This window comes from Diadema antillarum, unplaced genomic scaffold (genome assembly GCF_040938485.1).
Source record: "Diadema antillarum isolate AM-2024a unplaced genomic scaffold, OU_Dant_1.0 scf00000103, whole genome shotgun sequence".
In the NCBI taxonomy this organism is placed as follows: Eukaryota; Metazoa; Echinodermata; class Echinoidea; order Diadematoida; family Diadematidae; genus Diadema; species Diadema antillarum.
Window position 1 is genome coordinate 6,288,632 of NW_027270992.1, and position 144,179 is coordinate 6,432,810.

The 144,179-nt window shown below is 37.2% G+C and overlaps 2 protein-coding genes across 2 annotated transcripts; both read left to right on the top strand.

The window, feature by feature from the left end:
• Positions 1-9,979: 9,979 nt before the first annotated feature.
• Positions 9,980-28,450, top strand: LOC139718966 (zinc finger C4H2 domain-containing protein-like). Its single transcript, XM_071630411.1, has 5 exons — positions 9,980-10,096; positions 18,153-18,324; positions 21,190-21,362; positions 27,425-27,608; positions 28,337-28,450. The coding sequence occupies exons 1-5, from the start codon at positions 10,065-10,067 to the stop codon at positions 28,448-28,450; spliced, it is 675 nt and encodes a 224-aa protein (XP_071486512.1). The 5' UTR covers positions 9,980-10,064.
• An 18,013-nt stretch (positions 28,451-46,463) lies between these two features.
• On the top strand, positions 46,464-82,869 carry LOC139719075 (3-oxoacyl-[acyl-carrier-protein] reductase FabG-like). Its single transcript, XM_071630516.1, has 9 exons — positions 46,464-46,529; positions 47,518-47,651; positions 73,828-73,920; positions 74,622-74,707; positions 76,147-76,240; positions 77,622-77,691; positions 78,691-78,727; positions 80,705-80,768; positions 81,257-82,869. Exons 1-9 carry the CDS (start codon positions 46,484-46,486, stop codon positions 81,413-81,415), a joined length of 783 nt encoding a protein of 260 aa, XP_071486617.1. The 5' UTR covers positions 46,464-46,483; the 3' UTR covers positions 81,416-82,869.
• Positions 82,870-144,179: the final 61,310 nt, after the last annotated feature.

Consider the following 144,179-nt stretch of genomic DNA (forward strand, 5'->3'; position numbering starts at 1 on the left):
TCCCCACAGAGTCTCTAAGATGTATACTTGATATTTTTCATTTTTACTAGCAAATGAGGACCATCCATCATTGCCTCTCCCTTCTCCCTTCTTCTTCTTCTTCTTCTCCCTACTTCTTTTTTTCTTCCCAAACTTTGTATTTAAGCGTTCCTCGACGTTTCTTTATGTCCTCGTTTTTTTTTTCTTCTTTGCATACGATTGTTCCCTCGAGATGTTTTTTCCGCACAGTTTTGGACAAACACGGGCCATTTGATGGAACAGTTCACTTGCTCCTCCTTTGTATTCTGGCCCGAGGCATCAGGATCTAATGGCCTGCCAAAACCACGCTCGCCGACAAGGAACAACACAGTGCTAACGAAATCGTTCCGCCATCGACAAGATAACATCTCGCCTTCCCCAGATACACATTTTCAATCAAGATGTTAATTATCTGGCATTTCTGTGCAAATTTCTTAAATTACTTCCTTGTAGAGCCGTTGTGCCTGGATACAAGGAGGATAAAAAAGTATAGGAAAGAGAGAAAGAGGAGAGAGAGAGAGATGAAAGAGAGAGAGGGAGAGTAGATGACACACGCTACAGAAGAATCAACACCACGGAATGTCTTTTGAATAACCAAAACGCGTTGAGTCGTGGAAGTTTAACGCGATCTGTTAAGGGATGGTTTAGTGTTACCGTCCCGCAGAACGTGAAATCGTCGGAGGGTGTAATAGGAGTGGTGAGGCAATTATATGTTACCGATTACCTCGCATCTACTCCTCTCCATTTAACATCATCTCCGCTGTCATGAGTACACCCGTGGACGGAGGGAAAAGATGGAGATGCGGGACGCGAGCAGTTGCTGAGCTGCACTTTTCGCCACCGGCGCAGAGTTTGCCATTTTTTCTTCTTCGCGGGTCTCCTCGGGGAGGGCCGTGGCAGATGAAGGAATAAAGCTGAAGATGCACCGAAATGAGACTCGCGCCAACGACACTCTCGGGGCTTCCACGCCAGCCACCGACGGACGGTTATGACACAATTTTTCGGGCTGTCCAATTCCCACCGTCGGGAGAGGAGGAGGGAGTGAAATTCATGAAATGCATCTGACAAGTTGGGCAGGTTTTGATCAAGTCGGTAGTTGACCTGATGCATGCAATCATATGGATGCACGTAGGTACAGTCATGGATGACAAAGGAAAGAGAGGTCCTAGTAACAGTTATTCATGGACAGACTGAAAAATCATGACAGTCAGTGAGAGTAAACGTCACAGTGTCTTTCATATAATTTGCTAAAATAGAAATGAATCCACTTGATAGAAGACAAAAGTGTTGATTTACATGAAAGGGATAGATCAAGTCACCAATTGTTATGTAGAATAAAGCGTACATTTGCATTAGAAAATTCCTGCGAGTAGAGATATGCTAATGTGATGACCTGAAGAAATCAAACACTTTGCAAACGGTGTAATGGAGTTATTGGTTCTTTGGAAATGTTCCCACTTTCTTCCTTTTCTTTTCACAGTAGCTTGCTGGCTTCCTTTCTCTCTTTATAGTCTCTCTTTCCATTTTCTTATCTCTTTTTTAAACCTCTCTTTTAGTCTGCATCGATTGGAAGGTCTATAACCACCATTATAAACACAGCATGGTGATACATCATGCACAAAATCGTCTGAACCTGTTAAACACTTGTGCATTTCCCACAGCTCTGGTTGTGGAAGTGGACTGTTTCAATTACAGGCGGGGGCAAAAAAAAGTGAAGAAAAATCACGCACACATGTACACACAAATTAGGAGAGAACTAGGTGTTTTAAATCACTGTTCCTCCCCAATATAACTGGAGCATGGTCAGAATGCAACAAGAAGAGTAGATCATGTGAAAGGGATAAAGTAAGAGAGAGAGAGAGAAATAGAAGGAACGGGTTAAAAAAAAAAAAGGAGAAAAATCAATCACGAGGGGAGCTCTGCAGGGAGCCGGAAACCAAATCATTCTCATTTTCAAGAAGCTTTGTACAAACCAAGCCAGCCAAATTCACGTTTTTAATCTACTCTCTCTCCCTCTCTCTCGCTCTCACTCTCGCTGTTCTCTCCCTTCTGGTAATTTTTGTGTTTTTCATGAAATTAGGGGATTATTTTCTCAAAAGATGGATAGGCCGGGGTGGAACTCTTGGGTTGATATGCCATGTTCAATACAGTATCAACCGAGTCAATCTCTGCTGCCCGAGTGAACAGAACACATGTCTCGGTTTCTGCACTGCCCAGATGATTAGGGAGAGAAGGTGCTTTGTAGCCATATTTTCTTGCGCTTGCTTATTTCCACAGCAGCTATGCAGACATCAATTCATATAATATGATGGGCAGTATTTTGTGTAAATATGACTGAACCCATTAGAATAACATATCTGTGAGATTTGCGCATAGTGAAAAAAGAGAACAATTAGTTTTTATCGGGTCTACATGGAGATGTTTATGAGGTAAAATTTCTGCTCGTTATCGGAAACGATGAGCAGAACGAGCCTCTTCAAAGTGATATTCAACGGCAAGCTCAAGTTGGTTGTAATAGATATAATAAAAAAGTTGTAGACAAAAATATTCTTTTGTCCGCAGAATTTTAAGTGTCCGATATTTTCAGGAAATAGCGGTAAAGTTATAGCAGTCATGCATGCACATTAGATTAACTGAATGATGATGTCATAGGCCCACAAGTGTCTTACTGATATGTTGTACATAATATGAATTTAGTTGATTCCACTTTGTTTAGATATAAAGTTCAAGGGGAAAAAAAAAGATTTGTCATTTGCATTCAGTGATTGTCGTGTGTCAATAAGTATCCATACCCTGTAAATGATTGCTATTAGGGTAATTCAAATACTCGGCAAATTATCAACCTAAAATCTGATTTTATGTACAGATTTTTGACTGGATAATAAATGGGAGTGTTGTGAGTTGATTTCCAGATATTATCAGGAAATAGTGGTACAGCTGTATTGATACATCATCCATGCAAATTTTGTGAGCTGAAAATGTCATAGGGCTGCAAGTGTCTCCCTGACATGTGCATTTGAATGTTTTAGTTGAATTTGCTTTGTTTTGAAAAGTCTTGAGGAGAAAAAAAAAGGTGTGTCCTTCGCAGTAAATGTCTGCTGTGTGGGAATATCAAGGTACCCTAGAAATTTTGACTTTTGGGGAATTCTAATACTTTTTAAAATCATCAACGTACACTGTAAAACCTGATTTTCTTATTTTAGAATTTGAATAAAAACGGGAGTTTTGTTAGGACGTTTGTTGACATCATGACCTCTGCTACCTTGCATACTATTGGTTACATCCAGTATCACTCTTTCATTAAAACACATTAAAACACATGCTGCCAACTACTATTAAAATTGGGTAATTATTATCAATTTTGAACATACACTGATTATTCTGTAAATATATTAAGTGAAGATTCAATAGTGATGACTTTAAAGGACAAGTTCACCTTCATAGACATAAGGATTGAGAGAATGTAGCAATATTAGTAGAACACATCAGTGAAAGTTTGAGGAAAATCGGACAATCCGTTCAAAAGTTATGAATTTTTGAAGTTTTTGTGCAGTAACCGCTGGATGAGAAGACTACTGCAGTGTACGAATAACTTAGATGTCACATGCGTACAACAATATAAGGAAAATATAAAGAGAATTTAACAAAATTTCATCTTTTGAAAAAAGTACACATTCCCTTGACTCGTTACCGACATATGTTATGGGTAATATTATTCCCCCTGCCTTTAGAAAGAGGCAAGTCAAGTGCTCTTTTATTATGCGAAAAAAGTGAAAATATGTTGAATTTTCTTTACATTTTCTTTATACTGTTGTACGCATAATTACTCACAAGCTGTAGTAGTCTCCTCATCCAACGATTCCAACACAAAAATTTTAAAAATTCATAACTTTTGCATTGATTGTCCAATTTTCCTCAAACTTTCACTGATGCGTTCTACTAATAACTGCATTCTCTCAATCCTTATGTTTATGAAGGTGAACTTGTCCTTTAAGGGCGTACATTTATTTGCTTTTATGCACAGTAATTAGAAGTGTTTCAGGATTTGCTGTGAAATCATCTCCACACTTTCCAATAAAATACTTAAGCGTTATTCATCAAAATGCTTTCAGGATTTCTGATTAATTATCTGAGAAATTTTAATGAAATTATTGGAGCATTTTCAAACAAAATATTTGACCTTTGCATTCGAAATGTTCGTGGATGTTTTGTTACTACAAGTATATGATGTACAAATTTTACATCGAGTAATGACACCATTTTTCAGCAAACATCTTGGCATATTTCCATTGATTTTGTTTTGTTTTTTTTGATTCACAGAACACTGGAGTATTAAATGCATTGCTCGAACCATTTCCATGAAAAATATTTGAGTATTCTCCATTAAAATATGTCATTTTATTTCCATCAAAGTAGATGAGGATTTTTAAAATCAAATCATGTGATAGTTTTACATGAGGTTTATTAGGGAACTTTCCATCAAAGTAATTGATCATGATTTCCCAATATAAGATAACCTTGCATGATGTCTAGTTCTTAACCCCTGTCTCGCTATCCCATGGATAAGGTGAATTACATCCTACTTCACCGTGATTTTGAAATTTTTCCTCCAGAGTAGAGGCCAAGTTTCCCAGATTTATCCTAGGGATTATCACACCTAAGGTGTACCAGGTATCTAATCCTTAATCCTTGGTATGCTATTGATGTGGTCATCCCTAGCTGTGTAAGTTAGCAGTTATTTATTGTTCTCTCAGCTTTTAAAATCCAGTTACTGTACTCTGAAAGCCTTTTGTTTTGCATTGTGTGTCTCTTTGGTAGTCTGGCTTGCTTTTGGGGTCAGACAAGATAATTGGTGGTTTCATTCCGCTGTCTAGATTTTCCTCATAGGTGTTTCATTGAGTGTAATGAAGGTACATATTATGTACCATCTTGTCACCTATGTTTCAGTGATGCCTGAAGGGGATATAATAGCATTGCACAAGTGATGGAGAGAAGGCCCAACTAGATGATATCACTCAGTTGTATTGTACAGGAGAAGAAATAGTTAGTCATTTTTAAGCAGTTCTCAGAATGTATGGCAAGGGCCCTGAAGCTCACTTTATGTACAAAAATGCTGCACCATTCTGTGCCAGAGAGAGAGGGAGAGAGAAGACATTTGTAAGTCTGCCATTTTTAACCTGTTGAGGACGAGTCTCAAGAATACTGAAGGCAAGTGTCTGTGAAAAATGTGTGTTGTAGCAAAATCAGCCCGTCCTCAACGGGTTTATAATTATGTGCAAAACTAGGATGGACATCTAATTCTTCCGTTTTAGGTATTGGCATGCATGTACAGTATGTCTCTCGCAAAGTATTTGAAGATGGACAATGCAGCACTCATAGAAATGAATGATAACAATAACTGTATCGTCTTCTCAAGTTTGATATTCTTGAAGAGAATGAGGAGGAATTGCAAAGGCACATTATGATCAAAGCCTTATTAGCCTATGCTGCTAGCTGATTCTTATGGTTTTGAAAGGGGAAAAGTAAAAGTTAGGAAATTTACAATAAACATATTCCATGCAAGAAAGTATAAATGTGATATCAGTGTTTTTTAGTATTAACATTAACAAGTTTGTATTTGTACATAGATTCCAGGTATAATGCATTCAAATACTTCAAAAGAAATTGTTGTAACTTATTTCTGAACATTTTTTTTTCTTTCTTTTTTTAGTAAGGGAAACATTGGTCATCAAGGAGCAGTGTAGAGCAGTCTATGACATATGATACATGTGATATATCTTTCATATGATTAGGGTTTGTCTGTGTCTGTGAAATGGAAAGAAAGGTGTCTATGCATACATGTATACAGAGATAAAAATATAGATAAAGAGATAAAGAGACAGAGATGAAAAGATAGAAATAAAGAGACAGAAAGAGAGAAGAATAGACCTAATGAAGAGATGGAGATAAATAGAGAGATAAAGATATAGAGATGAAAATATAGAGATAAAGAGACAGAAAGATATAAAGAGACATAGATGAAGAGATGAAGATAAATAGAGAGAGATAAAGATACAGAGATGAAAATATAGAGATGAAGAGACAGAAAGATATAAAGAGACAAAGATGGAGATATAGAGATAAAGAGACAGAAAGAGAGAAGAATAGACCTAAATGAAGAGATGGAGATAAATAGAGAGAGATAAAGATACAGAGATGAAAATATAGAGATAAAGAGACAGAAAGAGAGAAAAAGAGACATAGATGAAGAGATGGAGATAAATAGAGAGAGATAAAGATACAGAGATGAAAACATAGAGATAAAGAGACAGAAAGATATAAAGAGACAAAGATGGAGATATAGAGATAAAGAGACAGGAAGAGAGAAAAAGAGACCTAGATGAAGAGATGGAGAGAGATAGATAGATAGAGAGATAAACATACAGAGCTGAAAAGATATAGATAAGGAGACATAGCTGGAGAGAGAGAGACAGAGACAGAAAGAGATACGGTGAGAGGGAGAGAGGGATAAATAGACAAAGATGAAGAGATAGAGATAAAGAGATACAAAGATAGAGAGATGGAGGGAGGGGGAGAATTCACTGGATACAATTTGCGAGGGCTGTGGGGGTTAAGCCAGTGGGCCAGGAGGCTAGGTTCTCAGCCCAGCCAACTACGCAGAACTAAATGCCCCCCAATCAGGCGGATAACACCTCCATCAATTATTCCGGCCTCCGGGCAAATTTGAATCCACTGTTCCTTCTCCCTGTGCCCTCTGACAATTTCGTTTGCCACGCGCCTGCGTGTTCCTCTTGTGTGTACACACGGAGCAGCCTGTAAAGCGCAGTTCTACTTACGTACGTCCTGTATTCACTCCTTCAGTACCCCACTTTACCCACTGTTGCGCTTGAGCTCTAGTCTGACAATACAAGACTCGAAATGACTGGATGCCCATGACAATGATGATATTGCGTGTCTGCAACTAAACGTGTTGGCAACAGGGTAACTGTGGACTGCTGTCCCCGTGCCATAAAGTTCAACCTATATTCAGAAATGTTAAATTCCTTCTTCTTTATTTTATTTTTTTTTTTGGGTTGAAAATCATTTTATGCTTTTAGATGTACTGGAAGTCTGTATACTGTACAAATGGAATAGATATCATGTAAATTTTGCCATATTAAAGGGCTTGTACAGTACTGGTTGAGGTAAGGATTCAGCTTGTAACATTTTGTGAGATATTTAGAAACTACTCTGTGAAATGTTAAAGAGCATACAATTCTAAGGGGAATCAAGTTTATTTGATGAAAATTGGTTTTGAAATGACTGAGATATCTAAAAACAAGGAAAAACAAAGAGATCCTAATAACAGTCGTGGCCTATCAATTTCATTAGGATTGCTTTTTAGCTCACCTGAGCCAAAGGCTCAAGTGAGCTATTGCGATCGCCCTTCGTCCGGCGTCCGTCGTGCGTCGTGCGTCGTCCGTCGTCCGTCGTCCGTCGTCCGTCGTGCGTCGTGCGTAAACTTTTTACATTTTCATCTTCTTCTTGAAAACCCCATGACCGATTTTCATCAAACTTGGCAGGTAGCATCCCTAGGGGGTTAGGAACTCAATTTGTTAAAATGGTCACCATGCACCACCCAGGGGGCCCCCAGGGGGGCCCAAACCCCCCAAAATTAAGGAATCTGTAAAAATCTTCTTCTCTAGAACCAGAAGTGATAGAGCGAAGTTAATACTATGAGTTAGTACATTGATGACTGTAGTTTCAAGTTTGTTCATGGCAGAATCAGGGGTGCCCCCCTTGGGACCCAGGGGAGGGGGGTGGGGAAGGGTTCTAATGGGGCCTAAATTGTACATTTTCATCTTCTTCTTGAGAACTCCATGACCCATTTTCACCAAACTTGGCAGGTAGCATCCCTAGGGGGTTAGGAACTCCATTTGTTAAAATGGGCACCATGACCCACCCAGGGGGCCCCCAGGGGGCCCAAACCCCCCAAAATTAAGGAATCCGCAAAAACCTTCTTCTCTAGAACCAGAAGTGATAGAGCTAGGTTAATACTATGAGTTAGCACATTGATGACTGTAGTTTCAAGTTTGTTCATGGCAGAATCAGGGGTGCCCCCCTTGGGACCCAGGGGGGGGGGGGGGGTGAGGAGGGGTCCTAATGGGGCCTAAATTGTACATTTTTATCTTCTTCTTGAGAACCCCATGACCCATTTTCACCAAACTTGGCAGGTAGCATTCCTAGGGGGTTAGGATCTCAATTTGTTAAAATGGGCACCATGCCCCGCCCAGGGGGCCCCCAGGGGGCCCAAACCCCCCAAATGAAGGAATCTTTAAAAATCTTCTCTAGAATCAGAAGTTATAGAGCTGAGATAATACTATGAGTGAGTACATTAATGACTGTAGTTTCAAGTTTGTTCATAGGAGATCCAGGGGTGCCCCTCTTGGGGGTAGGGGGGAGGGGGTGGTTGGAAGGGTCCAAATGGGGGCCTGAATTGTACATTTTCATCTTCTTCCTGAAAACCTCATGATGGATTTTTGTCAAACTTGGCAGGTAGCATCCCTAGGTGGTCAGGATCTCAATTTATCAAACTGGGCACCATGCCCCACCCAGAGGGCTCCAGGGGGCCCCAATTCCCCCAAATTAAGGAATCTTGAAAAAATTGGGCCCTTATTGTACATTTTCATCTTCCACTTGAGAATGCCTCGTCAAATTTTGGTAGAGCTGTGAATAATTTAGATTAGTGACTGCGTGAAAGGTGAACTTGCGATACTCAGGTGAGCGCTAGACCCGTGGGTCTCTTGTTTGGATATCTCAGCCATTTCAAGGCAAATTTTCATCAAATAAACATTAAATCCTTCTTGAAATTACATGCTCTTTCATATTTCATAAGAGGTTTCTCATTATCTCATCAACTTAAACCTGAATCCTCACCTCAACCAGTATTGTACAGTCCCTTTAAAAGAACGCATCTTCCATTTTTGTGTTTCTTCTTTTCTTTTTTTTTCTTTTTTTTGGGGGGGGGGGCTGGGAATAATTTGGATTTGTTGTTTTTTAATGATAAGTCAAGAATAGTTATATCAATAATGCTAGTGATAGTGCTGATGAAGAAAGAAAGGTAACGATGTTGAAAGTTTAGTAATGTCAACATTCAGAAAGTCATTACTTTTCATGTAAAATATTTATTGCTGATCAGTTACAACCAGTCCTCTACTTTCTTCAAAGTCACTTCAGTCTTACTTCTCATTTGCTCTCTCCTTCCCTCTCTCTACTATCAGATGAGAGTCTTCAATAGCACAGTTATTCAGGGCCAATCTAGGCTAGCCGCCTGCCTTTAATTGACCCAATTGAGCAGCCATTGTCTGGGGGTATCCACCTCTAATACAAACTTAATCCCTTTCTTGTCTGAATCTGTATAGGGTCTGATGGACGCAGACTATCAAAGTCAATGCAGCCAGCCAGCCAGATTTCTTTCTAGTCAGTAGCTCCTCCCACTTCGTGTGCCTCCTGTCTATAAGGGTTGTATGTACAGAAAGGAATTATCAGCATACTGGAGAAAAAAAAAGGGGGGGGGGGGAGTAATACTTTAGAGCAACTACTTGAGTGGGTAAGAGGGGGTCTAAGTGGCTTGTCGGCCTAAAGTGATTTTTGAAGAGCGCAAAAGCGGGAGGGAATAGAGAGAGAGGGAGAGAAGGAACGTGGCGTGCTCAGTTCGGCTGAAAGTGTAGCGAGGAACACGATGAACATGAAGTCGCTGGAAAATATTCTAAGGTAAGGGGGAAAAGCAGTGCAGTGTAGATTTTCGTTTCCACTCCCTCATACCACATGCACAGCACCTTCTCTCTCCACTGGACGAACATCCGCTCTTCGGATGTGGAGTGCGGTCTCGTGATATCTCTTCTTGTGACGCCGATCCTACGTCGTGTCCTGTCGCGGGAGTGTTTCCCCTCTGAAGGAGCAATGATTATTGGATGTCCCACTCGCTGCTTGCATTGCTCGTGTGATTTCCTGCCAACCATTTTCCAATCGTTCTCTTTCGGCGCTGGCGACGTCTTAGTAGCAAGATGAGCTTTCACTTACTTGACAATGTTTTGAGGTAAGGGTGGCAGAATGGATACGGCTGGTAGGACAATATCTTCTTAATATTCCTGACTTTCTGTTTCTGATTTATCTACTTGTTTGATTGTCCAAAACATCTCTTGTTTGGATTTTATTGTGTGCTTTTTTTCTTAATGAGGAGAGGATATGACAGTATGTAACATCTGTTGTTTTTCCATGAACCTTTTCCCCCTTTTTAAATTTAATTATGATTACAGCCAATACACCTGCTGTACAGAACAATAAAGTAAAGCGTGTGCCTTTAGTGCTGCCTCTGATATGAATTCAATTTTAAAAAGGTTTGTCTGTGGACTTTAGAGTAGGCCTCAGTTTGGAGATAAATGGCTTTGAAGCAGGCTAATACTGAAAATACAATGTGTGCTCATATGTACATGTAGTGTGACTACAAGCTGTAGTTGTCGGATATTTTGCAGTGACTATATTTTCACTTTTCAAGAGGAGATGTGACCTTATTGTCACTAATTTGATAGTCTACGGATATTTGCGAGATGAATTTCTGAAGATTTTGCCTCCCATAACTCAAATCCTAGGTGGTAAGTTGCATTTAAACTCTTCAACTCTTCTCTAAAAAATGGATAATACTTCTTCCTTGTTCTGTCAATGGGTGGTTATCAATCAAGAATTCAACCACTTGCAAAATTGTCTTTTATGTCCCAGTTCACAAAATATAAAGATGTACTCACAAAGCATATATGGCATATGTTTAGATAAATGCAGTAGATAATGTAGGCCTCCTGACATTTAGACTGCCATATCATGCTAGAGTCATCTCATTATTAAACCTGTTGAGGACGAGTCCCAAGTATACTCGGGCAAGTGTTTATGGGAAATGCATGTTGTAGCAAAATCAGCCCGTCCTCAACGGGTTAAGCTCAAAAACTCATTTGTCTGTCTCATTACATCTCTTCTCTCATCACAGTAAACACTTCTCTCCTTCCCCCCCCCCCCCCAAAAAAAAAAAATAAATAAACACACAAACTAACAACAACAACAACAACAACAACAAAGTGATCATGCAAATACAAACTGACTTCTTCTCTCATAGAAATCAGGAATCTGTATCTTCCAGAACACTATCTGTCTGCTGAAAGTGGTCAGAGACAGTTGAATTAGCATGAGGCACCTATCCAGTATACGTGAGTTGTCGGTCATTGTATAGCATCCAGATTCAAAGATCTGTTATTTATCACACATTCAGTCTCTACTTTGTAGTGCACTGTCAAGCTATTCACAATTTATTTTTTTCTTTTTCTTCTTGTGTTGACTTTTTTTTTTCTTGGTGTCTTGTTACCATGGTAACAATCCTGCACAAAATGTCAGTAATACTTTAAGCTTGGACAAACAGCCATATTGCACATCCTTCTGAAGTTCACTTGGTTGCATTGGAAAATAGGATATTGAAGATGTAGCATTTGATTTCAACTCTTAATGGTTTTGCCTACATGTAGCAACAAGTAATGTATGGATTCCGCTCAAGAAGAGTAAGTTACTTCTCAGCTAAGAGTGAATTCCAAAGGAAAGCATCGTTGAAAAAAAAAATAGATGTCTTCCAGATTTGCAACATTTGATAGATAGAATCTTTATGTTGTGGCTATGATGTTATGAGCTTGAAGGGAGTGTTGCCAAATGCTGTAAGGGTATAATAATATCATAACGTCCCTGATTTGCCTTTCTTCACCCTGTTCGCCAATCAGCTGTTCCCCTGAATTGCTTTGTTCTGCAATCTGCCAGGATGTCATTCTAGGTACTGTATACGCCGAATATTTCGTGAGGTTTTTATTTTCGCGAATTTCATGAGTTAGGTGCTATTCGCGAAAATAAAGACACACGAAAATATTGACTCTGATCCTGATGTGGATGTGACATAGGCATGTACATTTCCACGTTCAGTAGAGGACTCCACGAACGCGAATTTAACCACTCGTGAAATCATTGGGAATTCCCGATTCGCGAAAAGTTAGACTCGTGAAATATATGGCGTATACAGTATTGTCCAAGAATAGGGATTACGAGATCCTTAGTGAAAAGCCCTTTTGATCCCACACATTTTTTAATGGGGGATAATTAACTTGGTGCCTACATCAACCTGGTAAGTCCACTAAAAGATATGGTCTTTAGGAATTATTTTAAAAAGTAGAGAAATCTGGTAAAATACAGTGTAAATACCAAGAATAAATCAAGGCAACATTTATGCTAGGGCCAATTTCATGGGTTTATCTTATAGGAAGTTTCCATTCCATGTTAAAGTTGGCTATAATGAGTAGAGAAAACTTGAATGAGCAGAATTCATCACAAAATTATACCAAAAAAAGAAAGTTTTTAAATTCTAGAGTTTTTCACCATTCAGTGAAATTAGTTACAAATACATACTTCAGCTGGCAGTTTTAATCATTGATCATTTACAGAGAGCTGTAAAAATATGATTCTGGTAATTAATGTTTGTGTACAGACCAAAGGAGGATTGTGAGATGCATGATTAGATTTTTGCCTCTTCCAGTTTGCATTTATTTGAAGAAAAAATGACAGTTTCCACCACTCTTTTACTTTGTGTCCAATTTTGTTGAAACCTCTGTGATTTTGCTTATCCAATTTTACTCTTAAAAGTCATTATACACATGATGAAGAATTGCACTTTGAAATGTTCTACAAATGAGGGCTACTACAATAATTGTAACTTTAAAACACACTGGAAGTGTCTATCTTTCTCTTTCATTTTTGTGGGCAGGTTTTCTTGTTGTTCCTCTTTCATGTGCAGTGCCATTGCAGACTTGAGGAAGTTTTGTTGTAAGGATATGCATGTGAAAGATGCCTGGATATTATTAAATTTATCTACCAGTGATGCTAGTATTGTAGGGATTTGTTATAAACATTTGTGCCATGGCCTAACATTTGTAAGATCAAGACATCCAGAGCCATTTGAGTTCCAAATGGATAGAATGTATGATTATCTGCAAGTGTTCATACCTGTCTATTATTCATCTTTCTGTTAAAGTCTAGAAAATGTTTTTTTTTTTTTTTTGCTGAGTTGAATGAGGTTTTGCACAAAAAAAAAAATTAATTGAAACTCATAAAAATGTTTAAATGTCCTGTTTTGTGTGTACATGGATTCTTTCACCATGATTGCTGAAAAGACAACTTACTTCGAATCTGCATTAAATTTCCATGTACAGACTGTATTTTGTTTGATATGTGTATCTTAACTTACATGCTATTCGAACTGCGCTTTCAGAGGACACTGCAAAAAACAGTATGAATTTCCTTCTTTGCATTTAAAGCCATGTTATAAAATGATTACTTTGCCATTTTTATTCAAGTAAAATATCAACATGAGGTAATTATGAGGCCAAGGAGCAATTTTATCAAAAGCAGCTTGGCACACAAATCTCCAAGAGAATGGTGTAAAAAAAAGTCACTATCATCAAAAGTTTAATAGAGAGATTGTTAGTCAAGTCTTGTCAGTTATCTGATGCAGTTAAAAAAAAAGAAATAATAATCAAGTTAGAAGAGCTGCATTGATCGTTCAGTTGTTCCTAATAAAAAGTAAATTTAAATCCTTCACATTATTGTGCTAAAAATTTAAATTTTACTTATTTGCAAGTTTTTTAAACCGTTTAGGACGAGTCCCGAGTATACTCATGCAGGTGTCTATGGGAAATGTATGTTGTAGCAGAATCAGTCTGTCCTCAATGGGTTAAGGAATAAATTTTGCCTACCTTAGAAAATTTGCTTTGATGTACTGTACAATGTATCCTCGATACATCCCAAGTAAACTCATGGAGAAAATGTCTTATGAAGGGACTGAACTGAGTTTTTTTTTTTTTTTTTAGAGTAAAGCAAACAAGAAAATCGGGGTGTTACAATAGTTTGGGGCAATTTTGCACAGAGATATACATTGTGTGCTTATGCACAAGGTAGTTTTGGAAACCAGAAGTCGACATCATATAACCTGAAGGTGTTGTTTACATATATACACCAGGATTTATAGGAGGGAAGGGTTATGCTTTTTTTTTCTGTCTGCAAGAATGCCTAGCTGTAACCAGTGGCAAAAGTCTAGGATTTTTGTGTGTGTGTGTGTGTGTGTGTGTGCAATTAATTGAATTACAGATTAAATGTTCACACATTGCATTTGGCTGTAGCTGTCTTAACCCATAATAGGATGGGCTGATTTTGCTATAACAGCACGCATTTCCCATAGACCCCTGCCCGAGTAAACTGGGGACTCATCCTCAACAGGTTAACCAGAGTCAGGATTGCTTAGATAGCTTTCTTTTTATCAAGAATGTTTAGTAACTGATTAAGTTTTATCCTGATGCACTTTTTACTTTAATTTTTTCCCCCTCAGAGGGTAGTGATCCACTTTGATCATGTATTCAAATTATCTCTTCCTTAACACCAAAATATTTGTTGTTCAATATAACCCAATTGATGAATTTTCGATTTTGATCTTGGTCAAAGGGGTAGTCGCTAGTTTTTGCTATGGGTCAATTCCAGCGTAACGGACATGACATTCAGACCACTTTTTTGTGATTCAAACCATCACACAATGAAATTGGGAGTCTCCAAAAGATTCTAATTGAGTTTATCAGACACATTTAAGTATATGTAAGGTACACAGAAAATTTCATGGAAATTTATCAAGTGGTTGTTGAGAAATTGCATTTTTTAGCGAGCGTAACGGACATGACACTAAATGGACAAGGCATTTTGATCTACTTACCATTATGAAAATTCCTGTGAATTTTTGGATAAGATGCAGCTGGTTTTGGTCTTGATTAAACCTTTAGATCATGCTTTACTCATAAAGTCCTAATTTAGAGTAGTTTTACTGTTCATTCTTTTTTAATAGTTTAAAATATTGCGTAACGGACGTGACACTTCGAGTGTAACGGACATGACAGTTTTGTCCACTTTTTGTAAGCTAAGAGAATTTTTTTATTACAAGGTATAGCAGATATTCAATTGTTTGCATAGTAAGGTTAGAACATAGGGACACACATCATAACTGCAATCATGTAATATTTCTTATATTTATATCATTTTAGGGGGGTTTGTCTTTGTATATATTTACAAAACAAAGAAATATAAAAGAAATTCGCTCCTGCACCAGCTAGCTACAATTAGTGACAAATTTCCAGTTACTACCACCCACCATAGCAAAACAGGACATATTACTATCTTATACTATGGTTATTTTTCTCTTAGTGGCCTACTATTTGATACTTAGTATTATACACTAGGGTAACGGACATGACACCCTTGTAAGGTGAACCATATTTTCACTTCTTTGTTTTAAAATAAAAAGATTAAAATAACTGCACATTGCTAACTACATTATGTTCTTGAACAAAACATCAAAAAGTCCTTTTATTGCAGGTTTCAGTGATCTAACAGCTACTCTAAAGCACATGGAGTACAATGCCCAGAGTACCACAATGGCATACATGTTCAACACAAAAGACCATGTCTCCATATCTGCGGATAGGCAAAGAAAACAGAACGAACCAGATCTGTATGAAATAAAAAGTTTGAATACAACATCATTAAAATGCACTCAGGATTGCATCAACTTTTATGCAATGAAACAGGACCACAAAATTGTTTGGTACCATTATCAAATTAGTGTTATCATCTGAAAGAAATAAGGTATGAAAATTTCATTTCTGCAAAGTTCTTTCATTTGGCATTAATGTCATCCTTGGAGTAGAATCATCCTCTGTTATCCAATCTTGGATAGACTGTTGTAAAAATTCCACTGCTAGTACCAGTACTTTATCGTTGTCAACAAATGCTTTCTTTTCTTGGCTAGAAGTGAATGATCAAGCCCCTTTTTTTTCTGAGAATTTTCACAACATATATTAATCCATTTCCATGTAGAGTGGTCACCTGGGCAACGAAGTATTTCTTGTTTTCTTCTCGGCAAATTCAACTCGTTCAAATTGTATAATCAACTTATTGCTTGCTTAGGCACTTCTTAAGGCTTGCCAGAGTGGTGTACTGGTTACATTATTCTCACCAGCTTGTGAGGTTAGGACTTTTTGAAATACTGGATGCTTTCCGTACCAACTAAATGATTATACAGTGTACCTTTCAGTGGATAAACATCTTCTCATAGCATCTCAAAATTGTGCTTGTTGTATGATGCTGTGCGCTGTCATATATACCAGTATATCCCTTGGCATAGAGGTACATCTAGTTGAGTTGTATTGATGAAATGGATAGCCAGCATTCAGACCGACTTTCTCTGACGATAGAGCTACATGTACTGTCAACACGCTTAATAAAGCAAACAATTCCATTCTCAGCCCTCTTGGCAAGTGATATCTCATTAACGTGCCACTGAAGGTGTGGATTTATAGTCATAGAGATGAGAGAGGTATGTATGGATGCAGCACAAACTTTTTTTTTAAATTATGAGGCAACACCGTCATTGAAGACATTGATGCTGGTGACATTTGGATTCTTTGTTGTTGTATCATCAGTGATCATGTTCATTGGATGCACGAGGATCCATTTGTGCAGGAGTTCCTGGCTGTTGTGTTGACTCCATGGTGGATATGTGTTAAATGTGGTCTACAATGTACTTATATGTAGAAAGTGCTCACTTTAAGTATTGAAGGGAAGGCCAACAATGAAAACTCCATTGTCTAAATACTCCTTGGAATGACAGCTGCTGTTTATCAGTCAGGATTACAAGAGGTGGGGATGGATCAAACCGGTGTAACAGGGTAGCAAGATCATCTAAAATCAACAGTCTTCCAGTGGCAGAAAGCAAAGTCTGCTTGTTTTTGTTTTATTGAGTGATGTGCAGACTTAATTATTTACTGAAGTATAGAAATGTCCTACTATCCTCAAGCAATTAAAACTAATCACCACCCTGTTTCACTGGGCCACAGTGTTATTTTTGCCACTTGTCTAATATGAGGTGTCATGTCCGTTACGCAAAGTGTCATGTCCGTTACGCCATTTACAGGAAAACTAGAAGTGGTATAGAAAAGTGGTTTTCACACATGCAAGGGGATTCAATTCTAACATAGAAAATGAATTTACAGCAACTTTACACTAATTTCCTCTTGGCTATGAAAACTTATAGTGAAAAACGTAACGGACATGACGCTTCAAATGTTATAGAAATCACACAACTTTGAGGATCAATGGGTCAAAAACTGATGAATGCTAAGGAAGTTGGTTGTGATTTTCTGTTGATATATACACTGGACTATAATTTAAAAGCTGAGCAAGGCCTCTAGGACATATCTGGCCTTCTTTAGAGACAAGAACACTAAACTCTTTAAAAAAAGCCAAATTTTTGCGTCATTGCAACACATCATACAGTATTTTCATTGACTGAGAAAAATACAAAATTTTGTAATGACAAAGATGCGACTAGTGAAAAATGAAAATATATATGTTACTTTCTTAGAATATTTGAGAACTTAAGTGAAACTCAAAACTTCATTTTTTCACCAAAGTGAACATTTCTCATGGAATTGCCCTATGCTGCCTGGCAGTCAGCTAACATAATATTGTGAAATTATATTGTGCATTTTGTTTCACTAACCAATAGCATGACAGCTTCATTTCGGTACCTTAATTTAGCATGAATATCTTGAATTAGGTGGGATGCGATTTATAAAACCAATATCAACTGTTTCTTTTTAGGTCACGGTTAAAACTATGTGCCCTCTGTGATGTCTTAACAGTGCTCCATATGTTTGCCCTGAGAAATCATATATGGGCAAATTGTTTAACTATGACCCTCAAAGCAATCAATATTATTTTGTACTCAGTATGATATTCTTTGGCGTGCAGACCTCTGGCAAACTTTCTTGATATCAGGAATAGAGTTCTTCTCCTTCTAGGAAGAGTGAGAAGATTTTCAATTCAGTATGTCAACACAATTTAATCCCCCTAAAAAAAAGGAGAGAAAAAAAAGGACTAAGTATAGTGTGTAATTGTACATGGGAGACAGGTGCTGGATATGCATTAGATATGAATCTGATTTCAGTTTATTGATCAATTTTCCGTCCAATCAGGTCACAGACAGTCCACCTGGAGAAGATGAAAGGTCGGCTTCTGGTGGACATGCAGGAGGCGGAGAAAGAGGAGGAGCGGCTGAAGGAGTACCGCAACGAGCTGGAGCTGCTGAACCAGGAGCGGCTGGCCCATGTCGAAGAACTCCGCCAAATCCACTCGGATATCAACACGGTAATGATCGCCCCCCCCCCCCTCCCCCTTCCCCCATAGCCCGCAGTCACGCTGGCAAAACATTGCACAGTTTGCTCATTCATCCACACTGGTGGCCAAACTTCTTGAAGTTTCAGTTCTTCATGTTTGGGCCACTGGTGTACATGTGAAAAGAAGATTGTGATTGTGATGTAACATTGCATACGTATATCCCCTTCAGAGGCACTGCCTGTAAACAGGTTTTGGTCTCGTTCCAAGACAAACTTCACAAAGTTTCAGTTGTGAGCATTCACTATTCAGACTGCAGAAACTTCAAGAAGATTGGTGGGGGTTCAAATGGGAAATTAATTTCCATAGTTTGAATGGGAAGTTTTGCAAGAAGTTTTTGGGAAATTTGCAGTCACACTCTTGCAAAACTATGAGCACTTTAAACTCTCGATGTTTTGCCAGAGTTATCATGGCTAATGTGACTTCCTTGCAGAGCCCTTGTTTTTAGGGGAAGAGAGGTTTGCAGTATCACCATGTATATGTATTTAGACCATGCAGAGACCATTGCTTGCCGAAAGAAGAGCCTTTTAAAGGGATCGTACAGTTTTGGTTGAGACCTAATTTCAGGTTTCTAGCATTTTTGGTGAGATAATGAGAAACCTCTTATGAAATATGAAAGAGTATGTAATTCTATGAGGAATTCAACGTTTATTTGATGAAAATTGGTTTTGAAATGGCTGAGATATCCAAAAAAGAGCTATTCTAATAAAGTCTGGGACCCACACTTTATTACGATCGCTTTGTTTTACTTTGTTTTTGGATGTTTCAGTCATTCCAAACCCGATTTTCATCAAATAAACTTTGAATTCCTCTTAAAATGGTATGCTCTGTACTATATCATAAGTGTTTTCTTGGTATCTCGCAAAAAGTTAAAAGCCCAATTCTCATCTCCACCAATACTGTACTATCCCTTTAAGAAGAGAGTTGAGGAGGGAAGCAACATATGGAGAGTGTAAGGGAGCTAGAAGCCAAATACTAACTATCGAGGGACAGCAGTGAGCTGGAAGTTGAAGTTGCACCAGCGGAGTTTTGAGAATAAGAGACAGGGAGAGTTGAGTAAGGAAGAATAGGATGAAAATCAGGCAGGGGGTTCGGAAATCATCGGGAGGAGAAGGATGCAGCATAGAGGAGAGAGGAGAGGAAGAAGTTGAAGATGGGAAAATCACGGCTATAAGAAGTGAAGAAGATGTGATAGTCAGCTGATTGACTCTTGCTTTTTTTTGGGGGGGGGGGGGTTGGGGAGGAGGCGATGTTCCTTTGAAACATGGATGTGCTATAGTTGTTTTTATGCTTTTGATACTTTGCCTTTGCAGCGTGGCTTTGTACCTGCCTGGTTAGATTTTCACAGACACATTGCCGAGAAGCTTGAATTATTTTGACTTCACGCTCACTTTTTACCAGAAGTTGTTAAGTGGTAAGGAATCATGAGGATTCATTTTGGATTTAGGGCAATCCTAAGCAATAGCAGGAAAAGAGGGGATTAATACTACCAAGAAATTAAAGTTTGTTTGTTTCTTCGTTTTTGAGGACACCGTCCATCTATGGAGTATTCTCTTACATGTATGTTAATAATGATAACAACCACACTTCTAAATGCACACCAACAGAGCACAGACATTTTCTTTTCCTACCTTTAGTTACATATTAGTACTAGTACATTAGATTAGTGAAGCTCCGTGAAACTGGGGAAAATCAGGCAATCTGTTTAAAGGTTATGGATACCATTTTGAAGTTCACCCTACCTAGATGAGGACCTGACAACAATTGGTCATGTCTCAGTGGTGAGATGAAAGAGACACACAGGGGGTTATACGTATGAAAGGAATTTTATGAAACTTCATTTTGTATGACATCAAAAAAGAGTTACCCATTTTCCTCAGAAAGCATAGAGAAAAGCATTTATGTTTGCATACATGTTGTAATACTATTTCCAAAAAATGTATACTCTTAATGTAGAATAAAAAATAATGAAGTTTCTTTTATATTTTGTCTTTGTTATTGTTCTACTTTTGTAGCATCACTATGAATTGTTAAAGAAGTCCAATGTAGAGAGGGCAGCACACAAATTGTCCAATATTTTCCGAACAGTTTCTGAGTGTTGCAATAATACTTTTCTCTAAGCTGAAGCTACATGTTTTTGCAAATTCCCCCTTTAGAAGGATGTATGTTCATGTAGTTAAATCATGATTACCTGAAGTAGTTCATGTATATTCTGATTATTCTGCTCCAAGTTGTGTTCCAACATATCATCCACATTTAGGTACTGTACAGTGTACAATTTCAATACTGTCATTGGATTTTGTTTGACATTTCATATTTTCAGTTTTTGGCTTAATGAAAGAGCACTTGACTTACCTCTTGCAAAAAAAAAGACGGGATTGCTATCACCCTTGGCATACATGTTAAATGTGTGTCAGTAGCAAGTCAAGGGAATGTGTACTTTTCTTCCTCCCACAAAAAAAAAAAAAAAAAAGATTTAAAAAAATGAAAAAAAAGGTGAAATTCTCTTTATACATGTATTTTGTTATTATTGTAACTGTCATTTTTCATACTGTGTACATTGTATGTGTTGTCATGAACTGAAGTAATCTTCTCATCAAATGATGGTGTCACCTAAAACTTTAAAAACGACTAACCTTTCAACCTTTGTCACAAAGGTAGAATGATAATTAAGACAAAATATAGAAGAAATTTCATTAATCTTTAATCTACATTAAAATTACCGGTATTAGATACATTTTTTGAAAGTGATTTTTTTTAACTGATTGTCTGATTTTGCTCAACTTTCAATGCGTTGTAGTTGAATGAGTATGTCACCAAATCTTGTTATTTGAACAGATTGAGAGCGTCATCAAAAATACGGAGGGCGATCGCAACAAATCCTTTGAGGCAGCGTGGAAGATGTACCAGGAGTACGTCTGCCTCAAGGAGCAGATCAATGCACAGAGAATGTCCATCGGCCTTGACCGCGTACCAGAACTGACCGAGGATGACCAAAGGCTGGACCCAGAGTAAGTCTGTGTGTGGTGTTGATCTTGAATGTAAGGCTTGTTTTCTTCTTTAATCCCCTTTTTTATCACAGAATTGATGTGTTCTATCATTTTGAAACTGTTTTGCATGTTTATTAAAGCATTCCTGTCTCTTTCAGGTTGGCCTCATCAAGTGGAAAAGACCCCTATCATGCATTATACGTGACCACCCGGCTCAAAACCCACAAAAAGTCGCAGATTAGGATTCTCTGTTATGGACCATATATGTCATTTTTGGTAGACCAACTCAATTGCTGTAAGTTTGTCTTACCTGGAAGAATAATCTTTTCACTACCTACCATCAAAATTTGGCAGCTTTGTTAAAAACAAAACTGAAATTGAAACATTAGCAGATTTTTCTGGACCACATTTTTTTTTCTTCTTTTAGATAGGTACTACTTTCACTGGGAAATTGTAGAACATGTCTTCATTGATACTTCTGCACAGCGCATCTGAGTGACCCTCATCTTAAAATCCTCTTTTCTCCCTTCACTGCACCTTCTCAATCTTTCCTACATCAATCCCTTTTTAATGGATTAGGATGGTCCAATTTTAACATGTTATTATTCAAAAGCTTGAAGTGTGCGCTTTTAAACTAGATGTAGAATAATCAAATTTATTTTAATCTGCATTTTGGTCGATTTTGAGCTAGGTGGTCACGTATGATATATTAATATTATACATGTACATATATTTTCATTATTTCATTTTTGACAGCACATTACATCCACAGTCAACTATCCCTCACATCATTTTGCCAATTTACCATCAAGAAAAGTCCTGACTAAAACAATAAAAAGCATATAAAGGATAATGTTGCGGCCTGATTTTTTTTTTTCCGTTGCAACCGGAATTTCATTATATCCGTGTTTGTTAGAATGGGAGTGCACTGCATATTTATCTGAATGATCATTATTGTGAAGTTTTTAGCCAGAAATAACTTCATACTTTGTACGGTACTTCTAAAGCAGAGTGCTGGAATTTTCATCCTTTTTTTTTTTTTTTTTTTTTTTTTTTCATACGGTCAATGGAAAACTGTGAGGTGATGACATCATCAGCTCACTTATTTGCATATCAACTGCTCAAGAACTCTTGCAAAATTTAGCTAATTTTTGAATTTTCTTTTTAGCTCACTTTTCATGCAGTTGTGATAAAATTTTCACCATTGTGCTCGAAAATTTTACTCTTTTCAGAGAACATTTTTTACTCATCCAAAATTCCCCTTTATTAAAGAGAATTAAAAAAAGATGTATGACTTTTGCCACCGTGTTCCCTCCATAAGACAAACAACACAATGCTTGCAAACCGATTAGCATTTTGAGTACCTAAAGCTCATATGTGACACTGCACCTCAAAACAAACAAAAAGTCGCCCGACATGAATTTTTAGTTAAGAGCATATTCTGAAAGAGCAGACTTTAAGCTTTAAAATGATGTATAACTCAAATCAAATGGACTCTCCTAACCTAATCTAAATATTGGAAAGAAAGCACAAACTCAGGAAAAGTGTGAATTGAGAAAAGAGGCTCTGAAGTACAGTGTCTATTCAAGCGCTTAATCTTTACCAAACCCTGCTGGCTGTGCGATGAATGGGACAAAAAACAGGAAGTAAACCACCAGAGCAACAACAATGAAGGGATTATCAGATTAAAGTGAAATTAAGCATGCCTCATTAACACATTCTGTCCATAATCAATGCCAACTTTCAAAGCATTAGCACTATCCTTTCAAAAGTTATTAGAGTTGAAAGTGAAGAGTGTGGACAAGGTTTTTCAGAAATGGAAAAGGGATTCTAAAGACACACCTAATCACACTATTCTACCAAAAATGTTCGAGATAAACTGCTAAAAAAACACACTTTCCCGCCCGTTTTATGATACCAAATTTTAGCATAATGTAAAAGAAGACCGGCTCTTTCAGAAAATATGGAAAAGTCAAGTTTGGTTAGGTTGACCCATTTCACTTATTTTCAGTCCTCACGCAAAATCAGTGTGTGCGACTTTATGTTCGTTTTGAGGTGCACGGTCACATATTATCCAACTCATCTAGCTTCCGCAGAGCTTTAAGTACCCGCCTGCTTTTCTAAGTGTAAGCCATGATCAGAGTTTAAGAATCCCCCCCCCCCCCATGGTTTCAGAAGTAAGGCAAGTATTCAATGTAAGCAATACATGTAGTGTCTTGCAGATGCACTCATGTTTTCGAGTCGTATCACAGAGTGTGTGAAGCATTTAGTAATGCTAATTGAGCCAGTCTGTTTTCCTTGCATGCAGCTGAACAACATGATTGTACAGACTCGTATATGGTACAATTGCATATTGCCAGGTTAGGTTGTTCTTTTTTCCCCTCAAATTTCTACAATCTCTGAACAGATGATGTAGATAAAGTGAGTGTGATTGTTCATGCTGTCTGTATAGAGCATGCATGGTATTGTGGGAAAGTATATTTAGTATTTAAAGTGAATTTATTTGAAGACTAGAAGCACTTTGGTGAAGACAACTTATCAGTGACATGTTGAGGATTGTCAAATTTGGCAAAATTCAAAGCCTTTAAAATGTCAGTGAGCCAATTGTTACATGTATGTCTCCTGGGATGACTTCCGCCATCTTTATCATGTTCAACAGCTAGCTTTTAAGAGTAGATATTGAGTACATGTACATCACTAGTATAATTGTATGTTGAGGATGATGATGATGATGCTCTTGTCTTGAAATTAAACATACTCTGTATTTTATTAGCTCACCTGAGCCAAAGGCTCAAGTGAGCTATTGCGATCGCCCTTCGTCCGGCGTGCGTCGTGCGTCGTGCGTCGTGCGTCGTGCGTCGTGCGTTGTCCGTCGTCCGTCGTCCGTCGTCCGTCGTCCGTCGTCCGTCGTGCGTCGTGCGTAAACTTTTTACATTTTCATCTTCTTCTTGAAAACCCCAAGACCGATTTTCATCAAACTTGGCAGGTAGCATCCCTAGGGGGTTAGGAACTCAATTTGTTAAAATGGGCACCATGCCCCACCCAGGGGGCCCCAGGGGGGCCCAAACCCCCCAAAATTAAGGAATCTGTAAAAATCTTCTTCTCTAGAACCAGAAGTGATAGAGCTAAGTTAATACTATGAGTTAGTACATTGATGACTGTAGTTTCAAGTTTGTTCATGGCAAAATTAGGGGTGCCCCCCTTGGGACCCAGGGGAGGGGGGTGGGGAGGGGTTCTAATGGGGCCTAAATTGTACATTTTCATCTTCTTCTTGAGAACCCCATTACCCATTTTCACCAAACTTGGCAGGTAGCATCCCTAGGGGGTTAGGAACTCAATTTGTTATAATGGGCACCATGCCCCACCCAGGGGGCCCCCAGGGGGCCCAAACGCCCCAAACTTAAGGAATCTGTAAAAATCTTCTTCTCCAGAACCAGAAGTGATAGAGCTAAGTTAATACTATGAGTTTGTACATTGATAACTGTAGTTTCAAGTTTGTTCATGGCAGAATCATGGGTGCCCCCCTTGGGACCCAGGGGAGGGGGGTGAGGAGGGGTCCTAATGGGGCCTAAATTGTACATTTTTATCTTCTTCTTGAGAACCCCATGACCCATTTTCACCAAACTTGGCAGGTAGCATCCCTAGGGAGTTAGGATTTCAATTTCTTAAAATGGGCACCATTCCCCACCCAGGGGGCCCCCAGGGGGGCCCCCAAACCCCCAAAATGAAGGAATCTTTAAAAATCTTCTCTAGAATCAGAAGTTATAGAGGTAAGATAATACTATGAGTGAGTACATTAATGACTGTATTTTCAAGTTTGTTCATAGGAGATCAAGGGGTGCCCCTCTTGGGGGCGGGGGGGGGGGGGGGGGGGGGGGGGTTGGTTGGGAAGGTCCAAATGGGGACCTGAATTGTACATTTTCATCTTCTTCCTGAAAACCTCATGATGTATTTTCATCAAACTTGGCAGGTAGCATCCCTAGGGGGTCAGGATCTCAATTTATAAAAATGGGCACCATGCCCCACCCAGAGGGCCCCAGGGGGCCCCAATCCCCCCCCCCCCCCAATTAAGGAATCTTAAAAAATTTGGGCCCTTATTGTACAGTTTCATCTTCTACTTGAGAATGCCTGGTCAAATTTTGGTAGAGCTGTGAATAATTTAGATTAGTGACTGCGTGAAAGGTGAACTTGCGATACTCAGGTGAGCGCTAGACCCGCGGGTCTCTTGTTACTAGAAACATGGAAATGTTTAATTCTTTTCACTGTCATTATTATTGTTGTTGTTGTTGTTGTTATTATTATTATTATTATTATTATTATTATCATTATCATTATCATTATTTCATTATGAAGGGTCCTGTTTACCATTGGGAGCAGTGACTTAAAACATTTTCAAGATATCACATTTAATGCATTGTGTAAGTCAGTTGTGTCACAAAACATCCTGTCATATAAGAATTTAGCAATAAAGCCTAAAATATATTCAAAGGAGATATCACTATTTTTTCTCAATAAACTTTGACTGTAGACGTTTCAGTGTGAAAACATTTTTATTATAACTGTTGTTCACATTTTGTATATTTAACAACACTTAATATTGTTATACTAATTCAAATATTTACATTACTTGGTTATTTCTCTCCCTAACTCACATTTTAGAACTATTTTGAAGCATTAATGCTGGGTTTTTATTTCATCTGCAAATGGTAAATTATGCCTTTAATGTTGTAATAAGTACATCACTACTTTTACTTCTATCATTATCACTGTTGTGATATTACAATTGTTTTTATTGTTTGCATTGTCCTTTAATGGCCCTCTGTCATCTTGGTCACATGATTGTGATGTCACTCCCTTTTTAGCACTCCTCATTTATTGTGAAGTTATAAATACCCTATTCACTGTACAATAGCGCAATGGAAGAACATTTATTGTTCTTTTGCTGGACGTCTTATGAGGGATATTCTGAAAACATCATGGACAAGGAGATGAAAAAGCATAGTCCCTTGCTTAAATGGTCTTGTCAGTAGTTTTCTCTTTAAACTCTTGGTATTTAGAGCAATGGTACCAAGGGGAACACCATATCTTAGAAACCTGCCAGATGCTATGTGAGGAACATAAGCATTCCAATGCTTTCCACTTTATCATGCATTCATTTTGAAAACTTTTGAGGTTTTGTTTTTTTGTTTTTCTTGTGTTATGGCAGATTTGTGAACTTCAGTACAGTGGAATGCTGATAGTGGTAATAAAAGTGATGATAAAATCAAAAGTAATCATGTAATATCATCATCTCTGTCTTGAAAATACATAAAACAGTGTAGGTCATTTCAGCATTTACATGGTTGTGTTTCTTGGCTGAAAGAAGGTTATGACGTAGTGATTAAAACTAATCATAATTAATCACTTTCTTGAGCTCTGCATTTCTGATTGAGAATGTAAAATACAGTTAATTAGATATATCTTGAGCAGTTTACACTGGGCCTTGCCTTTAGTCTTGTTGAGATTATCATTTGTATTAAGAAGAGCAACCTCCTGAGAGAATGATCAGAATTTTTCTCATTCAGTTGTTATTAAACCATAAATTCCTTGGGCAGTTTTACTGTGAAAATTATAGTCTTGTTTTCAAATTGGCAACTCTATCTTTTGCTTGGCATCCTACATTGGAGAAGGACTATTTCAGACTGGTTAGTTTTGTTATTTCTGCATAAAGCTGAAAGAGTTTGAAAGAGTAATAATATCAATATTGATTTCCTGAAATGTGTTGAAAATTTAATGATCAGTGAGAAATACTGGGATTCAGAGGAATTTGATAATTCTGTGACTAAAATAAAGTATGAATACAATTAAAATAGGAATGAATTGAAAAGATCATAAAAGACTAGTCGCAAGTATACTTGGGCAGGTGTCTATGGGAAATATGTGTTAAGGCAAAATCAGCCTGTCCTTAAGGGGTTAAAACTTAAAGTTGTAATAATGACGTGCAGTGATAAATTGTGGCAATGTTGTTTCTTAAACTTTTTTGTAGAAGTACTATTCTCACCTTTGAAGTATTTCTCTGTTTTTTTTTTTTTTCAATGTTGCAGACTACTTAGGAAGAGAAGAGCAGAATGGCAGGACCAGGAGAAGAGAGATCCTCCGTCGCCTAGCAACCCCACCATGCCACTCCCCTTGGAACAGCCCACACCCCTCCAGGTTCCGGGAACCAGTCACAGCAAAGAGATGCATGCTCCTCCCCCACCGTTCAAACAGCAGCCACCGCCCATGAAAGTGAGTGGCCCCCAGTACCTTTCTTTCAGAAATGCTGCTTTGTATGTAAAAAGCACATCTACTGCTAGAGTAGAACAAATTATCATTTATGAGGGAACATTAATATCACTGTATTTCTATTGTATTCTGGGTTTGTTTTTTTTGTTTTTTGTTTTTTTTCCAGGAATCATGTACATGATGATGGTCAGTGTGCCATAATTACTGAACTTGTGTCAGTCAAGAGTTGTGAAAAATGTTGCAAGGCTTTCTTCTATCTTTCCATTATGAGCTATTTTTTTTTTTTTTTTTTTTTTTTGCTCTGTTGGTACAGGGTTTTGGTTGCTTTTGTCTCTGTGTTTGTTTTTGCAAAGGAGTATATTAGTCATCCAAGTTAGTCTGTAAGCCTTTTAGGATTCCCCTCCCCATATGTCTGCTCCTTAATTAAAGTGATTTGATTCTGAAGTGCACATTAAAGGGACAACATGAAACAAAGGGGTCCAAATAAAAGGTGGGAACCACCTTTTATTAGGACCTCTTTGTTTCTGGATATCTCAGTCATTTCAAACCTATTTTCATCAGTCAAATTTGCAATTCCTCTCAAAATTGTATGCTCTTTGATATTTCAAGAAAGAATTTTCTAATTATCTTGTGCAAAGTTAAAACCTGAATCCCATCTCTACCAAAAGTATACCATCCCTTAATAGTAGTTATGATAATACTGATCACATTGTCCTTTCTTTCTCTCCCAGAATTGTCTGTCGTGTCACCAGCAGATCCACAGAAACGCCCCCATCTGCCCTCTCTGCAAGGCTAAGAGCAGGTCCAGGAACCCAAAGAAGACCAAGAGAAAACATGAGCAATGAGGAACTGGTTCGGGTTCTGCTAGATAGATAGATGTCCTGGACCAATGGAAAGGAATGGTCGAACTTGGTCTGACTGTACAATTATTCATTATGTTTTTCCTTTTCTTTCCTTCTACAGCTGTATTTTTATTTCTTCGTATGTTTGTTTGTGACCAAAGAAAGCCTATGAATCTTGTACTCTGTGATTACTGCCACCACTGAGTGCATACAGATTGTTTTCAGGGGAGCTGAAACAGTACTGGCTGAAACAAACAGTATTGATTAACCTGATTTTGTTATCAGGTGAAGCTTGCCTGCGGCTGCCATTCTCTTCAATCTCATTTCTCTTTTGATTTTCTTTACACAAATGAAATATGTTCAGGGAAAGGTGATACTGCATAAGCCACATGTTCAGCAAATCTGATTTTTCACCAATAAGCCAGTACGGGGTTCCAGTTTGAGCATGAGCAGAAAAAGGTCATTTGTACCGAGAGACAGGTTGGTTTTTGATTTCACTTAGATAAGCATCTGTAATACTATGATTATTCATGTCATCCTTATAAAATGGTGTCTGCCAGTATATCCACCTGACAGCAAGCCTGGCATTTGGCAATGTTAACAGAAAAAGTTTGTTAATGTATTCAAAACAGCACAATGAAATAGATGCTTCCCAAAGTGTTGATTGATGAACCATTCTGGTCACTTCATCTACACAGGTTCATTCTTTGTTAGAATAAGAGTTCCATAAATTGCTATGTTGGGCAAGCTGCTACAGCATGTCGCTTTGAATTGAGTGAAGTGCCTAACCAACTGAGAAAAATGAAAGGTCATTTGTACCCATGTGCACATGAGCTATCTCCGAACTGGCTGATTGGGATTTCTCAGCAATTTCATGAGTGGTTCAATTTGTAGTCGTGGAGTCCTGTAATGAACAGAGAAATGTATGCATGCACATCACATTCATACTGATTCTGAGTTAATATTCTAGCATATTCATAAATTTGCAATTAGGTGAAATAAATTGACCCGTTGAAGATGGCCTGATTTTGCTAGAACACGCATTTCCCGTAGACACCTGCCAGAGTAATAGTATACTCGGGACTCATCCTCAACAGGTTAAAAGAAAGGAAATGAACAGAGTTAGGAAAATATGAGTAGAAAAATGAAAAGTAAGGAATTGTGTTCCCAGGCGAATATTACAGATAAATTGTGTAATCACAATATCCTTCTGGTGAAAGTATTGCATTTTTTGAACAGTTTCATTTATTCTTGAAACAGTTTCATTTAATCATCATGGATTAACTAAATTTGACAGGTGAACACAGCCCATGTCCTATTTAAACATTTGCAGTGACATCGTTGAAAAAAAGCTGCATTGATTATGAAGCCATTTATGTGTAGACAACAACTCACCAACAACTCAGTGCTGAAAACCAAGGAGACAAAGTCAAGCCAAACTTAGCAAGGAAGCATGTATATTGAAGAATTGCAATGGAAATTTGCACAAGTGATATGTACAGTGTACCTCCCTTTGCCCCCTTAATAGAATCTGTCATGTGATAACAAGAACTTTGCAGTACATGGGTTGCAGAGTTCTGTCCAAGAAGCACTTTTCTGATCCATATGTTTACCTGTTCCATACAGGAACCTGGTGGCCTATGTACTAAATCTGTGGGGATTTCAGAATTCAGTTTGGAATGGGTAAATAGATGATATATTATTGTTGTCAATGTAGAATCATATCCAAATTTTACCCCTACCCTTACAACAAGATTTGTTTCTTCTTAAGCTCCCATAGACTTTTCTCTGTAGCTTCCATATTTTGGCAGCCATTTAGTTAGCATTTATAGTGTCACATCAGTGTACAGGTGTATTGAACATTAAAGATGATAAACTGAATTCCACGGAATAATGGAATTACGTTTATATCTCACAGTGCCAAATCCATTAAAAGTTTGAGGTAAGACATGATATAATTATATTCTTGCTGCAAATGTTTGTAGATGATTTTGATATGCCAGTTAAAGAGATGGTGTACTTTTGGTTGAGATGGGGTATCATGATACCAACTTTTTTAAGATAGAATGAGAAACCTCATATGAAATATTAAAAAAGACCTTTCAATTTTAAGAGGAATTAAAAGTTTATTTGATGAAAATTGGTATTGAAATGACTGTTCAAAAACAAATAGGTCCTAGTAAAAGGTGGAACCCACCTTATATTAGGACCACTCTGTTTTACTTTTTTTTTGTTAGATATCTCGGCCATTTCAAAACCAATTGTCGTCAAATACATTAAAAACTTTGAATTCCTCTTAGAATTGTATGTTCTTTAATATGTCATATAAGTGGTTTCTAATTATCTCACAGAAAGTTAAATTTGAATTCCCATCTCATCCACAATTATACCATACCTTTCAGCAGAATGAGTTAGGTTTAAAGGAGAGGGCTAGAAAGTATTTAAAAGATATTAAAAGATATATTTGACCTGATGTATGACAATGGTGCCAAAGTTGGTTTCTATCTTAGTCCAGATACTGATGCATTCCATGTTGGATATTGATGCAGGTCATGGTACTGTACATGTCACCAGATCCAAACTGTGCATGTACACATATATAAATCCAAGGGTTTTATGTCATACTGGAAGAGAGTGATTTTGGAGCTTGCTCTGATGCCCTAGAGCTATTTTGGGCTACAGTCAAACAGTTGATTCTGAAATATGATGTGAACATTTTGTAAATACTGTTTTCGTGTACATAGAAGGCTACCATCTGTTGTAAATATATTATACTGGGGAGATGTTTCCTGTGACTGTACATACATGGAATATCTGATATGATGGATGAAAAAATTCATGTTGTATTTATGTATATTTATTTATTGATTTCTTTTTTCTGCACACCATAGATGTCAGAGACAGCAAAACATTTTCTGATTTTTCCATCACAATGTCAAGTGTCTGATCAGAGCAAAATAACCTTTTAGCAACAATAGTTGTATAAAACTATGTAGACAATATGAGCAAGAAAGCACATTTTGATGTGATGCAAAGTGTGCAGCAAAGTGCTTGGTAAACTGACACATATTGAAAAACAACAACAAAACAGTTTAATGAAGAAAACCTTGTGCAGTATCTGATTGAATTGAGTCTAATCGGCTCATAGCACCTATTTCTGCCCCCCCCCCCCCCATCCCTGTCACGGATTGTACATCGTTCTCATGGTTAGTGAGTGTCAAATCAAAAAGAGTGATGCTGTTACTTGCAGCGCCCTCACTTGGTGGAGTTTGGTGAAGGGAGGAGGTGATTGAGTGTTTGTCGCATAGTGGGTTTGGCCAAGCTCAATTAAGTACTGGTGCTTGTGCAAATAATGACATGATTGAAATGCATAGTTCGGTACCTAATTTCTGGGTAGAACACGTAAATCTCACGGCATCAGGAGCATGCAATGCAAATTCAGTGAGGCAGACTGTATAAATATATTTATAATATATACATATTTAGTAAATTTTGAATAATCCAGAGGCAGTGCAATTAAAAAAAAAGAATTGTTTTTGTGCATTGTCATCATCTGCAAACAGTATTTGCATTTGTTTTCATATCTTCAATAATGTTCATTCAAATATGGTGTCATGAAGGGCTGTCTTGGAGTTGAAATGATGGTACACATGAGTTACCAAGCTGTTGATCAAATCTAAAGGAAAATTACTTTCTCCTCTTTTGTGTGTGTGTGTGTGGGGGGGGGGGGGGGGGGGGGATAGGAGGGTAACCATGCAGAGAAACACCCAGTACCTTTCAGTTGAGTTCCAGAAGGGCATTTTCCCCACCTGTTAGTTGATTTCTCGGTCAATATGGATATTGCAAGGAGAAGGAAATTATTATGATTGCCTTTTTTTTCGGGGGGGGGGGGGGATAGTAGAAGATTTAGTGACCAATTTTACTAAATATATTAAAAAATCCTGTATTAGATAGGGAAGTGACAAACACATTTACCAATCTCACCGAGTTCAAGCATACACGTATTAAAGTTTAAATAAAGATGGAGAATACATTGTAAAATAAGAATTTGCTGGAAAGACCATGTACTTTAATTCCATGTATTCTTTACCTCTTGAAAGCTGTTTTCACAATTTTCTGTCTATGTATATTAATGTTTTTGCTCCGTATTGAATGGCTGCATTATTGCTATTTCTGTGATCAACGTTCTCAAATGTCGATGTATCGTCATGCGTGACCAAGAAAAGTAGTTTCTCTCTTTTTTTTCCCCCCAATTATATTTTGGTAGTGTCATGTAAAACTTCAGAAGAAAATTGTTTGTTTGAGTGTGTGTAAATGCATCCTTTTAGTACCTCAGTTTGCATACATTATGATCTCTGATAAGACTAACTGCTATGCTGAATTGTGCAATATATGGACAAACAGAAAACGCCTGCTTGTTTGAAGTCAATAAATGTAGCATATTATGTTAATATTTTAACCATAGACTGTAAAATGTATTCCTTTTCATCGTTGTCCGTGCATCATCCTGTGTAAGAAGCCTTGATAAAATATTGTGAATAATAATTATTGGGAAAATAGATTTGGTTGGTTTTTCTTGTATTCATGTATACTTCGCAGATGGAATTTCAAAGTTAATGTTACGGACTGAGTGGTGTGTAAGAGCAATAAGCAGAGAGTAAAATGGGGGGGGGGGGCATTTCATGAAGCATTTTGTCCGACAAATTTGACGGACTAATTTGCTCTCAGCCAATCAGATGCAAGGATTTCAGTAGCTTTCAACAGTTTGTCAGAGAAATATTTGACCAAAATGCTTCATGAAATGCCCCCCTGAAAGACAGGATGAGGAAGAGGGGATGAAGAAAAACACAATAACACGTAGAAGAAGAAGTCGCATTAATGGATCAAGAGAGATAGAGAGGGAGAGGGTCAGATGGGGTAGAAACGAGTCTGGGAAAACGGACTTGGTGGTAAACAGGATTTACGTGGAGGATTGTGTAGATCTTTGTTCGGATTATGTGTCTGTTCGGACGCGAACTTTGCAAATGGAGCAAGTGCAGTGGAAGGCTGCAGAAAGAAACTGCCATGAGATGTTGGTATAGGCACAGAGAGTGTTCGGAAGGCGAGATAAATGAACAGGCGACAAAGAAAAGAGAGATATTTGGATGGGAGGAAGAGAGTCTGAGCACATGCAGACTGAAAAATTAGATACGTGTAAATGCAGGTATAGCTATAGACAGTAACTTCATGTTGAGTAGTCCCGCGAAAGGGAATGGAGGCCTATATAAATGAAAACATAAAAAAAGCATTATTACTACTGTATATACAGTGAACTCCCGTTATAACGAAGTCCTCGGGACTGGCAGTTTGCTTTCGTTATATCGAAATTTCGTTATAACCGAACAAATTAACAACAAAAATGCATAGAGTGGACAACGGTGTGGCCTGAATTTTAATTTCGTTGTAACCGGAATTTCGTTACAACCGTGTTTGTTATAACGGGAGTGCACTTTATGTGTGTCCAGACAGTTGTGTGCAACTGAAGAGCTGATTTTCTGAGCACGCGATCGATTTGCGACGGGTGCGAATGTCGAACACATGGCAAAGTCCAACATTCACATTTTATTCGGCATAAGGTCGCCAAACCGGCGCGGGGGTTCGAAAGTGTCGTCAACTGTTCGTGGGTGTCTTTCTTAGTTTGGTGGTAATTTAAAAAAGAAGAGGAAGGGGAAGAAGAAGAAGCAGAAGAAGAAGAAGAAGAAGAAGAAGAAGAAGAAGAAGAAGGAGGAGGAGGAGAAGAAATTTCTTGCGAACGGTTACCTTACACTGGGTCGTGATTTGCTCGTAATTTGTTCTCGACAATATCTTGCGAGCCTCGTCTTATGCGCACGATCTACGCAAGGCGTGCACGATGTTTGCAAAATCTTCGCGAAACCCTAGACAGATCCCGACCGGTTGGAGAATGTCTCGCGTTTGTTGCGCGACCCTATCCGCGAAGTTCTTCGATCATTCTACGATATATCCGCAAGCTGTTCGCGTACTTTTTGAGACATTCTCAAGAACGTTAATTGGTGCATGTTTTGGGGCAAATCCGCAATCGGAGTTCATCTTTGCTGAACTTTGGGACAGTGTGACGCCTGCATTTTCATCGATTTTTAACTGAGTTCTGGGCTAACATCGCGAGAAACTGAAAATTCCATATTCATTTGACTGCATTATTATTTCGAGACAGTGTGACCCCAGCCTTAGAAATGCCTTATTATATATCGTGGTCGTGTTCTTCTTTAACACATAGGGCAGCTTTTTGTTTCTCTTGCATTATCTTCGTGGGGCGAAAATGCCCGATGGCACCGATGGTCACACGTAGTAAAGACAAAGATGACACGGTGTGAAAACTTGCCTTTACGATTGTCTTACGAAGGGCAAAATGAACTCGCGAACGATTTACGACGGGTGCGAACGTCGAAAAATGGCAAATTCCAGCAGTAGCATTTCAGTCTGCAAAAGATCGCCAAATCGGCGCAGGAATTCGGAAGCGCCACCAACTGTTCGCGGATGTCGTTTTTAGCTCGGCAGGGAATGAAAAAAAGAAGAGGGTTAATTCAGTATCATGGGTCGTGATTTGCTCGGGATTTGTTCTCGTCGAAAATATATTGAAGGCTTCGTCGTATGCACACGACCTACTCGAGACGTGCGCGGTATTTTTGCAAAATCTTCGTGAAACCCAAAACAGGTCCTGACAGTTTGGAGAGTGTATCGCGTACGTTTCGCGAAAGCAGCGAAGTTCGTCCGATCATCATGATCATTTTACGACATGTCCGCAAACTCTTCACGTACTTATGATTCTTGAGACATTCTTACGAGCATTTAGCGCATTTTGAGAGCAAACCAAAGTGCATTGCCGAGGTGTCTGACTTCATGATGACTTCATTTTATTTCATTCTCGATTTTCTATAAATCAAAATCCTGACATACACCTGCACATCAAACAATAGTGACCAAAATTTTAATAAATAACTCCTATAAAGAGTGGAATTGAATGCAATTCATTCACTCCAGAGTAGCCATATTCATGTTTGAAAATTGGATAATGTGTGAGGGATGCTACAGAAAAGCATCTGCGGGGGAGGGTAGATCCTCAGAAAAGAAGTTCACACACACACACACACACACACACACACCAAAAGCGTGCCTGCACAAACTAACAAAGAGCAGAGAGAAATGAAAGAGGGAGAGAGAGAAAAAAAGAACCTTGACTTCAATCCTAGACAGCTACCAACTCTCCTTGGAAACACGTTGCCGGTGACTATTATTATTCCAATTCGTTGGCGCTTGCATTTAAATTCCCAATTCACCAAATCCTTATTTATTATTGACCAAGACTGTGTGCAATTGATACTTTCAGAATTACATTATGAACAATGGCGATGATACTCAGTGACGATAACGATTACATTGATAGCAATGCTTGTGAAAACGATTACCTGGTATTATGATTCTGATTATAGTGTTTACCATTTCCATAATTAGCGTGTACCCTTCTGAATGTGAATATGTGTATTGTATCACAATCATTGCTATTATTCCACACTACCTTCAATTATACTTTGGACGGGGTCATCCCACAAGACCGACACCCATGAGTCATACAGCCCCACGAGTTCGACATTGAAAATAGGTCCATGAGTCATACAGCCCATGAGTTCGACGCTAGGCAAATAAAACCCATGAGTTCGACACTATGTAAAAACAGCCCAAGAGTTCGACAGATACAATACGGGGCTTAATGTGTCGGTCTCGTGGGCCTTGTTAGCTTAGTGTCGAACTGTATGACTGTATGGGCTGTATGACTCGTGAGCTCTAAGACTCTTGGGCTGTATGACTCTTGGGTGTCGGTCTCGTGACGTGCACCCCTTTGGACTTGATGACTGCAGATTTTAATCTAATCATAATTAGGAATAGTGATTAGAAATCACTTCAGTCTGTTTGTCCGAATCAATTGTTTCAAGTTCATATTTGTTCGGAAATGGTTCATAAATTCATTCGTAATCTATCAAGGCTACTATACATGTTTGTCTGTTTGAGAGAGGTTCAGCAATCTCCAGAAGTGAAACCACCTAGGGGTGTCTTTAAGGTTGCTCTCTATGGCATTATCAGTCACTGGTGCTCTGGCGGCAGGAAAAGCACTTCTGCACCATCTGTCTGTAACTCTTCTTAAGAACCAAAAATGTCACTGCGTTCCTCCAAGAGCTCGTTTGTGGCAACCAGTGGGCAGAAAGACGTAGGGCCGTAGGAATCCCGTCAGGATGTATAAGCAAGTACGATTCGATGATGCTGAATGGAAGCCAGCAAAGGCTGAAGGAGCCCGTCACGACGACCATTAAGGCGATAGACTTGGTCCCTGTTGCCCTGCGTTGTTTGACCGGTGGAATATTTTCACCGGGACGCCTGGCACAGCGCTCACCATCTGGCGTTTTTGGCGCAGTTACCGCTTGGTGAATCTTACGCACATGCTGCCACGCTACGCGCACGATTTGAATGTATCCGACAAGGAGAAGGATAGCCGGTAGCCAGAAAGAGAAGGCGAATGTGGTTAGCACAAAGGCTACCTTTCCTCTAGACAAGACGACAGAGCACACGAACGTCTCTAATTGAAAAACGACGATACCGTCAAAATGGGAGACGAATGTAACACAGATTAGAAGAAAGGTAAATACCATCAACGCGAATCCTGATAACAATATCACAGCACGTCGTTTTGTTACCAACTGGTGGTATTTCATTGGCTGAAATATAGCGACGAAACGATCTAAATTGAGGAATACGAAGACGCACGTAGAACAGATGGGAATGATGGTCATTAATATTCCATGGACGTTGCACGCAAGTTTTCCAAATATCCATGTTCTCGTAACAGCCGATGGCACCAGAGGCAAGAGTGTGATACCAACCAACAGGTCAGTGATCGAAAGACTAAGGTAGAAAACCTTTTCGGTATCCTTGATGTCGTTTAGCTTTGGAACAACGACCAAGTTTACCGCGTTACAGATGCATATCAGCAAAATGTTCACCACCACACCCGATGCATACACCATTGGTATCATAGAAACACCCGAACTGCTCGACAAATCTACTCCCGTGAGGTTAGCCATACTGAAGGGAAGCTTCATATCTACCAGAGATTTAAATGGTGGTAGTCTTTGCAGGTGCCGAGTGGTGAAACTGCTGGAGTCAGCTTTTCGTTATGGATGGAAGAGATGTGAAACGTTGATGCTGATGAAAAGATAATCAGTGATCTCTCCTCATTTTAACAAGTCCACATATCTAACACTTTCTCGAATTACTTGTGATCTTTACCAATCCCTGTTGTCACAGGGTTTTACCTTTCACCACCAATGACAGCCCTTGTCATTTTGAAGTATATGCAATTTAAATGGCGAGTGAGCGCCATGCGACAAAAGGTTATAATGAGGGAAGGGGTAATTAATGACTGGTAGAGTTGCGACCTGTTCATATAGCCACAGCAGTTAACCAGTGGCAGAAATTTGAACAAAATAAAAACAGCGATGATGCTCATGTAGAATGATAACAGTCATCACTACTGGAATGACAGCTGTGGTAAGTCCATGTGAGTTTCCATGTGGTAGAGGTAATGACGATCTCAAAGAAAACAAAACATTTGAAACTAATAAATTGTAAAAAAAAAAGAATACACCAAAAGTAGGCCTAGACATTAAAATCTTAAAGACCTCGTGACGTACGTGAAGTGCTGCTATCCCTCTGCAAAAAGTTGTCTTGAACACACATACACTGTGAACAAATCAACACAAACACACACATAAACACACACACACACCAACACAAACACACACATAAACACACACACAAACACACAAACACACACATGAGACCGACACGCATACACACAGAAACGTGAAGTGTCAATCTTTTAATGAGAAGACTTGACATGAACTTACATCAGACTCTCATGGATGATTCTCATTACACGAGCAGGTATAAATTCACAGACAGACTGCCTCATACGACATGTACGAGTTGATTGCGATTCATTTGTCAGTACTCATCAGTTTAATCACAGTGATGACCAAATATGCCCGGGAGAAGCAGCAAGCAAATTTGTTCACGTAATTACATGGATTTGACAGATATTAAAGCACATATTAATGTTGTGCCACACAGAAAACTTTATGAAACGGCAGGGGCGGATCCAGGAATTGTGTAAAGGGGGCGCAACTAATATTTCTGGTGCCACTTCCGGGTTTCATTTCATTTTTTTCTTTTTATTTCTTTTGTTTTTTTTTACGAAAAATAATGGGGGACGTGCACCGGTTGCGCCCCTCTCTGGATCCGCCACTGAACTGTTCGGTGCATGCTTAATAAGAAAGGAATTAACAAAATTGACTCTTCATAGTCAGTGACAACTTCATCTTTATTTTGCCTTTTTTTTTCCATGCCCCACCGTGTCATGTCGTGTACGCTAAGAACCATGGATACTTAAATGGAGGTGGCCATTGACCATAATAACGTCTTCGAAAGTAATGTATCACCAGTAACGTGTGACTTTTTCTTTCATGGTCATTTACCATCTTGATGATGGCATCTAAACATTAGTTACGAGAATGTTTGTATTGCGCCATGAATAGGAAAGCAATGTAAGTGAAAACAACATGCCAAGATATAAACTTAACCTATCTTGCAGTGTTTGCAACGATGCAAGCTGAAGAAAACCAAAAAATGAGTGATGCCCGGCATCCGTGATGTATGAAGGATTTTTTTTTTTTCGGGTATGTGTAGTTTCTTGTATGTGTCTGTGTCTGTGTGTGTGCGTCTGTGTAGCTGTGTCTCTGTGTGTATGTTTTCATGATTTTTTTTCAATGCGTTGCTGGTCTTGACTGGTTACTCTTGAATTGAATTAATTGAATTGAATTGAATTGAATTGAATTCATTCAAACTGAATTCAATTCAATTATTACTTGTCACTCATGGAGTGGAACACCCTCTTCAGCCACAGGCTGGTTTTCAGAGAGGTCCACACATCGGGTTAATTTATCCTTCGTGATAGACTTAAGATCTCAGTCATTTTTTGTCAGTCGTTATACTTTCTTCAAGCTGAAAATACATGTAATGAACTCTTTTGTGAACACGAATTGATAATGCAATACATTCTGAACTTACTTTAATAACGACTTTTTGATTTCCTCTGCCAGTCATCAAGACAGAAATAGTGATCCTCCCGTCTATAGCTTCTAACGAGCCTTAAAGTAACAAGCAAAGATGAAAGGCACGTTATCAAATTTGACAGGCGGGGTTATTAATCTGCGGCCACAACAAACAACCTCCCCCACCCCAACCGATAGTCCCAATAACGTGCTGTCTGGGACCCGCCATCTAATACACTTTGAAATGATAAGCGCTGTCATATAGGAGTACGAGCGAATAGTGACTGTGTGATAAGTGTATACATTACAAAAACACTATGTCACGATCGCAGTTGATAAAAATAATTCTAATATAGTAAGATTTCAGCCAGTTTACAGTGTTCCCGAGATGAGAAGAGATCACAGGCCACTTGTCAATCTTTCAACAACACAAAGATTGTACATCTCTTCCTTTAGATAAATTACGAAAAGCGAAACTATAGTAGCTGCTCCATTCGACACCAGCAATGCCTATACCGCCCTAAATCTCCGCTGGATATGAAGTTTTCCTTTAGTATGGCAAACCTAACAGAAGTAGATTTGACGAGCAGTTCGGGTGCTTCTGTGATATCAATGGTGTATGCATCTGGTGTGGTGGTGAATATTTTGCTGACGTTTATTTGTAATGTGGTAAACTTGGTCGTCCTCCCTAAGCTTAACGACATCAGCGATGTCGAAAAGGTGCTCTACGTGACTCTTTCGATCACCGACTTATTGGTAGGTATCACACTCATCCCTTTGGTGCCATCGGCCGTTCTGAGAAAATGGATATTCGGAAAGATCGCTTGCAACGTCCATGGATTGTTGATTATCACCACTCCCATCTGCTCCTCGTGTCTCTTCCTATTTCTAAATGTGGATCGTTTTCTTGCAGTCTTTAAACCACTGAAATACCATCAGTGGGTGATGGAGCGACGAGCTGTGAAATTTGTGTAGGGATTTGCCTCGATGACGTTTGTGTTTTTGCTGATCTTTCTTATAATCGTTTGTCATGTTGACGGTATAGTCACATTTCGAGAGACACACTCATGTGCTCTGTCAACTTGCCGAGGGGACACGTAGCCTTTGCGCTATCCACATATGCCTTCTTTTTCTGGATACCGGCCGTGCTTCTCAGTGTTGGCTATGTTGAAATCGTGCGCGTGGCATTCAGGCATGCGCGTAAGATTCAGCATGCCGTTTTGGCGCCCAAAACGCCAGATGCTGAGCACGGCGCCGCAAAGCGTCCCCGTGAAAATATTCCACCAATCAAAGAACGCATGGCAACGGGGACCAAGTCTATCGCCTTGATGATTATCGTCACCGGCTCCTTCAGCCTTTGCTGGCTTCCATTCAGCATCATCGAATCGTACTTGCTTATACATCCTGACGGGATTCCTATGACCCTTCGCCTTTTTGACACCTGGCCCCCTCAAGCGAACTCATGGATGAACGCCGTGATATTCTTGATTCTGAAGAAGAGCTACAGACAAAAGGTGCAGAGGTGCTTTTCCTTTCGCAAGACCACCGGTGACTGAACATGCCATCACAGGGAACAACCTGAAGGGACCCCAAAGGCTGGTTTACTCCAAGAGATTGCTGAGCTTATCCTTAGCAGAAGAAAACATTGAAATACCTTAATAGGTTTATACTAATGACTTTACAAACTATCCTCCAAACAAAGCGGATTTGAAGAAAAAAAAATGAAATACAAACAAACACACACCAGTTGTTAGTTATTGGCTGTAGCCGTGATCTGATTGAATTGTTATCTATTGTCCTCAGGTAAGGGATGATAACCAATGCTATATGATCATATGATGATAGGCAGGGCAATGACGATATAAGTGACATTAAATCAGTGATATAATGTATATATATATATATATATATATATATACATATGGAAGTAACAAAATTAATAACGGGCAAAAAAAAAAGAAAGCAAAGATTTACAGTAATCCTTATTATGTTCTTAGGTCCTACATCATGTTCTATCAGCTCATATCAAAATAACTATTTCTGTATATGTAGGGCCTATGACTGTCATGATTGTCGATAACAATGGTTGTGATTTTCATCATTATTATTATTCTGTTCAAATAGTATCTAATGCGACAACAAACCCTAACAATGTCGAAAGGAACAGCAAGCAAAGGTTTAATTTGTTAATCCTTTATTGATTTTCTTATGTATCTGGCACTAGGGCCCGCTGCACAGCGAAGATCTGAAGATAATGATAATTCAATGGTACATAGAATGTATACATGCATGTACCCCGTGCAATGCGAAGTCATGTTGCTTTCAAGTAGCTTTTAAAAATCTTTCTTCAAGTAACTTTATCGCTATCGAACAAAGAAAAAGAAAGAAAAACAAAAGGATAACGACATTTATGTACGAAATCATGCTTCGTCTTTGTATGTGGCTATCATTACACCAATTACAGTTATGGAACACCACTTTCATTTTGTTCGATTGGTTCTTCTGTTTGGACTCCTGACCTTTGAAAGCAATAGAAGATTAATGAGCAAATTGATAAATCAGATAATACTACAATGTACCAGACACAGGATCGAGAAAATATCCCGTATCTCGTAACCGGTTTAAACTCTGAGGTTTGGAAATGTTGTATTCTGCTCTTGTGATACTGAACAACATCTAGTTATCATGGTTATGCTAACATTCTTCAAAATGTCAATGATTTTCTTTTTATTCGTGTATTTGAGGTCATCTATAGAGTCAAATATCACTTTGAAAATGAAATGCCCTCATTGTCACGAAATACATACCCAATTACTCATCTTGCAGTGTTTATAAGTGAGATTTAAATAGGATGCCATCTCTGCGCGTGTCGTAAAGTCACAATGACCAGAAATGTTCATCATGTTTACTAATGCACTAACCTTTAAGACACGAAGTAAACTTTGCTGTGATGGTAATTTCCAACAAATTATAAGTCAAACTAGAATATTGCTTGACTTGATAAAGGCGACAGAGCCTTATTCAGAAGCTCAAACCCGTTTTTTATTTTATTTTATAATAATGATAATGAGTTGAATTGAGATTATTGTGTGATATTGATTGAGCTTATGTATTCAAATCATTATTACAGAAATAATCTTAATTGTTATTAGAATGATTGAAATGTGAAATATGAATTAATGTTGTCATGTTTACATGCTTATTGCATATGCGTGGGTAGCCCCCCCCCCCTTATATGTATAAGGTATTTCGGTTTTTGTATAATTTTGATCATAATACTGTTGAAATGATAGTAATGTTAAAAGATTATATGGATTGAAATAATGATTCTAATAGAAATACAAGATGAAAACGAAATAGATTAATTGTTTTACATCACCTTTTTGCACATCTCATTCCAAGTATTCTCTTCTGTCTCTTTCTATCTCTCTTGCTATCTCCTCCCTACGCCTTCTCTGTTTCTCTCTCTCCGTCTCCATACACAAGTGTTTAATATCTTTTATGTCATCACTGCCCGCCTTATTATTTTTTTTCAGTAGATGTATAAACAAACTTTGAAAGTTGTTGGAGAAGTATAATGATTTGGGTGTATTTGATATATTTTAGTCTATAAGTTTGTGTATGCATATGATGGTGACATGAAGATTATGTTTAATTTTTCTCGCAGCTCTTTCAATGTGTATGTACAAGTGTATTTGATTAATTTTGATATTTTGGTCATCAGGTGTCTTATATATATAATATATATATATATATATATATATATATATATATAATTGTGTAGTTTTATATTCTAATCGAAGAATGATTGCATGATTATGTATCTTATAACAAAATGAAATATCATACGTGTATTGTACAAAATTCTGCAATTCAGCCATCTCCGTGGCTGCAAATGAATTTTTAAATAAACCATTACCATGACCAAATGGCAAATTGAACTTTTAAATAAACTATTCAGTGAAAGTTTGGTGGCCCGAAATACAAAAATGTATGGTAGTGCCCCGAAATGAAAGGAAACACAACAATCTAGTTTGAGTCTTATACCGTATGCCCCCCCCCCCCCAAAAAAATACAACGGGACCCTCTGCAATGATAACTTTGAAAACTGTGAATCAATCCAAATACAAATTCAGAGTAAGAGACAATAACTCATTGTCCACATGTTACAGAAAACCCCATTCGATTTGCTTCAGTGGTCAAAGAGAAATTAGGAATTTTGTAGAGGATGTCAGGAATCTATTCCCTCCAAGTTCTGTCTATTGTATTCACACACAAGAACGTCGAAGTGCTAAACTTGGAGGAATCAGACTCATGACATGCCTTACAACAATCCACATTTCCCTGTGACCGCTTAACCAATTGAATGGGGTTTTCTGCAAAATAGAGGTAAGATGCTATTTCAAGACCCTATGAAGTAGCATTTAGACAGTTTAATCATATTGGGTGTTATCAATTTGAAAATCTGATTGCATTTTTTTTTTGATGGGGGGGGGGGGGGGGAGATACTGTCATGACAGTAGAGTGCACGTTTGGGCAACCAAATTGTCTTTTTCGAATTTGGTTGCCCACGACACCATTGTTTTAGTAGCCCCGGACCAACTCTAATATCGAGCACTGCTTTAGAGCATGACCTACGTTTTTCTTTTTTTTTCTTTAAACACCATTTCTATAGCTTTACTTAGTGTAATGTGTGTGTTGTGCATGTATAAATTAGGATTGTGTGTGATAGGATGGGGCTTATTTTTCCCCCATTTTTTTTTTAAATTTCATCCAACATACTTAATGCAATTATTCAGAAATAAATTATTCCTTTTGAACTGAATGGTAACAATATAGAAAAAAAAAATCAGACGTCCATTCCCATATAGTAACACAGAAATCAACTAATAGGACATAATTATAACACAGTATTCAAGGACTGATGAATCAATGTACACATACAACACATCAAGGCGCCTCCCCTTTACGGAATTCCTGGATCCGCCCCTGCCGCTTATCCAGTGTTAACGAGAGGGGTAGCCGTGACAAAAATCTTGGCATATTATTCTTATACTCGGATGGGATTCAAACCCACTACTTCCTGATGAGTGATGACTGCTATATCAGACAGGCGTCATATCCACGAGACTACAGAACTTCCGCCTGGTTATAACAAGTAGGCCTACTGGTATTGATCCCTTTAGCAGCGCGGGTTGGCCTGCATGCTGAGTAGGCTTACTGAGTATAATTCACTCAAGATCAGCGATTCTTACGTCATGTTGTTTCTGTTGAAACCGATTGACAAACTGTCCCTTCCTCACCCTCATTTCGTAGAAATATATACCGATTATTCAGTGTAAGAAAAATATGATAATTCTAATGGAATGTAGCCGTGATAAAAACGGTTACAGTTTGTTTTCCCGAAGGTTCTTTAATCCGAAAATGAAAGAATTAGTAGCCTATGTCCTACCATAATATATTGTATGCGTAATCATGGAAATTCTGAGGGTGGTAGTTCCGAAAATAAGAATAGCTTCGATATTCCTAAGGTCATTAATCCGAAAATAAAGGTTTATTCAGCCGAGATAGCAAGCTTCAGTATAATGCTTCATCGCAGGACATTTCCGTGTTATTTGAAAGTCCGTGGCTGGTCCGTGGTGTAGGCCAAGGGTTCCAGTATGGGCTAACCGTGAACTCCCTCATACCGTTAAGATATCGTCAAGATTTAAAAGAAAAAAAAAATCAACAATACCATCATTCCTGACATAATGTATGAACTGCTTTCGTCATTATATCTTGACACCCCGCCTCCAGGGGAAAAAAAAAATCGCCGTCCTACCTGGTATACGTTGTTTTGCTAAATTTACCTTTATAGGTGCCTTCTATTCTCATTTCAATAAAATAACGTTCCCCTACTTTCCCTTTATGCGGCAGCTTTTTCTTTTCTTCCTCTGCATACTCCAGTATGTAACAATTTTGTTAATTTCATTACAGTGCACTCCCGTAATATAACGAACACGTTTGTAACGAAATTCAGGTTACAACTAAGTAAAAATTCAGGCCGCCACATTATCCACTCTATGTATTTTTCTTGTTTATTTGTTCGGTTATAACGAAATTTCAATATAACGAAAGATAACGAAAGAAAAATGCCGGTCCCGAGGACTAGCTCGTTGTAACTGGACAACCACTACTGTATAAAGACGGCCGGTACGGCTTTATTTCTAAACTTTATCATAGCTATGTCGCTCTTTCAATTAACAACATAATCAAAGAATTAACAAACATACTACTTCAAGATTAAAAAAATAATATTTTTTATAGACATACTACTAAAATATATCCATTCAATTGATTTTTAATCTAAATTGAATTCACAGGACGCGTAATTAAAGTTCTGCGTTTTATCTAAAGTGCAAATATAATAATATTTCTTTCCGAGTTAAAAGTTGTAAATGGGTGTATAGACCTAAATGGCACCATGTAAAAGTAAGAACTTACAGTGAAATTCTTTGTGAATCACCTGTAAGGTAATGCATATTTACCCTCATCATCTTTATCCTCATCTCTAAAATTCAAATTGCTGTAAACATCTTTTATCTGCAAATTATATGTAGAAGTTTGCCACCCCCCCCCCCTCACACACACACACACACACACACACACACACACACACACAACGACTCGGGGGGGGGGGGGGGGGGGGGGTTATTTTGACATTCAAAGCTAAGAAGTCTGCCCGCCTCCTCCTGGCTGGCACAACGCTTCTTCAAGCGCTGCCAGTGCTAGCGGTCGGCCGCGCGCCCGCTCGCTCAGGGCGCAAGCAGCATCACATGCAGCTAGCATAAATGCATGTGATCCAAGTCAAGCCGATTGTTTCAGCGTTGCAGTCACAATGGCCTCCGTCACGTCTCTATCGGGGAAAGTCGCGATTATCACTGGTAAGGGTCATTCTAAGCTGCGGTATTAAAAGACATTTTGACTTCCACTTCCACGGTTTCAGCAGGTTTCCTTATCGTTATCGTTTTCAGAGGTTTCAAGTTTGCATTTCACAATCGGTGGCGACTATCTTCGGCTTCCGAGTGAACCTACAGATATTTGAATAAGATGGGACTGAGCAGGTGTGGAAAATCTCCGGCGCAGGGCAACACTGCAGGCGGTGCAGTTCAATCACGGCAGTCCAATTAGAATCTACTTCAAAGCGTCATTGTGCCTAAATAAGCTTTTGCATTAAAATTTAGCAAAAGGTGAAAAGCGGTGATATGCATATAGACTTTAACCGTTTCGCACCATTTTGTGGCTAGCCTTCTTGGGCTCGGTTCTCTATTAAGGCTTTGCACCTGCAGTGGAAAATTGTATGAATTTTACAACTAAAACTTGAAGATATGCATGACTGAATACAAAAATGATCCCTGGATCCCTGGGGCCTGGATCCACTTGGTTGCAGGGCAAATCATACTTGACATCGGGTCATAGTAGATCTAGTAGGAGCAAACTCTTCAAATAAGCACATAATTAAAGATAATGTTGAAACAATCATCTTGTTTCTCCTTTTATTAGATTGTTCTTTGGCTTTGTTTGAATACAACTTTGGTAGAGTCTACTGAGACTGTACGTATCATGTAGGCCTATGTGTATACAGAGTGTTTTGTTTTGTTTTGTTTGTTTTGTTTTGTTTTGTTTTGTTTTGTTTTGTGTTTTGTTTGTTTTGTTTTGTGTTTGTTTTGTTTTGTATTGTTTTGTTTTGGTTTTTTTTTTTTTTTTTTGGGGGGGGGGGTATCTTGACCTTGCATTACCTCCATCCCATACTAGCCACACTGTAGCTACACAGTGAGTGTAGACCCAGATCTAGGCCCTAGGTCTAGCTGCAGCACTTTTCATTATTTGTATTCATAAATTATGATATTGATTAACTTGATGATGATGCAGGAGCCAGCTCTGGGATTGGAGCAGCAACAAGTGTTCTTTTCGCCAAGCTGGGAGCTAAACTCACTCTGGCTGGTAGGAAGGAGAACAACCTGCTGCAAACTCGAGACTCCTGCCAAGAGAATGGAGCTGAGGAGGTGAGATCAATTCAAGATATTTTTATTGTCATACATATGCATTAGTATTATGTTTCTTTCCTTGCAAACAAAACTTACTGGTCACATCAAGAGGATACAACCAAAGTACTGACAGCACTTAATTTTAACCATGTTGTTTATGACACTATTATCATATAAGATTAAGAATTACTTTTTATCTGATGATAGAGGGCACTGGGAGAAAGGAGGTACTATCAGGGTTCCCAGCCCATCAGGGAAATCATTAAAATGATTTCCCTGATGGGAAGCTATGCTGCCGTTCGAGATTGGAAGCTATGCTGCCGTTCGAGTAAGACGCACTATCTGCGTCAGTGCCCCCGCGTGTGTTAACCTTATGGAGAATCTGTTTTGAGAGAAATACCCCCAGGTTCAGAATTACGTAACGAGACCATGGCCATGAGCATCGCCAAACGTTCCCGCCCTTCACGGACACCTCCCTCTGGTAACCCAGCTGCAGCTGAAAACCGGGAACTGAGCTCTCTACTGCCAAGCGAATTGTTGTCCTCGATCCAGCAAATGATTGACAAACAAACAGATCACTTCCGCAACAGCCTTGGTGAGCTAGAAAAATGCATCCATGATAAACTGAAGGATTTGGACCATAAATTTGAAGAACTAAAAAAGGCTGTGAACTTTAATGCCGGCGAGACGGAAGAATTGCGAGAGGAAATAACTCAAATCAGTGAAAAAGCACAAGCTATGAAGAGGGACTGCAACGCCGAACTGGAGAGACTGGAAGTGTACGTTGCCCGGGAAAACCTGGTTTTCTTGAACGTTCCAGAAGGGCCAAACGTCAACGGGGTAGAAGAAGTTGAGAAAACCTTGAAAAAACTGTACATCGAAAAACTGAAGCTGACACCAGAGCAAGTTGAGAACATAGAGTACCAACGTGCCCATCGAGTGCCTGCCAAGGCTCATCCACGACCAATAAAGGCACGATTTCTGCGGTTCAAAGACAAAATGCTCATTCAACAGCATTCAAAAGCACTGAAAGGAACAAACATTTTCATATCAGATGATTTTCCTCGTCGAGTGCGTGAAGCAAGACAAGAGCAGCTGCCGGCACTGAAGGCTGCAAGGAGAGCGGGGAAAAGAGCCTTCTTCTCAAGAACAGAGCCGACGAAACTCTTCGTAGACTCGGTCTGGATGCAGCAGAAGGACCAACGGAAGTTTGTGGAAATGATGGAAAGAGAAGGAAACCAAAACCGAGCACAACCATCCACGACTTCAGGTGCTGCGCAGGCAGCTCCGAGACGGGGAAACCAAACAGGGAGAGGAGAAGCAGCAGCGGTGAGACCGAAAGATACCCGAAAACCGCTGGCCATGGAGACATGAGTTAAACCGAGGATGTGTGAAAAGTTGAGAAAGCTAACGCCAAAGAAGGAAAAAAAATTGCAACGAAGGAGAGTATCAACTGTCCGATACATTTATACCAGCATGGGCCTACGAGGAGGAAGATTAGTAAGTAAAATGAGATAGAAGTTATCACATATACCTCGGAGGAGAGAGAGAGAGAGAAGAAGGAAAACAAACCACAAAAGAGTCAAAGAATGGTAATCAAGACAGATAGTGCTGCTTATTTGATGGAAAACAACAGAGCTTGCACATAACCCTATTTGTTTTGGCAAAATGCTGTGTTCCATCAGAGTGTTTCATTGTCAGATAATTGCATGAATTTATGTTTTCAATAAATAAGTATATTACTGTTAATGAAAAAAGTATAATGATATTATGGGAAAATGTGATAGTGTTTATCTAAGAAACGCGATAAGTACTGTTTCCATGAAAAGAACAGATAGAAGAAGAAGAAAAAAAAAGGAAATATTTTAAATATTCACTTTGATTATGTTAGATTTATAAGTAATCAACAGAATATGTTTGCGTTAACAAAAAAAGGCGAATGCATTACATTACTGATACACGTGTACATGCATAATGGTGTAGATATCAAAATGCTGTTGTTATTGATCATATGATACTTTGAAAGTTGAGTCATTCTCAAAATCAATTACTGCCTTGTATCCTTATGCAGAGAAAAAATGACAATCATTTATATATTCGACTGTGTAGAGGCATGGTCAAAAGCAAGGTGTATAGACCAAAGGAAACCTATAATAAGTAAGTTAAAGGAAGAAACTGTAATGTAAATACTTTAGGATGAAGTGAAAAAGATGAGGTTATGGGTGCGATATATTCATGTGAGAATCACACACCTGATGAGGTGTTTCTGACCCCCCCCCCCCCTATTTGTGATACACAACATCTGTCGAGTACATTGTAGCCACTGCGTCAAGATAAAAAGCTGAGAAAGGTCCCCCTTTTTTTTATTTTTTTTTTGGTTTTTATTATACGATAATTATCATGTTCTGAGAAAATTACATCTTACATAAGTTCTTGGAAGAATAGGCTGTTTGATACGCGGACGGTAATATTGATTTAATGGGTACAATTTTTTTAACACATTTGAGGGGTATGTTTTCTTAATTCACTCTTCGGGCTAATTTTTTTTCTCATTATTCTCTTATCGTTGGTTAACACTTCTTTGATATTGCTCAAAATTTAATGTATGAGAAGACCAGTGTTTTCGCATTTAGTCTGTTTTAGGAATATTTTGATAAGAATAGTACACGGAACGTGGTTCAATTGTCACAGGTGTCAGTGTCAGCGCGATATGAACACCATGTGTCACAAAGACAACAAATGAAGCTTTGTGTTTTTTGAGGGGGATTTGTACTGAAGACACGTAGTCTATGAATGTTTTACAGTGATTCTGATACATAATCTTAGAGATAAAGAAGCAGTGGAAATGTGGTATCGTAGCATGACATTGCAGGATGGATCGCGTTTTACTGATAAGATGTTCTAACTCCCTATGGGTTGATTATCTGTTATCAAGATAAAGAAAAAAGAATTATACGGTAGATTTCGCTGATGAGATTATTCTGGTCAGTGAGAATGAAGAAGGGGTGAGGGACTCTCATCCGAAAGAATTGGGGTTGTTGTGTAACAGAAGAAAGCAAGTTTGTGTCAAGGGACATGCTGTCCTAAATTCTCTTCTCATCTCTCTGATTCAAGTGAATAGAATTGGGCAAGTCCAAGATAACACGCGCGTTACGTATGGGACATTCAGAGACTTTTATGACCTGAAAAATAGTGTTAATGGCCTTTGATCATATTGAACTTTATCATGGTGATGGATATGTAGGAGAAGTATAATCATGTAAAAAATTGAGAAAAATGACCTTGACAATTATATTCTAGAAGAGAAAATATGTGCCATTACGTATGGGACCAGAAAAATTTTGTTTTTTTGAACATTTTTTTCAACCTCAAAACTCTCTGAAAGTATTTCATTCTACAACTTGTAACTCACTGTGATGAAAGTCACAACACTCAAGATTATCACAGGTAAGTTTCATGTCATTAGGCAAAAAGCTCTAATTACAGGTTCTAATTAAAGACAGACATGACGTGTTACGTATGGGACAGTTACGTATGGGACACTTTGTCCCCCATTCATTTAGTGTGTGGAGAACCATGTTTATGGGTATTTTGCATAATTATTGAAGTAAAATCAGTTGAAACTACTCAAATACTGATCCAGATTGTCAAGGAAACAATATTCCCCAAATATTCACCATCATAGTCATATTCAATCATATTTTCATATTTTTATGACCAATCTGAGTATGCATGCCCTTTGTCCCCCATTCGTTTAGTGTGTGGAGAACCATGTTTATGGGTATTTTGCAAAATAATTCTGCAAAATACCCATAAACAAATTTTTGCATAATTATTGAGGTGGAATCAGTTGAAATTACTCAAATACTGATCCAGATTGTCAAGGGAACAATATCCCCCAAATATCTACCATCATAATCATATTCAATCATATTCTATATTTTTCATGACTAACCTGAGTATGTATGCCCTATTTTTTATCAGGATAGTTACTACTAAAAAATTGAATAGTTTAAAGTGTTTACTTCCATTGAAGAAGGGCAGTTTGCCATTTAGTTTCAATAAAAAACAACTTGACACAAGAAATATTAATTTCAATAGATAAGCAATACCTGCTGCGTGGAATTCCAGTAATCGAGTAGATGTATGATGTCTGTCTAGCAGTCAGGTCATTGATTTGATTCACACCTCAGTATGTATGTACCCATTAATTTTGTTGTGGCTGCTATTGAAAACTGAATAAGGACAATTTGTGTATCACTTGCAATTTAAAAAAAATCATTTTACTTTATTTTTTTTTTTTGATATCACAACCGTTTCAATTTGGATCTCCATCAAATTAACTTTGAATTCCTAGTCTTACAATTGTATGCTCTTTAGTAATTCATATTATTGGTTTCCAGTCATCTCATAAAATGTTGAAAACTGAATCCCCATTTCTACAAAAACTATACCATCCCTTTAATGCTGATTTTCATTGTGTATTTTGCCATCTTCCCCTCCCCCTTTCTGAAAATTGTTCAGTCAAGTTCATGTATTGTTTCAAGTGTCTATAACTCAAAAAGTAGCTGCAAAGTTGGGATGCTTTCTTCAGGATGATTGACCATTTGTGTACAGAGAGACCTTCCCAGCTAGCTACATGCATTCACATGCAATATATATGAGGATGTCCCATACGTAACCCATTTGTCCCATACGTAACATTATTTCAATGCCTTATAAAAAAAAATTCTTTTACTGTTTTTTCTTTTTTCTATGGTATTTAATTTCTCTAAACAATAAATTAGAACTTTCCAAAAGGGCATTCAAATAACCTTAGCAATTTCAGAAAAAACCTAAAAAAATGACCTCATTTTGTTACGTATGGAACATCTCATGATAGGACACGAGCTAATTTGCATAATCATTTGCATAATCCCTAAATTTTCATACCAAGTTAAACTATTTGATGAACTTCTTATGTCCACATATTAATCAAATATCATTTGCTTTCCTTTGGATAAATATGAATTTTTATAAATGTCCCATACGTAACGCTGTGTTTTACATTTATGCAAATGAAGCCCTTGAAATTTGCATAAATTTACGTAATATAATTTTTTCCTCCATGGAAATCAAAACTTCAACTCATAAGCTTCAAAATGATACCAAATATGTCAATATTGAGCAAAGATGAAATTTTGCCTTCTGAGGGGACCTTATCTTGGACTTGCCCAATTCTGTTTATAAGCCAAGGAGATTTTTGCAAATTACGTTAAACACGTGATAAGCAGCGAGTTCAACAATATTTCACGTAACCGAAGGCTTCCAAACCTTATGGTGAATGAATGGTGTTTTTGTTTTTGTTTTTATTTTCATTTTGGTAATCACATTCAAAGGTGGCTTATTTTTGTCTGCCTGATTTTGTTTTTTTGTGTTGTACTGGGGACAAAAAGAAAGAAAACAGATAGTCCAGTAGCCACGAAGACGGATAGTGACATTTCCGAACGGTGCTTGGCCTTTACCCCTTGTTATATAAACTGTAAAGAATTGTATAGTATTTGTTATCATGAAAATAGAGTGGTAGGCATGCTCTCCTTTTTATGGGTAGGGGACGTTCACAAACTAGCACAGGTGTCATAAAAGTATTGACCTGTGTTATAAACACTGGACCAGTGTATTCCTGTTTTTTTACAAGATGGGGCGAGAGATTCTGATAGGAAAGTATTTGGGTTGTTGCATAACAGAAGAAAGGGAGTTTTTGCTAACGCGCTGTCTTTAAGTGAATAAGATTCTGTGTGAGAAGTCAAAGGCGAGTTTTGTAAAGATAAACACTTGACAAGCCTCGAGTCCAATGATGTATACTGTGACGGAGGTTTTACAAACCTGGTGAATGATGTCTTTTTATTTTGGTAATCATCTATCACATTCAAAGGTGGCTTATTTCTATCTGCCTGATTTTGTTTTTGTTTGTTGTTGTGTTGTATTGGGGACGAAAAGAAAGAAAACGGATAGTCCAGTAGCCACGAAGACGGATAATTATATTTCCGAACGGTACTTGGCCTCTACCCCTTGTTATATAAACTGTAAAGAATTGTATAATATTTGTTGTCAGGAAAATAGAGTGCTAAATATGCTCTCCTTTTTATGGGTACAGGGGACGTTCACAAACTAGCACAGCTGTTATAAGAGTATTGAACCTGTGTTAAAAACACTGAACCAGTGTATTCATGGTTATTTATAAGATGGGATGAGAGATTCTGATTAGAAAGAATTGGGGTTGTTGCATAACAGAAGAAAGGGACACGCTGTTTTTACGTGAATAAAATTCGCGTGATAAGTCAAAGGCGAGTTTTACAAAGATAAACACTTGACAAGCCTCGAGTCCAATGATGTATACTGTGACGGAGGTTTTACAAACCTGGTGAATGATGTCTTTTTATTTTGGTAATCATCTATCACATTCAAAGGTGGCTTATTTCTATCTGCCTGATTTTGTTTTTGTTTGTTGTTGTGTTGTATTGGGGACGAAAAGAAAGAAAACGGATAGTCCAGTAGCCACGAAGACGGATAATTATATTTCCGAACGGTACTTGGCCTCTACCCCTTGTTATATAAACTGTAAAGAATTGTATAATATTTGTTGTCAGGAAAATAGAGTGCTAAATATGCTCTCCTTTTTATGGGTACAGGGGACGTTCACAAACTAGCACAGCTGTTATAAGAGTATTGAACCTGTGTTAAAAACACTGAACCAGTGTATTCATGGTTATTTATAAGATGGGATGAGAGATTCTGATTAGAAAGAATTGGGGTTGTTGCATAACAGAAGAAAGGGACACGCTGTTTTTACGTGAATAAAATTCGCGTGATAAGTCAAAGGCGAGTTTTACAAAGATAAACACTTGACAAGCCTCGAGTCCAATGATGTATACTGTGACGGAGGTTTTACAAACCTGGTGAATGATGTCTTTTTATTTTGGTAATCATCTATCACATTCAAAGGTGGCTTATTTCTATCTGCCTGATTTTGTTTTTGTTTGTTGTTGTGTTGTATTGGGGACGAAAAGAAAGAAAACGGATAGTCCAGTAGCCACGAAGACGGATAATTATATTTCCGAACGGTACTTGGCCTCTACCCCTTGTTATATAAACTGTAAAGAATTGTATAATATTTGTTGTCAGGAAAATAGAGTGCTAAATATGCTCTCCTTTTTATGGGTACAGGGGACGTTCACAAACTAGCACAGCTGTTATAAGAGTATTGAACCTGTGTTAAAAACACTGAACCAGTGTATTCATGGTTATTTATAAGATGGGATGAGAGATTCTGATTAGAAAGAATTGGGGTTGTTGCATAACAGAAGAAAGGGACACGCTGTTTTTACGTGAATAAAATTCGCGTGATAAGTCAAAGGCGAGTTTTACAAAGATAAACACTTGACAAGCCTCGAGTCCAATGATGTATACTGTGACGGAGGTTTTACAAACCTGGTGAATGATGTCTTTTTATTTTGGTAATCATCTATCACATTCAAAGGTGGCTTATTTCTATCTGCCTGATTTTGTTTTTGTTTGTTGTTGTGTTGTATTGGGGACGAAAAGAAAGAAAACGGATAGTCCAGTAGCCACGAAGACGGATAATTATATTTCCGAACGGTACTTGGCCTCTACCCCTTGTTATATAAACTGTAAAGAATTGTATAATATTTGTTGTCAGGAAAATAGAGTGCTAAATATGCTCTCCTTTTTATGGGTACAGGGGACGTTCACAAACTAGCACAGCTGTTATAAGAGTATTGAACCTGTGTTAAAAACACTGAACCAGTGTATTCATGGTTATTTATAAGATGGGATGAGAGATTCTGATTAGAAAGAATTGGGGTTGTTGCATAACAGAAGAAAGGGACACGCTGTTTTTACGTGAATAAAATTCGCGTGATAAGTCAAAGGCGAGTTTTACAAAGATAAACACTTGACAAGCCTCGAGTCCAATGATGTATACTGTGACGGAGGTTTTACAAACCTGGTGAATGATGTCTTTTTATTTTGGTAATCATCTATCACATTCAAAGGTGGCTTATTTCTATCTGCCTGATTTTGTTTTTGTTTGTTGTTGTGTTGTATTGGGGACGAAAAGAAAGAAAACGGATAGTCCAGTAGCCACGAAGACGGATAATTATATTTCCGAACGGTACTTGGCCTCTACCCCTTGTTATATAAACTGTAAAGAATTGTATAATATTTGTTGTCAGGAAAATAGAGTGCTAAATATGCTCTCCTTTTTATGGGTACAGGGGACGTTCACAAACTAGCACAGCTGTTATAAGAGTATTGAACCTGTGTTAAAAACACTGAACCAGTGTATTCATGGTTATTTATAAGATGGGATGAGAGATTCTGATTAGAAAGAATTGGGGTTGTTGCATAACAGAAGAAAGGGACACGCTGTCTTTACGTGAATAAAATGCGCATGATAAGTCAAAGGCGAGTTTTGTAAAGACAAGCCTCGAGTCCAATGATGTATAATGTGACGGAGGTTTTCCAAACCTGGTGAATGATGTCTTTTTGTTTTTGTAGTCATCTATCACATTCAAAGGTGGCTTATATCTTCTGCCTGATTTTGTATTTGTGTGTTTTTGTATCGTAATGGGGACGAAAAGAAAGAAAACAGATAGTCCAGTAGCCACGAAGACGGGTAATTACATTTCCGAACGGTGCTTGGCCTCTACCCCTTGTTATATAAACTGTAAAGAATTGTATAGTATTTGTTATCAGGAAAATAGAGTGCTAAATATGCTCTCCTTTCCATGGGTATAGGGGACGTTCACAAACTAGTACAGCTGTTTGAACCTGTGTTAAAAACACTGAACCAGTGTATTTATGGATTTTACAAGATGGGGCGAGAGATTCTGATTGGAAAGAATTGGGGTTGTTGCATAACAGAAGAAAGGAAGGTTTTGTTAACACGCTGTTTTTAAGTAAATAAAATCCCGTGTGATAAGCCAAAGGCGAGTTTTGTAAAGATAAACACTTAACAAGCCTCGAGTCCAATGATGTATACTGCGACGGAGGTTTTCCAAACCTGGTGAATGGTGTCTTTTTATTTTTGTAATCATCTATCACATTCAAAGGTGGCTTATTTCTATCTGCCTGATTTTGTTTTTGTGTGTCTTTGTGTTGTATTGGGGACGAAAAGAAAGAAAACGGATAGTCCAGTAGCCACGAAGATGGGTAATTATATTTCCGAACGGTGCTTGGCCTCTATCCCTTGTTATATAAACTGTAAAGAATTGTATAGTATTTGTTATCAGGAAAATAGAGTGCTAAATATGCTCTCCTTTCTATGTATAGGGGACGTTCACAAACTAGCACAGCTGTTATAAGAGTATTGAACCTGTGTTAAAAACACTGAACCAGTGTATTCATGGATATTTACAAGATGGGGTGAGAGATTCTGATTGGAAAGAATTGGGGTTGTTGCATAACAGAAGAAAGGGACACGCTGTTTTTACGTGAATAAAATTCGCGTGATAAGTCAAAGGCGAGTTTTACAAAGATAAACACTTGACAAGCCTCGAGTCCAATGATGTATACTGTGACGGAGGTTTTACAAACCTGGTGAATGATGTCTTTTTATTTTGGTAATCATCTATCACATTCAAAGGTGGCTTATTTCTTCTGCCTGATTTTGTTGTTTGTGTGTTTTTGTGTCGTATTGGGGACGAAAAAAAGAAAACAGATAGTCCAGTAGCCACGAAGACGGATAACGACATTTCCGAACGGTGCTTGGCCTCTATATACCCCTTGTTATATAAACTGTAAAGAATTGTAATATAGTATTTGTTATCAGGAAAATAGAGTGCTAAATATGCTCTCCTTTCTATGGGTACAGGGGACGTTCACAAACTAGCACAGCTGTTATAAGAGTATTGAACCTGTGTTAAAAACACTGAACCAGTGTATTCATGGTTATTTATAAGATGGGATGAGAGATTCTGATTAGAAAGAATTGGGGTTGTTGCATAACAGAAGAAAGGGACACGCTGTCTTTACGTGAATAAAATGCGCATGATAAGTCAAAGGCGAGTTTTGTAAAGATAAACACTTGACAAGCCTCGAGTCCAATGATGTATAAGGGCAAGTCCAAGATAACGCGCACGTTACGTATGGGACATTCAGAGACTTTTATGACCTGAAAAATAGTGTTAATGGCCTTTGATCATATTGAACTTCATCATGGTGGGGCAAGTCCAAGATAAGGTCCCCTCAGAAGGCAAAATTTCATCTTTGCTCAATATTGACATGTTTGGTATCATTTTAAAGCTTATGAGTTGAAGTTTTGGTTTCCGTGAAGGAAAAAATGATATTATGTAAATTTATGCAAATTTCAAGGGCTTCATTTGCATAAATGTGAAACACAGCGTTACGTATGGGACATTTATAAAAATTCATATTAATTTGAAGGAAAGCAAATAATAATTGATTAATATGTGGACATAAGAAGTTCATCACATAGTTTAACTTGGTATGAAAATTTAGGGATTATGCAAATGATTATGCAAATTAGCTCGTGTCCTATCATGAGATGTCCCATACGTAACAAAATGAGGTCATTTTTTTAGGTTTTTTCTGAAATTGCTTAGGTTATTTTAATGCCCTTTTGGAAAGTTCTAATTTATTGTTTAGAGAAATTAAATACCAGAGAAAAAAGAAAAAAAAGTAAAAGAAATACTTTTTATTAGGCATTGAAATAATGTTACGTTTGGGACAAATGGGTTACGTATGGGACATCCTCATACATATTGCATGTGAATGCATGTAGCTAGCTGGGAAGGTCCCTCAGTACACAAATGGTCAATCATCCTGCAGAAAGCATCCCAACATTGTAGCTACTTTTTGAGTTATAGACACTTGAAACAATACATGAACTTGACCGAACAATTTTCAGAAAGGGGAGGGGAAAATGGCAAAATTATTACACAATGAAAAATCAGCATTAAAGGGATGGTATAGTTTTTTGTAGAAATTGGGATTCAGTTTTCAACATTTAAAGAGATGATTGGAAACCAATTATACAAATTACTTAAGAGCATAAAATCCTAAGACTAGAGGAATTCAAAGTTTATGTGATGGAGATCCAATTTGAAATGGTTGTGATAGTATATATATAGAAGAAAAAAAAGTAAAATGATTTTTTTTTTTATTGCAAGTGATACACAAATTGTCCTTATTCAGTTTTCAGTAGTAGCCACAACAAAATTCATGGGTATACATACTGAGTTGTGACTCGAATCAATGACCTGACTGCTAGACAGACATCATATATCTACTCGATCACTGGGGTTCCACGCAGCAGGTATTGCTTATTTATTAAACTTAATATTTCTTGTGTCAAGTTGTTTTTTATTGAAACTAAATGGCAAACTGCCCATCATCAATGCAAGTAAACACTTTTTATTAAACTATTCAATTTTTCAGTAGTAACTATCCTGATAAAAATAGGGCATACTTGTACATACTCAGGTTGGTCATAGAAAATATAGAATATGATTGAATGTGATTATGATGGTAAATATCTGGGGAATATTGTTCCCTTGTCAATCTGGATCAGTATTTGAGTAATTTCAACTGATTCCACCTCAATAATTATGCAAAAATTTGTTTAAATGGGTATTTTGCAAAATTATTTTGCAAAATACCCATATACATGGTTCTCCACACACTAAACGAATGGGGAACAAAGGGCATGCATACCCAGGTTGGTCATAAAAATATAAAAATATGATTGAATATGATTATGATGGTGAATATTTGGGGAATATTGTTTCCTTGACAATCTGGATCAGTATTTGAGTAGTTTCAACTGATTTTACTTCAATAATTATGCTAAATACCCATAAACATGGTTTTCACACACTAAATGAATGGGGGACAAACTGTCCCATACGTAACTGTCCCATACGTAACACGTCATGTCTGTCTTTAATTAGAACCTGTAATTAGAGCTTTTTGCCTAATGACATGAAACTTACCTGTGATAATCTTGAGTGTTGTGACTTTCATCACAGTGAGTTACAAGTTGTAGAATGAAATACTTTCAGAGAGTTTTGAGGTTGAAAAAAATGTTCAAAAAAACAAAATTTTTCTGGTCCCATACGTAACGGCACATATTTTCTCTTCTAGAATATAATTGTCAAGGTCATTTTTCTCAATTTTTTACATGATTATACTTCTTCTAGATATCAATCACCATGATGAAGTTCAATATGATCAAAGGCCATTAACACTATTTTTCAGGTCATAAAAGTCTCTGAATGTCCCATACGTAACGTGCGCGTTATCTTGGACTTGCCCGGTGATTGATATCTAGGAGAAGTATAATCATGTAAAAAATTGAGAAAAATGACCTTGACAATTATATTCTAGAAGATAAAATATGTGCCGTTACGTATGGGACCAGAAAAATTTTGTTTTTTTGAACATATTTTTCAACCTCAAAACTCTCTGAAAGTATATCATTCTACAACTTGTAACTCACTGTGATGAAAGTCACAACACTCAAGATTATCACAGGTAAGTTTCATGTAATTAGGCAAAAAGCTCTAATTACAGGTTCTAATTAAAGACAGACATGACGTGTTACGTATGGGACAGTTACGTATGGGACAGTTTGTCCCCCATTCATTTAGTGTGTAAAGAACCATGTTTATGGGTATTTTGCATAATTATTGAAGTAAAATCAGTTGAAACTACTCAAATACTGATCCAGATTGTCACGGAAACAATATTCCCCAAATATTCACCATCATAATCATATTCAATCATATTTTTATATATTTATGACCAACTTGGGTATGCATGCCCTTTGTCCCCCATTCGTTTAGTGTGTGGAGAACCATGTTTATGGGTATTTTGCAAAATAATTTTGCAAAATACCCATAAACAAATTTTTGCATAATTATTGAGGTGGAATCAGTTGAAATTACTCAAATACTGATCTAGATTGACAAGGAAACAATATTCCCCAGATATTTACCATCATAATCACATTTAATCATATTCTATATTTTTTATGACCAACCTTAGTATGTACTGTATGCCCTATTTTCATCAGGATAGTTACTACTGAAAATTTGAATAGTTAAGTGTTTACTTCCATTGATGAAGGGCAGTTTGCCATTCAGTTTCAATAAAAAACAACTTGACACAAGAAATATCAAGTTTAATAAATAAGCAATACCTGCTGCGTGGAACCCCAGTGATGGAGTAGATATGTGATGTCTGTCTAGCAGTCAGGTCATTGATTCGAGTCACACCTCAGTATGTATACCCATGAATTTTGTCGTGGCTACTATTGAAAACTGAATAAGGACAATTTGTGTATCACTTGCAATAAATAAAAAATCATTTTACTTTATTTATATATATATATATCACAACCATTTCAAATTGGAACTCCATCACATAAACTTTGAATTCCTCTAGTCTTAAGATTGTATGCTCTTAAGTAATTCATATAATTGGTTTCCAATCATCTCATTAAATGTTGAAAACTGAATCCTCATTTCTACAAAAAACTATACCATCCCTTATATGCTGATTTTTCATTGTGTATTTTGCCATTTTCCCCTCCCCCTTTCTGAAAATTGTTCAGTCAAGTTCATGTATTGTTTCAAGTGTCTATAACTCAAAAAGTAGCTGCAATGTTGGGATGCTTTCTTCAGGATGATTGACCATTTGTGTACTGAGAGACCTTCCCAGCTAGCTACATGCATTCACATGCAATATGTATGAGAATGTCCCATACGTAACACATTTGTCCCATACGTAACATTATTTCAATGCCTAATAAAAAATGTTTCTTTTACTTTTTTTTCTTTTTTCTCTGGTATTTAATTTCTCTAAACAATAAATTAGAACTTTCCAAAAGGGCATTAAAATAACCTTAGCAATTTCGGAAAAAACCTAAAAAAATGACCTCATTTTGTTACGTATGGGACATCTCGTGATAGGACACGAGCTAATTTGCATAATCATTTGCATAATCCCTAAATTTTCATACCAAGTTAAACTATGTGATGAACTTCTTATGTCCACATATTAATCAAATATCATTTGCTTTCCTTTGAATTAATATGAATTTTTATAAATGTCCCATACGTAACGCTGTGTTTCACATTTATGCAAATGAAGCCCTTGAAATTTGCATAAATTTACATAATATCATTTTTTCCTCCATGGAAATCAAAACTTCAACTCATAAGCTTCAAAATGATACCAAACATGTCAATATTGAGCAAAGATGAAATTTTGCCTTCTGAGGGGACCTTATCTTGGACTTGCCCATAATGTGACGGAGGTTTTCCAAACCTGGTGAATGATGTCTTTTTGTTTTTGTAGTCATCTATCACATTCAAAGGTGGCTTATATCTTCTGCCTGATTTTGTATTTGTGTGTTTTTGTATCGTAATGGGGACGAAAAGAAAGAAAACAGATAGTCCAGTAGCCACGAAGACGGGTAATTACATTTCCGAACGGTGCTTGGCCTCTACCCCTTGTTATATAAACTGTAAAGAATTGTATAGTATTTGTTATCAGGAAAATAGAGTGCTATATATGCTCTACTTTCCATGGGTATAGGGGACGTTCACAAACTAGTACAGCTGTTTGAACCTGTGTTAAAAACACTGAACCAGTGTATTTATGGATATTTACAAGATGGGGCGAGAGATTCTGATTGGAAAGAATTGGGGTTGTTGCATAACAGAAGAAAGGAAGGTTTTGTTAACACGCTGTTTTTAAGTAAATAAAATCCCGTGTGATAAGCCAAAGGCGAGTTTTGTAAAGATAAACACTTAACAAGCCTCGAGTCCAATGATGTATACTGCGACGGAGGTTTTCCAAACCTGGTGAATGGTGTCTTTTTATTTTTGTAATCATCTATCACATTCAAAGGTGGCTTATTTCTATCTGCCTGATTTTGTTTTTGTGTGTCTTTGTGTTGTATTGGGGACGAAAAGAAAGAAAACGGATAGTCCAGTAGCCACGAAGATGGGTAATTATATTTCCGAACGGTGCTTGGCCTCTATCCCTTGTTATATAAACTGTAAAGAATTGTATAGTATTTGTTATCAGGAAAATAGAGTGCTAAATATGCTCTCCTTTCTATGTATAGGGGACGTTCACAAACTAGCACAGCTGTTATAAGAGTATTGAACCTGTGTTAAAAACACTGAACCAGTGTATTCATGGATATTTACAAGATGGGGTGAGAGATTCTGATTGGAAAGAATTGGGGTTGTTGCATAACAGAAGAAAGGGACACGCTGTTTTTACGTGAATAAAATTCGCGTGATAAGTCAAAGGCGAGTTTTACAAAGATAAACACTTGACAAGCCTCGAGTCCAATGATGTATACTGTGACGGAGGTTTTACAAACCTGGTGAATGATGTCTTTTTATTTTGGTAATCATCTATCACATTCAAAGGTGGCTTATTTCTTCTGCCTGATTTTGTTGTTTGTGTGTTTTTGTGTCGTATTGGGGACGAAAAAAAGAAAACAGATAGTCCAGTAGCCACGAAGACGGATAATGACATTTCCGAACGGTGCTTGGCCTCTACCCCTTGGTATATAAACTGTAAAGAATAGTATCTGTTATTATGCAAATAGAGTGGTATACATGCTCTCCTTTTTATGGGTAGGGGACGTTCACAAACTAGCACAGCTGTTATAAGAGTATTGAACCTGTGTTAAAAACACTGAACCAGTGTATTCGTGGTTCTTTACAAGATGGGGCGAGATATTCTGATAGGACAGAATTGGGGTTGTTGCCTAACAGAAGAAAGGAAGGTTTTGTTAACACGCTGTTTTTAAGTGCATAAAATCTCGTGTGATAAGCCAAAGGCGACTTTTGTAAAGATAAACACTTAACAAGCCTCGAGTCCAATGATGTATAATGTAACGGAGGTTTTTCAAACCTGGTGAATGATGTCTTTTTATTTTTGTAATCATTTATCACATTCAAAGGTGGCTTATTTCTATCTGCCTGATTTTGTTTTTGTGTGTCTTTGTGTTGTATTGGAGACGAAATGAAACAAAATAGAAAGTCCAGTAGCCACGAAGACGGGTAATTACATTTCCGAACGGTGCTTGGCCTCTACCCCTTGGTATATAAACTGTAAAGAATAGTATCTGTTATTATGCAAATAGAGTGGTATACATGCTCTCCTTTTTATGGGTAGGGGACGTTCACAAACTAGCACAGCTGTTATAAGAGTATTGAACCTGTGTTAAAACACTGAACCAGTGTATTTTGTGTAAAATGAGTCCGTATAAATATTCTGAAATAGAAAGATTGGGAGGTTGATATTATTGGTCAGGTTTTGAGGAAGTATATTAGGTAAGAATAACATATTGAATATTGACACTGATTATAATATAATATTGATGGTTATGAGTAGATTTTTTTTTTTTTTAAATGAAAACACAATGGGAAGTGGATCTTCACAGGCTACCAATCAATGAGCAGTCGAATGCATCTTCTGTGTAGATATCCATTTGCACGAATGACCAATCAGGTTTTACTACATCGGCTGCGGCCAATCGGGCGCTGAGGATAATAGACAGAATACAATCCCGATAGTGTAATAAAGCGGGAATTTCAGTGCGGCTGCACGTTGTTGGGGGAGAGGTAAGGATGGGGTTTCTTGGCGCGAAGGTAGAGGAATTGTCTGGGTCGGGAGAATGAAATTCCGCTGATTCTCTGGAGACTGTGTTTGGGCAACCGGTTTACGTGTGTGCAATGTATGTATGAAGTGGTGATCTTGTATCCCCCCCCCCCCCCCCCCCCCCCCCCCCCCCCCTCCCTGTCCTTTATGGATCACACACAGAATGGTGAAATTGCTCGGGTTTTTTTTTTTTTTTTTTTTTTTTTTTTCAAACGCATTTATGTCCCAACCCCAAATCCTGACACCATTATTCAACTGATTATTATTTTGAAGTCATTCAACCTTAATAACATGTCCTACAGGTGAATAATAGAAAGACAGATTATTTGTTATACATGTTATAGTTGTGTACACAGTCGGTAGGAAACTGTGGGATGATGACATTGTCGGTTCAATCGTTTGTGTGTTCATGCCGGCTGCTGACGTTGGTGAGGCTTCTTGATTTGGTGGGTTTCCATTGTTTCCTTTTTTTTTTCTTCTTCTTTTTCTTGTCGGGCTGGTTTGTGGCTACGCTGAAATACCTGTAGAACAAAAGTAATGTTCTAGGATAGTGTTTGAACAGTTTTTTTCTTTCTTTTCATTTTTTGGCAATGGTGGTTAATGTATCGACATATTGTCTGTTGAGAATGATAAGGGCGTTAAGTTGTCACTTAACCCAGTTAGGTAGATATAGTTATACGTCGGCTTTCATATTTCTCAAGTTTTCAGTGACGTTTTTTGTTTTTTTTTGTTTGTTTGTTTGTTTGTTTTTTGTTTTTTGCTCGGTAGAGAATGGGGTATGACAGGTTTGGTCGCAGCCGCCGAGGAAATGACTTTCGTTGTGTATTTTTCTCTCAATACCGGTTCTTGAAATTATTTTGGTGTGTAAAAACCGAAGTTTGTATATAGGTATTGTGAATCGTTGATTCTGGTGCGTGAAAACCGAAAATTGTATAAAAAGCTATGTTAAACATTGATTTTATTTTAGGTTTCTGATTGGTTTATAGGATTAACATCAAGGTTATTTATTTGTAAGTACAGTAAGATGAATGCAATATAGATGAATGTGTTGTATGGTTCTGTAGTTTTGTTTTTTTTTTTTTGTATTTTGAGGGGGATATTTGTTCCAAGATGACGAAATAGTTTTAACAGGATATGTTTTTTGGTATATTTATTTACAAGGAAATGTATTAGTACTAGACTGATATAAGTGTTAATGATAATTGGAGATTTTTAATGTGATGTAAAAGCGGGAAAGCGGGGGCAACGGCAGAGCCTGTATGTACTGTCTTGTTTTTTGTTTTTGTTTTGTTTGTCTCCGTTGTTGCTAATGCTTGTGCGAGGTGTGTAGTAGCATTAGTAGCAGTAGTTTTATTAGTAGTTGTAGAAGTAGAAGTAGTAGTAAGACTGTGTATTGGTACAGCCTTTCAAGCAGAGAGGCACATTTTGTTCTATGTATGTTGTTTGTTGGAAAAAGCTCACTGGGTATATTAGAATTCTTTTGTAAATATGAATAAGATTGATATTATTTCGATGAATTGTCGTGGTTTGGGCAATCGGAAAAAAAGGAACGAGGTTTTTGATTTTTTGAAAGTGAGTAAATTTCATATACATGTTTACAGGATACTCATTTCAATGCCTTAGAAGAAGAAAATTTAAGAAGAGAGTGGGGCAGTGATTGTTTTTTTAGTTTTGGCACATCAAATTCAAGGGGCGTAGCGATATTATTTCGTGAAGATATCACTATAGATATAAAAGGATATGAAACAGATGATAAAGGTAATTGGTTGATTTTAGATATGAAGTTATGTGAAAATTCATTTTCTTTGGTTAATATTTATGGGCCAAATACAGACTCCCCGGGGTTTTATGAAAATATTCAGAAGCTTATACTTAAAAGAGAAAATTCGTTAGTTATACTTTGTGGAGATTGGAATTTGGTACAAAATTTTGATTTGGACACATATAATTATGTACGGTTAAATAACCCTAGAGCAAAGAAGAAAGTGGATGAAATGAAATGTGATTTGGAGTTGGTAGATCCGTGGAGAATACAACATTCTACAGAGAAACAGTTTACATGGCGTCAAAATAATCCTTTGAAATTAGCTAGATTAGATTTTTATTTGATATCTAAGAAAGCATTAACATTGGTTGATAAGGTAGATATAATGTCAGGTTTTAGGACGGATCATTCTTTGATTACATTAAGTTTGAATTTAGGATATTGTAGGGGGCCGAGTTATTGGAAATTTAATAATACATTATTGAAAGATGATGTGTATATTGAAAAGATAAAAGAATTGATTACACAAACAGTTAAATTTTATGCGATAAATGATATCTCTTACGATTGTAGAGATTGTCAATTTGTTATTAATGGGCAATTCCATAAATTCGGACGTACATTTTGAACACATTATTTAGCTGCCCAAGATACAAAGATTGAAAATATGAAACTTTTTTCTGGCCATGATATGACAAGTGGTCAGTACAAAACAATTAACTATGAAAAAATTATGCCAAGACCTCAGTGACCTTGGAATGATTAAAAGATAGCATGTGTTCGGACGTACACAGAAAAAGTGAATTTTCTGACTTCGTAAGTTCAGTAGCAAAGTTCTGTGAAGTATGCAATATTTTTCTAAAAATTCACATTATATCAGTTAAAGTAGATGTGAAATGATGTAGAAACATAAAAAGAATGAGCAATTTAGACAATTAACATGGAAATTTTTATGTTTGTTTTTTGTTTCGGACGTACAGTTTCGGACGTACACGACCGCCGTTTCGGACGTACACTATGTACGCCCTCAACAACACTTATAATAAAGGCAAAAAGACATTTGTTACATAACTATTATTCATCCTAGGCCCTTCTCAGATGATAGCACTTGTCTATCATGTCAGCATTACCAGTGTAAATGAATAAAAGAGATTCAGAACATGAAAACTACTGTGTACATAGGGTTTGTGCATTATCAGCTGCCTTAATACATGTAACAATATTCAGGCATGATAAGTATATGTACGTACATGTACTTATATTACAGAACCAAAATTCTAATAACAAACTTTGTGATTATAACACAAAATACAGCCTAAAAACTAACTGGCCAGAACAACAGAAACACATGTGTTGCAAACTGTAGGTAACCAATTACTATTTTGATTTATAGAAACATTATATTTCTGTTTATTTTTTTTTCACAATGAATGTGATCAAGGTACAAAATAATGTACGGTCAACGAAGTACTGTACAAGATGCATGTATTTACAAACAGAAAGAAAAATAAAATTTGTGGAAAATAGAAAGATTTACATTAGTAGCCAATAACTGTATACTGACTAGATATTTGTTACATGTATACCATGGTGGCAAAACAATACATTTTTTTTTTTTTTTACAGACAACAGTAGAGTAATCCTGACACAATGGATATTGTTCATGGGCAAGTCAAAGCTATTTTATTTTGCCATCTTATGGGAAAGAAGAGTAAAAAATAGCCCTGTTTTGCCAATATTAGAATTAAACCCTAGTCTATATTAAAGCATATTGCAGTACTTAGTAAACAAGGACCTTAACAATTATGGAAAAAAATAATCAAAAGAAACCATTTGCTGATTACTTTATGTTGATTCAACAGTAAGTACATGAATTGGACCAGAAAATTTTACATGAAATTTTACTCTGTTCTCAAAATTCTCTGAACTTTCAATGAAAAGAGCAAAGCAAAATGTGCATGGTCACATTCAATTTATGAGTGATTTATATATTAAACACAACATTCAGTGTAATTTAAACATTATGGGTTCCTTTTTTGTGAGGTCAAGCTCACAGAAACATGCATGGTAATGTATGAAGAAAGTAACATATCACTGGACAGTTTTGCATTATGCTTGGAATATTCTGGTAATCATAGGCCTTTTGATGTTCTTGTTTTTTTAGATATAAGATTTTTAATAGTGAAATGTTATTGAGTGCCTGCTAACCATTGGGCTCTATGCAGTGTATTTTTGTTGCATAATTTATTATATGAAAAAATCTTATTCACTCTGAAATATTTATCATTATTATTATAAATCACTAACACTATCATGACCATTTTTATGGCATGACCAGCTCCCGTACTCCTTCGGCAGCAACATTAGTCTGTAATTTTCAAATGAATGATTATTAACAGTGCATGAAGATAAATCACAAATTAGACAGGGCTGCACAGTTTAATACCCATTTTTTCTACTGGTCAGACTGGTCTGTCAGACCAGTAGGTGCCCAGTTTTTCCATCCTTTACTAGTCCATTCTTTCAAAAAAAATTACTGGTCCGACAGTAATTTTTACTTGTGCTGGACCATCGGACCAGTGCCAGTGTGCAGCATTGAATTAAATCATTAAATTGAAAAGATATGATATGACATAGATACTATAGTAGACCATGAAACCGATTTTGAAAGAAGATAAATACATCATAGCTTTGTCAAGAAAATTGACAATTAAGGTTTAGGAACTAACCAAAGTGAATTGAACATTGTATGTTTTTGAGGTCTTAGGTCATAACAATGTCTATTGTTGCCTAAATTGCAGGTTGTGTGTCCATATATCTGTAATAAAAAAGCATGAAGATGCAGATGATACCTTCAAGTCACAGGATTAGGATTGTAAACACCAGCCGACAAAAATGGTAGTAAACAGTACATTGTAGTATTGCAATGTGAACGCAAGGTGATAAGAAGCTGAAATACTCAGTCTTGGCCAAAATAGGAGGGTATTTCATACAACAAGCCACCTTCTCAGCTCTATGCAAGTTAAAGCAAGTAATCAATATCTGTCTTTGTAAAGACACATTGTCTAAAGAATGTCCCAGAATGTTGCTATGACCATTCCCTACTGCTGGTGGTTTTCATACATTCCACAGTATTAACTTCAGACCGCTCTTTCTGTTCAGCCTAACTTGTTTGTGTACACACATACATGGACAGAATTTGTTATTTAATGAATAATTAAAATTTTATTGAATATTATAAACCTATGTATACAAGAGGATTAGACACAGAAATGTATTCCTTAAACATGTAAGCTCAATGGGATTGTTTTCAATGGCTTCCAGAGCACAGTAAGAAGTCAACATGAAAAGTGTTTCGGACGTACATAAAAGTTGTTTCGGACGTACATAAAAATGTGTACGTCCGAACACATATTTTTTCATTAATTAGAGATAATTACAAAATTCTACAGTTACACATTTGAAAAGCAACAAAAACTTGCTTTGCATTGAGATTTTGCAGTTTGTTGGCATTCAAGTTTTTATGTAGGATTAAAAAAAGGTGTTTTTTTGTTTCGGACGTACATTGAAATAATGCATAAAATAAAAGTGAAGAAAACAACATAAATTGTCACTTTCACATTCTCTACCCTATGGATATGGAAAAAGTGATTCATTACCTTCATATTTAATGATGTAGTGAGTTGAAAAGTTTCCTTTTCCTTCACAAAAAATATCAAATGAAATAGTGGATTATAAAAGTGGTTCCAGAGCAGTTGTTAAATGGCTTCATTGAAATCACTCCTGTGACCTTGACCTTGGTTAAGTATATTTCTAATTTACATTTTTGAACAGTTTGAACAATTCCCATCAAAATGATATATAATTTGTGCTGATAATTTCATTTTGAAAAATTGACCCTCTGGTTGACAAATTTATGGAATTGCCCTAATGATCAATTATTTTTTGATACATTATTAATGTTGATAAGAGGTGAAACAATAAGTTATATGAGTTATAAGAAAAAATTGGAAAAGAATAAGGAAAAGCAATTAGAAAAAGATATAATTGAGTTGGAAGGATTGTTGTTAATACAACAAGATGAAGAATTTATTTTAGAGGAATTAAAAGAAAAGAGAGAATGTTTGGATAAAATTAGACAGGAAAAAGTGAATAGTATATGTTTTAGATCGAAAATTAAATGGATGGAATTTGGTGAAAAGCCTTCAACATATTTTTTGAATTTGGAAAAGAGTAATGTTATAGATAAGCAAATTTTACAATTGGTGGATAAAAATGGAAAGATATTAAATCAGCAACAGGAAATATTAGAGGAAGTAGCAAATTTTTATAGTTTATTATATAAGAAGCAAAATGTTGAAGATATGGATTTACAAGAAATTTTAGAAGGTCAAGATATTCCAAGGTTAAATGAAACACTTAGATTGTCTTTAGAAGGCCCTTTGCAAATAGAAGAATTGGATCAAATGTTGAAAAATATGAAAAATAATAAGTCACCTGGAATGGATGGATTTACTGTAGAATTTTTTAGAGTATTTTGGGAAGATTTGAGGTTTTTAGTGTTGAGATCATTGAATTATGCATATACAGAGGAAAATATGTCTTTTTCTCAAAAATTGGGTGTTTTAACTTTGATTCCTAAAGAAGATAAAGATAAGTATTATTTGAAAAATTGGCGACCAATTTCTTTGTTGAATGTAGTTTATAAATTAGCATCGGGATGTATTGCGAATCGAATTAAGAAGGTTTTGTTTTTTGTGATAAGTGAAAACCAGAAAGGGTTTTTATCAGGTAGATTTATTGGAGAGAATATTCGCCGTTTATATGATTTGATTTTGTATACAGATGTCAAAGATATTCCAGCATTATTATTATTGATTGATTTTGAAAAAGCTTTCGATTCAATCTCTCATGAGTTTATAACAAAAGTGATGTCATTTTTCAATTTCGGTCCCTCAATAATTTCTTGGATAAATATTTTATATGCTGATGCTTTTTCGTCTGCTCAGATTAATGGTTTTTTTACTGAGAGATTTAAGATAGAAAGAGGTTGCAGGCAAGGCGACCCTCTTTCTCCATATATATTTTTGTTGTGCAGTGAAATATTAAATTTGATGATTTCTGGACCTAATTCATTTGAAGGGATAAAAATAGATAATATGTTTCATAGAATAGTTCAATATGCGGATGATACACTGTTGACATTAAATGGTACAGAGAAGGATTTATTTATAGCAATGAATACTGTAGATAGATTCGCAAATATATCTGGTTTAAAAATCAATGAAAATAAAACAAAAGTAATATGGATAGGGAAATGTAAGAATAAAGAAGATAGAATGTTGCCTGAAAGGAATTTTCATTGGGTGTATGAAGGAGGTTTTAAGTATCTGGGTATACATTTTTTTGTTGATTTAGAGAGAACTGTTCAGTATAATTATTATGACAAAATGGAAGTGATTAGGAAACAAATGAACTCTTGGCGTAAACGCTCTTTAACAGTGCTTGGTAGAATTGTAGTTATTAAGTCATTGTTGTTATCAAAATTGAATTATTTGTTTTTGTCTTTGCCAAGTCCTAAAGGTAATTTTTTGAATGAGATAAATGATATGTTTTATAGTTTTATATGGGAAAGGAAGCCGGATAAAATAAACAGAATTCAAATGTCTCAGACATACGCACAAGGTGGAGTGAAAATGATAAATATTTACACACAGGTTACAGCACTGAAAGTATCATGGATTAGGCGATTGTTATTTACAACGGATAAATGGTCAGAAAAATTATTGAGTATATTTTTACCCCGTACCCATCAATTAGACATGAGTCTCGGAAATGCTTTTTTCTTTGAACAAGCCTCACATACGTGTAATCCCTTTTGGAAAGAAGTATTCGCAGCTTACGGCGAATTACTTTCGGTTTATTGTAATAATTTTCAGTGTCAACCTTTGTGGAAAAATAATAAGATTACTATAGGAAATGCGTCGGTTTTTAAACGAAAGTGGTATCAAAAAGGAATTCGTTTCGTTAATGATTTGTTAGATGAAGAAGGAAATGTATTATCATTTACTGCCTTTAAGAGGAAATATGATGTTGACGTTAATTTTTTAGATTATTTTGGAATATGTCATGCGGTTAAAAAAGCAGGTTGTGATAGAAGTATGAATAATATGGAAAAGTTTTGTCAACCAATTATACCTGATATTTTACAATTGGTTATAAAACATTCTAAAGGATGTTCACATATTTATGCTGTTTTGTTAAAGAATAGAAATAATGTATATCAATGTAAAGGATTTTTAAGATGGCGACAATTGATACAACTTGAAGAAAAGAAATGGCAATCTTTTTCGTTGGCCCCGTTTAAGAGCACGGAAGATGTTAGTTTACGATGGTTTCAGTTTAAAATAGTTCATAGAATTTTATATACAAATAAGATGTTGAATAGAATTGGATTGGTTGAAAGAAGTGAATGTTCATTCTGTAATGTGAATGTTGAGACTTTAATACATTTTTTTAGTGAGTGTCAATATGTTGATAGATTGTGGGTTGAAGTAAGAGAATGGATTAATATTAACACGGGGTTAGAAATAACATTTACGACGGAAAATAAATTATTTGGTTTTGGGGGTATTAACAATTCGGCATTGAATTGTATTACCATGCTTGTGAGATATGAAATTTATGTTTGTAAAATAAGAAAAATAATACCTCGTTTTGATTTATGTAAATATAGTATAAGGGAATATTATGATAGAGAGAAATTTATCGCAAGAAATAATCATAAGTTGCAAGTGTTTCAGAAAAAATGGTGTCTTTTTAGACACCTTTTTTCTTGATGTATATTGTATTGAATTCGAAAAAAAAAGCATGATGTTATTTGAAATATGTTGTAATATGTGTATAGATGAAAGAGAATAATAAATATCCCAGTGAGGGAAAAAAAAAAATAAAAAAAAAAAATCATTAAAATCATTTTACCTCTTTTCTAGTTAGGGAATTTGATCAAAATGCCTCAAATCAGGGAAAACCAGGGAATTTTGATTGGCCCAAAATTGAAAGTAGTCAGACTCTGTTATATTTTGTTGCATATCAAAACAACATCCATTGGATGATTGGCTACATGGTGTAAAACATGATAGAAAACATGTGAAACTGGAGAGTTGAAATGATTATCATGGGATTTTGAGATTTCAAGAGGGAAAAGTCTGGGAAAAGTCAGGGAATTTTGTTTTCTTGAAATGCTGGAAGCTCTGAGGGGAAATGTACCAGAAATAGATATAATTATGTGAAGGAAGGTCAGGACAAGTCACTTTGTTTCAAATTTGATTATCAGGTTAGTGAAATGTAGATTGCTTTTAAATATTGCAATTTTTCTATTTTTCCTGATTTTTTTCTTGAAGTAAGGACAGGGACCTACTGGTAAGTAAAAATAATACGGAGTCCTACACTTCGATAGCATATGCAGTGTGGCTTCTAGGGCACTAGGTCTGTAGGAAACTGTACACATTTTACAGTTATGGGTTTATTATTGACATTTTCACAAGGTCAAGTATACTACATTGTACATGGGATCATCTTTTTACTGCTCAGTCTCTGTGGATGGGTCTTGTTTTAGAGCGGGTGCAGTACCAGTTACCTGGTATTGTGGAAGTGCGTGTGTCATTCTGTTGTGATGTGTTATTATCTAGTTATAATCAGTGTATTTCTCTGTATCAGCCTCTGACAGTTACTGGCGATCTAACAGATGAGGCTTACAGACGGAACCTGGTGGATCAGTGTGTGCAGAAATATGGACAGTTGGACATCTTGGTAAGTAGCTTTTCATCTTCCAGCTAGTACCAATTTTTTAACGTATGTATATGAAAGTGTGCATGCATATATATCAGTGGCGCCGTGGCGGATCAAGAGGGGGGCACACCGGACGAGAGCATCCCCTCTTTATTTTTTGTTAAGACGAAAGAAATAAAAAAAAAAAGGAGGGGGGGTGCGTGAGCCACCTTTAATTTTGTAAAGGCGCCTCCCCTTTACGGAATTCCTGGATCCGCCATTATATGAATTATGTTTTTGTAAAAATGTATTGTGAATGACATTTTGTTGGCTCTCTCATCATTTTGATGTTGACATAAGAATATGTTCTGCCGTGATGCATTATATGCCCGAATGACTAGGTTGTTTGAGAAACAGGAAAGCAAAAAAACAAAACAAAAACAAAAGAAAAACAAAAAACAAAAAACAAAAACCCAACTGGAGTTGAAAAATTGTACACAAATTCCAAAAACCAGAAAGCTAGTTATGTGAAAGTACTACACATATATCCCAAGTCAATCTGTCAACAATTTGTCTGATAGTAACTTCAGTTGCTATAGTCAGGTGTTCATTGTGAGTGCATCATATAATGCTAAATTGTCACTTTACAAGAACTGGGGCTTGATCAGCAGTTTTTACAACTCTTAATGACCATTTCAAACAGAAGTTGACTGATGCTTTTGGGCTCCAATGATTCCATGCAGGTGAACAATGCGGGCATCATTTCTTTGGGTTCCATAGAAAACACCAGTCTGGAGGACTTTGACACCATGATGAATGTCAATGTGAGGTGGGTAGTCTCAAATTTTGTGTCTGTTTCTCAGGAAGATCTGCAATTGTTGCAAGAGCCTGTCACCACAGTAGCTGCAGAAAAATTCTGAATGCTCACATTTGGTTGCTTGTTTTCTAGCAGTTGCCATGGTGACCACAATTATTGCAATAGTACAAACTGCTCTGTGAAATGAGCCTGTGATGTTCGTCACACTTAATGTCTTTCTGTGACTCAGCTAATTTTGTCAATAAATGTTCAATGATAACTGATGCAGACAATTAATGACATTCTCCTTGCTCTGCCCCCCCCCCCCCAAAAAAAAAACTAGAAAAAAGAGAATATATACAGTGCACTCCCGTTATAACGAACACGGTTATAACGAAATTTCGTTATAATGAAGTAAATCTTCTGGTCCCAAAATTATCACCATTAAAATCTATGGTACAAAATTCGCTTATAACGAACACGGTTATAGCGAAATTTCCGTTATAACGAAGTCTTTTCCGAGTGCCACAGACAAAGAAAAACAAAAGAAATGTGCTCCGTTATAACGAAATGCGAATTGCTTTCGAAAATACCTAGCGGAACAAGCATTTATAGCGTCTCTACATGGGTGAACGCTTCACGCCACTGTGTGTTCGCTCTTTGTGTCACGCACACTTTCTGAGGCGAACTTGCGTTTATTATTTTGATACAGTTATCCCATCAAATTCCTAGCTTTTTTATGATGAGTATTCAGCAAACAGAATATGATATATATACGTGGTTTCCTTGTTTTCGTTATATATTGTATTTGTTCGGTTATAACGAAATTTCGTTATAACGAAAGAAACTGTCGGTCCCGAGCATTTCGTTATAACGGGAGTGCACTGTAATTTTTTTTTGTCTATATGTGTTGTGTGTATGTGTATAGATAACCAAAAAAACAACTTTGTGGAACTTTGAAACCAATTGTGCATGAGAAAAATGTTGATATACAAACTTCAAAGTTTGTCAGTAATAACAGTATGCGCTTTTGATTAATTTGTACTCAAAGTTTTGATATGATGCTATCTTGCAACTGTCATTTGTATCGTTATTATTGTGTTACTGGTATTAGTTTTCTTGCCCTAAGGTATCAGATATCATTACAAACGTAAAGTTGACAATAAAATGAAAAGAACCTGTGCCTACCAAATGAATTTTGTGGTCTTACTGTAGGTTTGAGAAAAAAGAATAAAGACATTACTACTACTACTACTACTACTACTGCTATTACTACTACTACTACTACTACTACTACTACTTATAATGGTAATAATTATAATGATAATGATAACAATGATAATAATGAAAAAAAATCACATTTTTACTGCGCTTAATACAGAGTTCTAAGCACCTTACCATCATTAATTAACCATAACACAAAGCTTAAAATAATATGATGAAAATGTTTTTCTCTTCCTTCTCTTTGAAAGGACTGTCTTCCATCTCACAACACTGGCTGTTCCTCATCTTTTGAAAACCAGAGGCAACATAGTCAATGTGTCTAGTGTCAACGGCATCAGATCTGTAAGAATCAAATCAACAGCTCATTGAAAAACAGTGATTCAATTCAGTATAAAGGACTAGAAGAGCACTCTGAGAGTGCAGACCTCTGCCAAGCAGCTACATACGTTCCACCGCTGATCTTGCTCTTCCACATAGAGATCAGTGATTTACACCCATACCAATGCATGCTAAAGATTTGCCCAATTTCCCAACATAGAAGCCTTTGTTACGTCATAAACCCTCAGCTGCGCGGCGCACCTTACCGTAGCAGAAACTAGAGCACATACTTTAGTGCGCGTATGAAAACCTCAAAAGTGTGCAGCTTGAACTCCCAAGTTCATTGACCCTACCCGCCAAAATATCGAAAATCCTTCATAAAATCTATACAAATTTCCAGATCACTACCAACATTGAATCATCTGTTCCTTGTGTCATTCTCAACCTTTCCTGCAAGTTTCAATAAAATCTATACAGATTTCCATATCACTACCAACATTGAATCATCTGTTCCTTGTGTCATCCTCAACCTTTCCTGCAAGTTTCAATAAAATCTATACAGATTTCCATATCACTACCAACATTGAATCATCTGTTCCTTGTGTCATTCTCAACCTTTCCTGCAAGTTTCATCAAAATCTGTGCACAACTGTTTGACATCGAGTTATTTTGCATACGGACAAACAAACAAACAAACAAACAAACAAACAAACCAATGCTGATGAAAACATAAACTCCTCCTGTGGCGGAGGTAATGAGTATGGTCCCACGGTCAAGAGTCATTCTAAGTGAACTGCAGGCTGCCCATAGAAGTTTATCTGCTGGCACTTCGAGTTGAAATGAAAAGAAAGAAAAATACAGCTAGAAATTACAATGTTACATTTACATATGGGGAAAAAAATAAGTCACGGCTGACATTAGTATATACTTGACTTTGCAAGTTTTTGGCCAATCTCATGCTTTATCATAAAGAGTTGCTTGTATTTTAGCATAGTACAATTAATTTGTGGAATGCAAGTGTAGATAGTTTAATTTTATATTGCATAAAATATTTGTTTCATTGGCTCTGGCTGTGGCTTTTTCTCCATAGGAAGATTGTGGGGTACCAGTTAAATTTCATTATTGTTGTTGTGATTTATAATCAACATCGACATTATTGTTGTCACTGTTATTGTCATACGGTGCACTTCTGTTAAAGTGGACACAGTTACAGCAAAATTCTTGTTGCAACTAAGTTAAAATTCAGGTCCCAAAATTATACCTCTCGCACACTTTACTTTTTGGCTAATTCAATATAACGATGGAAAACTTGTGGTCCTGAGAACTTCTTTACAAGGAGAGTTCCTTGTAATCACTGTAATCTTCATTCTTGGAGTACTAATTGCAGCGATTTGTTTATGTTCAGTTCCCAGGTGTGCTGAGTTATTGTGTGTCCAAATCAGCCCTGGATCAGTTAACACGATGCTGTGCTCTTGGTAAGTTACTATCCTTTCTCTTTTTTTTCTCTCTTTTTTTTTCCTTTTTTGCTTGGTTGGTTGTTTTTAAAGTTTGAAATGCACAATCTTGTTTCTACTGTGAAGTCTCTTCGATGAATTATGAGAATGCTACTTGCTCACCACGGCTACTGTCATTAATGCATTTTATGTACTAGTAATGGGTTTAAGAATGTAGCCAATCTAAAGTGCTTAAATGAGTCACGTACACATGTACATGTATGCTCTCTGTATAAATTCATTTATTTTTTTTTCTTTTGGCTAATGCACATGAGTGCAAAATGTGTGACAAAAAGAGCATATATTTATAACTTCACAGCAGCATATTATTTTGTAGCAGATTACTGATTGCTTTGATTCACATGGTCGTCTGCACTACCAATCGAAGAGCAGCCTCATGGTATTACAATACAGGGTTTCAGCAGCTGATATCATAGTCCATAGACCCATTCTATAAAACATAATGCACAGGTTTAAGTTTGTAAAGTTAGTGAAGATGTGAAATTTTTGTGGTACAAAGGTGAACTTCAATTCTTTGTGCTAATTTTAGCTAGCGCATATTCTAAACCTGCCAAAATACCTTCACAATTTTCTCTGCATATCATGCATGGGTTGACAATTGCACAGTGCGAATTCAAGAACCCACAAATATATTTTTGAGCCGCTCTGCGTGAAAAATTAATCACATGAAAATATCGATATTTATAGTACTTACAGTATTGGGCAACATGAAGTTGACTCAGCCTCTTGCATGTTGCACAGCTGTAAATGCGTAGATTGTGCTACTATGTATATCTCCACTAACACACTTTCATCTGTGAATGTTATGTCAGTGAACTGCTTTATAGGATAAGTCTTCTTCACACATGTGACTGTTGAAAATGGAATAGCAAACACATTTTATTTTTCATCTGTGTAGTTAGGCTCATGCCAGCATCTAATCCTCCTCTGTTCTTTTTTCTTCTCCTTTTTTTTTCACAGATTTGGCAGCAAAGGGAGTGCGTGTCAATTCTGTCAAGTAAGAACCCCTTCAATGCACACTTTATGCATCTTGTTAGATGGCGAGTGCTAATGACTAGTTTGGAAAATTATTGCAACGGAGTTCTGATGTTAGGCAGGAGGATTTGGAGTAAAAAAAGAACGCTATATGAATCAATGTGGACAGTGGGAAATTTCAATGACAAGAGTCTGCTAAATGCCACTGCTCTGTATGACAGAAAATGTGTTTTGTGCTCAGGGAAAATGAAAATCTTATTTGAACAATGACGGGGAAGAAGTTTTTTATCTCGTCAGAATTTATGTCAAGGACAGTTTTGCCTAAAGAAAATCACTTCTCTTGATTCTACTCGAGAGCTGCTAATATCTATGTGTTAGAATGAGAGACATTCCAAAAAGCAACCAGTTAGATACTAATATGTGAACATGCATCTCAGTGGGCAGTCATCATTCCAAAATCAAAGTGCCTCAAATATTCCTTTGTCAGGACGAGGAGAGATAGCAACCTAGTTATAACAAGGTAGGAGAGACCACAATAAGTAAGTAGGGGCAGTAATGATCGTTTTTCCAGAAATTTCCCCTCATACTTAGATACTTGTCGTATCTGTGTGGGCCATAACAGGGTTCACCTGTACTAACATTTTGAAAGAGCCTCCAGGAGTACCAGAGTTACTTGTCAGGCCCGTATGTATGAAGACGGTCAATGAAGAATAGTGTCGCGATCCATTAGGGAGTACAGTGCCATCAATGAGCAGGTACGATGGGATAGACTATTAGTAGATGGAGAAAAAGTGATGTGCTGAGTACTGTATACGCTATAATTTTCGCGTACATAAATTTTCGCGAATTGCCGCTGTCACACATTTTCGCGAGTGGTTAAATTCGCGATTGGGGGACCAGAGAAAATATGAAGTGGCAAAGAAAGTGTGAATTTTCAACTTACTAGCAAATAAGAATGATACTAGTTATACACTGCATGAAAAAACTTACCAAGCTCTGCGAACTAGTAAGTTAGAATTCAACATTTTTGAAGTGGTTAAGTCCATCGCGCTAGATTTCTGACGAGTGGTCCCCTTGCGATAATGGATTGGCTCTCTACAGTATTCGTAAGTAGACGTGGACGTGCGTAAACGTAAACAAGCTGAGCCAGTATGGTCTGTTCGGTAAGCCGTGACATGGTATACTAGTACTGAAATGTTCGTATCATCAAGGCAAGGGATTCATTTTGGAAGGTAATATTTTCGCGTGTTGTTAATTTCGCGAATAGCTCCCGACTCGCGAAATTCGCGAAAATAAAACCCACGCGAAATATATAGCGTATACAGTATATGATTCTTGTGTTTTAGTCCACATAATAGAGAAATCAAAAGGTGGGAGTAATGCTTACTATAAGCATTGGTATGTTTAAAGGCATAATTTACCATTTGCAGAAGAAACAAAAACCCAGCATTAGTGCTTTGAAATAGTTTCAAATTATGAGCTAGGGATAGAAACAACCACTGTAAGACTTTGAATCCATATAATCAATGTTAAGTATTGTTAAATACACAAAATGTGAACAATACTGTAGTTATAATAAAGATGTTTCCAGACTAAACCTTCTACAGTTATGGTTTGATGAGAAAAATACTGATGTCTCCTTATATTTTAGGCTTTATTGCAAACATTTTATGGTAGAATGTTTTTTGAAACAGCAGACCTACACATATGCATCAAATATGATATCTTGAGCATTTTTATAATCACTGCTCCCAAAGGTAAACAGGACCTTTAACCGGTTGAGGACGGACTGATTTTGCTACAACACACATTTCTCATAGACACCTGCCTGTGTATGCTCGGGACTCGTCCTCAATAGGTTAAGATATTGTCACTTTTGTGTCACTGTCGATGATGAGGTGTGATCCTGATGATGATCATGCAATCAATCACTACTAATCTATAGTAAAGCACTGCTTATAATTGGGCATGTCTCTCTGAAACCATCCTCCTCCCCCAGCCCCGGAGTCACTATCACCGAGCTCCAGAAGAGAGGTGGTCTCAGTGAAGAAGCCTACACCAGTGTGAGTAAACTCTGGAAGAGGACAGAACAAGTAGGAGAGGGTGATGGTCCTAATCTTTCACAACACCAAATCTATGGATTTTGATAGACGTCAAATATAATAAGAACACTCTCTTTTCCCTCCCCATCTGTGATATAATCTTCATTTTTGCATAAACTATTTTTCTTTTCCACACATACTCCCAAATGTCTTAAAGAGCAGCCACAAAGTGTATACGACATATTCATTTAAAGGATAACATTTCTGTGTTTTTTATTGTTTCTTGATATTTATGTGATTTTCTGTCAAATTCTTGTTTAAATGGGTATACAATTATCTGGTTAATAGTATTTCTTCATCATAATTCTATATGATGTTCAGTCTCTTGTACTTATGCGAGCAAGGCATCTGAGCTCTTTTGTTTTCTTTTTCTTTGATTATTCAAAAGAAAGTTTGTTCACAGTGTCATTCACACCGCATTATGTTTTTTCTTTGCACTCAATGATCAGTTCTTGGAAAGGAGCAAAACGACGCATGCCCTCGGGCGCCCAGCACAGCCTGAGGAGATAGCTGAGTGCATCGCCTTTCTTGCTTCTGATGCCTCGTCCTTTGTCACTGGAGTCACCTTGCCAGCAGATGGCGGCAGACATGCTATGTGTCCACGATAAGGGGTGCAAAACAGAGCAAAACAAAAGCTATGTGTGCTGCCAGCCATTTTGTCAAATTCATTGTGCCATATGGGAAGCAGTGGAGTTATGTATTGGAAAGATGGAGGATGACATCTCATCGGAAGCCCCTCGTGGGAGATTTTAGGGATTTAATGTGGCTGCTTAATGTTGAACAACAGAGAATCTGTGAACTGGGTCCTATGAAAGCAAAGTGATCTTTGGATACTTATTTGTATGTGATGCCATGTCGTTTTTTGGAGTACAGCGTATCATCCATCTGAGGTGACCAATTGTGTCCAGTTGTCTACTGTGACATAGAATTACGCTCTAATCGCATGAATGGCAATGTAATAGATAGCAAAAAGAGCAAACCTATTGCCACCCCTCCCCCACCAGCTTATGTGATTAAGTATGCCTAGACTATTACCTGTCATGACGCTGAACAAAAAGATAATACACTGTATACAGTTCTATGTGTTACTAAAAAGAAACAAGATCAAAACTGCATGACTGCAGTAAACACATAATCACTATATTCCAGTGTGAGGACTTGGTTTGAAATCGCAGACATACACCAAACTCACTGCAACAATTGAGTGTGCTAGGGTTGTACAGTGTAAGTTGTTTTTGGAGAGAAGTTATGCACTGTAGGTGTACTGTACCATCTTCAGGGGCGAATCCAGGAATTCCTGAAAGAGGAGTCGCCTTTACAAAATTAAGGGGGATGCATGTGCCACCATTTTTTTTTTATGTCTTCTGTTTTAAGGAAAAAAAATGAAGAGAGGGCAGGCATCCCATGCATCCCCACCCTCTAAATATGAGAGAGCTCTTTGAGGTAACAGACTTTTAGGCCCTATCACACAAACCAACTTGCCTTCCAGAAAAAGTAACCTGGCAGTTAATGTACAATGACTTCGTAGTATAAAATGTATTTTTTTATATTCTGCAGCACAGATTTCATTTGAAAAGGGGCATTTTACATGCTTATGAGACAAGGTTACTGACAGTGCAATAACTTCAGTTTAGCCTCTCATCTGTAAAATGTTTCTACATGTACAATTAATCCATCATGTTCAAGAGACCAGATTTCCTTGGTTTGATGCTAAACTGTCACTATTCAATATTTATGTTTCATTAGGTAGAATAATACTTGTTATGCCAATATTTGCTTATATAAAAGTTTTTTTCTTTCAGTTGCAAAAATGTCTAAAGTTCCTTGATGGCTAGCTATTTGGTATGGTATGGTATGGTATTTATTTCCGTATAAAAATAAAAACGGGTGGATTGCCCATATTCAGCGTTGCCAACATGGCAACGCTGTTCTTCCATGGGGTCCACATACAATGAGTACAATATTTATGAACACGTACAAAACAAATTATACAGACATGCAGGTGGAAACACATACAGTAAAATGGGAGAGAGAAAAAAGAACAACCGATAACAGAAAAATCTTAAAGGCAATTAGATATAACAATGACCAAATCAGAATATGTTTAGATACTGACAGTGACAGTTTAGATACTGAAACTGATTCTTAAATTTGCAACCTATTACAGAATGCAATGTATCTTTTTCTTTCAAATTAGCTTTTTTTTTTTTTTTTTTTTTTTTTTTGTTGTTGAAGATTTTCCCTTTTTTCCTCTGGGGTGGGGGATAAATTTTTTCCCGGTTTTGTATACATTTAATGAGTGTAATCTGTTTGATCTGGTCTTAGGTATAAGATTTGAAATGAAATGACTAGATATATATTTAATGATGACAAAATGGTGATGTTGATGTCAAAATCAACCCAGGTCTGAATTAAGCTTGTGTTCAGACTACTGCCCGGATTCTAATATGAATTCTCTAAATTGTGTTCTCGAGAATGTATCTGGCTTGGTAGGTGTCTTCCTCGTGTTGTTATGAACTAATATGGAGATTCAATTCAGTACAATGCAATTCGATCCTATGTCAGAGTCTGTGGTTGAAAACGTGACCACAGTGATGATTGTAGTATTGAATATAATTATCTTAAACTGTTGCTCGTATGTTACTTACGGCTGCATGTCTTTAAAGTCCTTTATATTTGATTAGGGACTGATTTCAAGAGATACTTAGAAATGTAAGAGCAGGAAGGAAGTTGGTCAGATGAGCAAGATCTAGCGCTTGATAACAACTCGTTAACTTCCAAGAATTCAGGTAATTTAAGATTGTGCGTTTGTAGGTGGTAGGTCTGCTTAGGTGATCATAGTGACCTGAAATCATGAAATACACTTTGCAATACTGAATTAATCTTGTTATTTCAAGATTTTTGTCATATCAGGGTTTAAAGAAAATGTGAGCTTTTTGACAAGAAAAAAGATTAGTTTGTTATCACAGTGTTGTACATGTACCCGAAGCTATCATACATTGTTCTCCATCAATTGAGTCTGCTTTGTTAGGTTGTTCCAAAGCATTAAAATCTTTTAAATTTGCTAGTATCATACAATTAATCATGAATTTTTCTGAGTAAAATATGTCGTGAAGGCACATTTTGATACTGCCATGAACCATTTGAGCAGCCTGGTACGCCAAACAAAATTGTACACCAAACAAACGTGAATGAGGCAAAAGCTTGGGTACGGGAGAATGAAAAGAAAGAAAATGGGATGTAGAGGGGAAAAAAAAAGAATACAGATAGAGACTAATGTGGGGGAGAATGAAGGGATGGAAATCAAAACAGAGAAGAGGATGAAAGAAAGTGGAAAAGACATCGGTTAACTATTTATTAGGAATATCATACATTTTGTATTCACTGTATTATGACCGGATATGCAAATCTCACCAATACGAACATTTCGCTTCATAGGGTGCATTGGGTGTGACTATCTTCAACCAAATGACAGTAACATTGCTCTGTTTAGAAATGTAGGATGAAATGAAATGTAAATGAAGACTACAATTAGTAGGCTACTATTAAATTGAATGAGTCCAACTCTTTCACCCTGCACACAGCATGTTCGGTCGTAAGTACAAGTACAGATCCAGTACTAGTATTTTCCTTGAAACAACTTCTTGTTTCATGGAACTTTGTTGATGTTTCTGGTGCATAATACGTGAGTCACTGCGGCATATCTTTAAACTGCTTTATATTTGATTAGGGATTGATTTCAAGAGATACTTGAAATTGTAGGCCTGTTTAAGTCAATGTCCAAATGGGACGTGATGCTGGCCTTTGCAAATTGTACCTTGTCACATGATGGTATGTGGTGTGACCACTGAATGATGTAAACAGCTTTATATTATGTTATTTTGAATACATGTGCATGTACTATGTTATCTTCCCTGGCAAATCCAACTCACTTATAATAAAACGAAATAAAAACATGTCCTAATTGTGTCTTTGCATTTTTTTTTTTTGTACAATTCCTTTTTTTTTTTTTAAAGTGATCTTATTGTATTACAAACATTGTGTAGAGATGGTCTCAGATTTCATCTGTTGACTGAAATCATTTCAGGACCACTCGTCAACCTTGAGAACTGAAAAAAAAAATCTACAGAAAGAAAAAAAAAAATGTGCATCTCTCACACTACATTTGATCTATTGAAAATGGATACGAAACACAAAAAATTCACAGAAATTTGCTGGTACATTGTAGGCCTATCCTCTGTCCATTTAATATTCCCTTCACTCGCACGTCACCAACGCAACTCGTGTTTCGACTGCGTCACAAACTCTTCTTGACAATATACGATGCATCTCAAACATAGCTCCTAACATCTCTAAAATGAAATCTTGTATCACAACATTTTAGATATTTTTCAGTAAAGGTACACGTACCAATATTCAGTATCTCTGAGCAGTTGCAGACCACTCCGCCAATATACCAAACACGAGCGAATGCATCTTAGAAAAGAAATAAAATCGGTAAAGGAACTCAAAACAATCATTTCCAAGGGATATGAAGTGTTGAGAGTCTATCTTGCGAAGCAGATGACTTCTTCTTTTACAAATCCCTAAAATTAGGAGTCCGAACATTTGATTACACAGCTTATTGGCAGTTACAGCGGAGAATATACTATACATAGGTTTGCGCTTTATAAATGTGTATAATTGTTGTTATCTCCGTGACATCTCTTGTAGACTAGACAGGTCTCCAGTGAGTCGCGGGAGACTTGAACAGGTTTGAGTTTTGTATTGTTTTGTATTGTTTTGTTTTGTTTTTGTTACCCACGCCGATGAAAATCGGCAGGGGGTTATTTAAAGGGTTCCGTATGTTTGTTTGTTTGTTTGTTTGTTTATTTGTTTGTTTGTTTGTTTGTTTGTTTGTTTGTTTGTGTACAAGATAACAAGAGAACGGGTAAACGGATTTGCACGAAATGTTCAGGGATGTCTGGATAATGACAGGAAAGAATCGATTAGATTTTGGTGATAATCGGTTGACCCTTGCAAATTCTGTGCGACCTTTAAGTTTTGACCCCATGGTATAGTGACCACTCCGAAAATTTCCCGTTTCTCACTTTGCGATTTTCCGCTACCATACGAAAACATAAACTCCCAAACGATCGGACTTCGCTGCTCAAATGTTCGTAAGAATTCCGAAATTTACGTTTAGGCCTATTTGAAGGACTATGTCCTTCTGGATTTATGAAAGTTCGTTTCTCCGTCGTCACAAACTGGCCCGTATTTTGATGATTTTTCAAATTAAAATTGATTGCTTTTTTCGTTGGAGGAGCATTTGCTCGGTCGTAGTCACACTGCACGATATGCGCGCTCAATGTCAAATGCGTGTGCAAGGCCGCTGAAAATGCATCGCGCTCTACCCTGTTGGTGCAAAATAGCATCGGGGACGTTGCGGCGCTCGTTGGTGACCGAATACTGGTGCAGTAGACATTTGCATTTAACCCTTGCATTGAATAATTCCCGTAGACACTAATCATAGGGGTAATTGCCTAGGGGGTACGTAAATTTTGTTTTTCTTTTGCGCTTTTGTGGATACCATCAAAGATCGTACACTCATACGACCTTTGATATCAACACACTCTCGGCTTGCTATGAGTATAAGCAAAATATCCCGCAAGAAAACGGCGTATTTCTCGATTTTTAGCGCTTTTTCGGCGACCCGTCGCGTAGACAATACTCATAAAACTGGACTTAATTCGCGCGCGCTTGGAAAAGTTCCGAATCTGCACTTTTGACGGTGGAATTTGGGATTTTCGATGGATTTTTGGAGGAGACTAAAGGACTTTCCTGTGGTGAATGAGTGTTACCGTATGTGAAATGATGTGATTTGCGTGTGATGTGACTGTAGAACCAAAGATCGTACACTTCAGTGTACGATCTTTGGTAGAACGCACTGGCTGGTGATAAAGGACACTGGCAATTAAGTGACCGAATTCTGGTAGATGACCGAATGCACAGTATGTTTACCCCGACTTAGTACGAGGCGTGGCTCTGCCGCCTTTGACGGCCCCACTCTAGTTTTGTTTTTGTTTTGTTTCTTTTTTTTCCGGAGACTTTATCCACTCGCCAGCATTGCTGCTATGGTCTCGGAGACGCCTCTATCATTCTCTCAATAGCCAACACCGTCCCAGGGGCGGATCCAGGATTTTCGTAAAGGGGGGGGGGGGGGGGGGGGGGCGCAAACTATATTTCTGGTGTTACTTCCGGGTTTCATCTCATTTTTCCCCCCCTTTTATTTCATTACAGTATTGGTGGAGATGAGAGTTGGGTCTTTAACTTTTTGCGAGATACCAAGAAAACACCTATGAAATACTAAGTAGTACAGAGCATACTATTTAAAGAGGAATTCAAAGTTTATTTGATAAAAATCGGGTTTGGAATGACTGACACATCCAAAAACAGTGAAACAAAGCGATCTTAATAAAAGATGGGTCCCACACTTTATTAGAATCGCTCTGTCTTAGATATCTCGGCCATTTCAAAACCAATTTTCATCAAATAAACATTGAATTCCTCATGGAATTGCATGCTCTTTCATATTTCATAAGAGGTTTCTCATCTCACCAGAAAGAGGGGGCACGCGCCCGGTGCGTCCCCACCCCCCCCCCCCCCCCTTTCTGGATCCGCCACTGCTCTCCTCATCTGGGTATAGCAACTGTGCATAGATGCCAAGTACAATTTTTTTTTTTTTTTTGAGTGAGATTTTCATTACTCAGCATCTCGGCGCATGCGCATGTGCGTGAGCGAGGGAGCGAAGCGACTGAGCGAGGGGAGGCCGTGTTGGAGGGGGGGGGGGGGGGGTGTCCGCCCTCCCACGGTAGGGAGCTTTTTCAATTTTTAGCTCTGAATGATGCAAGCTGGTGCATACTTAAGTGACTATTTTTTACTTACTTTAAAAGACAAAAGGGAAATACGCCTTCAATTGCAATTCTTACTCTAATTCTTTAAGCTATGCTCCCAATGCGTGAGAAAAATGGTTGTCACGCGAGAGATCGTGAGACAGACCGTAAGTGCTTGAGTCTCACTCACAATGCGTGAGACTTTGTAGCTCTAACTGTGTACTGCGTCGACACAGGGTGAATAATTTCTGAAGTTCTTTTCGTATCATTATGTCTGTGTATTCTTTCGTTGTTGTGGTATCACAAACTGCTGTTTAGAGTTTCCATCCATTTCCACAGTGGCATGAAATGTTTAAGAATGACTTCAAAAGCCCACAAGTTATGAGGACCGGGTCTTTCCTTCTTCCTAAAACTGCTGCTGATATGTTGTTGTTGATGTTTCTTCTCTGAAGTTAATAAATACGCAATTCTGAAACCTCCCGTCGATTCTATCGCTCTCTTGTTCAATAGTTCCAGTAATTGAAGGTGACTTAATTTTGTCACCACACTCAGAATTGAACTGAGGTTACAGCCTATACTTGTGTTATTGACCGTGCACAGAGGTTGCGGTTAAAAGTGTCATGCCATGGGGAACCCAGTGCCAGGCACTGAACACGTCATAGAGACACGTGACTTTTGCGGTCATGACGTAATAATGAAGTCACCAACGATGACAAGGTGACAAATCGGTGAGAAAAACCTGCTTGTCTAGGAAAGTAGTGAACATGGTGAAAAGGAGAACTGTTACACATTTTCCTAGTTTGTTACCGATGATATTTTTTTTTTTCGCGTCGGAGTTTCGGCGTTCCAAATGAACAAAAATCAAAAAGATAAACACACACGCGCACACACACACTTAAAGGCTCAATTATTCAACAATTTACCAGAGAAAGCCTGAAAGGAGACACAATTCTCGACCCTATATAAAAAGCACTGATGTATTTTCTTTGTTCTGGAGTTGTAACCGAACACTTACGTCTTTACTATGGCTTTGTTCCTTTTCTTTATTCTTATGGGTGACGTTTCACTGTTCCAATGATGTTTTTTCTTTTTCTAATCATATGTTGCTGAATGTGTAGGGTTTTTTTCTGAATGATTTAGCAATAAATATCAAGTTTAATGTATCCATTTGCATACATTCATTTTGGTTTAGATTCGTCACGATTGTAAAATTGCATGTTTTTTTTAATCTTTGTTGATTTATGTAAGCATGTTACACTAATGACTTGGTGAAAAACAGCCTCAGTCCTGAATACAAGTTCTTAGCCGTGTTGAAAACAAGTAAACACGATAGCCAAACACTCCGTCTTGCTGCGTTTCCATCCCATTGCAAACATTTTTATTTCATTCATTTCATTTCTTTTGTTACTTTTCAATCAAGAACATAGGTGTACAAAACATATACTTGTATCATGCAAAAAAGAAGCAATACAGGCGACTCCCGTTGTAGCGAAGTCCTCTGGACCGGCAGTTTATTTCGTTTTAGCGTATCAGGAAAGCATCAAGAGATATCAAGATGATTTTGGGACGTTAATTTTATCTTTGTTGTATCAGGAATTTCGTTTTAACCGTGTTCGTTATATCGAGATATGGTATAAACACAAGAAACAGAGAAGCTTAAATATTTGATGCTTTCTGAATAATGTTGAAAATGCGGAAAATGGAGGGGAAGCTAAAAAGCATACCTTTATATACGAATATTCCAAAAAACCATAATAAGGCACACAAAAGTTTACCTCGTACGGAGAGAAAAGTAAAGTGACAATGTTCAACACATCGGACATTGATGTGACGACGTATATACAAACTCTAAAAACCGTACAAAGCCATTTACAAGTTGATCTTGCAGCAATATACATAGGGGGAGGAGTGACCAAGGAGTCTCGAGTTGGGTTTGAAACGGATTGAAAAGGAAATCTCAGATGAAAAGTAACAAATCTTCGTCCAAAATTCAAAATTCTGGGGGAGAAGAATTTGAACACTGCGGATGGTATGTGAGAATTGCTTTTGGCGACTTGTGTAAATGAAAGTAATAAAGCAAAAAAAAAAAAGTTTGGATGGCTTCTTTTAAAAATTGCGGAGTATTACACTACAGTTTAAATTTAATCAAAATCGGATAAGAATTAAAAGGGTATGAAACTGAAAAAAAAAGTAATTTTCACAATTTCTGAACCATCAACTTGAATTTGCAAAAGTTGATGTCATCGCGTCAAAATTTTCTTTATACTTCTTAAACAAAAGTGTTTCATTTCTCGTGTTAATTTTTTTTGTTCAAATGCAATTCGGACAAAGTCTCAAACCCATCTGACTGATAATTAATCAGATATAAACTTGAACTTATTCGGGCCAAGAATTAAATCATATTTTACATTTTCAGAGCAATTAAAACATTTCGTCAGTTTTGTGTACAAAATCAATGGAAAAAATATAATTTTAAAGATGACATCATCGATTCACTTATTTGCGTATTCATATCAACCGTTCAAGAACTTTTTTTTGGTTCAATATAGCGAACTTAACAATTTCATAAACGTCCCTAGTCCTATTTGATCAAACTTTCACTGTTTTGCCTCCAGTATAAAACGTAGGCCCTGCTGTTTCTTTCATGTTAACTTGTTAACTGGTCTCGAAAACCCTCTAAACAGCTAGACAGTATCGGTTTTAGAGATCAGATGTAGAAAAAAAATTAAGCATGAATGACTGAATGAATGAATAGATAAAATAAATAAAAAATCATTATTATCTCTTTTCAGATTTGATGCTAGTATTTTTACCTATAGTAGTAATGCTTGTGCTATTAATAGCTTGTGTCTAGGTATAGTTTAGTATGACATTAAAAAAAAGCAAAAAAAAAAGATAATTAAAAAAAAAAAGATTGACAAAAGTTTCCTTTTACAGTGGTCATCCTGGAATTTCAAACGTTCAAGCTTTGCCGAAAAAACTGAAAGGGAAAAGAAAGTGCACCCAGAGACAGCGAGCGAGAGGGAGAGAGAAAGGCAAAAATGGCGGAACTAGATGGCCTATGCATGACAGTGTTGAAAAGACCTTTCGTTGTGTATTTCCCGGATGCCTGTGTAATCGCTTGAACTTTGATCTGACCTTTTAGTTATATTTTCAGATTTATACGGTAACGTCGATTTTGTTATCATTGTTGACATGGTAACCTTCCTCTCAGTAAAGCACATAGCTATAGCGTAGTTAGCTAGTTACTGTATGCTCTCTTTTTTTAGCTGCTGTTACATTATTATCTATTTTGAATTTACATGAACTCGCATAACGATCATCAGAAATTTGGCGCTTTCTGAGTCGCAGCCTTGATAACAGCAATAATAATGAATGTTATTGAATTATTCAGACTAAGCCTAATTTCAGCTTCATAGAAATGTGGCTATATAGGCAACTGGTATGCCTCCGCCAGAACGTATGGTTTTCCCAACAGCTCTATGGAGTAGGCCCATACGTGTGACCAATAGGCCCTATTGGACGGCTATTCCACAATATTGACAAAAAGAATTATAATTATGGTATGTTTGTCACAATGTGCGTTGAGAGTTTACTTTCCTTTAACTAGGTTTCATTTGGATGGAGAGCTAAACTGTTTGAAAACAGGTACTAATATTCGGATTTGAGTATTTTCACTTGACATTTGGCCCTTGCCTTTCGACTCCATGGCTCACAATTTTTGAAATAATAATTAACCGGTAACTTCCATTATTGTGGCAATATTTTCTGTTGACTATTACTATTGGCTATCTTTAAAATATAGGAAAACTGACAATTGAACTTTTCCCCTTGACCTCTGACCCCATGGTCAAAAATGTTTCCACACAGAATTATGGTGCAGTAATGCATGTAGCTATATACTAGTTTTAAGTTTATCCACTGAGTATTCTGCAAGGTATGGCGAAAGGATATGATTTCAGCATAGTAGAATTTTAGTATTTTAAACTGATGTTTCACCCTTGACTTATGACCCCGTGACATGAAATCCCCAGGAAGTGAGTGCATATAGTTCCAAATTTTATTGTATACATTAAGACATTTCAGAGATATGGTGAAGAAAGTAAAATACTTCTGTATTCGTTTTTTTTTACATGACCCTTGACCTCTGACCTTTGACCCCACAACCCAAAACTTTTCCAGAGAATCTTCATCTGGTATTCAAATGATTTTCAAAAAAATATCTTCAGGCATATTGCATACAGGGGCGGATCCAAGAATTCCGTAAAGAGGGGGCGCGTTTACAAACTTAAAGGGGGGGGGGGGGCATACGCACCCCTCCCCCCATTTTTTTCTTTTTATTTCTTTTGTTTCAACAAAAAATAAGGGGGGGGGGGCGTGCGCTGGTTGCGGTCCTCCCTGGATCCGCCCCTGGAAGAGTAAATTTGTGGGTATTTGACCTTGAGCTTTGACCTTGAGCACCAATAAACGAAAAAAAAAATGGCTCGAGAATTTCGTCCTCTTTCACATACAAATTGCATATGCCCAGTTTCATAAAGAAACCTCAAACGGCTAAATTTTGCTGTCTGCAAAATTGCTAACGGACGGACAACCCGAAAACATAATGCCTCCGGCAAGACATTAAAATCAACGCATTCTCATAATTTAAACCAGGGAGGTGAGACTTTAGTCTCACCTCCCTGTTTAAACCCTTTCCCTCATGATAAGCATATGTGATACACTATTTCCTATTATCAGTTTTTGACTATAGCCTTCAGATACAAAAAAAAACAACCCACACATTCAAATCAAGGAAGTATTCTGTAGAGAGAGCTTTGGAAATCATCATTTATAGCAACTAACAGTACTTTGCATGATTGGCAGATCTGCTTGAAGGAGTAATTCTCTCTCTCTCTCTCCCTTTCTCTCTCTTTCTTTCTGTATACATCATATATATAATCATTATATATATATACACACACACACACACATATATATATATATATATATATATATATATACATGTACATATATATACTCTCTAAAAAAATCGAGTGAAAATATTCACTCTTAAAAGAGTGAATACAAAAAAGAGTGGATTTAGAGTGAAATTGGAGTGAATTTTGAGTGAAAATGTTCAATTTTCGCCATGAGCACTGAAAAGTGGACCTGTGCGCTATACAAGTAGCCACTATTATTATTATTATTATTAATTTCATTCATTTTCAAGTGACCTCAAGGATCACTCGCAGATTTTGGAGTGATCCGTGAGGTCACTCTAAAACGAGTGAAAATGAACATTTTCACTCAAAATTCACTCCAATTTCACTCTAAATCCACTCTTTTTTGTATTCACTCTTTTAAGAGTGAATATTTTCACTCGATTTTTTTAAGAGAGTATGTATAAAAATCAATTTGGTAATCTTGACTTTTCCCGTCACTTCTCTCAGGACATGCTTGTGAACGCCAATTAAGATGTGAAAGTTTGTGCATTTCATTTCTGCATTTCAACAATAAAGAACATTTCAATTAAGGACTGATATTTATTCCCTATACTGTGTACACTATTTGTTACTCGCATTCCACTCCGGGATTTGAAGTATACAGACACATGGATGTATTTATACTTTCCAATCATGCTTATTTTCACTGATCGCTTTTATTTTTGTCTCCTTTCTTTCCGTTTGTATCATTAAGGTATTACGATTCATTCATTTTTGTAGACGCTGTCAAAGGAAGCAAAGAAAGCGCATGCATTTTGTAGATGTAGACGACTTAAAGTCCCTTTGGAAATAAGGAGGTAAAAAGGTCATGAAACTTTGCCTGAGAAGCATTGTAGGCACATTCTAATAGTGTACTCTCCATAACTTTCTACAGATTTGAGCTATGACCACAAAACTCACACCACAAAGTACCACAAAGTTCATCACTCTAAGATGTCGTTGAATTATCAAGTTCAAATATTTAAGAAGTTCGACTCCCAAATGTAAGAATCATCAAGAATTTATTTTTCTTTAAGCGACAGATATATACATATGAGTATCTGAATATAAGAACGACCCAAGTCCATGGAAGACCATTTCGAGTAAACTTCAAAAAACTTCATATCTTTTTTATTTGCCCAATAAAATTCTGTTTAACTGTGATGGGAAGGCAACATTGTATATACAAATTAGAACATATATTATTATGACAATTAACATTTACATTAATTGTGGAGAGGCCATTTTGTGTGATATGGACTTGGGTCGTTCTTTGAATCATCTCCTATAGAGATGAGAGAAGGATGATAGAGGGCGCTATAATATGAATGTAAGAATGACCCAAGTCCTTCATTCTTACATTCATATAAGATTTAACTCATCATTTCAGGCACTTCCGGGGGTAATTAGGATTTATCATTATACACAAGATGAGTCCATGCATAACTTAATGTCAAAAAATGTACAATGCAAAATTAGCAAATGTACTTTAAGTTTGGTTATGTCACATCTGCGGGCGGCTTACTTTAATATAACAGTCCAGACTGGAAGCCAATTTTCACATTTTGATCTTCATTTTGAAAACACATGTTTTAATTCCCTACAACCTTGGCAGGTATTATTATCAGTCAGATAGATTGGTAATGCCCTTAAATGGACAACCAGCCCTTCTGGAAGTACTTCAAACCTCCGGAAGTTTGTTTGTTCTTCTTGGGTAATAGTCTGCAAGAATAAGAGTACATTGACGGTGAACATGCGATATTCAGATGAGCGTGAGACCTCCCCCCCCCCCCCTCTAAATATCTTGTTGCTATTATCTCGGAATTATCCGAACTTCCTGCTATGACTTGATCCGAGGATGGTCATAGCATCGAGTTTATATCACTAACAGCCACTACAGGACCACCCGGACTATTTTAGACACTGATTTTTATATGTCCAATCCCTAAGATAAATTCCTGCCAAGTTTGGTAAAAATTTGATCTCACGTTTTGAACACACACATACACACACACACACACACACACACACACACACACACACACACACACACATTTATCCGTCGGGCCCTAGCATGAATTTGCTACCCCTTCCACCCCCTCCCCCTAATCCTCCGAGCCCACTCAGACTGCCACTTCCACTCGATACTAGGAACAATCTGATTATATTTCCTTTATCGAACCTTTTAGAGGAACCACGAAACTGTAGTTTCATTTCATTCTTATTTCTAACGAGAGGAAGGAATTCACGGATTTCAAGTCGATTCTGAGCTACCAACGGATTGCTTTGAGCGCGACGGAAGTATGCGATTCACATGTTTCTATAAGGAGGAAAGGTGCTAAGGAAGCAAATAGCGACGGAAGTATTCCGCGCATGTTCCAATTTTAGAGCAATTTGTATAATGTTGCTGGTAAGGAGATTCTTAACTTCAGTGATACCTAAGTAAGTGCCATAATAGGTCACAGCTTAAAAACTGCACGTGGAAATATTGTGATATCATTTATGCACTAATTTGCGAAAGATTATAAGCATGGAGTTTATTCATATCAGAAATAAAAATATTTTTGGTATTTGTTTTCTCCTGAATTAATGAATTAATCAGCTCCCAGAAAATGTCGAAGAGTATATCGCATTGATTAGCCTTATGGTGCCAACAAATTGAACGAAAAAAAGAATAGCATGATCATAATAATTGCATGGTCATGTAGATAGAAGACACTGTGATTTAGGTAGACTTACATTCTGGCCATCTATGTAACTTAGCTTGAAAATAGACACCATGCAAACATCACGACAAAGAACATTGAAGACGACACACTTAAGAACAATAAATTCATCCAAACGAGAGTTTTTATTTGATTTCTTGAGCACGTATCATTAACATTAATTATTCGACATACATTTATTTTTGACAAAAGAGGAACAGCTGTAATATATATCCCTGAGTCGATAAACATATACTTTATCACATATGATTATTTTTATTAAAAAAAAGTGTGGTTCCTATTACATTAACTTGACTGGTGAAATACCATGACTGAAAATTTTAGAGAAGCAATCAAACTGCAGTGCTATGGTGGTGATTGACAATTTACCATATATTAAAGGCTTCAAAAGTTCTCTACCAAAATGCCTTGCGCTATCAAGCATGTGTCAAGTACATCTTATTGCTCTTTGTCGATAATCATCTTTGGAAAGGTTTTGTTTCAGTCTTGTTTGTTTGTTTTTTTTCTGGAAGAAGTATCCTGCAAATAGTAAGACGCTGCAAGTCTATATTAATATATACACTCAGCAAAAAAAAGTAAGTTCCCCTTGACATTTTTGGATGTATCTCAAAAAGTATTTTACGGATTTTCATAATTCAAACGGGAACGGATAGGGAATTTCATTACTCATAATATGAATGGCATATCATTGCCACCAGATATCATTATTGGTGTAAAAAACCGCATTTTATGTCAAAATGCATGGGGAAAAAAGTTGCACTTCAGGCTATGATGAAGCAAATTGTATTCATTTCCTATGCAAGTTAGCAAATGACCTTTTTAAATTGTGTAATTCTCAGGAATTTCTTTAGGTACAATGTGCTTCCCTATTAAACAGATGTTATGCATACTTTTTAAACAATGGGCCTTTTTAGTATGAAAATGTTGGTAGAAGCCACGTGATTTGTAATTCCAATTTGGGTTGATCACATTAATGTGCCTATGGCCATTTTGCATTATGCGCTCAAGTTGTAGATCAGTTGTTGAAGGAAATAGCATCGAACGTATGGAATGGCATGCAACATCCCCTGACTGTAATCCAGTAGAGAATCTTTGGGATATCATTAAGCGGAAAGCGAGCAAGAAGGTGAAAGATGCGCTTCACTGCAAGAATTTCAGCGCATCTTGTACAGAGCATGGGCCAACATTGAGCAGCGCCAAGTACAAACTTTAGTTAACAGTATGAGGAAGAGATGCCGGCTGGTCATTGAAGCGGATTGTGGACATATTCATTATCAAATATTTCACTGTATGCTCACGAAAAGAAAGAGATAGAGAAATATGCAATAAACCATGCTTAAATGTTCAGAATCATGAGTGATTGTTTGATTATTTGTGTAAAAGTCATTGCAAATCACTAAAGTGCAACTTTTTTTCCATGCATTTTGACATAAAATGCATATTTTCACACCAATAATGATATCTGGTGGCAATGATTTGCCACTCATGTTATGAGTAATAAAATTCCTCATCAATTTCCGTTTGAATTATGAAAATCGGTAAAATACCTTTTGAGATATATCCAAAAATGCTAGGGGGAACTTACTTTTTTTTGTTGAGTGTATATAGGCCTATATACACAATATGTACAGTAATACCTATGCAGAATAAGGCCGAATTTTTCTATGCATGATTAATAGACAGAATGGTGGCAACATGCTATGAATGTTGCGAGTCGTGCTGTACTAGTATACAAGTTGGAATGGATGTAAATGTACACAAACACACACACACACACATACGGTGCATAATACATAATGAATATTTACATGTACATTGGTTCTGTACAAAGCAAAGTCGTCAGATCATGTAATTATAACTTTGCAATAATCGAATAACTTAAGGTCATATCAATATTACATATAACAATGAATAGGAACTATGTAATTACAAACAGTCATTAAGGCAAAATAAAAGATGAATATAATATACGCCTGCAGACAAAGCTCCTGGATTTTGACTTAACGGTTCGGTGTAAAAATGGCAGAGGTAAAAATGGCAGGAGTAAAAATGGCAGAGGTAAAAATGGCAGGGGTAAAAATGGCAGAGGTAAAAATGGCAGAGGTAAAAATGGCAGGGGTAAAAATGGCAGAGGTAAAAATGGCAGAGGTAAAAATGGCAGGAGTAAAAATGGCAGAGGTAAAAATGGCAGGGGTAAAAATGGCAGAGGTAAAAATGGCAGGGGTAAAAATGGCAGAGGTAAAAATGGCAGAGGCAAAAATGGCAGGGGTAAAAATGGCAGAGGTAAAAATGGCAGGGGTAAAAATGGCAGAGGTAAAAATGGCAGAGGTAAAAATGGCAGAGGTAAAAATGGCAGAGGTAAAAATGGCAGGGGTAAAAATGGCCCATTTTTTCCCGGTCTTCCCCATTTTACTTTCCAGCATTTTTTTTTTCTCACGGATACCCTCTGCGTTTTAATTGAAAGGACCAAACGTCCCACCCAGCCTCCAACGTCTCTAAACTATTGCAAATGGAGCATGTACAAAAATTGTCCAGAATGAAAACTGCATTCCTTCACGACCAATAGGGCTTACGTACATGTACAAAATATTCCCCTCGTTTTCCTCACTTAAAGGGACTGTACAGTTTTGGTTGAGACCTACTTTCAGGTTTCTAACATTTTTCGGTGAGATAATGAAAAAACTCTAATGAAATATGAAAGAGTATGTAACTTCATGAGGAATTCAACGTTTATTTGATGAAAATTGGTTTTGAAATGGCTGAGATATCCAAAAAACCCACACTTTATTACGATCGCTTTGTTTTACTTTGTTTTTGGATGTTTCTGTCATTCCAAAACCGATTTTCATCAAATAAACTTTGAATTCCTCTTAAAATGGTATGTTGTGTACTCTATCATAAATGTTTTCTTGGTATCTCACAAAAAGTTAAAGGCCCAATTCTCATCTCAACCAATACTGTACTATCCCTTTAAACAGGTAGAATGCATATCGCTTCACCTGACCTCTTACTGGTTTATCCGAAACATTTTCTTGGGGCTATGAGATGAGAGTGCATAAACCGTGACGTAAACGATGTATACGTTATTATAAATATTAAAACGGAAAAAAGGTATACATGCGCGAAAAAAACACGCGTAAAGGTTTGAAATTCTTGGATCACCACAAAAATTTAATCGTTTGTTACTTGTGCATTCCCAACCTTTCCTGCAAGTTTCATCTCAAACCGTTAACTACTTTTTGACTTATTTTGCACACGGACAAACTAACTAACGAACGAACAAACCAACGGTAACGAAAACATAACCTCCTCCCTTGGCGGAGGTAACTAACAAACTAGAAAAGCACTCTAAGAGCGCAGACCTCCGTCAAGCATGCAGCTCATTTCCACCATTGATCATGTTCTTCCATAGAACATAAAAAAAAGGGATTGTGAAATTATCTCGTGTAAATTAGATATGGCGGGATCTAAGACTCTTCATATAGCTGCGTACTACAGGCCTCATGAAAATGACGAAAAGAGTCTTGCAGAGCTTCAGCGATCCCTGTGTAAATTAAATCGCGATCATATGGTAGTCATCGAGGCGGTTATTTCATTCTACCTGGATGGGATTGGATTGGATTTTCTTGCTGTTGTTGTATAACGAGAGAACAACGTCATTTTCGGGGGCTGAATCTACCAATCTTTAGCAACACACCATGTTGATAGATTTACTACGTTAAAGGACAAGTTCACCTTCATAAACATAAGGATTGAGAGAATGCAACAATAGTAGTAGAACACATCAGTGAAAGTTTGAGGAAAATTGGACAATCGATGCAAAAGTTATGAATTTTTAAAATTTTTGTGTTGGAACCGCTGTATGAGGAGACTACTACAGCTTGTGAGTCATATGCGTATTAATACAACAGTATAAAGAAAATGTAAAAGAAAATTCAACATATTTTCACTTTTTTCGCATAATAAAAGAGCTCTTGACTTGCCTCTTTCTAAAGGCAGGGGGAATAATATTACCCATAACATTTGTCGGTAACGAGTCAGGGAAATGTGTACTTTTTTCAAAAGATGGCATTTTGTGAAATTCTCTTTATATTTTCCTTATATTGTTGTACGCATGTGACATCTAAGTTATTCATACACTGCAGTAATCTTCCCATCCAGCGGTTACTGCACAAAAACTTCAAAAATTCATAACTTTTGAATGGATTGTCTGATTTTCCTCAAACTTTCAATGATGACTACTAATATTGCTACATTCTCTCAATCCTTATGTTTATGAAGGTGAACTTGTCCTTTAAACATAATGGAATCTGACTTCGGGAGCAACAGCTAAGTTTGAAAGGCATCAAACATTTACATTTTTTTTTTCGCCTGCGGATTCGTTCGACAATGATTGAAAAAATCCCATGACAAACTATCGGTTTTTACTCTCACTTGAACAGTTTATTGCTAAAGTTCGTCTCCAGTTTTAATAAGCATAAGTTTGTTAAGTGACCACAAAGTGTTCATTAAACTTCGAGATATTTGTTTTTGCGCCATGTGATACTTGAACAATGTAATAAAATATTTTGCAAGAGCTTACTTATATCTGCCGATACATCTGCTGTAGTTTGTTTTTTGCGTTTTGTATTTTTATTTCTACATTATGTCGTGATCAGGCCTTGTGAAATAAATACCCTCCTACGAAACCTGAATGTGAGAAAATAACATAGAACAGGTGAAAAATTAGCGGTTTGCTTCGACTACTGATGTCTCCTTTACTTCTTTACACTAAACAGTTCAAAAAATGAAAAATAATGACAATATACTAGCCTGGACGTGAGCGGAATTCGTTTGTGTAAGAGTGTGTATGTGAGAGTATGTATATCTGCGTATAGAAGTATATGTTTATACCAAAAGTGGGTTCGTGAGTGTGTGTGTGTGTGTGTGTGTGTGTGATAACTTCATTTTGCGAAACAACATAGGATTATACTGTTGAAAGGTTTTGCAGCATTGTTGGAACCCCCTTATAATGATAGATAATAGTAATAAAGATAATAATAATAATAATAATAATAATAGCAATAGTAATAATAATAATAATAATAACAATAATAATAATAATAATAATAATAATAATAGAAATTTCCCATAGGCCTACTAGGCTCTTAGGTGGTTTATTATTCCTCTGAACGGACAGATTACGCCACTGCACTTGAACCAAACTCAGAATAATGAGAGTACTCTAATCTTTTTAAAACATAATTCAATAAATATTCTTCAAACCTGCAGTTGGAATTTGATAATTCGATACAGTTCGCTCTGGCTAGGTTATCAATCAAAACCTCTTCCTACGTTTATCTCTGACGAAATCACTCTCACTAATTCTGACAGTTTACCTCTGACATTTTTACCTCTGACATTTTTACCTCTGACATTTTTACCTCTGCCAGTTTTACCTCTGACATTTTTACCTCTGACACTTCTACCTCTGACATTTTTACCTCTGACATTATTACCTCTGCCATTATTACCTCTGCCATTTTTACCTCTGCCATTTTTACCTCTGACATTATTACCTCTGCCATTTTTACCTCTGCCATTTTTACCTCTGCCATGTTTACCTCTGCCATTTTTACCCCTGCCATTTTTACCCCTGCCATTTTTACCCCTGCCATTTTTACCTCTGCCATTTTTACCTCTGCCATTTTTACCTCTGCCATTTTTACCCCTGCCATTTTTACCTCTGCCATTTTTACCTCTGCCATTTTTACCTCTGCCATTTTTACCTCTGCCATTTTTACGTCTGCCATTTTTACCCCTGCCATTTTTACCTGGCACCGACTTAACATGGAGGCATGTGCATACTTGGAAAGTAAGGTGTGTAACAGCGCTTTGATTACAGTTGGGTATAAACGACAAAATGCAAAATATTATCCGAAAAGATTCGAAGGAAGCATGCAGTCTCACAGCGTACCCGATCGTAGTTGCAATGGCTGTGCGCGATGTTTTATATCAAGAACCGCTGAACCGGGAACCCCCACACACACTTTTTATGCTTTTTTAACACTGCAAAAACAGAAATGCAAGGAATAAAAAATCGGGGAAAATCGGGAAAATAATAACAACACCCATGAATTTCCAAAGGTTTATTCCTTAGATTCCTAGCGGGGAAGGGGGGGGGGGGGGACCATTAACCTTGAACTTCCATCCTGAGGAACGCTCCGTGGCCCCTGCTTATGTATATCGATTATAATATACTGTAGGTTTTCTCGCGCGATTTCATCAAATTTGCATTCGACATAATTGTTCGAATTGATTAAAACGCATTCAAATTCGGTCACTAGCTTCTCTACTCTCAAGGTTCATTTTAATTCTCTAAGCCTTCAATTTCGTTTCTCGTCATTCTTTTTAGATTCTATTTCATTCTATTAAGAGGTATTCATTCATTTCTACGACTCAAAGTTCGTAGTCAATTTTTCGGTAGCTCCATAAACGCTCAATTTCGTTCCAATTTTAGTACCAATTTCAATTTTCTGAGAACTGTGTTATAGCTTTATACGTATGGAGAGAGTACGCTTTGACAGTGATTGTTTATGATCATCCGATTTTATGTTCGATCTTTCTCGAAAATACAAAAGACTTACATTCTATGTGATGTACGCATAATCAGGGCCTTCTTTAGAACTTGGCGACTTTTCCTTTTTCATTACATTTTTCTCGTCCTTCTCCACATAGGAATATTCCTCCGCTGTCAAGTCAGGGTTACTGTCGGGAACGAGATACCCAAATTCATCAGTCTCTGCCAACTTTTTGCTCCCGTGGTGGAGCTTCCTGTTTCCATCCATCATTTCTGTCGACGAGTAGTAGGGCGCCTTTCCATGCAACGTCCCTGCTTTTCGCACGACGACAGGAGATGCTTTACAATCTGTAGCACCGACGCCTCTACCGTCCTTCTCCACATAGGAATATTCCTCCGCGGTCAAGTCAGGGTTACCGTCGGGAACGAGATACCCAAATTCATCAGTCCCTGCCAAGTTTTTGCTCCCGTGGTCAGGACAGAGCTCCCTGTTTCCATCCATCATGTCTGTCGACGAGTAGTAGGGTGCTTTTCCATCCAACGTCCCTGCTTTTCGCACATCGACAGGAGATGCTGCACAATCTGTAGCACCGACGTCTCTATCGTCTGTTACATCGCCGACGATTGCATGGAAATGGATAGAGGACGTGTCGGATTTACCAGTCGTGGTAGATTCGTCGAGTAACGCTGCCGACGTATACGAGTAGTAGTGGGCCATGGCAGGAGTTGGTGAAGTCGACTGAAATGTATGACCCTGACTCCTGGGAGGGAGCCCGTCACTTGTCCCTTCCAGTCCTCTTGGGGAAGTCCTATTTCTCGAGACTTGTCTTTTCAGTGACAAGTAGGGCGGCACACTACGAGTTTTTTGGGGACTGCTCACATCTACCCTACTCTCGGTGGTCATTCGTTTTGGGCGATTCTTCAATGCAAAAGCACAAGAGCAGATGACCACAATAGCGAGCAAGAGACAGATGGAGCCCAGTGCTATAACCATAGCATTGTCTGATTTAATAACAGAGAGGAGAGCATCGGAGGTTATTGAAAATGAATCATTGAAGTACGTGCACTGGATGAGAATGGGTTCCTTTGTTGCAAGCTTTATACTTCTGAGAATCAAGACACTGCCGTCGTTGGTTACACGCATGTTTGACTCTATTTCTGTGGTATCAATTAATCTGGAAGACACGTTCCACCTAAACGAGCCTTGAGGAGCGTCAGCATTTGCTACGCAATGAAACTTGGCATCCATTCCTTGCTGGATGACGGTATACATCGGTTCCACTCGGATACTGTGTAGAGTGTCGACCTGCGTTGAGCACGACTCCACGTACTCTATACCACCTTCTGTTCCCCGGAGTTTGCAGGTAAAGTTCTGGCACTGCGACCAGTCTGTGAGCGCCACTCTCGCTATAGCCCTACCTCCAAGAAACATCTTGCTGAGAATTCTTTGCCTGTCGCAGAAGAGCTCTGGTGTCGCGTCCGGGAGAGCGATGGTAGACCAGCTGCACGTCAGTTCTACCTCTCTCTGGTTCATATTAATCATGTTAATCTCACGGGACAGGAGCGATGTCGAGCAGGACGGCGATTCACGAGGAGTCTCCGGCGTGGTCGTCGGAGCTGTGGCGTTGGGTGTCGAAGTGACGCGAGGCGACAGAGGCGGCATTTGTTTACAGACATTTCTCCCCTCAAATTCCATATGTGTGTTTCCCGGAATGTTCGGCATGGTCATCTTGTCACACTGGTACGTCGTCGCTCCCTCATGTGAATTGTTAAGAGAATTTCCTGGAGTGAAAGCCAGGAGAACGACGTCTACAGACAGAAAATTGTTATTTTTGTTAATGACAGACACAGACAGTCTGATTATATTCACTTGGACGCCTTCGCTACTTAGAGAAAACGTCCTTGTGCAGAGGATTGCAAGCGACAATGCGATAACCTTCATGCCCGCCATGATGACAGTCAGAACTTGACGAGTTGAAGAAACAAATTCTTTCAATTTATTCGAGAATAAATTGGCTAAAAAGACAGTCCTTTATGGAAGAATTTGTGCCAGAATTATCATGTTGAAGAGGTGAAAAGGGGCGAATGTCTTATATACCTTTCTATCCTCACTGCGATAGCATGATATGACTGCCGTCCGTAACTGCCTCCACAGTAGTGCACGAAATGCCTACCGGAAGTAGCGCGCGCAGTCATCACTGTTTACATACGCAAGCACGTTACACTTGTGCGTAAGCCATGAACTGAGGCTATAACAGTAATACAGGTCAGCCTTCTCTCAAAGGGCTTTTCTCGACACTTCGCGATACTAAGGTTTCCAGGACAAAAAGAAGAGGAAATTTCCTGGAAAAGTCCATAATAGTGCCTCGCGAGTTGATGTCATAACTATTCATTTTCTATGACATGCAATTGACGTGTCATAGGGGGAAATTCATCAGCGTTGGCTTCCTTTAGGAGAAAACCAAACAAGTTCTGTGGGTTTTTTTTAACCATAACACTAAAATACGTGCTTGACGTGATACAATCAAAATGCCAGATTCTGCAGGATGACTTCTTCTCAAGACAGTTAGTGTGTATTTCTGGTTGTTGTTTTTCGTTTCTGTTTTATTCTAATTGCAGATCAGGAGAAGAACGGGTGTGTTTCCGACCTTCAGCTGCAGGACAAGTATTTGAGCTTAGATGAAGCTTATAAATAATACATTTTTGCAGAATCGGTATATAATGACGACGTTACAAAAGACATTGAAAGATTCGTGCTTTGTTACTTGATTGGAATGCTATACTTATCAATTTTAATTTATGTATCTATAAGCTTCCATCATTCAATTAGACTCTATATAAACTTTATTTTCACTCTTTTTTTTCAACAGAATATACAAAGTAATGACCTATGTGTGAAATTGGACATGCATTTTATCGAATGATACACTGGTAGCAAAAAATATTATTGTGTTCATTTATACGATCACTACAAGAAGATGCATAATATAATATATACATGTACAAACATATTTACGTATTCTGCGAATAAAAGGAGATACCCACTCAAAAGACTATGTTTTTACTATGAGGGTACCTTATGAGGGAAGGGTGAAATGGCGGGGGGGGGGGGATACAATTACAAAGAGTGGGGGATGACGAAAGAGGGAGGCAAAAAAAAAAGGAAGAAGTGAAAACGTGGAAACAGAAATTAGGGAGGAAAGAGATTAGAGAGTTGAAAAAAGCCTAGATCAATGCATACATCCATGGTCAAAGTCCACAGAGACGATTAGCCATTTCAGGACGTTACATGCAATGTAAAGTATAAAGTAACTATAAAAGTGGAACAGAGGACGGCTGGCAGCGGAACAGACAATAAGGAGTTTTCGCTTTACGACGGGAACACCGAGAATACGCGGAAGTAAGCAGCTGTGACAGTCTTTCTCTTTCCTGTTAAGACGTAGTCGTGGGGACAAAATCGCTGGTTAGTTGGTTGGCTCACTACTGCCCAGCATCGGGACAGAACGCTATTTTGGTCGAATACCGTACTCGTTTTCCCCTGGACGGAACGGTTCTCGGATATGAACATGCGCAGAAGCAAATTTTGCACACGGCACGCTCAACTTCCGGTCATGTCGGGTTTGCGAAAACTCCCTATTATCTACTCCGTTACTGCGCGTATGGTGTACGCAGTAAAATGATGATGGGAGGTGATATGGAATGCCTTAGGCGGACGCAGCTAGCCTAGAAAATAATGATAACACCGTGCTTACAAAATGTATATTTAAGCGAAACAAGATAATTTTTGTTTCCGGCATCAAAAGTCATCAAAAGAAACAGTTTCAGTCTTTTTAAACGAATTCAATGAAGTTGCATTTTATGTCCATACTAAGGGAATTTTAGGATGTTGGTTCTGTCTGAATAAATTACTGCTGAGTTATAGCAGGGTAAATGATATTCATTTTGATGTATGTTTATTTGAGCGTCTATACGTGCATATTATGATATGTTAGGTTACGAGGAAACATTGGGTTAGGTTGAGGCCGGAGGCAGTTATTACATATAACTGTACTTAAATTGCCCTCACTGAAATAAAAACAAAACTTTAATTTCTAGAATTTGTGATTAACAGAAGACAAACAAGCTGTATGCGAACATGGAGCGGCATTACAAGTACAGTGTAATTCGAAATGCCTTCTTTTGTTACAGTATATAACACCTTATCCAATAATGTTGGATATGTGTTTCCCCATGCTGAAATTTCACAAGTTACGTCAGATAATAATAGGGACGATATCATTGATCAAGTTTGTAATAAATTCAGACCAGGTGAAGCAGCGATGATTTGTGGGGTGTACGACAGAGAGCGAAATTTTGTAGTTTCCCCGTACACTTAGTAATATTTTAAAAGATACAATGACCAAAGTGATGACGGACGTTAAACTACCCGCCCATCCAGGCCTGTAATAAAACTCATGGATCGAAATCTAACGCATATTATAAAACTTATCTCTGCCAAACAAAGGAGACAGCAATAAAACACACACATACTATTTCATATGTATATTTACAATATAATATACTCATACATAAGTATATTCACGTATTGGCATTTACACATCAATTGTCGAGAGAAAAAACGGTTTGTTTTGGTTTCTTTTTCGTTTTTGTTATTCCAAGTTCCACATTTCAACGTAGTAAACCATACCCCCCCAAAAAAAAAAATACATGGGTGAATTATCAAATACAGCATTTAAGACAATTAAACATGTGAAATATGAGGAATCTACATAAAAAACATTGCTCTTAGAGAGGAGATTCCCAGATGCTGATATGAGATTAATTCTTACTTGATATTTGCAATTGAAAGGAATGACAATTTATGAATTGGGGAAATATAAACGTTAAAGAATTAAAAGAAAGAGAAAAAGAGAAGGCAAAAGAAAAACGAAGTCCGCGGTACAAAACTTCTGGAGAAATGCGTGATCATTTGAGCGAGGTACAAGTCAGGTTAACATGCATGGTTAATGCATATTTGCCAAAAAGTTATTCTTATCACCGAATTTTCGGTGCCTCCTTCTTAATATTATGTTAAGAAAAATACATGTTTATAATTCAAATCAATCCAATTTATTCAATACAATTCAATACTTTAAAATGTGCAAAAGATTAACGATAATTAACAAATATAGATGTACATACGTATACACACCGGCAAAGTATTAAGTTATGTTTAAAGGGGTAAAAGAGAAGTGAGAGTTCCACTAAAAAGCAATGCTTGTATATTGTGAACCACTCAAGAGTTTCTTTAAAAATACTTACTGTAATTACGTAACACAGAAATAATTAAGACAAAGCAGAAACACAATATGACATGACTAAACTTAGGGGATACGATATACACAACATGGGACAATAGGCCTGTCAGAAAGTCCCTTGAGATTTCTGGTAACAGGCAATGAAGACAAAGAACCTTGCCTTGAAGCCACAGCCATCAGCTGCTGTCAGAGGATTATAACCAGGAACTTCACATTTGGGAGTCCAAGGTCTTATCTCCACTGAGTTGCAAAAGTGTAAAGTATAATGTCAACTTGCTGTAGCACTGTTGCATGGTCACATTATGGTATTAAGATATGTTTCATAATGTAAGATTTTGTATGTGATGGTATAATCATGACGTTATGCATGTAAGGCGTTTAGAAAGTCTGTAGTAAGCGCGGTAGAAATTAGTACTATCAGTCTTATTAGTATCATTATTGTAATAATACTCATAAGAATGATACTACTACTACTACTACTAATAATATTGTTATTATTATTATTATTATTATTATTGATTATCATTATTAATATCATTATTATCATTATCATTATCATTATCATTGAATGTATAGATATAAGATATGAGAGCGTTTGGAATAGTAGCCATCTTAAGGTATGGTAATTAATCGTTATATTTTCAGAGTTAGGATTCTAGAGATTTTCACAATGAAACAGAAGACATAAAAAGATGGGAAGTGAAAACATATTGCATTCAATCATGATCGAGTGAAATATTTCGAGGCAGGCAGCTGCTTACTTCATCTGAGTTATCTGGGTTAAAAAAAAACTGGGATAAAGCGATACAATATGACCTATATCAGGATTATAGTGATGAAATAAAACTATTTTTAGTTTTAGTTTTTCCATTGAACATTGCCCCTGAGAGATAATTTGTTTAAATGGTGGATTTTGAATGAAAATCTGTGTGCCAATCTGTATATTAATGTAAAAAAAAATGTATTGGAAAGCCATCTCTTGTTCAATTCGGAATATTCATGATCCTATCGCAATTGATATTAATGAAAATTTACTATTCTCCGATATTATATAGGCAACGCAAAGATGAAACTTTCTTCTGAAACATGCTCAATTTATTGGTTATAGGAACTAAGTCAAAGAAAGTAATGAAGAAACAAACGTCTGCTTAATTTATATAACAGTAAAAATACGTATTAGAAAGCTGAACCGAGATTTTACACCATTTCGAATTATAATGATAATCGGAAATGACTTGAAGACAGTGTTTTTAGAAAAATTACGTGATCAATTGCGTTTGGTTACAGTGATGTACTTCTTTATGTAAAAATAAGTATGTTGTATTATGTTATATTATTCGGATGATGTAAAATCGTAAACCTGTGAAGTTTTAAGGAAAATGAATCACTTCAAAATGAGGAACAAAAATTACGTAAATGTACATCATGATACATCTCCCCCCCCCAAAAAAAAAGATAAATAAAAAATCATGAAAACCAACGAACAATTGCCACTTAACAAAAAATAAGTAAATGGCATGGTTTCGACCGAAAAATTACGAAGAAGTTGGTTAATACTACAACAGTTAGGTAGGTCTACACAGCAATAGGTAATTCTGAAGACTAGAAGCTGGTTGAACCACAGGACATGAAAATTGGTGATTCTTTATTCAGAAACGTGACTAAAAGACGTGTGGGTAAGATTTTAAACTGACCAAAAACGCAACTTATGACCGTATCATACACTGCTTTCCCACATGCGACTAAAAAGTATCTACCAATACGTGTACGTTCATATAACTATGGCAACGAATCACCCCACCAGCAGTAGCATGAATACAAACGGAAACAATTATTCATCATAATGAGTTCCCAGACAAGGAAGGTGCTGCCAAGGAAGGTAAAACAAGACAGGAAATGTGATTCTGTGGTGGAAAACCGTGGCGCCACTCTCCCTTCTCCGAAGAATTCTACGCCGCCACCAATTTAAGGAGACGGGCTTCCGCAGCTCAACCCGCCAGCCCACCTCGCGTACTTCATGACAGACGATCTCACAGCTGACGATCTGGCTGAGAAGAGGAAATGGTCCACAGCCGTTCATGACAGGAGCTGTACAAGAACGGTGTGAAGCTTCGCTTCTTTGCCGGGAAATGGAGGAACCGAACTGGAGTCCCGCACAACTTCCTTTCCTCCAGTTAGGTCACTACAGTCTCCAGCGTGTATGTACTATAATAATGCTTCTCAATATCTCTTGTTTAATTCATTACGTCACAACCATGTTTCTTTATGTCTATTTCTCTTTTTCTCCGATCATCTTCCTCTCTGCCTTTCTTTCTCTGACGACCTCTAAGTCTGCACCACGGCAAATATGAATATCCATGTGTACTTGTGTAATCAAATATCATGCTGTGTACAGGCTTACCAATGTAAATAGAATATTTCGAAAGATATTTTGACTTTATTATGTACAGGGAGAGTTGATGTAGCAATGATCTTTACTGTGACATCTCACCTGTCCGATGCGGCCACTACTCATGACAGCACTTCGTAAACAATTTACACTCTGTATGACTTGCTATATTCCTTCCTTCTCTTCTTGTCTGCTTTCGGCAACTTTTAAACAAATGCTGATGGTAACGTCATGGTCCATTATATGTTGTCCTCCTTTGAAATATGGATGAATTTAATCCATGTTTACATAAAAATGTCCAGTGTCGATATTATTTGCCTGACGAGTTCAATTCAGAATTTATTAATAATGAGCATTCTTTCAATTTATTACATGTCAATGCCCGCAGTCTGTTAAGAAATTTTGAAAATATGCAACTATTATTGTCTACGATAAATATGAAATTTTCTGCTATTGGCATCACAGAAACATGGCTTAACGACAAATCTCCCCCTTTATATAACATTGATGGGTATTCTGTTGTCCGTTCTGATAGAAAATGCGGACGAGGAGGCGGAGTCGCCCTATTCCTATCACACATATTATCGTATAAAGAAAGGCCTGATTTGATATACAATGGAAATGAATCTGATTGCACATGTGTTGAAATTAATATGTATAATAAAAAAAATATAATACTTTGTGTAATGTACAGGCCCCCTCATGCAGATAGTAATTCATTTTTGGATAATTTTGATGTCTTATTAGAGCTGATTAATCAAGAAAACAAAGATGTATATATTATGGGTGATTTTAACATTGATCTCTTGAAAGAAGAGCACATTCTTAGAAATACATTTTGCAATATTTTGCAAGCAAATTTTTGTAATATTACAATTGATAAGCCTTCGAGAATTACTGTCACTTCATCAACGTTGATCGATAATATTTTTACGAATATTGACACAGATTATTCGAAATCTGGTCTTTTGTATAGTGATATCTCTGACCATTTACCTATATTTTTCATTTCTGGCGACACACAGAATTCTTATGTTAAGCAGAAAGAACGTAAGAAGAAGCGGAAATTCACACTAGAAAATATATCATTACTCAACGATGATTTAATCACGGAAACATGGGATGATGTATTAATTTCTGCAGACCCAAACATTGCTTATGACACCTTCTGGAATATATTCCTTTCTTATTTTAACAAACATATCCCCACAATTGAAAAGAAAAACAATAAAAAAATCAAAAATCCGTGGATAACAAAGGGAATTTTTCGGTCCATTAAGAAAAGAAATGTTTTATATAAAAATAGTTTACGGCATCCTGATAATGATAATGTTAATCGATATAAATTATACAGAAATAAACTTACACAGATTATCAGGCTTTCCCGCAGAATGTATTATACGGAAGCTTTTGAAAATGCTACTGGAAATATGTCAGCCAATTGGAAGGTTATTAATGACGTCATTGGTAAGCAAAAGAAGGTGTCAACATCTGAAATTACGAATAATGGACAAACGTTTTGTGATCCTAAAGATGTAGTTTGTTGTTTTAATGAGTACTTTGTTAATGTAGGTCCTAGTCAAGCTTCTAAGATTGATCATACACAGACAGATTTCTCGCAGTACTTGGGCACGTCAAACGATAATTCATTATATTTCAAACCAACAGATTTTAATGAGATCCTTGATATTGTGCATTCTATAAAATCTAGTCATACATGTGGTCATGATGAAATGAGCACGTCTTTTTTAAAACAGATTGTTGGGAGTATATTGACACCTTTAGTACAAATTTGTAATTTGTCGTTGTCAACTGGTGTATTTCCGAACGCATGTAAAATTGCAAAAGTTATTCCAGGGGCGTCACCAGCTTTTTTTCAAGGGGGGTGCGTTTTGACAGTAAATGTAAACTGTGAGATTTTTTTTAATGTGATTCATTGGCTCCTGTGTCATCATGTACATTTACACATACTCTGTATATTGTACATTATACATGTGATTGTATACATGCACGAATCTTTCGCTATTATGAAGGACTATATACGGGGGTACATTATTGTGACGGTGTGAGATCCTCGGCGATGATCCATTCCGCTCCTTCAGTGCGGAGGGTGTTGGAGGGGGATACCCCCTCCCACTGTAGGAACTTTTTGAAAAAAACAAGAGTGTAAAAGTCGCGTTTACAGAGCATGGGAAAAATAAAAATATCATGAAGGACTATTACGGGGGTACATTATGTGACGGTGTGAGATCCTCGGCGAGGGAGCGAAGCAACCGAGCGGGAGAGGGTGTAAGAGGGGGATACCCCTCCCACGGAGGGACCTTAGTTTTTGTAAAAAGAAAAAAAAAAGGAGAATTGCAGAACAATTAAATGCGAGCGAGCGGAGCGACCGAGCTTGAAAATTTTGATATCTTACAATCCCTAACTGCGGTTTGTAGCTTATATTTTTTCGCTTTGGAAATGAAGGGGGCGCACCGGGCGCAACTGCTTACAATTACTGGCAGCAACATTAGGATAATGGCATAACGAGTAAATGCGAGCGATTGGAATGAGCGAGCTTGAAAATTTTGACATTTTACTGTCCAAAAACTGCCGTTTTTAGCTCTATCTTTTCGCTTTGGAGATTAAAGGGGGGTGGCGCATCGGGCGCAACTGCTGGCAAGCACTGGCAGCAACGTCAGGAGAATGGCACAACGATTAAATGGTCTGGAGCCTTTCGGGTGATTTAAGCAACGATTAACTGAAGGTTTAATAACTGCAAGTTATTAGCATTATCTATTCGTTGTCTGTTTTTACTCCTCTTAGAAAGGAAAGACTCCCATAACTTGCATGTTCAAGGCATGCATTTGTATAGTACATTTTTCTTTCACGCCTACCGGAGTATATTCCCTCCATGTTTTAAACCTACATTAACTCTAGCTGGAGCCTTCGGGTGATTTAAGCAACGATTAACTGAAGGTTTAATAACTTCAAGTTATTTGCATTATGTATTCGTTGTCTGTTTTTGCTCCTCTTAGAAAGGAAAGACTCCCATAACTTACATGTTCAAGGCATGCATTTGTATAGTACATTTTTCTTCCACGCCTACCGGAGTATATTCCCTCCATGTTTTAAACTCATGTGACATGCACAAGGTATAATGTAATGAGTCCCTTTTTTGGAGGGGGTTGTGATATTTCTTTTTGATACCGCTATGTACTACATAATGAATCAAGGTTGTGTTAAAATGGAAAGAAAAAGCTGCGTCGGACTGGAATTTATATTATGAGTAATATCCTTTCATTTATTTCGTCTTTTTCATTCACGCATTTTGCACTTAACCTCTGCCATTTCTGAGTTCTTAACAATACACCGTATTAGTGTTTTATGCTTTCTGGCTATAATTGTATACAAAGGTGATGATGATACCCACATTATTACTGTTACAATAGTGAAAAGAAATGACTCACAACTTTGTATTGATAAATTGTATTTTGATATTTTACCGATATGTGCATCGGTTACGGGTCGGAGAAGTAGACCGACCGCCATGTTGTTTTAGAACCAGGCTTTGCTTGCGGGGGTTGCGAGTTTGGCGGCCTAGCTGCGACTCCATGTATTGTGTGTGTAGGTCAGGAGCCTTTCGGGTGATTTAAGCAACGATTAACTGAAGGTTTAATAACTGCGTGTTATTAGCATTATGTATTCGTTGTCTGTTTTTGCTCCTTTTGGAAAGGAAAGTCTCCCATAACTTGCATGTTCAAGGCATGCATTGGTATAGTACATTTTTCTTCCACGGCTACCGGAGTATATTCCCTCCATGTTTTAAACTCGTGTGACATGCACAAGGTATAATGTATTCACATGGGTCCCTCTTTTGGAGGGGGTTGTGATATTTCTTTTGATACCGCTATGTACTACATAATGAATCTTACCATAAACCTGGATAATTAGATTTTAAAAATTTATTTTATATAATGGATTAAGAGAGGAGGGTGGGTTGGCTGTCGATATCTTCGAAAGAAATGTGTAGTTTGATATTTTTTGTCACTCTACTATCATTAGTGAAGTGCTCTAAGGTAGAGCTAGTGATGTACATGCTTATTTTTTCGTTTGTCTCTGCATTGATGTTTAAATGTTTCATCCTTGTATTCATTGGCAACGCCAAATGTGCACATTTGCCCTTAAGGAAGGTCACATGTTTACAATTTTTAATTGAACGTACCGAAGTGTCACCCGCACAGGTTGAACCTATGCATCCCTATGTTCTCATATTTACCTATGGAAAATTGTTTCATACATTATCCCACCTAGTGTCACATTCCATTCGCATTTGCAGTGCCCCAGTACTTCTTAATTGTTCACTTGTTATTCGCATTTCCGAATTCCATGCATTCACGCTGGTGTATTTTTCCTCCTTCTTGCATAAACATGTTTTTCCAATGTCGGCATCAACTGTCCAGGTGCATGTATGTCTCAAAGACAAACATGTTTACGTGTCTTCTACCATTTTGTGTCCAGGTCAACGGCAATATGGCTTGCCCAACATTGCTGTACATTCTGTTACATTTCCCAACGAAAATAGGATGAATTGCTTTGAGTTTTATCACAATGAATATGAGTAATGCTTTTGTAGATGTTCGGTCATTGGAAGGTGAAAGTTCTGTAACCATTACAAATAATGAGAACGGTGATAATTCTGACTTAAAATTTTTTTCAACCACAGAAACCGATGAATTAAAACTTGATTTTGATCCTAATGATATTCCACCTCACATGTTTTCTACAAGTTACTGCTTAGAAAAAGATGTCATTACATTATCCAATTCGGACCCAAATCAAATCTTTTTTTCTCATTTTAATATTAGGAGTTTAAACCAACATTTTGATCAACTTCGCTTATTCATTGATGAATTACGATTCACATTTGGTGTCATCGGCCTCAGTGAAACATGGTTACAGGAGGTGTCTCCTTCTTCATTGTTTCATATTGATAGATTCAAACTGATTACAAATAATAGACCGTGCAAGAAAGGAGGTGGAGTTGGTTTTTATGTAACAGAAAATTTAAACCATCGGTTATTAGAAGAGTTCAGTTTTATGACAAAATTTTTTGAAAGTATTTTCATTGAGATAAAAGTACCAAATAAAGGAAATGTAATTGTTGGAGAAATTTATAGGCCACCAAACTCTAATTTTACTGAATTCGGTGAATTAATCCACGGTATTTTGTCGAATAACTATTTCAAGAATAAATTATGTTTTCTTATGGGTGATTTTAATTTAAATTTTTTAAATTATGATAATCATAATTGCCAAGAGTTTCTTAATCAACTGTTGTCTAAGTCTTTTATTCCTCTCATAAGGAGACCTACAAGAATCACCGACCTCTCTTCTACTTTAATAGATAATATATTTGTTAACAAGTCATTTTCTGATATTTCATCTGGTATTGTTGTTACGGATATCTCTGATCATTTTCCTGTGTATGCACTTATTGGTAGTATCCACCCTCTTGCTGACAGTGTGCAAAAAAAATCCGGTTTTCGTGTTATGTCAGACTCGAACCTGAATAGTTTTAGAGAAAGGTTGAAACTCGTTGATTGGTCGATTGTATATAATCAAAATGACGTAAATCTATCTTTTGATATTTTTATAGATATTTTGATAACTCAGCTTAATATTGCTATCCCTTGTCGTAAATTCTCTAACTCAAATCATAAAAAAGTACCCCGGCAGCCATGGGTTACAAAATCACTTTTAAAATCAATCAATAAGAAAAATAAACTTTATCATAAATATCGCAAAGTACCCACAGTTACAAACAAGTCCAGATATACTCAGTATCGTAATATCCTCACTTCTGCATTACGGTCAGCCAAACGGATGTATTTTATGAATCAATTCGACAAATGTAAATTTGATATGAAGGGTACGTGGAGGGTGATAAACCGAGCGTTGAAACGTAATACTGATAATAACGTGCCTAGTTATATTCAAGAGGATGATGTTCGTATTGATGACCCCATAGATATAGCTGAAGTTTTTAATGATTTTTTTGTAAACATTGGGCCAAATCTGGCTGATAGAATTCCTGAAGCACAGCGAGAATTTCACTCTTTCCTGGGTAGTAGGAATATGGAATCTTTATTTTTTGTCCCAATTGTCGAAGATGAAATAATAAAGATTGTTGATAAGTTAAATAATAAAAAAAGTTCGGGATATGATGGAATCACAAACTTCTTGGTAAAAAATGTGATTCATGAAATAATCTCGCCTCTTACTTATATTTTCAATCAATCTTTGTCTACTGGTAAAGTTCCTCAAAAAATGAAAGTAGCCAGAGTTGTTCCCATTTTTAAAAAAGGGCGAAAAGACCGTGTCAATAATTATCGCCCCATTTCTCTTTTAACTTCTTTTTCAAAGATACTCGAAAGACTTGTGTATAAACGCACCCTTAATTTTTTTCTTCAGGCAAAAATATTTACTGAATCTCAATTTGGATTTCGGAAAAAACATAGTACAACTCACGCATTACTCAAGTTTATTGATAAGATAGCTCATGCTATAGATGATGTTTCTCACACTGTCGGTGTTTTCCTTGACTTCTCCAAGGCATTTGATACAATAGACCATGACATTTTACTTTATAAGTTAAATCATTACGGAATTCGGGGAAGGGCGCTAGAATGGTTCACTGATTATTTAACGAATAGAAAACAATTTGTAAGTATTCACGGTCACGATTCCCAACCAAAACTGATTTCTTGTGGTGTTCCACAGGGTTCCTTGTTAGGCCCACTTCTTTTTATTTTATATATTAATGATATCCAGAACTCCTCTAAGATTCTCTCCTTCGTTTGCTTTGCAGATGATACAAATTTGTTCTTCTCTCATCAAAATCCTGATGCGCTTATAAACATAATAAATAAAGAACTTGTTTCTGTCCAATCTTGGATTTTTGCGAACAAATTATCCTTAAACATTGATAAAACTCAGTATATGTTATTCAGTAATTCGCTACCTGTGTTACCTCTCTCTGTCAAGATAAACAACATTGATCTGTCACAGGTCAACAATACAAAATTTTTGGGTCTTCATATCGATAGTGATTTATCTTGGAGAACCCATGTTAATTATGTAAGCAGAATTATTGCTAGAAATACCGGGGTTCTTAACAAACTTAGCTATTATTTTCCAAGTAATATTCTACAGAGCATATATTCAACTTTGATATCTCCCTATCTCAACTATGGGATTCTGGCGTGGGGAAATGCTTCTAAAAACCTTATCGATTCGTTATTTCTTGTACAAAAACGAGCTGTTAGAATTGTTAACCACACTGGATATTTATCCCACACGAACGAACTTTTTGTAAGTAATAAAATTTTGAAAATTCCCGAGTTATTTTATTACAACGTCGGCCTGTTTATGTTTCAATTTTCAACTGGCCAATTACCAGACGTATTTTCCCAAATGTTTACAAGAAATTATACAGTTATTGATTATCCAACTCGTCAACGTTACGCATATCACCTTCCACGTACCCGAACAATTTTCGCGAAAAAAACCATTATGTTCGCTGGGCCCAAATATTGGAACGAACTCCCTATGGAACTTGTAAGTTGTACCACTGTAACCTCATTCAAACGAAAACTGAAGCAATATCTTCTTAGCAGCTACATTGTACGGCATGCATAGTGTATAGTTCTTGTTGCTCTTTACTGTTACCCCTTGTCTATCCCACCTTAGTCCGGCGGGATCCTAACCATGAACACTATTTTTGAACAGTCTGCCTATTGCGCTGTTCATGCACCTATTGTTCCACTCGGTTATCGAAACTCTCGCGCGTGACAGCTGTCGGTTACTATGGTCACACGGAATGCTTGGTTTTAGGACCCATGCTGGAATGTTACTCCTGAGCTTTCGGTATTGTTTACATTCACGACAAATCTCATTATCCCACCTTCTACTTATGTATTTATGACATACAGTTACGCCATTTTCTATACTCTGCAACACACCCCTTGAATCTCTGCAGTTGTTGTTCACTGCTGCAACATGTGACCTTTCAGCTTTCTGTTTTTCTGTATTTTTATTTAGTGATATATATTTAATTGGATTTTTTGTTTTGTTTGTTTTAATCGGTTTCCCCAGATATAGTTGGTCTTAAAAAACATCCGTACTTTAAACTTCCCCTAATCTGATTACTCACGGGACCTGCGGCTGTACAAGCTAATGCTTTTACGCAGGCCCCATCATATTTTTTTTTCGCATTATGACCACAGTGTAATTCGCATGCATACAGACCTCGTGTTTATACCAAATCAAACTTCTGTACATTCTGATGAAGTCTCATCTGAATTATGTTTTGTATAATTTTCGTATTTATATACTTTATTGTGATATATGTGAGAAATATGAAAATAAATTGAAATGAAATGAAATGAAAAATTAAATGCGAGCGAGCGAAGCGAGCGAGCTCGAAAATTTTGGCATTTCACAGTTTAAAAAATGCCGTTTTTAGCTACATTTTTTTCGCTTTGAAAATTTAGGGGAGGGGGGGCACCGGGCGCGACAGTTGGCAATTACTGGCAGTAACATCCGGAGAATGGCAAAGCGATTAAATGCGAGCGAGCTTGAAAATGTTGACATTTTAAATTTAAAAAATTACCGTTTGTAGCTATATTTTTCTCTTTGGAAATTAAGCAGGGCGCACCGGGCGCAACCGCTGGCAATTACTGGCAACAACATCAGGAGAATGGGATAACGATTCAAATGCGAGCGAGCGGAGCGAGCCACTTTGAAAATTTTGACATTTTACAGGCAAAAAAAACTTCCGTTTGTAGCTATATTTCTTCGCTTTGGAAATTAAGGGGCGCACAGGGCGCAACTGCTGGCAATTGCTGGCAGTAACATCAGGAGAATGGCATAAAATTGAATGCGAGCGAGCAGAACGAGTGAGCTTGAAAATTTTGACACAGTCAAAAAAAACTGCCGTTTGTAGCTATATTTTTTCGTTTTCGAAATTAAGGGGGGGGGGGGGGTGGCGCACAGGGCACAACTGCTGGCAATTACTGGCAGCAACATCAGGAGAATGGCATAACGATTACATTGTCTGTATCACTTCAGTCAATCAATTTTCCTTACAACGTTTTTGTCACCCCAAGGTTCCGCAATTATGTTTTCTCAATTTACTTTGTTTTGATTATGCAACCTTATTTTATGATACCAAAGAAAGTGAAATGTTTATGTTCTTTTCGAAAAATGAAATAAAGTTTGAATTGAATTGATTAAAATGCGAGCGAGCGGAGCGAGCGAGTTTGAAAATTTTGACATTTTACACTCTAAAAACTGCCGTTTGTAGCTATTCCTTTTCGCTTTGGAAATTAAGGAGGGGTGGCGCACCGGGCGCAACTGCTGGCAATTTAATACTGGCAGCAACATCAGGAGAATGGCACAGCGATTAAAAACGAGCGAGCGGAGCGAGCGAGCGTGAAAATTTTGACATTTTACAGTCCCAAAACTGCCGTTTGTAACTATGTTTTTTCGCTTTGGAAATTAGGGGGGAGGGGGAGGCGGTGTGCCACTGATAGTCAAGGATGTCGGTTTATGTTCATGATTGGGGGAGGTATGACCAGCGAGGGGGCGTCGAAGTGACCAAGCGGGGGAAGGACGTCTAAAATCTGCACTTTAGAGCATCCCCTAATTGTTTGTGTTTGTGTGTGTGTGTTTTATACATGGAAAAGTTGGGAAATAGCCCAGGTCAAGTCTTATTATTGGCAATGCAAGGCATTTTTTATAGACTATAGTATGTAAAACAACACTCAGTGATCTAGCTTTGATATAACAAAGTGTAAGGTACAGAGGTGTACATTCTACATCACATGGCGCAACATTGCAGCGACTCTTTGCCGTTCGGATGTTCTGAGTACACTGCTCCATCCTGCTTATCATTCAGAATGCCAACCAGGAATCACGCTGAATCACAATCTTTTGTCGGCTCCGGGCTTTTTGAACAATGTTTCACACTATTGATGCCTCTTTAATTATGGTTAAAAGAAATCTTAGAGAAAAAAAAAATAATTTCTTGCTCACCCTTTCATGTCAATTTCAAAAGCAGTTTACCAACCCTTGAATTACCATTTTGATCTTTTTTTTTTCAACCAGCGCCGCCCCCCCCCCCCCCCCCCCGTTACGCCACTGATTGGATACCTATAATGGGGGAGGGGGTGGGCGTGGTATCTCCCTACCATGCGACGGAGCTTTTGTATTTTCTGAAGTGATAATCCGTTGCACAATGAATGAAATATACCTTACGTATACAGTACGGGCGATAGATAGTAAACACGTGATGTACATGTATAGCATCAGTGCTGCCAGAGCCGGGGTGCGATTGTTTTTGTTTTTTGTTTTGTTTTTGTTTTGTTTAGTTTTCCTCCTGGTGGAAAAAAAAATAAGAAGAAAAATGAAAAAAGAACAATTTTTTAGTGTCCGGCGTTGAGGTCGCTCGCAGACTGAAGCGTTTTTTTTTTTTGTTTTTTTTTGTTTTTTTTTTTTTGTTTTAGGTTCTGAAGGGGGGTGCGTTCGCACCCAGCGCATGGTTTCAGGAAATTTCACTCTACTGATATGGCACTAGCCCAGTTGTATGACAGAGTGTCCACTGCCTTAGCTGAACAAAAACATGTCATTGGTGTGTTCATGGACCTAAGCAAGGCATTCGACACTCTTGACCACACTATCCTTTTACGCAAATTACATTGTTATGGAGTTCGTGGCATTCCACTGGAATGGTTTGAAGATTAATTATCAAATAGACAGCAATACGTATACTATGAATCGGTAAACTCTGAAGTTTTACCCATACATTGTGGCGTCCCACAAGGATCCATATTGGGACCACTACTATTTCTAGTGTATATAAATGATATTACAAATTCCTCTAAGTTACTGCAATATATTCTGTTCGCCGATGACACCAACGTATTTTGTTCCAATTCTGATTTTCAGTCGCTTTTAAGAACTCTTAATACCGAATTGCCGAAATTATCTACATGGTTTAAGAGCAATAGATTGTCACTCAACTTAAAAAAGACAAATTGTATTTATTTTCATAAGAAGAATAATAAAAATGAAATGCGCCATTTGAATATAATGGTGGATGGTATATTATTGGAGCAAAAAGAAAGTGTCAAATTCCTTAGAATATATATCAGTGAAAATATGAAATGGAATGCTCATGTGCAATACATCTCAGATAAAGTGTCTCGTAACGTTGGTATACTCTGTAAGCTTAAGTATTATGTCCCAAAGAATATTTTATTTATGCTTTATAATTCGTTGATATTGTCGAATATCTCATATTGTAACATTGTTTGGGCAACTGCGAAAAGTTACATCGACAGTATATCGCTTCTACAAAAGAAAGCTATAAGTATATGTACCAATTCAGGTCATCGGGACCATTCAGATCCTTTGTTCGTAGAATTAAAAACACTAAAGGTAAATGATATTAATTTTTGCAAAATTCACTTTTTATGTTTCGTTTGTATAACGGTCAGTTGCCATCTTCTTTCCTCTCATTATTTCACTTAAACAAGGATATACATTCTTATCCCACAAGGCAATCTGATAAATTTCATCTATAAAAATCCTAAAACGGTGATGGCTCTGAAATCTATCAGACACATTGGACCTGATATTTGGAACTCTCTTCCTTCAGAAATTCGAATTTTAAAGTCTATGTATTCTTTCAAGAAAGCTGTAAAGACAATGCTGCTCTCTGGATATCAGTGATCTTATAATGTCATTGCAATTGTATTGTATATGAAATTCCCTCGTTGAATTATCGCCGTTCAGAATTTATTGCGTAATGTTATGTAACCGACCATGACCTGTAACTGTTCACCTGTACCTCGGTGAGAAAATACTTTGCCATGCTTTACTATTCAGTGATCCAGGTGATCTAACTTTGTGTATTAGCGAAAGCAGACAGACCTCTCCTCTCTCCTTTCTCCTATCCTATCCCTATGCAAGTCATCCCTCCCCTTATTTTCCTATATGTTATGTATTATGTACGAGGGCTGCATGCAAATCAAGCAATGCTTAAGCTGTAGCCCTTCTGCGTTATTCATTGCATCACTGATATGTTCTGTTGTACATTGTAAAGGCAATGAAGAAACTGTATTGTTGTACATTCTAAAGGTAATGAAGACACTTACCTTGTTAGCAATTAATGTTTATGTATATCCATTTATAAGTATGGTACCATCAATGTATATGATATATGTGTATGTATCTGCATGAGCAATGATATAATGCAGGAACCAATAAAATCAAATCAAATCAAATCAAAAATCAAATTCTTTGGAGTTTGTTTTTCCCAGGAAAGCCGCGCCATGAAGCCTTGCAACGTTACATTGAACTTCATTAAATCTTCTCTATCGTAGAATCGGCTAACTCGAAATGACAGAGCATTACACATCACGTCCTTTAAGTATAGTTCATTCAGTATAAAGAACAAATGTAAGGCGACTCTATTTTGAATTGAAGCGGTATCGGTAGTGATATGTAGATAATTTTATATGGGTTATATGTGCTGATGGACGTCCCTGTCAAGCTTATAGCTTCTAAGCCATAATATTTCATGACATATAAATGAATATTCCATATACACATAATAATGTATGTGTATAATGTATTTACAATATACATTTTAGAATAGATCAATAAGCAAATCAAGCATTTTGACGAAATATATTATAGTCCTATTTTATCCGCCGCAATGGACCTATAAGAGCGTATTCCTTTATCTATTAACGTGACACTATCAATGATCCATTACAAGCAGTAAAATATCTTAATACGTCTTAACTGTACATAAGAATTAATGAATGATGCTCTAAGATGTTCTGAACCTCAATTATCAGTGTCAACGTCTCGTCTGGGAACAGATTAATGCCTCTGTGAAACCTCTAAGACTTCGTTGGGCTTAATGAGTTATCAGACACTGGAGTCTGATAACTCATTGCTGGGCTCCAGTGTTCGTTTTATCAATTAGGAGTTATCATAACTCCTTAGTTTTACTAGAGTCGCTCTTGGATAATGCATGATACAGTGTATACGCGTTCTGTCAAATTCCATTTTTTAAACGTTCAAATCACGAAATTCCCAGGAGACAGAGGGAAACAAAACCCAAACTAAAAATTTCCCCTGTGTACAACTGCACATTCAGTTAACACTTAATTGAGCAGGCATGGGAGCGGACAGGATATAGTCGTAATGCATTCTTCCATTAAACTGTTGATTCTATCAATGATCAAGTCGATTGTTGGACAGTGTTCGGATCTTTTTTTTTTTGTATTCAGGTTCAGAAGGAAGAAAAATGTCTATTCTATTTCTAAACGTAACTTACATATAGCACAGTCTATGCTATGGTGGAAGTGTATTGTCTAACCAAGGAGGTTGGTCTAACCTTGTAAGCCGGTAAATATGTTAAATTGCTGGAGTTGATTTCCCACTTGATCAGTAGACGTAGTCCCATGGTAAAAGATCGCGACGTTTAAGATAGCTATCTTGAAGATCTCAAAGTAATCATGGTAATGCTAGTGAGTGTGCTCGCAAACTTCCGGCGATACTTCTCGCGAAACTTCCCACTTGAAGTATAGGGATATATCCCCCAACGCCACCAAACTTCCCATAACTTTCATATCTTGTTCCTCTTGCAATAATATGACTTTTTATCCTACATGCGTAATTAGAAATAATATGACATTGTTCAGTTTCTTAAAAATCACACAGCACCTGGTGCTGATAAGGTATATCAGTAAAGGTGATGGAACTAGTGATTAATTACATTTCTACACTGCTTTGTTATTATTTTCAACCAGTCATTGCCGACTGGCGTATTCCCAAACAACATGAAATTTACACTATTACTAGATGTTTCAAAAAACATTTTCCACCTTTTATCATAAATAGTTCAAAAACTATTCATCCGACCAAACTGTCATTGATATGAGTAACAGCTGAATAGTGTACAATTTTGTTGGAGGTGATTTGAATGTGAAAGCATAAATCAGTTTTCATTAAATCTAAGATTGATTTTGAAGTAAGGTTTCAGATTTTGGTCAAATTTTAACCCTCTGTACAAAAATTAAACTTTGTACAGGAACCAATGATGAGTATGTGAGTGTGTGCCGACAATGGCCCTGAACAATGGACATGCCTGAACCACCTGTTGACTTGGCGTCAGTCTCATGTTCCCAGGCACATGAATGCTTAATCAATAATTCATGTGGATTGCCCTGGGCACTGCTAGTCTGAAGTCATGCACGGTAAAGGGTAAAATGCATGCACATGGAAAAAGTAAGCACATGTTTCCATGTGCTTGCAAACACCACATTTCATTCCAACTGGCAATCATTTTCAAATTTTGCTTCACATATCACTAAATTTGGGATATTAATAAGCATAAGTGATCTAAAGTTCTTCATTTTAATACAACTGTCTGTACTAATAATCTGACAAATTTGTCGCTTTTTCGATAAAAAGAGACCATTTTTGGTAAAGAGTTCAGCAGCGTTTTTCATTGAGATGATTTGTTTCACAGTAGATTTATTTAAGGCTCCATATAAACAAAAGTACACTCTAATCGATTTTCTTTGCTTCCTGTCACCATGTTTACGACAGAACTGACGGTATTCATTGTAATTTCGTTTTTCAGAAGTAGGGAGAGCACTGTCGCGACTCAACGACGGCATCGGCAGGCGTTTGACTTTGCACACATACTGCCAGAGGTTGAATAAAGACTAGTTGTGATGGTGGACTTTCTCATGAATAAAGAACCATTCAAACCCTGATCACTGTTCAGGACCATTGTCAGGGTATTAACCACACACTCCCATACACACCCATTGACCCCTGTGCGAAGTGAAAATTTTGTACAGAGGGTTGAAAATAGAGCAATATCTGGAACCTAACTGTAAAATTAATCACGGATTTCATGAAACTGATTTATGCTTTCATATTTAAACCACGTCCAACAAAATTGAACACTATTCAGCTATCACTCATAATGACAGTCATCTGATATTTATCTGATATATAGTTTTTGAATTATTATTGACAGTTATCTGATATATAGTTTTTGAATTATTAAGAATCAAAAGTAGGAAATGTTTTTTGAAACACCTAGTATATAAAAACGGTGCACGTCAGCTAACGAACTACGGACCTATTTCGATACTTTCTTGTTTTTCAAACCGAGGCACAAGATTTTCTAAATGAGAATCATATTATTTTGAATGATCATCAGTGTGGAGTCCGGAATAACTATCCATGTTCTTTAGCTCTATGAATAGATAGAATAAATCATTGTTGATACATTTAAAAGAAATCTCAATTCTAGCTGGTATATTAGGCATTTAACACCATTAACCATTGTTTATCCTGTTATAAATTAAACTATTATTGAATACGTGTAGTCGCCAATGATTGGTTTCGCAATTGTTTGTCTAAACGCCTTGAATATACAGAAAATATGTCTATTTTGTCTCATTTTATAGAAGTTGTCAGTAGTGTCCCACAAGGGACCACTCCTATTTATCATTATGTCGTTGACGCATTTCTTTATGCAGATGACATAAACAGACTCTGCTCTGGTCATGATTTACTCTCATTATATTATGATACAAAAATCGTAATTTCGTTGAAATTAATAAAGTGGTTCAATGCTATAATAGCCGAACGTCTGCAGTGCGAGGTTTTTATCCGTGATTAAACAAATAAACGAACTAACAAAGAAACAAATCAACAAACAAACAAACAATGTGTTGTACAAGCGAGATATAGCCATACCTATCCTTCATTCAATTCATTCATTTTCACGTTTAACAAAGAATATGAGTGCACTAAACATACCATGCAAAAAAAAAGCGTTAATCTATATAGATCTACCTAAATTATTCTACATTTATATATGTTATAATATGTTATAAGCACAAGAAATTGAGAAGACCAAATGGATGACATTGAATAGTGTTGAAAATGTTGAAAATGCTAAAAGCCCTACAAAACCCTTTACAAGGTCGCCTTACAGCAAGGAATTGAAAAAAAAGTGAGAAGGAGTGAGCTATGAGTTGGGTTTGAAACGGATCATTTTTGGACTGGAAAATGGAAATCTCAGATGAAAATTAACAAATCTTCGCACAAAACTCACATTCGGAGGGAAAAGAATAATCATGCGCACTGCGGATGGTATCCGAACTGCTTTGGAAGAAGCGCATAAATGAAAGTAAAATATAATCAGGTAGTCAAAATGTTGGATGACTTCTCTCATAAGAGAAATGATCAAAATCGAATACGAATTAAAGAGGATGAAAATATGAAGAATCCATCATTTTCGATAAACATTTCTTAAAAGTAAACATGAATATGAGAATAAGTGACTTGATGTCATCCCCTAACAACTTATTCAAATGCAATTTTTGCCCCAGTTTCGAATCCTAACATATACTCACTGATCGTTAATGATTTTTAACTCATTGAGATATTCTACACTTTTATAGCAAAAGAAAAATAGTCAATTTGTGTTAACAATCAATGGAAATTGATATTGTAAGATGATGACATCATCAACTTACTCAGTTATATATTCATATAAACTGTTCAAGAACTGTTTTGTTCAATTTCCTAAATTGCACAATTTCGTAAACAGCCATAATTATCCGATATTGATCAAAATGTTCACTGCTGGGCCCATGTAAAACATATCACTGTTTCTATGTATAGACTACCTTGTAATTGGTCCGGAAAACTCCTTTAAGACAGTATCGGTTCTAGGGCTCTGAAAGCTAAAGAAGCGATAATTATTTCCGGGATGAGTATCACACACAGACACACACACGCACGCTCACACACACACACACACACACACACACACACAGTCTTTACTTTCTCTGTTCAGAAATCATAGTTCCTACATGGTATTTAGATAGCTTGTGTATAGGTAGATAGTTTGGTTTGACGCATGTTTTAAAGGAAAAACAGGTTTAATAAATCTATACAGTGCTTAACCTGAAGGTTACTTTCAAACTTTCCTGACAAATACAAAAAGGGAAGAAAGTATACCCCCCGAAAAAACGCAAAACACACACACACACACACACACACACACACACAAACTATGTAAATAGAGCTGACTGACAATGACTGATACAATGTATAGGGAATGATAACTGCGTTCATGTGCTTCCCTGATTATTGTGTATATGGTTACTTGGAACATACATGGTATATACAATACTATTTTTCTGATTTTACACCGGTTGTTGTTGTTGTTGTTGGTAACCTTCTTGGTAAAGAACACAAATCCACATTGCTTAACCTGGAGGTTACTTTCAAATTTTGCTGACAAATACAAGAGGAAGAGGAAGTACCCTCACTTGAGCCCCGCCCCCCCCCCCCCCCGGAAAAAATAAAAACATCCATGAATACTCTGTATAGTGAAATAATTCTTCGTAATATGCTTCCCGGATTACTGTGTATGATAATCATACTCACTCGAACTTCAGTCTGACGGACATGTAAGCATTTTCCGATTTATCTTTGTTGAAATTGTTGACATGGTAACACTTTTCGTATAGAGCATGGCTATGGCATAACTAGCTATGTGTGCTTTTTTTCTAGCTGCTTTTAAAATATTATTTCTTTTGAATCTACACCCACTCACATAATGAAGAAATGGGTTCTTTTCTGAGTCAACCCTTATAACAGCAACATCAAAAACATGTTACACGGAGTATTCTGACATAGCCTTATTTGAATAAAGTCGAGCGATATGTTTCTTTTTTTCTTATGGCGATCTCATTTTAGAGACTTTGATATGTTTATATTTTTTGAGGTAATAATTATCAGCTTAAAGTCCTTTCAGGTAGCTTCGAAGGGATATTCATTAGTTTTAATCTGGCGCCACTGACTTGAAATTTACATCGTATTTAAAAGGGGAGATGAATCGAAACAGCTATAGCGACGACTAACTATTTGACATATAAAGCGCAGAAGATCATGATAAGAAATAAGGTACACTTGTTACGCCGATTCACCAAATCGTGACAAACAGAGATGATGTTGGATGCCAAAGCAATGTTGAGATGAATGTGCTTTGAATATGACTACTGAACTGAAACTTGCCGTCTTCATGTATTTTTGCTATTGAGAACCCCTGACAGAAGTAAAATTTAAGTCGTCAGCTAGCTCTTAGGAAAACACACTCAGGTTGCTTCTTCAGGAAAACTGGAATAAGACGTTAAAAACTATCGTATACCCATACCGTAACTCATTTTTTCTTTTGTTAATTTCAATGTTATTTTACTATCAGTTTATTACTACCTTTGAGACACAAACATACATTTAAATCAGCCAAAGGAGCATTTTGTATTTGAGTCTAGAGCTCTGGAAATTGTCACCTTTGGCAACAAACATTAGGGGCTTACATTGCATGCTTGAAGCAGTTACTCTATATCAATATATATCAGTTTTGGAGTCGGGACCCCCTTTTTGACGTCTTTCAAGACATGGACAGGAACACCAACACAGATCAGGATGTAAGAGTTTCCTCTACACACAGTGAATATTCATTCCCTAATCTATTTGCGTGTTACTCGAATTCCGCTAAGGGATGTTAAGCAGACAGGCACTGAAAAACGATTATCATTTCCAATTATGCCCATTTTTATTGTTTTCTTTCCTGTCTCCTAGCTTTCTTTTCGTTTCTATCATTAAGGTATTACGATTCATTTTCAGAGTAAAGTGGGCGCTGTAGGCCAGCCGCAAAGAATGCATGTATAAAGGAAGCAATCTCGTGACTGGTGGCTGAAAGCCCCGTCCGACATAGGGAAGTAAACAGGTCGATGAAGTTTGCCTGTGAAGCACTGTAGGCACAATATTGTAGTGTACTCTCGATAACTTTCCAGCACTTTGAGCCATGACAACAAAATTCACACCACAGCTGTATAGTATATCACCTAAAGACCCCAATGATGCCGGTCAAGTTCAAATATCGGTAAAGCTTGACCCCCGAATTTGAGGATCATTAAAAAGTTCAATGTCGTCTATAAACTACAAATACTCTGTGTAAATATAATGTACACTTAGCGAATACACCAAACACAAGTTCTTTTTTATGCATAGCAGGGGGGGGGGGGGGCACCCCAATGGCCTCGTGGCAAGGATCAAAGTGGAGACCAGCTTTCACATTTTGATATTCATTTTGCAAACATTAATGTTTAAATTTTCTAAAAAAACTTGGCAGGTATTATGGGCAGTGTAATAGAGTAATCGTACAATCTTAATGACAACAAGTCGTCCTGGAGTTACCCCGAAGCTTCCAAAGTTTGTTTGTTTGTTTGTCTGTCTGTTTATTTGTTTATTTATTTTTTTGTTCGTTTGGTTGTTGTTGTTGTTGTTTTTGTTGTTGTTGTTGTTGTTGTTGTTTTTTTTTTTTTTTTTTGGGGGGGGGGGGGGGGTTCCTTGGAAATAGTCTACAAGAATACAAGTGCATTGACGGTGAACTTCGGATACTTAGATTAGCGCGAAACTCCCGGGTCTCTTGTTGATATTATTTCCGTGAGGAATCTCACTTCCTACCATGACGCGACGAGCTTACTTTGAGGGCTATCCACAGCATGGAGTTAGGATCACTAACCAACGTTACAGACTGTCATTTTAAACATTTTGTATATGTACTATTCCTAAGATTAAGCTAAGAACATTCCTGCCAAATATGGTGAAAAAGTGATCGCGTATTTTGAAGAAAAAGATAAAAATGTCAAATTTATCAGCTTAGCCGCACCATAACTTTGCATCCCCCTCCCCACCAGCCATGAGAGAGAAGCCATTAGTATTCCGTGCATTTGTGTGTGTGTAATTTTGGGTAATTTGCATGATGTATGTTAATAATGAGCTTTGATATATTGATTTGTGCCTACGCTTGATCTCTTTCGAAAATAAGTGCTCTAGTAGGTTCAATTTTTGGCTTATTTAAAATTACATGGGAAAATACTTTGATAACATCAAGATTGGAAGGAAATTTTTGCACTAATTTTCGAAATCTGTAATCACGGAGTTAATTTGCGTCGAAAACAATGTCATATTGTTTTGTTTTGATCTTCAGCATGATTAAAGGAACTATTTCAGGTTTGAGATGATATAAAAAGGAACTTTCAAAATTAGGCAATGTTAAATTCTGAAAGGCTATGCTAATTGAATTATGGAAAGTATTGTTTTTTTTTTAAACAATCATAGTGTTTCTTAAGATGAAAAATTCAACTGAGCCCAAGTAACATTATTTTGTGTCAGGTGAGACAATTAGTATTACGCAAAGCCTTATAGGGTTAACGAGCTTCATGAAGGTTTCTTCCCGATAAATTCCCTCCCCTTTCGTCCCTCTCTCCCTCACACACACACACACACACACACACACACACTCACACACACACACACTGTCGCTCTAACACCACACACACGCTCTCTCGCCATCTCTCTCTCTCTGTCATTTTAAAGGTACGGTTTAGTATTGGTGGAGATGAGGATTGAGCTTTTGAATATTTGTGAGATAATAAGAAAGCACTTATATATGAATTAATACAGAGGAAAAAAGAGGAATTCAAAGTTTATTAGATGACAATGCGATTTCGATAGGCTGACATATCCAAAAATAAAGTTAAACAAGCGATCCTAATAAAAGGTGAGTCCCACCTTTAATTAGAATTGCTCTGTTTTGGATATCTCATCCATTTCAAAACAAACTTTCATCAAATAAACGTTGAATCCCTCTTGGAATGTACATGCTCTTTCATATTTCATAAGACGCATCTCATTTTCTCACCAAAAGTATACTAGTATTAGAAACCTGGATTTAGGTCTCAACCAAAACCATACAATCCCTTTACCCTTTAATGATCGTATATTATTGTAGGAATTACCCAGTTCACAAGACTGTAATGCATTATTTTGTGTAAAGATACACAAAATATCAGAGTAATGTTATAATGGACAAGTTCACATTGATAACGTGGGTGTGAAATGTGTGAATGCTGTAATTTTAGTAGAATGCATCAGTGAAAGTTTTAGGAAAATATGCCTACATATCCGTTCAAAAGATACGAATTTTTACAGATTCTATACAGTCACTACTGGATGAGAAGACTACTAATGATTGTGTTGTCACTTATTTTTTAACAACGAGTTATTATATAAACATACGATACAATCCCATATCGATTACTGTGTAACAGTGTATCGCAATGTAAGTGTGACGTTATTACAAAAGGTGCAAATACTTCAAAATCGTGCGCTAAGAATAGTTTTGACTGTAGAGCCTCGCTCATCCAGTTTTCAATTGTACATTGTAATAGCATTGAGATGAGATTTCGGAAGAGAGAAGCCGTTATGATGTAAAAGATGTTTAATTTTTGCGCTCCTAGATAACTTTTAGATTGATTTCATATCAATGTGCCGAGATTTTTTCCTTACCTGATTTATACCAAAATTTTATGTATAGAAGTATTCTACACAGGGGTGAAAGTTTAGAACAAGTTACCAGTATACCTTCAAAAAATAAGTAATCTTGAATCGTTTAGATTACTCCTTAGAAAATGAATTGTAGAATTCATATTTTTGCAAGCATGAAATGCATGATATATATTATATATATATATATATATATATATATATATACATACATATATATATATTTCTAAGGTATACTATGTGTATGTAAATGTATATAATGAAGGTGTATTCATGTTGTATACATTCTGTTTCGATGTGTTGTTAGTGATTTGTTTTAATCCTTTGTACTATTCAATTGTAAATTGTGAGTTTTACTCCCGCCTCCCGGACTCATTGAAAAAGAGCTTATGCTGTATAGGTCTTCCCGTGTTGAATAAAATGAATGAATGAATGAATTAATGAATGTATGTATGTTTGTTCTTCTTGGGTAATAGTCTGCAAGAATAAGAGTACATTGACGGTGAACATGCGATATTCAGATGAGCGTGAGACCTTCCCCCCCCTCTAAATATCTTGTTGCTATTATCTCGGAATTATCCGAACTTCCTGCTATGACTTGATCCGAGGATGGTCATAGCATCGAGTTTATATCACTAACAGCCACTACAGGACCACCCGGACTATTTTAGACACTGATTTTTATATGTCCAATCCCTAAGATAAATTCCTGCCAAGTTTGGTAAAAATTTGATCTCACGTTTTGAACACACACATACACACACACACACACACACACACACACACACACACACACACACACACACACACACACACACACATTTATCCGTCGGGCCCTAGCATGAATTTGCTACCCCTTCCACCCCCTCCCCCTAATCCTCCGAGCCCACTCAGACTGCCACTTCCACTCGATACTAGGAACAATCTGATTATATTTCCTTTATCGAACCTTTTAGAGGAACCACGAAACTGTAGTTTCATTTCATTCTTATTTCTAACGAGAGGAAGGAATTCACGGATTTCAAGTCGATTCTGAGCTACCAACGGATTGCTTTGAGCGCGACGGAAGTATGCGATTCACATGTTTCTATAAGGAGGAAAGGTGCTAAGGAAGCAAATAGCGACGGAAGTATTCCGCGCATGTTCCAATTTTAGAGCAATTTGTATAATGTTGCTGGTAAGGAGATTCTTAACTTCAGTGATACCTAAGTAAGTGCCATAATAGGTCACAGCTTAAAAACTGCACGTGGAAATATTGTGATATCATTTATGCACTAATTTGCGAAAGATTATAAGCATGGAGTTTATTCATATCAGAAATAAAAATATTTTTGGTATTTGTTTTCTCCTGAATTAATGAATTAATCAGCTCCCAGAAAATGTCGAAGAGTATATCGCATTGATTAGCCTTATGGTGCCAACAAATTGAACGAAAAAAAGAATAGCATGATCATAATAATTGCATGGTCATGTAGATAGAAGACACTGTGATTTAGGTAGACATACATTCTGGCCATCTATGTAACTTAGCTTGAAAATAGACACCATGCAAACATCACGACAAAGAACATTGAAGACGACACACTTAAGAACAATAAATTCATCCAAACGAGAGTTTTTATTTGATTTCTTGAGCACGTATCATTAACATTAATTATTCGACATACATTTATTTTTGACAAAAGAGGAACAGCTGTAATATATATCCCTGAGTCGATAAACATATACTTTATCACATATGATTATTTTTATTAAAAAAAAGTGTGGTTCCTATTACATTAACTTGACTGGTGAAATACCATGACTGAAAATTTTAGAGAAGCAATCAAACTGCAGTGCTATGGTGGTGATTGACAATTTACCATATATTAAAGGCTTCAAAAGTTCTCTACCAAAATGCCTTGCGCTATCAAGCATGTGTCAAGTACATCTTATTGCTCTTTGTCGATAATCATCTTTGGAAAGGTTTTGTTTCAGTCTTGTTTGTTTGTTTTTTTTCTGGAAGAAGTATCCTGCAAATAGTAAGACGCTGCAAGTCTATATTAATATATACACTCAGCAAAAAAAAGTAAGTTCCCCTTGACATTTTTGGATGTATCTCAAAAAGTATTTTACGGATTTTCATAATTCAAACGGGAACGGATAGGGAATTTCATTACTCATAATATGAATGGCATATCATTGCCACCAGATATCATTATTGGTGTAAAAAACCGCATTTTATGTCAAAATGCATGGGGAAAAAAGTTGCACTTCAGGCTATGATGAAGCAAATTGTATTCATTTCCTATGCAAGTTAGCAAATGACCTTTTTAAATTGTGTAATTCTCAGGAATTTCTTTAGGTACAATGTGCTTCCCTATTAAACAGATGTTATGCATACTTTTTAAACAATGGGCCTTTTTAGTATGAAAATGTTGGTAGAAGCCACGTGATTTGTAATTCCAATTTGGGTTGATCACATTAATGTGCCTATGGCCATTTTGCATTATGCGCTCAAGTTGTAGATCAGTTGTTGAAGGAAATAGCATCGAACGTATGGAATGGCATGCAACATCCCCTGACTGTAATCCAGTAGAGAATCTTTGGGATATCATTAAGCGGAAAGCGAGCAAGAAGGTGAAAGATGCGCTTCACTGCAAGAATTTCAGCGCATCTTGTACAGAGCATGGGCCAACATTGAGCAGCGCCAAGTACAAACTTTAGTTAACAGTATGAGGAAGAGATGCCGGCTGGTCATTGAAGCGGATTGTGGACATATTCATTATCAAATATTTCACTGTATGCTCACGAAAAGAAAGAGATAGAGAAATATGCAATAAACCATGCTTAAATGTTCAGAATCATGAGTGATTGTTTGATTATTTGTGTAAAAGTCATTGCAAATCACTAAAGTGCAACTTTTTTTCCATGCATTTTGACATAAAATGCATATTTTCACACCAATAATGATATCTGGTGGCAATGATTTGCCACTCATGTTATGAGTAATAAAATTCCTCATCAATTTCCGTTTGAATTATGAAAATCGGTAAAATACCTTTTGAGATATATCCAAAAATGCTAGGGGGAACTTACTTTTTTTTGTTGAGTGTATATAGGCCTATATACACAATATGTACAGTAATACCTATGCAGAATAAGGCCGAATTTTTCTATGCATGATTAATAGACAGAATGGTGGCAACATGCTATGAATGTTGCGAGTCGTGCTGTACTAGTATACAAGTTGGAATGGATGTAAATGTACACAAACACACACACACACACATACGGTGCATAATACATAATGAATATTTACATGTACATTGGTTCTGTACAAAGCAAAGTCGTCAGATCATGTAATTATAACTTTGCAATAATCGAATAACTTAAGGTCATATCAATATTACATATAACAATGAATAGGAACTATGTAATTACAAACAGTCATTAAGGCAAAATAAAAGATGAATATAATATACGCCTGCAGACAAAGCTCCTGGATTTTGACTTAACGGTTCGGTGTAAAAATGGCAGAGGTAAAAATGGCAGGAGTAAAAATGGCAGAGGTAAAAATGGCAGGGGTAAAAATGGCAGAGGTAAAAATGGCAGAGGTAAAAATGGCAGGGGTAAAAATGGCAGAGGTAAAAATGGCAGAGGTAAAAATGGCAGGAGTAAAAATGGCAGAGGTAAAAATGGCAGGGGTAAAAATGGCAGAGGTAAAAATGGCAGGGGTAAAAATGGCAGAGGTAAAAATGGCAGAGGCAAAAATGGCAGGGGTAAAAATGGCAGAGGTAAAAATGGCAGAGGTAAAAATGGCAGGGGTAAAAATGGCAGAGGTAAAAATGGCAGAGGTAAAAATGGCAGAGGTAAAAATGGCAGAGGTAAAAATGGCAGGGGTAAAAATGGCCCATTTTTTCCCGGTCTTCCCCATTTTACTTTCCAGCATTTTTTTTTTCTCACGGATACCCTCTGCGTTTTAATTGAAAGGACCAAACCTCCCACCCAGCCTCCAACGTCTCTAAACTATTGCAAATGGAGCATGTACAAAAATTGTCCAGAATGAAAACTGCATTCCTTCACGACCAATAGGGCTTACGTACATGTACAAAATATTCCCCTCGTTTTCCTCACTTAAAGGGACTGTACAGTTTTGGTTGAGACCTACTTTCAGGTTTCTAACATTTTTCGGTGAGATAATGAAAAAACTCTAATGAAATATGAAAGAGTATGTAACTTCATGAGGAATTCAACGTTTATTTGATGAAAATTGGTTTTGAAATGGCTGAGATATCCAAAAAACCCACACTTTATTACGATCGCTTTGTTTTACTTTGTTTTTGGATGTTTCTGTCATTCCAAAACCGATTTTCATCAAATAAACTTTGAATTCCTCTTAAAATGGTATGTTGTGTACTCTATCATAAATGTTTTCTTGGTATCTCACAAAAAGTTAAAGGCCCAATTCTCATCTCAACCAATACTGTACTATCCCTTTAAACAGGTAGAATGCATATCGCTTCACCTGACCTCTTACTGGTTTATCCGAAACATTTTCTTGGGGCTATGAGATGAGAGTGCATAAACCGTGACGTAAACGATGTATACGTTATTATAAATATTAAAACGGAAAAAAGGTATACATGCGCGAAAAAAACACGCGTAAAGGTTTGAAATTCTTGGATCACCACAAAAATTTAATCGTTTGTTACTTGTGCATTCCCAACCTTTCCTGCAAGTTTCATCTCAAACCGTTAACTACTTTTTGACTTATTTTGCACACGGACAAACTAACTAACGAACGAACAAACCAACGGTAACGAAAACATAACCTCCTCCCTTGGCGGAGGTAACTAACAAACTAGAAAAGCACTCTAAGAGCGCAGACCTCCGTCAAGCATGCAGCTCATTTCCACCATTGATCATGTTCTTCCATAGAACATAAAAAAAAAGGGATTGTGAAATTATCTCGTGTAAATTAGATATGGCGGGATCTAAGACTCTTCATATAGCTGCGTACTACAGGCCTCATGAAAATGACGAAAAGAGTCTTGCAGAGCTTCAGCGATCCCTGTGTAAATTAAATCGCGATCATATGGTAGTCATCGAGGCGGTTATTTCATTCTACCTGGATGGGATTGGATTGGATTTTCTTGCTGTTGTTGTATAACGAGAGAATCTACCAATCTTTAGCAACACACCATGTTGATAGATTTACTACGTTAAAGGACAAGTTCACCTTCATAAACATAAGGATTGAGAGAATGCAACAATAGTAGTAGAACACATCAGTGAAAGTTTGAGGAAAATTGGACAATCGATGCAAAAGTTATGAATTTTTAAATTTTTTGTGTTGGAACCGCTGTATGAGGAGACTACTACAGCTTGTGAGTCATATGCGTATTAATACAACAGTATAAAGAAAATGTAAAAGAAAATTCAACATATTTTCACTTTTTTTCGCATAATAAAAGAGCTCTTGACTTGCCTCTTTCTAAAGGCAGGGGGAATAATATTACCCATAACATTTGTCGGTAACGAGTCAGGGAAATGTGTACTTTTTTCAAAAAGATGGCATTTTGTGAAATTCTCTTTATATTTTCCTTATATTGTTGTACGCATGTGACATCTAAGTTATTCATACACTGCAGTAATCTTCCCATCCAGCGGTTACTGCACAAAAACTTCAAAAATTCATAACTTTTGAATGGATTGTCTGATTTTCCTCAAACTTTCAATGATGACTACTAATATTGCTACATTCTCTCAATCCTTATGTTTATGAAGGTGAACTTGTCCTTTAAACATAATGGAATCTGACTTCGGGAGCAACAGCTAAGTTTGAAAGGCATCAAACATTTACATTTTTTTTTTCGCCTGCGGATTCGTTCGACAATGATTGAAAAAATCCCATGACAAACTATCGGTTTTTACTCTCACTTGAACAGTTTATTGCTAAAGTTCGTCTCCAGTTTTAATAAGCATAAGTTTGTTAAGTGACCACAAAGTGTTCATTAAACTTCGAGATATTTGTTTTTGCGCCATGTGATACTTGAACAATGTAATAAAATATTTTGCAAGAGCTTACTTATATCTGCCGATACATCTGCTGTAGTTTGTTTTTTGCGTTTTGTATTTTTATTTCTACATTATGTCGTGATCAGGCCTTGTGAAATAAATACCCTCCTACGAAACCTGAATGTGAGAAAATAACATAGAACAGGTGAAAAATTAGCGGTTTGCTTCGACTACTGATGTCTCCTTTACTTCTTTACACTAAACAGTTCAAAAAATGAAAAATAATGACAATATACTAGCCTGGACGTGAGCGGAATTCGTTTGTGTAAGAGTGTGTATGTGAGAGTATGTATATCTGCGTATAGAAGTATATGTTTATACCAAAAGTGGGTTCGTGAGTGTGTGTGTGTGTGTGTGTGTGTGTGTGATAACTTCATTTTGCGAAACAACATAGGATTATACTGTTGAAAGGTTTTGCAGCATTGTTGGAACCCCCTTATAATGATAGATAATAGTAATAAAGATAATAATAATAATAATAATAATAATAGCAATAGTAATAATAATAATAATAATAACAATAATAATAATAATAATAATAATAATAATAGAAATTTCCCATAGGCCTACTAGGCTCTTAGGTGGTTTATTATTCCTCTGAACGGACAGATTACGCCACTGCACTTGAACCAAACTCAGAATAATGAGAGTACTCTAATCTTTTTAAAACATAATTCAATAAATATTCTTCAAACCTGCAGTTGGAATTTGATAATTCGATACAGTTCGCTCTGGCTAGGTTATCAATCAAAACCTCTTCCTACGTTTATCTCTGACGAAATCACTCTCACTAATTCTGACAGTTTACCTCTGACATTTTTACCTCTGACATTTTTACCTCTGACATTTTTACCTCTGCCAGTTTTACCTCTGACATTTTTACCTCTGACACTTCTACCTCTGACATTTTTACCTCTGACATTATTACCTCTGCCATTATTACCTCTGCCATTTTTACCTCTGCCATTTTTACCTCTGACATTATTACCTCTGCCATTTTTACCTCTGCCATTTTTACCTCTGCCATGTTTACCTCTGCCATTTTTACCCCTGCCATTTTTACCCCTGCCATTTTTACCCCTGCCATTTTTACCTCTGCCATTTTTACCTCTGCCATTTTTACCTCTGCCATTTTTACCCCTGCCATTTTTACCTCTGCCATTTTTACCTCTGCCATTTTTACCTCTGCCATTTTTACCTCTGCCATTTTTACGTCTGCCATTTTTACCCCTGCCATTTTTACCTGGCACCGACTTAACATGGAGGCATGTGCATACTTGGAAAGTAAGGTGTGTAACAGCGCTTTGATTACAGTTGGGTATAAACGACAAAATGCAAAATATTATCCGAAAAGATTCGAAGGAAGCATGCAGTCTCACAGCGTACCCGATCGTAGTTGCAATGGCTGTGCGCGATGTTTTATATCAAGAACCGCTGAACCGGGAACCCCCACACACACTTTTTATGCTTTTTTAACACTGCAAAAACAGAAATGCAAGGAATAAAAAATCGGGGAAAATCGGGAAAATAATAACAACACCCATGAATTTCCAAAGGTTTATTCCTTAGATTCCTAGCGGGGAAGGGGGGGGGGGGGGGGACCATTAACCTTGAACTTCCATCCTGAGGAACGCTCCGTGGCCCCTGCTTATGTATATCGATTATAATATACTGTAGGTTTTCTCGCGCGATTTCATCAAATTTGCATTCGACATAATTGTTCGAATTGATTAAAACGCATTCAAATTCGGTCACTAGCTTCTCTACTCTCAAGGTTCATTTTAATTCTCTAAGCCTTCAATTTCGTTTCTCGTCATTCTTTTTAGATTCTATTTCATTCTATTAAGAGGTATTCATTCATTTCTACGACTCAAAGTTCGTAGTCAATTTTTCGGTAGCTCCATAAACGCTCAATTTCGTTCCAATTTTAGTACCAATTTCAATTTTCTGAGAACTGTGTTATAGCTTTATACGTATGGAGAGAGTACGCTTTGACAGTGATTGTTTATGATCATCCGATTTTATGTTCGATCTTTCTCGAAAATACAAAAGACTTACATTCTATGTGATGTACGCATAATCAGGGCCTTCTTTAGAACTTGGCGACTTTTCCTTTTTCATTACATTTTTCTCGTCCTTCTCCACATAGGAATATTCCTCCGCTGTCAAGTCAGGGTTACTGTCGGGAACGAGATACCCAAATTCATCAGTCTCTGCCAACTTTTTGCTCCCGTGGTGGAGCTTCCTGTTTCCATCCATCATTTCTGTCGACGAGTAGTAGGGCGCCTTTCCATGCAACGTCCCTGCTTTTCGCACGACGACAGGAGATGCTTTACAATCTGTAGCACCGACGCCTCTACCGTCCTTCTCCACATAGGAATATTCCTCCGCGGTCAAGTCAGGGTTACCGTCGGGAACGAGATACCCAAATTCATCAGTCCCTGCCAAGTTTTTGCTCCCGTGGTCAGGACAGAGCTCCCTGTTTCCATCCATCATGTCTGTCGACGAGTAGTAGGGTGCTTTTCCATCCAACGTCCCTGCTTTTCGCACATCGACAGGAGATGCTGCACAATCTGTAGCACCGACGTCTCTATCGTCTGTTACATCGCCGACGATTGCATGGAAATGGATAGAGGACGTGTCGGATTTACCAGTCGTGGTAGATTCGTCGAGTAACGCTGCCGACGTATACGAGTAGTAGTGGGCCATGGCAGGAGTTGGTGAAGTCGACTGAAATGTATGACCCTGACTCCTGGGAGGGAGCCCGTCACTTGTCCCTTCCAGTCCTCTTGGGGAAGTCCTATTTCTCGAGACTTGTCTTTTCAGTGACAAGTAGGGCGGCACACTACGAGTTTTTTGGGGACTGCTCACATCTACCCTACTCTCGGTGGTCATTCGTTTTGGGCGATTCTTCAATGCAAAAGCACAAGAGCAGATGACCACAATAGCGAGCAAGAGACAGATGGAGCCCAGTGCTATAACCATAGCATTGTCTGATTTAATAACAGAGAGGAGAGCATCGGAGGTTATTGAAAATGAATCATTGAAGTACGTGCACTGGATGAGAATGGGTTCCTTTGTTGCAAGCTTTATACTTCTGAGAATCAAGACACTGCCGTCGTTGGTTACACGCATGTTTGACTCTATTTCTGTGGTATCAATTAATCTGGAAGACACGTTCCACCTAAACGAGCCTTGAGGAGCGTCAGCATTTGCTACGCAATGAAACTTGGCATCCATTCCTTGCTGGATGACGGTATACATCGGTTCCACTCGGATACTGTGTAGAGTGTCGACCTGCGTTGAGCACGACTCCACGTACTCTATACCACCTTCTGTTCCCCGGAGTTTGCAGGTAAAGTTCTGGCACTGCGACCAGTCTGTGAGCGCCACTCTCGCTATAGCCCTACCTCCAAGAAACATCTTGCTGAGAATTCTTTGCCTGTCGCAGAAGAGCTCTGGTGTCGCGTCCGGGAGAGCGATGGTAGACCAGCTGCACGTCAGTTCTACCTCTCTCTGGTTCATATTAATCATGTTAATCTCACGGGACAGGAGCGATGTCGAGCAGGACGGCGATTCACGAGGAGTCTCCGGCGTGGTCGTCGGAGCTGTGGCGTTGGGTGTCGAAGTGACGCGAGGCGACAGAGGCGGCATTTGTTTACAGACATTTCTCCCCTCAAATTCCATATGTGTGTTTCCCGGAATGTTCGGCATGGTCATCTTGTCACACTGGTACGTCGTCGCTCCCTCATGTGAATTGTTAAGAGAATTTCCTGGAGTGAAAGCCAGGAGAACGACGTCTACAGACAGAAAATTGTTATTTTTGTTAATGACAGACACAGACAGTCTGATTATATTCACTTGGACGCCTTCGCTACTTAGAGAAAACGTCCTTGTGCAGAGGATTGCAAGCGACAATGCGATAACCTTCATGCCCGCCATGATGACAGTCAGAACTTGACGAGTTGAAGAAACAAATTCTTTCAATTTATTCGAGAATAAATTGGCTAAAAAGACAGTCCTTTATGGAAGAATTTGTGCCAGAATTATCATGTTGAAGAGGTGAAAAGGGGCGAATGTCTTATATACCTTTCTATCCTCACTGCGATAGCATGATATGACTGCCGTCCGTAACTGCCTCCACAGTAGTGCACGAAATGCCTACCGGAAGTAGCGCGCGCAGTCATCACTGTTTACATACGCAAGCACGTTACACTTGTGCGTAAGCCATGAACTGAGGCTATAACAGTAATACAGGTCAGCCTTCTCTCAAAGGGCTTTTCTCGACACTTCGCGATACTAAGGTTTCCAGGACAAAAAGAAGAGGAAATTTCCTGGAAAAGTCCATAATAGTGCCTCGCGAGTTGATGTCATAACTATTCATTTTCTATGACATGCAATTGACGTGTCATAGGGGGAAATTCATCAGCGTTGGCTTCCTTTAGGAGAAAACCAAACAAGTTCTGTGGGTTTTTTTTAACCATAACACTAAAATACGTGCTTGACGTGATACAATCAAAATGCCAGATTCTGCAGGATGACTTCTTCTCAAGACAGTTAGTGTGTATTTCTGGTTGTTGTTTTTCGTTTCTGTTTTATTCTAATTGCAGATCAGGAGAAGAACGGGTGTGTTTCCGACCTTCAGCTGCAGGACAAGTATTTGAGCTTAGATGAAGCTTATAAATAATACATTTTTGCAGAATCGGTATATAATGACGACGTTACAAAAGACATTGAAAGATTCGTGCTTTGTTACTTGATTGGAATGCTATACTTATCAATTTTAATTTATGTATCTATAAGCTTCCATCATTCAATTAGACTCTATATAAACTTTATTTTCACTCTTTTTTTTCAACAGAATATACAAAGTAATGACCTATGTGTGAAATTGGACATGCATTTTATCGAATGATACACTGGTAGCAAAAAATATTATTGTGTTCATTTATACGATCACTACAAGAAGATGCATAATATAATATATACATGTACAAACATATTTACGTATTCTGCGAATAAAAGGAGATACCCACTCAAAAGACTATGTTTTTACTATGAGGGTACCTTATGAGGGAAGGGTGAAATGGCGGGGGGGGGGGGGATACAATTACAAAGAGTGGGGGATGACGAAAGAGGGAGGCAAAAAAAAAAGGAAGAAGTGAAAACGTGGAAACAGAAATTAGGGAGGAAAGAGATTAGAGAGTTGAAAAAAGCCTAGATCAATGCATACATCCATGGTCAAAGTCCACAGAGACGATTAGCCATTTCAGGACGTTACATGCAATGTAAAGTATAAAGTAACTATAAAAGTGGAACAGAGGACGGCTGGCAGCGGAACAGACAATAAGGAGTTTTCGCTTTACGACGGGAACACCGAGAATACGCGGAAGTAAGCAGCTGTGACAGTCTTTCTCTTTCCTGTTAAGACGTAGTCGTGGGGACAAAATCGCTGGTTAGTTGGTTGGCTCACTACTGCCCAGCATCGGGACAGAACGCTATTTTGGTCGAATACCGTACTCGTTTTCCCCTGGACGGAACGGTTCTCGGATATGAACATGCGCAGAAGCAAATTTTGCACACGGCACGCTCAACTTCCGGTCATGTCGGGTTTGCGAAAACTCCCTATTATCTACTCCGTTACTGCGCGTATGGTGTACGCAGTAAAATGATGATGGGAGGTGATATGGAATGCCTTAGGCGGACGCAGCTAGCCTAGAAAATAATGATAACACCGTGCTTACAAAATGTATATTTAAGCGAAACAAGATAATTTTTGTTTCCGGCATCAAAAGTCATCAAAAGAAACAGTTTCAGTCTTTTTAAACGAATTCAATGAAGTTGCATTTTATGTCCATACTAAGGGAATTTTAGGATGTTGGTTCTGTCTGAATAAATTACTGCTGAGTTATAGCAGGGTAAATGATATTCATTTTGATGTATGTTTATTTGAGCGTCTATACGTGCATATTATGATATGTTAGGTTACGAGGAAACATTGGGTTAGGTTGAGGCCGGAGGCAGTTATTACATATAACTGTACTTAAATTGCCCTCACTGAAATAAAAACAAAACTTTAATTTCTAGAATTTGTGATTAACAGAAGACAAACAAGCTGTATGCGAACATGGAGCGGCATTACAAGTACAGTGTAATTCGAAATGCCTTCTTTTGTTACAGTATATAACACCTTATCCAATAATGTTGGATATGTGTTTCCCCATGCTGAAATTTCACAAGTTACGTCAGATAATAATAGGGACGATATCATTGATCAAGTTTGTAATAAATTCAGACCAGGTGAAGCAGCGATGATTTGTGGGGTGTACGACAGAGAGCGAAATTTTGTAGTTTCCCCGTACACTTAGTAATATTTTAAAAGATACAATGACCAAAGTGATGACGGACGTTAAACTACCCGCCCATCCAGGCCTGTAATAAAACTCATGGATCGAAATCTAACGCATATTATAAAACTTATCTCTGCCAAACAAAGGAGACAGCAATAAAACACACACATACTATTTCATATGTATATTTACAATATAATATACTCATACATAAGTATATTCACGTATTGGCATTTACACATCAATTGTCGAGAGAAAAAACGGTTTGTTTTGGTTTCTTTTTCGTTTTTGTTATTCCAAGTTCCACATTTCAACGTAGTAAACCATACCCCCCCCCCCAAAAAAAAATACATGGGTGAATTATCAAATACAGCATTTAAGACAATTAAACATGTGAAATATGAGGAATCTACATAAAAAACATTGCTCTTAGAGAGGAGATTCCCAGATGCTGATATGAGATTAATTCTTACTTGATATTTGCAATTGAAAGGAATGACAATTTATGAATTGGGGAAATATAAACGTTAAAGAATTAAAAGAAAGAGAAAAAGAGAAGGCAAAAGAAAAACGAAGTCCGCGGTACAAAACTTCTGGAGAAATGCGTGATCATTTGAGCGAGGTACAAGTCAGGTTAACATGCATGGT

Bases quoted from the DNA above. Each gene is read 5' to 3' on its own strand.
- LOC139719075 (XM_071630516.1), top strand. From the start codon at position 46,484: ATGGCCTCCGTCACGTCTCTATCGGGGAAAGTCGCGATTATCACTG. The intron at 47,652-73,827 runs GTGAGATCAATT...TCTCTGTATCAG, and splicing joins AAGAGAATGGAGCTGAGGAG to CCTCTGACAGTTACTGGCGA. The intron at 77,692-78,690 runs GTAAGTTACTAT...TTTTTTTCACAG, and splicing joins AACACGATGCTGTGCTCTTG to ATTTGGCAGCAAAGGGAGTG.
- LOC139718966 (XM_071630411.1), top strand. From the start codon at position 10,065: ATGAGCTTTCACTTACTTGACAATGTTTTGAG. The intron at 18,325-21,189 runs GTAATGATCGCC...TTATTTGAACAG, and splicing joins TCCACTCGGATATCAACACG to ATTGAGAGCGTCATCAAAAA. The intron at 27,609-28,336 runs GTGAGTGGCCCC...TTTCTCTCCCAG, and splicing joins AGCAGCCACCGCCCATGAAA to AATTGTCTGTCGTGTCACCA.